Source organism: Hetaerina americana, unplaced genomic scaffold, assembly GCF_022747635.1.
Source record: "Hetaerina americana unplaced genomic scaffold, ioHetAmer1.1.p SCAF_10, whole genome shotgun sequence".
In the NCBI taxonomy this organism is placed as follows: Eukaryota; Metazoa; Arthropoda; class Insecta; order Odonata; family Calopterygidae; genus Hetaerina; species Hetaerina americana.
In genome coordinates this window covers 12,299,417-12,443,595 of record NW_027286070.1, presented here as the reverse complement: position 1 = coordinate 12,443,595, position 144,179 = coordinate 12,299,417, and positions in this window count along the sequence as shown.

The window sequence follows — 144,179 nt, the reverse complement described above, 5'->3', positions numbered from 1 at the left end:
AACATTGCCTAAGATCTATCGAAAACTCAGTACACACAACTCCATCGTAGCATGTGACGGGGAAAGCGTTAATGCCTACTTTACTTAAAATGTTTCCAATCAATAAATTATGAAATTATGCAAAAGTCAGAACATAAAAAAGCAGCAAAAATCCTTAAGTCTTTCTTTTCTTGCATATATCTCCAATTTTTGAAAGAATTTAAGCTACGATCTTACCCTGAAAGTATTAGAAATGACGGTTGAAAATATCAGATCCTCAGAATTTTTTGATTTACCTATTTTTTTACCACATGGTCAGGTCAAAATATAATCTTCGATTTTATGAGGTTCAATCTTTTTAACTTTCAAGCAACTCCGCTAAATTAACTTTATTTTGTTGATTGTGAACTTTTCACCTCGATAAGCTCAACAGTTTTTGTTTTAGCGTCAAAATTTAACAAAAGAGGCACTTAAATCCATCTGATGACTTTGACTAGTTTTCTCTTTTTAACATTAAAATAAAGTAAAACTCAAAAAAAAGTAATAAATTAGGTGATATAAATTTAGCGCATGTTTCAAGCATTCTCAATCTGAATTGCATTCAATTATGCGGCAAATTTTACAAAGGAAAAATGCACCGGTCAACACAGAAAAAATGACATGCGAAATTCCTACAAAGTAGAGGTCCATGACCAAAAAATCCATGGGTGAAGGCAGACTTCCACTGTCTCTAAGAGAACCCCCGATGCGTAAATTTCGCTCACTGAGGGTAGGAGGGGACAGATTTTTTCCCGGCACTTTGCTTCATAAGGAGGTCCAAAAATGGCCTAAAGTGCAAACAGCTTGAGTTCAACGAGGAAGCCTACAGGACCACATCTATGCTAAATACGAATTTGAACTTCCGGCTAAAACCCAAACCTTTCAACCAATAAGCACCAGACACGCCGTCATAAATGGCACACTTCCAGAATTTGGAGCGATTCCTTGAGGTAATTCCCAAATTTATCCGCATCAATCCCCGCATACTTCGACTCAAATTTCTCTGACCATGGGGGCGCAATCCCCTTAATTTTCCCTGACCGACCGCATCCGCCGAGAGCTCTCTCTCTCAACTTTCCGGGTCGATCCCCAGCGTCGATTCCCGCTCACGGCCCCTGCTCGGCGGACGCGGCCACGGTCAGGCACCGTGAAAGAATTTTTTTAGTTTGTTTGCGGTGTGTGTGTGTGTGAGAGAGAGAGAGATATGTGAGCGCGTTTGCAGGGAACGAACGCGGAAGGTCTTGAAACTGCAGGGGGATGAACACGATGGGGTGACCCCCATCCTCCGACCGGCTGCAGCAGCAGATGCCCACCCACGGGAGAGAGAGGATTTGTGCGGGGAGGGGAGGAGGAACGGTGAAGGGAGTAAAGAGAAGTAAAGGTGAAAGGAGTAGTGCTGGGGGAAGGAGAGGAGGGGGAGGAGGAGTGAGGAGGACAGGGAGGTCGGGTGCAATGGACGGGCTCCCTCGCGCCATAATTCCTGCCGTCGTCGGAGCGAGAGGCCAAAATGGGAGGGAGGGGATGAGAGAGAGAAAGAGAGGGACGAGCGAGAGAAAGAGGGTAGGAAAGGGAGGGATATCCGCTTTAATGAGTCGACCGAAAAGGTCACGAGAAATGAAAAGAGAGACGCGGTATTGGCGAGGGCGAAGGGAAGAGAGGAGAGGAGTAGGAGGGGTGCAAGGAACGTGGGGAGAAGGGAGGACGTGGGGAGAGAGAGAGGGCGAAAAAAGGGAAGTATTCGAGCAAGAAGCTGTCATTAAAAGGGCACGTTTTGAGAGGAAACTGTAAAGGAGAAGGAAGGGTGGGAGAGAGGCATCCCCAGCTAGGGGACTTCAACTATGTTTGCTTAATCCACCATTCACGCATTAGAACTTCTCTTGGTGCCTTCAAATACGTGTATTTTATTCAAGCGGAATAATATAGAATGCGTTGGGATTCCTGTGGACGTCAGGTTACGTAAATGTGTCGTTTGAGGATAGTGATTCGGAAATGGTAACCGCTGTCCTAGTGAACTACAGAGACGCGGGTTTAATGGCTGAGTAAGGCTCGAGTCCGTAGCCCTGGTACATGGAGTTGTAGCTTTAAGCTACAATTTCATGCTCCAGAGCCTGGACGTTACCTTACAAAACCTTATCCTTCGCTCATACGTAGCTTTATGCTGATAATAACTCCGTTACAACGCTCTGTATGCATGAATAATGATTTCCAATGGTAATTTGTAACTTTACCTAGTAAGTATCCCAGCGGATTTTAGAATAGGTGCCCAAAAAGATTTTAATTCTCAAGTACCCAGAGCATCCGAACACAAATCGCCGTAATTATTCTGATCGCAAGAGGTAAATCCCAAAACTGTGAATTTTACGGTGCCAGAACCTAATGGGAATCAAAATGTGTACACTTAGTGGCATATTAGAACTTGATTACGAGAATGGCAGTAGTTCAACCGATCAACTTCGGGGTTGATGTATGCTTTGAACTACATACTATCATGCTTAAACCATTGAACCATCGGTGGTCGAACAGAGAGAGAGAGAGATCTCACTTGCTGTATGAGCCATAAATAGTCATTCAGGGTTTTAATCTTTTTACAATAGATACCACTCTATATTTTGGCTGTTGAGAATAGCAAAATAAAGACATTTTCTTTTGAAAAACATTTTTAATTGATGAGTTCACACTTCCAGCAGTAGTGGAGTAAGAGTTTCGATTATTTTAACATACTTCAATAGAACAAAATGGATATAACAGAATAAAAGTTGCATACTTTTAAGGTTACCTGCCTTGGTTTGTATTTAACTTTTAATAAATCTGGGCAATAAAGACATTGTTGGCTAGAAACTGACATTTACCAGTCAGATGAAGAATGGGAAAAAGGAAACTACATCCGGGCTGGTTATCCCTTATTCGTGGAACAATCAACCTAACCCTGGCTCAGGGCAGAAAATACACATTGCTCTATAACGGCCGCAACACACGCCTCCTTACCCTCCCGCCCTACTCTCCCCGGAAATAATCCCCATGGCAACCAAGATTATTACTCCGAATCCGACCCGCATTGCCGCCTTTGCGATGAGAGAGAGAGAGACGAATGGATTGCCCGGATGCCACCGCTTGGACCGGAGACCGTACCGAATGCGGGGACCATAGGAAAAGTGGGCGGAGACGGGCAGGGGTAAAAGGGGTGGAGGTGCTGGAAGGGAGCCGGAACCACCACCAGGGGACGTGCCACCGGCTTGCGTGGGCGGCGAGGGGGTGGGAGGAGAAATAAAAGGGAGGAGGAGGAATGGAAAGGGTCGGACGTGAGCGCAAGGTCGGGCGGTCGCATGAAAGACGACCGGGGGAACGTGGTCGACCTGCGGTCGGGTACCGCGGTGCGGGAGGGTGTGTTGGACGCGGGACTCAGTATTCTGTGGCCGGCGACAGGGTGGAGGAGAGAAAATGAGATATATGTAAGGACGGAGGGGAAAAGAGAGAGAGAAAGAGAAGGAGGAGGACTTCACTTAACCTCGTTTCTGTCAGAGGCGTCGAAAGGTGTCGAGGGCAACCCCTCCTCCTTCACACCCTTTTCCCATACTCCTGTACTTATTTTTGGCGTTTACTGCCCACCCCCGAGAGCCTCTCCCTTCTCCTCCACCACCGCCTCTCTACTGCGAGGTGATAAAAGCGGACTCAGTGGTGATAGCGCCCCCGCAAAGACGAGCTTGCGCAACCTACCGGCGTTGAGACGCATCGAGAGTCTAGGATAAGGTGAGGGCCCTGCTGAAATCCCCCCAACACGCCTTCTCCCTTGTATTTCGGGAACGGTGACAGGGAGAGAAAAGATGTATGAATGTAGTAAGGAAAGAAGTGAGGGAGAGAGGGACAGAAAGGACTTCACTTAACCTCATTTCCTTCATAGAAGTCGGAAGGCGTCGAGGGCATCCTTGCGCGCACCTTTTCCTCCGTTCTTTTTACTATTTTTTTTGGCGTTTACCGCACGCCTCTGTGAACTACGTGGCGCCAAAGCCACCTTTACCTCCTTCCCTGCCCTCTGCCTCCCCGTTCAGGTTGATAAAAGCGGAAGCGGCGGTGATAGCGCTCCACAAAGGCTAAAATATGGAGGGCCCCGGCGGCGGTGTCGCGAAGCGTCGGAGAGTCTGGGGCGAGGTGAGGGCACTGCCCGTTCCACTCCTCATCCTCTGCTTGCCTCCTCCTCATACAGACAACCCCATTCTACCCGTGTCACTCCTCTCACACGGCCGGCCGACCGACCGACCGACCGAAGTCGTTTCGCCGTGGGCATTCGCGGGAGGACGGAAGCGCGGACGTGCCTCGCGACGTGAAAATGCACAGATGAGAGTCGGCCGGAAAGTCGGAATTGAAAAGATGCAAGCCCTCGAAACGTGTGAATGAGAGGGAAAGAGAGAGAGAAAGAGGGAGAGAGTGAGTGTGTGTGTGAGGGAAGCGGAAGGCGGCAAGATACAAAGCGGCGTTCTATTTTTAGGAATGGCAAAATATATGCGGGGACGGGTTTAAAGAGGTGTGACTCGCGACGTCTGCCCTTCCTCACACATATAATATATACTTCCCGTGTCTACTTAAGTTTACAAGTTTTTATTTTCTTTTACCCTGGAAGGAGGACACAAGTTTAATGGGTTCGAGTGAAGGAGAATTAAAAAAATGACACCTCTCCTATTTCTACAGACGGTTAATATGTAATTTCAGAATTCAATGATGAGTGAAAGGACGATGCTTTGAGAGCCACCAGGTCTGTTTGATGTTCTTGCATAGAGGTCATTCTGGTAGAAGTCAGAAATGGACAAGGGTCGGAGAACTTATAAAGAAAGGCAACAACACTAAAGAGGAAACTGCACTGCATTGTGAATACTTATATCGAGAAAAATCCTTGAATATGCAGATTGTTATTGAAGAAATGAAGTCAAAGTTTAAACTGAAACTACAAAGCCAAGTGAATTTCAACGTGGAAGTTACACTTGAATGTTTAAATTACATACACATGCTATTGAATACACATGTCTACACAAATTAAAGAGCTCCATTACACACCTCATACAAAAAAGTATTGCTTGCCGGACACACCTTGTATAATTCTTGTATATCTACCTGATGTATCTTCGCATATGGCTCAGAGGAAACGGAAAAACTAATCGATTTCAGAGAATTTACATTTCACTAAATCGTTAACATTTTCCAGTAGAGACCCACTGGGGAGCTTATAGCATAAAACAGGGACATACATGTGCATTTAGAATGGTCAAAGATTATCAATATTAGGGAGGTGTTACCTTTTATTCACCCAAGAAAAATGAAACTCATTACAACGACTCCCTTCAGTTGTAACGAGAATTTTATTTCTTGTTCTTTCCATGACTAACTAGTGTCGCTATACGTGTATGTGGTCGGCGTCTTCTCGATAGACTAGAAGACTGCGGTAATTCTGTAGATAGAAACTCGAAATATTCGTTGCAATCACTCCGCGAACACTTTTAAAGCCTGAAAACTGTGCTTTGCAGATAACACTGAATACACAGTTGGGAAACCTCTTTTGCAACAAGTCGACAAAATAAGGTTGTTGCTCCAAACTGAATAATTAGTCTAGCCTTCAACTCATTTCATATCTTATTCTTTTGGGACATTAACTGATCAAAGTTGAAAGTTGAAAATTTTGACTTTAGACTTTTAACAGAAGAAGTGAATTTTTTCTATAATCAAAGTTATTACAAAAACGAAACAACAATTTAAAATCTCTGAAGAAAAACTGGATTGTAAAACTTCTACACTTTCCCAAGAGTAACAGAAAACATCTATAATACTCGTATTATCTATTCCTAGGGTACCATTAAGTCAGCGCCTACGACGTTTACCTATGCGGCCAGAGTTGATATTTCATATGATAGGCTTGACATAGTTTAGAATCATATCAATAAAAACCATTGAAATATTTTTACTTTTTTCACTTAGAAACTCATAGACTCAAACTTACATACATCAAAAGTCATTGAGACGACATTTTTACCAGAAAGCGGTCATTTCGGATGTTGAAAAAAACAATAATTCGAAATAACGCATGATAACAGGCAGAAAGGAAAAAGGGACACAGGGGCACACAGGAAGCAGAAGGTAAGGGGAAGTAAGGCGGAAAAATAAAAGAAAGAGAATGAAATACTGACGCAGAACGAGCCCCGTACAAGCGACCATGTGTCCGGACACCGGGCGACAATGAGAACGGACAAAAGACAATCGCCGGGCGTAACATGAACAAAAGACGGCCATGGAGCTGTTACGTACGTACGTATGTACTGCAAAACGAGGGATTGAATACGCACGAGCATGAGGACTCGTGGGGAATACGGGTGTCGAGGGACTGAAAGGGGTTCTTAACCGACAAAACCCATCAAACAGGCTTAGAGGAGGTAGGGTCATCAGGGGGGATGTAACATTTCCGCTTCCGAATTGAAAGCTTAATTTCATTCGCACAAAAAACATTCGAAAAATTTCACTCCAGTGGAGAGGTATTTTTTTCAGGGACGGGGACTTAATATATTTTTCCGATATTCCGTAGTCACCTCACTCGAAAGAAGTGACTACGAGTGACTTAAAATGGGAATGGAGGGGTTTAGTTTTTTTTTGAAAGTATTATCCGAACCGTCCTCATTCCCATCACCGCCGTGACTTTAATCTCCCGGGTGACTTAATTGATTGCCTCGTATTTGAATTGTGGTGCGAGATGGAAAAAGACAGCTTTTGGGAGGGAAAAAGCGAGCGTGGTGGACATGGACAGACGGACGGGCTGGTCCCCAGGGTATTGAAAGGGTTGAGGAGACGTGGGATGAAGAGGGAGGGGCGGAAACGAAAAGGGTTTTCTAACCCACTTCCCCGATCACCTTCCCCCTTCCGATTCCAGGGTAGGAAGGAAGAAACAATCAACCCTTTCCCTCAACCCTTTCATCTCGACAAGAAGCTTTCTCATCCCTCAACCTTTCAGGCAAAATTCCCAAAAGAACGTGGATTCGTTCAACGCAATATTGCTCAATTTCTTCTGCGTTAAAGTATATTCACATGTTAATTATATTAATATTAAATTTGAGGACAGCTTGGAAACAATTTCAATCCTCAATGAACGCTTGTTTAAAGTCAAAATCTGAGCAGCCAGCGATTAAGTCATTATTTCATCAACATATTTTTAGCAGAAATGTACAAGATTATTCAACTACTGATAGCAACAATGTCAATGTCAATGTCAATGTTACGCCTATTTTAAAAAAGGGAATATATAGCGAATTTACTCCTTTGTGTGTGCGTATCAATAAATAAATAATTACAATGTATTATGTAATAAATAAATAAATAAATAAATATTACAATGTATACACATGTATAAATAGATCAGGTATCTCAATTATTTTTCGATTTCGTATTTCCTTTATTTCTGGATTACTTCTGTGAGTACAATGTCCATTCAGCTACTAGTTCTTCGTGTGTGCGTATTTTACATTTATATTTATTATTATGCTGAATACTAGATTACCTACCGGCTCAAAAACATTCCGTAAGTTCTCATGATTTTTTTACTTCCAACTAACTTCCTCCACCGCCGGTATTTTCAATAGGGTGAAAAAATATTTCATATAAAGAAATAAATATTTATTAGCCTACATTAATACTAATCTTGCTCAGAAAAATAAAAAGAAAAGGGAATGGGCAGGTGATTGTATCCATTAAAAAATGTATGCTTACGCGCACAAGCAGAGAGGCGACTTAAGATCTTTTTAGTGACACTGTTCGGCATAAAGAATCAGATGCCTTGCAGTATGATTGACGAAGGGGGTCAAGTATTTTGCAAAATCCCTCAGCTGACGTGAGATGTTCTCTCCAACTTCATTAGTCTTTCCTACCCTTTAAAAAAATCTTAGTGTATTCAGGGGAGTATACTGTTGTTGAGCACATATTCGCCGCTACATAGCAAACGTGTACGAAGGAGCTTGGCCAAAACTATACGCAAAATCAGGGTAGATCCGAAAATAAACAATTTAAAATAAGAAAACAAAAAGGATACCAGACTCTTTTTTTCAAAAAGAATTCAGCTATCCTTTTCAAGCATATCAACAAAGAATTATTTCCGAAAATAACCATTTTTAACGATCAGTAACTTTCAATACAGTGTTTAAGACGAAGTTAGCCTTTTGTTGGCGCTGAGAAAAAAATATTTCAATTGTCAAAGAGAAATCAAGAGACGAGGGTCTTGTCAATCAAGGTACTAGTCAACCGAAATAACTAATTACCTACTTCATCAAATTACCATGTTCATAATCATCGAAAGCAATAATGCGCCATTGAAACCCACTAACGACGAGGACGATCCCGAGAGATGTGAGACCTTTTACTCTCCCGAAAATCCATCTCGCCAACTTCATTCTATTTCCATTCCGTGTTCCACTCGACCTCACCCCCTCTCACCACCACTGTCCCCACCGCCTTTCCCACGCCCCACCCCCATCCTCTAAGGAGGAAACTTCGGTCCATCTCCCGGCATCCAGAACCCTTAGGGAGGACTCCTCTCCCTCGACGAGACTTACACTCCACCCACACTCCGTCCTCACTATTTATCGGCCCTCTCCTCCCACTTTACCCTTCTGACCCCCTCCAAATTCCCACTCTCTCTCCCTCGAACCTTTCTCGTCCTTCCCACTGACCAGTCCTCGAAAGAGTGTGTGTGTGAGAGAGAGAGGAAGTACACGACAAACTCGACCAAAGAGACAAGGAGAGGCTTGCCACTCTGGGAGGCAGGCCTGGACAGGAAAGGAGAGAGTGAGAACTAGAGAATGGGAGAGGGGTTAAAGGGCGGAGGGGTGACGCACCCTCACACTCCTTTCTTCACATCCGCGTCCTTCCTTCCTCCCGCCACGTGCATCGCTACCGCCACCCCCCTACCCCACGTCGCCACGCCCTTCCCCCTCTCCATTCCACCTCTAAACCCTCTCAGTAATTAACCAATCTATATTCAATGGGCCTGTCCCGTCAGCTTAATCCAAGGAGATGCGCCTCCACACGTCACTTGTTTGCGTGAGCCGACCCGCGCCCGCGCGCACGGCCGAGCGTCCGGCCGCTCGGATCCCCCCGCCCCTCCCCGACTCGTCCGTGACCCCCTCCTCTCTTCTCACCCCCACCCACACTCAGCTCCCTCTGTTTCGTCCGGCCGACTCTCTGGTGAATACCGGCGTGAAGCGATGGGAGGCCGGGGGAGCGGCGTTTTCCATCCCACAAACCGAGAAGCCATTGACGCATGGAGATTTTTATAGACTGGCGGCGCCGAGATGAGGGGTTGAAGAATGTGAGATTTTATTAAAAAAATATATAATAAAACTCGGAACGGCTGAATGATCAGTGCCCACACTCGCCAAGCATGTTTCGATGCATTTGGACAGAGGGCGGAGTGACAATGGTCTAAACATTTATTTTCGTCCCCGCTTGAGCAAATTGGCACGTTCGCTCAGTGAGGGAATCGATCGGCTCGACTCAGATGTGTTGGGAGTGGACGATCGCGGCGTTTTTTTTTTATTTTTTCCTCCTCGGTATCTGCGCCCTGCCGATCGAACTCTTTCCGTGATATGAAAACGCAAATCAAATCCTTTATGAGGTTATAATTAATTAATGACCATCATCCTCCCCATGGACGGTGAGCCTTTACGGCCCAACCAGAAAACGGTATATGATCGACTGATCTTTAAGATAGATATTAAGGCGTTCTATCGTTAATTAGATTTCTCATATATCCTAGGATATTACGTATTGATTCCCATGAGAATGAGATTTTTTTAGACTTTTGACCAACTTTACGCCAAGATTTACTCGGAGCATTAGTGCAATCTACCAAATAACAATTGCAAGCAATATCGTGAACTAAAAGTTAGAATAATAAATACAGACTGATCATATACGGAGTACAGAATATGTATTTCCTGAAATAGGTTATCTAGAGTATTTAGTATGCTTTATCAGTTGTTGCTATGGATACAACGGAGTAAGCTGTAACAACGAATATTTCGTGGAGAAGATACAGCTCTGAAAGCTAAAAGAAAACGTATTTCAGGGAATAACAATGTATTTGGAAACCTGCTTTATTTTTCTAACTGTCTACGTAAGATGCCCTAAAAATCATAAGGAATCGTACAACGTTGATTGTCTTGCTCAATGACATGATCAACTTTTGAAGATCTAAATAAGTTCCTTAAGAACTGATGGGAACAAAAGTAACTCAGAATGTAAAGATAATTTTTGCCTCTATGATTTAGGATTTCTGTACATCCTGTATATTTTCCTTGTAAGGATCTTACATGTCATGCATTGTACTTCACTTTGAATTTACTGTATTTGCAATAATCATGCTCATACAAACACTTCATGTTATGAATATTATTTTATTACGTACTAGTTTGATCTTGATATTGGGAATCTTCGGATAAATCACTTCAATGCGACATAGAATCTATGATTTAGATATTTAATGAAGCCTGAAAGAATGAAAAGTAACTGACTAATTATTTAACTGGTCCAGATCACTTCGTTATATATATATGAGGCGTCTTCAAGTCCTAAGGTGTTTTAGTTTTTCCTGAAAAACTACCAAAAATTGAAATTTCTGTTACTTCTGTCGAGAATGCGTATATACCTTTTGCCTATTTTAAAATTGTTGATGGTACGTGGCCGACGGTTCTTTGATTATTTTCCACACGACGCTCGGGATTCTATGAGCTGTAGCAACCACAAACGCACTTTATAACGTCCATAACAACATCACCGCATGCCTCACGGGGAATTGACGATATATTTAGATGGGTGTTAAAGCCAATAAAGTGAAGAAATCGGATGAATACGCACCACGAAGCTATTGTAAGCAAAAAGAAAACATTTCCCACAATAATGAATGCTCTATGAAACCAGCTCACAGTACGGTGCATTAATCGATGAATTGTATTCATACAGATAGCTCACGTATTTAAAGCTAGATGACATTGTTCCATCTACTTCCAGCGCCTAAAAAAAATTGGGAAACCTTATTATTGAAGATACCACGTAATATAAACATGACAGTCATTTCGTTTGGCAATTTTTAACGCGAAGATAAGCATACACCAGAACCTACCAACTTCCACAATGCACAAGACAGGAAAATTGAAAGAAAGATGATTTAGGCATTGGATTTGCTTACTTCCATATTGGAAATATCCCAACCCAGTCCTATTGGATTACTACAGAAAATATATTTGGCAGCTGTCAACATTGTCGAAGCGAGAGTAAAGGTTTATAGACAGCTTTGTAGCTCTACCATTTGTTTTAAACTATACTCTCTACTAAAATGCTAAATTATTATTTATTAATAATCCTTAAGTTAAAAAAAATCATTCGAACTCGAATAGCTTATGATGAAAATTTTACTCAAATCAAATTTGGCCACAAAAATTCCATTAGGTCAACGTAAAATGATTATACATGCACATCTTATAAGCAACTTTATCCTGAAACCGAACTCGATAAGTATCTACAATATTTAAAATTAGTGTATTCATTTATAAAGCATAATGTTAGTGTGTATTTTGGAATTAAACTGTTTTGATAATATACTTTAAGGCTGCTTCATTGCGAAAATATATTCAACACTTTTGTTGAAAGTGAAACATAAAACTCAATAAGTACCTTACAATAGGCAATCACCGAAAGAGAGTTGCATGATAGCTTTCAACAAGAACTTACGGACATAACCTCATAACAAAAACGGTATCGTATAAAAATGCAACATATTCAGTAGCATGAAACTGGATGAATACAAAATATTTCATGAGAACCTGTTTGTTCCGCCAAATTCAGAAAATCATAAAATAATATTTTCCTCCGTCAATTCAATACACTCCATTGATTCTCCCTGGGAAGGTTTTTCCTTTCATTGCTAAGCCTTTTTTCGTCACTATACGTTACACAATTACAGAAATCGTGAGGCTCTAAGCCTCAATTGTCGCACGAACGCCATTGCATTAAAAACCAGGGAAAGAAACGCCGACATAAAGGCTCGCCGGGTAAGGATAAGACCGTAATGTCATTCTGATGATAATGGTAGGAAAATGAGACCGTTGGTGCGACGGCTACAGTGAAATGCAAGCAACAAAATCCAAATCATGTTTCCATTATGAGATTTCGGGGAATTGAGGATAATCATCCTTGGATAGCGAATAAAACGAGTGAGAGGGAGAAGAGGGGGAACGGCAGCCACTGAAATGCTTTAGCGTTTACCTACCCCGCTGCCGTTTCAAATCAATAGGGTAGGGCGGTGGCTCGGCGAATGCCGAACTGCGACGGTTGATTTCCTCGGATCCGAAATTTAATTCACGCCCTCCCGGGAGGCGCTTCGCCCCCCTCCCCCCCTTCCAAGCCACCGTGAGACCGGAGCGGCGGGATTTTTGACGATGCCTGTCGCCGCTCCCGGACGGCCGAGTTTTAATTTCAACCTTTTTTTCACCTCTTCCCCCCCCCCACTCACATCCCTCCGGCTATTTCCGACCTCCCGTGAGAATTAATGAACCCGATACAAGTGGTAAACTTAACGATCGGCCAAAGCTGACTACTCACCCCTGTGATTTGGTTTGGTGGGCGAGGCGAGGTGGCGAAACCGCACGGGAATCGTGCCTCGCGTTTACTGTGACAGTAAATCCGTTCTCGCTTCTGAGCTTGGAGAAATTAATACTTCATTATACGCACTAGAAACCCTATGCTGCAGCATGGGCCTATTTCATAACGAACGGGAGATTTAATCGCCAATGTTAATTCACGAAATCAACGAACGAGGGCTGTGGCTATTGAGCGTCATAGAAAAGAAACAGCGCCGCGGCTATGTCGCACTACGATGGTCCACACGGAGTCGATGGCGAGAATGGGTAACAGAAAATTGTTAACTCATGAAAAAATTACCATGAAGCTTTAAAATTAGCTTTTCAGACGGTGAAGTTGACATAATGTAACCGTCTGCCGAAAGCTTATCGGAATCCTGCATGAATGTTCTAATGATAAGCCTTTAAATATTTTTCAGTCATAAAAAACATCCATTCAAGAAATGGAGGTGATACTATGGCACTGGGATGCGAAGTCAATATTGATAACTTGGACAAAAACGTGAAAAATCCTCCCTCTTCTCTCCCTCCCTACCTTCCATCTCTTCTTCGTTCAAAGATTCACGATGAACATTGAAAGAACTTTCTACGGCCAAAATTAAAATTTGCATCTCCACCGTTTGTCAAGATATAGGCAACATTGATCGCAATTTGAAATTCATTTAGAGAAACTAGGATAATAAGAAACATGCACGAGATATATATTAATACTCACTGAGGACGACTAGGCAAATTAAAAAAGAAGCAAGTACTCTTTATATAGAATTAAACAATAATTCTTCATAAAATAACCAAAAAAAGGGATTAAATAGATGAAGCACCACTAATTATGTATAAGTGAATAGATGAACTGGCTAGTAATTTACTTATTAACGTAATAACTTAGAAGAACTGATGAAAATACAGAAATAAAATATAATATACGTATTCTGACCATCCGTCATATTCTCCATAGCCTGTGAAGGCCGCCGTTCTCACAGTGGTCTCCCGAGGCCAGAGAGATCAGATCTGTGTCACAGACTTAACATATACCTAACTTTTTTTGTCATGATCCAATTAATGTTATCTACATGACCTTTTGAGTGCCACTGCAATTCAGAATTCACTTACCAACCAGCGAAAAAACCGCAGATCAAGGCAAACAAGAACCAATGAATCGTACCTGAAAGAAAAGAAAGGGTGTTCAAAATGCTGCTAACAGCCACACAATATATTAAAAGCGAATTAAAGTAACACTGCTATGCTCTAATTTACACTTTAGAATAATAAAGAAATGCTAAAAACGGTGGGAAATAGTCTCCCTCCCTCTAGTCGTCAGGGACGAAGAGTGGACTATTTACAATAAAATTATAATGATTTTATTATATAAGTAAAAAAATAATGTGCACCAATACTCTTGAGACATTTCACAAACCCATGGTTCACCGTAAAATTTGAAATCATTTCATTTATTTATATCCCATACACAAAAATATTGCTGCCGAAGTCAAGCTTAATTAGAAAATTGACGTCAGTGCGAACACCATTCACAATACCTCCTACATTTTCCTTTCAAATAGTTCACATACCAACACAATGCATTTGAGAAAAGGCGAAATACCTATAATTTGTAAATGAATAAGTTCATCTTGACAAGTGGACAGGAAAATATGAGAAGAACAAAGATAAAGTACATATTGTAGGATAAATTAAGAAGTACGCAAAAATAAAAGCTATCAAGAGATGATGATATTAGCAATGAATTGTGCAAAAATTGAGGCCTGCAGTAAACCGATAATAATATTGTTATACCGATTATGATGATATTGACTACGAGTATATTTTTAATCATATTTACTCTAATGCTTATTTTTTTGTAACAACTTCAAGATAAAAGAGAAGGAAAACCCAAGAGTCTTGGCAAAACTACATGAAAAATTAAATATCATATGAAAAATATACATTCATTCCATTCCGGAAAGAGTTCTGTAGGCATATTAGTAAGTAGAAACATACTTTTTAACAAAAAATAAGATGAAAGATAGACATATATTCCCCTGTTCCAAAGAAAAAGCAACCCATTGTCAAAGTATCATCTTGCAAAGAGGGATCATCACGGATTCTGTTTTCGCCCAGCACGAAATGTTTTAGTGTAAAATTGTTTTGAAACTCAAAAGTCATACAAACTCACCACAATGATTTATTCTTTTTGCATGAAGCGACTATAGTGAAAAGTACAGTATTAATGGAAGAAATGATTAGAAATTCTTCCTCCGGAAGCCCGGAGGCGTAATTCCGTTTGCTCAAAGAGGACATATAAAAACTATCGAGCTTCTACATTAAGCTTCTAGTAAAAGACTCCTTCAAAAGAATTGTTCCCAGGTTCTTCCACAAAGGAAGTAAAGCTTTAACAACTGTAGTCAGGAGGTCTTATTTTTAGAAAATTCCAACGTTTTAAATTCTTGCTCGCATCAGGTGGAGCGAAGCTATTCCCTGAACTCGAGATACATCTGAAGGAATATTGAAAATGTTTCTCATCAGAAACTGCTTTGTCAAGTAGACTTGAAAAGTAAATTTGTCTAACATTTGGATAAATTTGGGGTATTCCCTGCGAGCCGCGCGATAAGAAATTACAGGTACGTGAATAGACAAGGTTGTAATTTTACAATCCTGGTAAATTAAAAAAAAAATTTGGTAATGGAATGGATGTAGAAATCGTAAATAGTATGCAATAATTGTGATGAATCAAACACGGCTAACGTCAATATCAAATTGGAGATGGCCATCAAATTATATAAATTCAAACTAAAATGAAGTCAACGAACCCTATTCTTTTATATTCCTAAGGATGTACAATCATAATAGAAATTTAAAAAATTACTAATTTACCTCATTGATTTATTTTAGTGAATTGAATGAAAGTACATACTGACCTCTTCTTCATATTTCATGTCGCTTAAGGCAAATCTTGATCTCATGCAAACGGTAACGATAAAAATGACAAAAGACTAAATTCATCCATTTTTTAATAAAAATTAAAAGGTGAGTCAAATGTTAATAAAAAGAACCCATTAACAGAAAGGAAATATCAATTCATACTGCTTTTGGAAAAGATTAATTTTTTTGCAACACATATCTAAGGCAGATTTACCATGGTCCCACAAAAAATGTTGATTAAAGGAAAAGTGAACTCGTTGCCGGATACCTCTCTTTGAAACGGATCTACTTAAACGTTATGCTCTAAATAATTACCAAAAATCAATCCTTTAAAGACATCTTCGAAAGGCAAAATATGAATGAAACAGTGAAGCGACCAATTCAAAATCGCAATTTCAATTACGAGAAATATATTTTGGAAATATGAACTCGTAATAAGAAGACCCCTTGATGAGATTGGTCCGACAGGAGAATGAAAAGGAGAGCACGGGTAAAAATCCGTGGGTAACGCGGTCGGCTACCCCGCACACCGGAGCAAACCGCATAAACTTACTCCAGGTTTTTGGAAATCTCCGACGCTCCCGCTGGAAAGAAGTCTAGACTCCGAGCGAGGTCCGTGGATGAAAAAAAGAGGAAGAACCAGTGGAATTTATTAATCGCTGGGGAGTTATCTGCACTACTTCTCCGGATAGGAGTGGGAAGGAAGAGAGAAATGAAAAACCTCCCCTCTGCTTCTTATTTCGCCTCACTTTCGGCTCACGACGCCCCATCCCCCCACCGCATCTCTTTTTTCGTTTATTTCCATCATTTTTTTCTCGAGTGTTTACACCACACCACCCCACTCCACAATTCTTCCCGCTACAGTTCCTCCTACTTATAGTAGTAGTTTTGAGGGGAGGCGACCGACAGCTAAGGTCATTTGCGCCATAGGGGATGGATAGGAAAGGATGAAGGGTGGAGAGAAACCCGGCGTCGGCATTAGCCTACTCTTTACGAAAGGCGCCAAGGGGTCCGCAGTTTAACGTCCCATCCGACGGACGGCGTACTCACTCAAAGTGCCCTCCACAAAGCACCTCAAGTAGGGATCGAGATACCTCTGAAAAATATTCAACACCGCCGGGATTTGAACCCGCGCCCTCATGGTGGGAAGCCAGTACGTTAGCCCCCGCACCATCTCGATCCCCTTCCTCCTACTTATCTTCGTACCCAGAGTACCCAGTTTCGCCCCCGGACGGCCTACTCGCACACCCTCCTCCTCGTCCAAATTTTCCCCCCCATTTCGGAACGCCTCTCTCTCCCTTTCCCCTCATCCCTTTACACCTTTTCGCTCCTTAATGAATGGAGCGGACACTTGGGAATAGGAGTCCAAGGGTGGCCCGGGGGGTTGCGGGGGGAGATCGGAGGTAAATGGGAAGGGAGGGGCGGAGACGGAGGTGTTGGCGCGGAAGGAGCAAGTGGGGCGGGAGACACTGTACAACTGCAGACGGTTGGGTGATGAAGGGAGCACTGAGGGGCGGGTTGAGGGAACGAAGAGGGCAAGAATTTGAATGAGAGCTCGGATGCGATTTGCAGGGATGTTTATTTTTAGCGCGCAAACGCTCGGCGGAGTCCGGTCTCCTATTGGTTTCCCGATGGATCTTTAAAGATGTGTGGTTTGTTACAAAAACACCATTGACAATTTGAAAGAAATATACCTATCGATTTCTTTCAAACAATTGCGAACAATTAATGTAAGGTATAACGGAAAACAATTTTAGCAAAGACTTTTGATTTCCCATTTTCTATTTCATGAAATGACTGACGCTTTTCATTGAGGAAATAGTAACCATCAATGTCGACGGATCAATACGCCAACTTAAACTCAAGCTAAAACTAATTGTCATGTATCCTTGTGCAACAGTAGTTTTAATTCATCAATACCTGAATGGTTGTTTGAAATTCATTCATTTAAAATCGTATGCCATCGTGAACCTGGAAAACTCATTCCAATTTCTAATCATTCGTGATAAAATAAAAAAGTAATCCACTAACGATCAAGTTAATATTTTTAATACTATTCAAAGAATTTTCAACTCTTCACATTGAACGCAAATCTCGGAACCTTAAAATTATTCACTTCCGGAATATAACTTCACAGGATACAGATTGAATATACGCATATGTACTTCAAGTAGTTCAATGCATGTCTTCGGACTTAGTTATTGAGTTATTTATTTGACAGATACTTTGAGGTCACATGGTTAAGAAAGCAAATAAAAATATCCAAAAATAAATATTTGTACTTGTGCGATAAAACATTACTTCTTCATTGATTAATTACGATTAGAATCAATTTTCTAACATCATTAAACGAGGGAAACTATTCACTCAGATGTTAAAATTAATTCACATACGATCAAAACATTGAAAAATATTTCTAGCATGTAAAAAGTAGGAAAAATCTACTTGGTCATTACTTACATTTTCATTGAAAAATATTTATGAAACCTGGTTTCAGCATCGTAGCGTCATCGCATTTACATTAGGATGTTTCAAATAATTAGCTAAAATGGAATCTGTTAAGGGAAAAGTTGCTCGTCATTTCCACCTAAGTTCCTAATTTTCACAATTACTTATTGAAATAACAAATGAAATCAAATGTGTACCCCGCATCAATATATTTGTGCACGGTTTCCTGCCCATCCAATTTCATTCAAAGTAGCCTACCTCTTCACATTCTCGGCAATCTAATTAATCTCGACTTCTTGCGATTAATTTTCAATCCATACCTTTCGCATTGCTCCTTTAAAACAATCAACAATAACTCATTCCTTGGGTTGCCTGGTAAAATACTACTTGGTCATCTGCGATTCTGAGCGAACCACCTCGCCACTTACTTTCATTCTAAGCTAGGTATGGTATACGAAGTATGTTAAAGTGCTAGCGATGATGGGATGCTCACAGTTTTGTCTATAAGCCAAAAGATCAAATTAAATATCAGTATATTCATCTAGATACATTGATTTTATACTACGTAAACACTTATACTTAGCCGAAGAGTAGAAAAAAATATAGGAGACAACTTTACGAAAATACAAAGTGGATTCAGGAAAAACGGAGAAGTAAAAGAGGATAAACTCAGCTGGAGGGTATCGGACGAAAAAATGACCCTGTAAACGAATTTAATGACTTGGAGGAGGCTTTAAGCTTAAAATACTCGGATTGCTAGAAATAGACAACAAAGAAAGAAAATAATATATTATCTCCACAAGAATTTGGTTACAAACATGCAAATGACAAACGGAAGGAAAATGGAAGCCAAAAAACAAAAGAATTATATAAGGATGCAACCTCTCGCCAGCACTACTCAACGAATATCTAGTAATGATAAAAGCACATTAAATTGAGCATCAAAGAAGTCAAGTTGCATGGCGAATAAATCAACATGCTCTGGTTTGCAAATTTTATCGCAATAGTAGCAGAAACGTGAGAAGGCCTGAAAAAAACTCTGAATGCTTTGGACTAAGTACTTCGGGTATATACTATGAACATCAACAAAAAGTAAACTAAAATCCTTCTGTACGTAAGAGAGAAGATTATGGTAGGGATCACAAATCGTGGAGTAAAGCTAAGGCATGTGGAATCATTCATCTTCCTATACAGCATTACAACTTGGAATGGAAGAAGTTCCACCGACATCAAGCGAAGAACTGCTCAAGCTAAGAAGGTGTTCATAAAAAAGACGTAACTGCTATTTTCAAAGAACCTGAGTAAGTAATCAAGGAAGCAGTACCGTCAAAACGTTCGCAGGGAGCATGATATTCGACTGATCAAAGACATGGAACACTGGGAAAGTGGACCAGCGAAAAGTATAAGCATTGAAAAATGGTGCTGAAGGAGAAAGATGAACATTTAATAGATGGGCGTTATTAGAAACGAGAAAGTATTCACATGAGGAGAATGAGAAAGTTCCACATAGAGAACGGCAAAGATGAACAAGATAAATTGGATACCCTTTGAAGCACAGAAGAGAAAGGAAAATATACGTAATAAAAGGAAAATTTGAAGGTAGGATCACACGAGCACAAGGTATAGTATAACTACATACGACAAAATAAAAAGCAAGTAAAACAGAGAATATATCAGGTGGCGAGGGAATTAAAATTGAAGAGAAAAGAATGGAGGCCTTCAGTTACCCAATTTAGGATTGCAATAATTTGTTTAATGACGCCATAAGAACTGATTGCCCTCGCAAGATCAGAAGGAAGTTAATTTGTAAAATAAAGATTTTTAATGAAAGCAAAATTAACCTAATATACTAAATTTGATCTTTAAAATATTGCATACAATAATGAGAGCTATAATGTATTTCGTTTAATACTTCTATTCGCCGCGTTAAACTAAAATTTATCTTGCACAAAATCTTGTTAATCAAAAAGAAAAAAAACATTAAAAATTCCCGTTCCATTCTGTTGATATTGAAATTAAGGAATAACACGTTCAACGCCATCCGACCTTATTAATCTAAGCAGTTTAGAAAATCGCCGCAAGGCATGAGAAAACCCATCTCCTCCATAAACTAATTTTTCAGATTATTAATTGAACATTTTCATTAATGAACTCCAGTAACCCTCCGGCTCCCTAACAAATCCAAATTATTTCGAAACTTATAAGAAAACTTATCTCGACTATTCCATGATACAAAATAACAAACAAAACGAACTATATAAAAGTGTTACGACAAACAAGAAAACATAAACGAAGTTAAGTCTCCGCACCCTCCTCGAAGCCGTGAGAGGTATGCAAATTGGATCCCTTGAAATACACGCAGCCAATCTCTATGGCAACTACCGCTCGAGACTTTAATTAATAGCCGCCACCACCACTAACCTGAGCCCCTTCTTTCGTCTTGAGAGACGAAAATGAATAGGGAGGGGAGGAGCGGAAGTAGATTATTTTTATTCTCTCAACTTCCAGTTAACCGCATAGGACCTCAACCGATGGGTTGATCAGTTTTAAAAATGGAGTATCGATGTTTTCCAAACGTTGAAATCCCAAGAAGGTACCGAAACAGTTTTTGGTAAGCAATATAAAGCTTGAAATCCTTTCCATCGCTTGCGTTATATTTTAGCTATTTTAACGCTCTTTTAGCTAAATGTATTAATAGCTAAATGTTTAGCAGTAGTACAAAGCATTTAGTACAACATTTTGGCAAGAATATCTTAAATTAGTTAATGTTATCCAAAATGTTTTATTTGCGATCTAACCGGCACGATAACTCGAATACGGTGCCAGGGAACATCGATTGCAGAAGCATCGATATTTGCCTCAACTTCTTCCAGTCCCATTTCCTCCCAACTCCCTCCCCCCTTTTACCTCAATTTCCTCGAATATCACCTCTAATTTTATATGTTAATTCCCCCATCCTCTCTTGGCCACCGACTTCGTACGCACGCCCAGCCCAGCGGTCCCTACTCCCTCACCGTCACCCCACCCGGGGTCGTTTCCTCCCCCGGTCCCTTCCGTCATCTACAAGCTTCAACCCACTCCTACCCTTCTTCTATCCCTCTCCTCTCGTCTCCACGCCCCCCCCCTCACTCCTCTCTTCCAATTCCTCCCCTCGGCCCCTCCCATTCCTCTCTCTCCTTTGCTCCCTATTCCCTTATTCCCACTTCAAATTTCCCTTTTCCTCTCACGAATTTTTCTCCTTCTCCCACTACCTCCTTCTTCTTTCTTCCCCTCACCTCGCGGAGGAAAAGGGACCGCGGAGGGAGAAAGGACGTGAGACAAAAATGTGGGGGCTATCCCGCAGAAAATAAAATTGTGCGGCTGTCGCATCTTTCCCCAGCAGAGCTCGCCGCCGTCGCCGCCATTTTCGTTTAAAGAAATAAAACGCGGGGGAGTTTTTTATGAACACTTGCTAGGGTGGTGTTATGACTTTCTGGGGGCAGGAGCTTCATTGCCCGCGATTGACTATATCTCAGGAGAAAATAAGAGAGTGCGGCAGCTAGGAAGGTGGAGGGAGGGAGAGAAGGCGTTGCAAAAATGTGAGATGAGTTTAAGCGGAGTTGTAGATGAGAGGAGACAAGCTCTCGACATACCTCCGGATCAAATTTTACCCACCTCTAACACGGAAAGTGAATGTTTCCCGATCATAGTACCAACGTGTATCAACCTTTATTGTGCTGCAAATTACAGTATGCAAAAAATAAGAAGGGATACACTACGAGACCTATGATTTCATAGAAAGATCCGGGTCCCTAAAAACCACACAGTTATGAGGAACTGGTGCTGTACAGACTTGAACAACCAAAGTCCTACGGTCCATAGCCTGATGGTTTACTATACGCTACGATGAACATAAAATACCTCTATGAACATTGAATTACTCCATTTTATCGAATGACTATCTACATGTGCAACACATATGACAGAGAGTGCAAATAACTGTGAAACAGGAGTTTAATCCCCAATTTGAATCCTCGAAATCGAGTTTCCACCGAAAATCCAGGAAATTTTGCAAGCCCTTGTCGAGTTCGTCTCATAAACATTGCTAGCCAAATCCTCCACGTGATCCCGCCATTTCCTCTGATTCCGTTACGGCCAATGGCTAATGCGGCTGCCCTTAATACCCTAAAATAAATATAAAAAAACATTTTGCATTAACCCAATTTGGTTTACTCCTAAAAACGGGAGTTCAGTGGAAACCGTAAAAAATGGGATAGAAAAAATACACAAAACGGCGACTTATCTTGAAAAACGAGAATTCGTAAAAAAATTAAGCGAAAAGCGATGAAGCGGTTAAGATAATTGTGAAATGTATTGCATAAGGAAAGAACCTTCTTAGAAAACCTAACATTGGTAGTATTAGCTCTGGAGCGGTCTTAGGCTATGGTACTTTGCACCATTCAACTATGGACATCAATTGAAGTTATTTAGAATTTAATGGGCGAAGAGAAAATTGGATACGGGAAACTTCTATTCTTAATGAAATATCCACCGTAGGATTCGACGAAATGACTGCAGTTTTTGAATAAATCCATTTAAGGGAGACCTGGGGTTGGCAAAGGCTAAAGAATACACCATGGACGGGGATTCGAACCTGGATGTCCAGCATGGATGCTAACAAGTCACTCCACAAATTCACTACCACTAACTACAATTTTAAACCGATATATCATTTGAGAAATGATAAAAACAGATTATCTCCAGATAACACTGATGAGTTCTATCGTAAAATAAAAGTTTGAAATAAAATGTATAACATTAGTAGAAGTGGAGTTGCCTCAACCCAAACGGTTTTCTTCTACCCAAGCTATAATCAGTTGTTGAGCAATGCAAAAACAGCCTCTGTTTTACAGTGTTAGAGAAAATATCATGCAACAAAAATCAAAACTAATCAAAAATTTTAATGGAATTCAATTATTACACAAATTACTTAATAATATGCTAACATTGAAGAAAACTAAAAAAGGAATCATTTCTATTAATTGAAGATATCATGGCAACTAATTTCGCATTTTACCTTTCAAACGTAAAATCAGAATTAAAAGAGACCATTAATCGGCGATCTTCTTAAAATATAAACAAAAGGAATATTTTGCTTTTGTTCAAGTAATTTTTCTGAAAGCGAAACTTTACGAGGCGGTATGCACGTACATATTCTCCAGCACGATATTCCGACCTATCCTCCGCAAATGCAATCTGCTCCCACCAAAAGAACCCTCAAATTTACCGACAAAAAAAATCCACCAGCATGCGTCCTCACCACCTTTGTGGGACTGAGGGACCTTCGCTAAGGGTCCTAGTAAAGGTAGGACTCGCCAGTGGGGAGGAGAAGGGACTAAGACGGAGGGAAAGAAAAGAGATGAATGAGAAGGGTAATGTTTGGACCGCACATACTACGGATATGACAAGAGGGGATGTGGTGGAGAGGGGTTGCGTGAAAGAATAAAAACGGATGACATGTAAATAAGAAGCCCTGACTTCTTCCCAACCTTCGCAGAAAAGTTCCCACGCGTGCCACATACCATTTAGCATCCCTACCACCGAACTCCTCCCCCATCTCTCCATCTTTCTGTTGTCTCCTACGTTTTTCGGTGTGTTAGTAAAGATGAAGCGGGTACATTGAAACGGGAAACGTCATTAATATGAAAAGTACTGCAGCTAAATCAAGGGTGCTGTGGAAAGTGTTTCGACTATTAGAATGCTTTCCTCAATACAAAACAACATTTTCCAACTGTCCTGAAAAGAAAGTGCTGTCATAGTACCGCATTGGACATTGACGGTTGCTAAAAAAATGAAATAATTTAATCATTTAATTCGAATGGATTACTATATATATATATATATATATATATATATATATATATGTATGTATATATATATATATATATATGAATCACTGGTTATTTTGAAAATCAAAATAAGAAAGGTAAGCCTTGGGACTCGGTGCTATTAGTAAAATGTTCACGAAAATCTGGTTGAAAATATCATTCACAGAGAGTGACTCCAGAACCAAAACCGTCGTAAAATGCCACGCAAACGTCATACTAAACCTGCCTATTCTGTCAGCGTCCAAGGGGAAATAAAAATACCTGTTTTCGGCGTTGAATATCTTAAAGGCCATTTTAAACGAAAATACTATTGGTCAAAGCTCATGAATTTTTAATGATGAAATAATCATTTTGACAGGAGTGCATTATACTCTCATCGCTGTCTTATTTATACACTCAACATACGAGGGGGGCCCAAAAATAACAGGAATGTTGGATCCAGGAACAGGAAGGAAGGATCGTTGTTACAAAACAACGATCGTGTACTTATTTGAACGTTCACTCTACTGAGATTTACAAATACCACAATAAACGATATATTAATTATGATGAGAATGCCTTTTCTCTTCTTCATTTATTTCTCCAGTCATAGCATATTACACAAAAGTGTAAGCAATCAGTGCTGACGAAATTACATTACCAGTGATTGGACATAATATAATTCCATAGTTAACGGCAACATAGGTTGGCGATGAAGACAAATGAAGTATATATTCACATCTCACAAGAACGGAAGGGTAAAATATTTAATTTAAGATCTGCAATATATCCTATATGAGGCCAAGCATATCTTCAAGAAATTGTTATAGCTTTGATTTCCATCGGAAAACCAAATCAGCAGTATAAATTAGTAATTCTAAAAATTGGTCTAGAAACTATTGGATGCCTGACGCGGGAATAAAATTTGTAATACGATCGATTTGAAAACAATCAGATCTTCAGGGATTTGATAAGGAAATAACCATGATATTACTTGATCCGGATAATTATGTCTATTTCATGTTTATCGAAATGCTTCTACGGTTGACAGAAATCTCAAGGTAGGCAAAAAATATGCGGGCCGAAAAATAGTTAATAGAATCACATACCAAGGAGCACGCAGTATTTAAATTAACTTTTTACAATTTACAATTGTAATTTAGAAATACAAATGCAATAATACACAGCCTGTCCTCAAATCAGAATGACTTAATTGACGGTTTCCGACGTAACTTCATGGAATCAATTCATATTGGAAAAGAAAAAAATAGAATGACTTATTTTTTTCCGGAAAGACGTACGGACGGGCGGCAGTTTCTCTCGCTGGTTTCGAGGGAGGGGAGTCTCAGCAAAGGCTTGAGGCTGGTGGTAGTAGGCTCTCAGCCTTTGAGGAGAGCGGAACGTTCGTTTGCGACACCTCTATAACGTGACCTCGCTCCGCTCCGTCATGAGCCGGTTATTAGAACAAGGTGAGATAACGCCATGGGTAGACCGGGTGGTTTTGAGTGTCACAAGTTGTTTCGGGATGGTAGAGAAGATGTTGAAGACGCAGAAAGTTCAGGACGCCCTTTCGACCTCAAATAGTGACGAAAACTTGGCAACAGTGAAGGCTTTGTTGGGCAGGGATCACAGATTAAGTGTTCGAATGCTTTCCGATGAACTTGGCATTCCTAAAAATGATGTGCATCGACTTGTGAGTAAAAACATAAGAAAAGTATGGGCGAAGTTGGCGGAGCGAGTGCTCTCGGACAAACAAGTAGAATCTCGGACGCGGATCTGCTAAGAGCCTCTCGACCATGTGACTGAGGATCCAAATTTTTTAGATTATTCCCCACCAGACTTCTTTCTCTTGCCCCGCCTTAAAACTGTGCTGGAAGGAGGTCAACACAACGCGGTGGAACTGCTACAACATGCTGTGACGTGGCATGGAAAATTCGCTGGTAGCGGTGTGTGTACGCACCAAGGATGCTACTTCGATGACTCTTGAGTGAATGCAGATTGTGAAAAATTCTAGCAATTCATTTTTTTAAATCGACTTAGTCCAACTACTTTTGGGACAGAACTTCTAGAATTTTAGTACACAAACATAACTATGTGATATTTGATGCGTAACTTGTGATGCGTAAAAATGTTTCAACCATCAGGCTTATTTGAGAAAATTGAGTAAATAATGGGTACCATTCATTTGAATTCACCGAAGTTCTACGGGATAGCACTGTTTAAATGGAATGGAAGATCAATCTATCGCTCCACGTTCAGAGACGGCTTCCAGTGCAAATTCCTGGACTGCACTCGGCGGCTTTGTGCCCCTCCTTGACGATTACCTACCCGTGACAGCTCCGGGTGTAAAGTGCAAGGGATGAGTCACGAATTACGGCTGGAGACCGAGGATTTCCGGGATCTCGCGCCTTGGGCATTACACGGCAATAGCCTCTCCCCGCTCACTGAGTTTAGGGAGGATGCTTTGTCGGTTTCACTGCCTTCACCGTAACCTCCCTTCCCACCGCTCCCTCAATCGTGTCGGCGATCTACCTCTGCCTTTCCCCGTCCCCAAACATGGCCACTCATTTGGGCTCAAACACGGGGAGGATACCGCACTACATTTCATGGCGGGTTACTCGATATTTAACAGAGGGTGCGGAATGGTAAGAGGGTGGCTTGCATGCAGGTATACATGACGACGGCAAGCATCCTTTCCCGGACCCCTCTATACCCCTGGATTCGGACCACCCCCGTGCTTGTCTATTTGCGCTGGTTCATGTTTGTGGGTGTGTTCCTTGGTTCTCGGCGGTTGAGGCAGCGTACTTTTGTTCTTATTGGAAAATACAGAGCGGATGGCTTAGCCAAATCATCCACGATATCTTGCCTAGGGAAACGCAGAGATCCTGTTTGATGTTTAATGAGTGTGCACTAAGGTCCCTTTTCCGGAAGTTCATAATTTTTCAGGCGGAACCAGAATGAAAAATTAGCTGCATTTTTCACTCGTACGAGACTAACCGGAAGCATAAAAGTTTTAATATGCATAAAATAGAGTGTGATCAACAGTTAATAGAGATGGAGAGGAATGAATCCTCTACTTTCTTCCACAAAAATGTGATTGCGTCACCGAAAAATCGATCCCCATTGTTAGATATACTTCTATGTCAAGCCGTTAACAGTCAATAATATATGTACATGTATATATTAACTCGTTTTTTCATATATACATATATATATATATATGTATATAACCATACAAATATATATGTATATATACATATATATATATATATGTATATATATATATATATATGTATATATATGTATATATATGTATATATGTATATATATATAGATGTATATATATATATATATATATATATATATATATATATATACATCCAAACACGAAATCCCGCCAAACGGCGAATAAATACTCATATATATATATATATATATATATATATATATATATATATATATATATATATATATATATATATATATATATATATATATATATAGTTTTCGACGCATTAGCAATTCCAAATCATTGAAATCAATCAGGAAATTGGACCGACTGAATGAGTTTGGGGACGACCATGAAATCGTAAACAAAATTACTTTTTAGAATAGGCTACAAATCAAGACATTTCCACGATGGTGTTGTAGATTCATTTAAGGGTACCTGGGGCATGGAGTTCACTATGAAAATGTACGATAAGCCTGGCGTTATATTTAAAAGCGAAGTTTGTGGCAGAAACAGTCCATCGTTAAAACAAATGCCACAAAATAATTTTTGTGCGTTGCAAGAATTGAAAAAAATTCGAGTTTCAATTTTTAAGTAACATTTTCTACCTAGGGATGAAAAAAATGGTAATACTCAACGCCTCCGAACGACTAGGTTAAAGTATTCATGTCTCCGAAATCACTGTTAGACATTTCACATAAAAATAAGAAGAACCGACTCCAGGAAATAATGCAAACTCGACTTGGACGCGGACGTATTATATTTATATTTATTTATATATTTATATTATCATGAACCCGAAAATAGCACTCTTTGCCTTAACTTCGGACAGTTAAAAATTATTACAATGAATACGCAATTGCAAACACCCAAGCCCTAGGTGGCGGAAAACCCGCACACGCGCGAATCGAACCCGCGACCTATTGGATTGGCAGACGTGGACGCTACCCCTCAGGCAAATGCTACGTCAAGGATCTTTCGATTTTAAAGTATTTTCTAAAGGAACTCAATTGAACACTCCCCACGTAACCAAGCGACGGAGAGAACTATCTGGAAGGACAAAAATAGCAGTCACGGGGCAAACTGTATGCTCACTCCATAACGCCGGCAACTTCAGTGACAATGGTGGCAAACGCGGAAGCCTAGTGGGTTGAAAATGAATGACGATGGGCACCGGCTGATATCATACGAGTTGGCGGTGGCAGGCAGTCATTTTTATCGGGGAGGGCGGTGGCGAGCGGTCGCGCCGCAAACAATGCGAGGGCATGAGCGACGGTTGGTTGAAGAGGAAATGATGTTATGCCGCCTGATATTGTCGCAGTCAGGGGCTAAAGTGCTTTCGCACATTGCAGCAAAGTGCGCAGCTCTCGTGGAGTTCGGCAGAAGCACATGGCGGAGCCGGTCGTAATTGTTTTATGGGACGGGGACGTCAGACCAATTTCTCGCAAACCGGTAGCGTGTATTCGTGAACGTGCTTGTGGGCGCTCTTGAAGTTTAGCGGAGGCCAGGTGATGGATCAATGCTGAGAGAAAATTGCTGTTAAAATACCACGCACTGAATATTCCTTCACAACATTTAAATAATCATTGGTAATAACCTTTTATAATATGGGTACACGGTAGGGCATAAACATTGATTAAAATCGTATTTTTTTAGTTTTTTGGCTATGAAATACAAATAAGTGTATCTGAACTAATTTAAACTAAAAAACGAAACCCACCCTCATATCCAAAAATATTTTAAATGCATGAAATCAAATATTGGACATGGACTATGGTATATAATTTCGACATTGTAAAAAAAATAATGCTAGGCAGCGAGAGAAAAGGTTTTAATACGTCCTTTTACAAAAAAGCTTTTAATCCTTTATTTTATCCAAACAAATTTTTGCCCATCAGAATTTGAAAGGACATAAGATTTTCCTACGGGCATAATTTTTTTTGATATTTATCAGATACATTCTATGCATTGTATTCGTTGGATAGGCCTCACTTAGAATATGCTACTATTATATGGGATCGTCACGAAGGTGGATTGATTGCCGAACAGAATCACGTGCAGCGCGGACGAGCTAGATTTGTAAAACGTTGTCATAATAAACTTAATAGCGTATCCAAAATATTAGAGCAGCTAGGCTGGGAATCACTCACGGATCGAAGTTACCCTTCAAGATTACAGAAAGAGAAACTACAGATTAAATCTCTTGCATGAATTGGAAGTGCGTCTCTTTGGCATTGATGTTGAAAATGTATTATTACCCACATTGTAGGAGAGATCATGCCAATAAAATAAGAGAGATTAAGTTTTAAACAGATGGATTTAAGATGTCATTTTCTCCACAAACAATAAGGCCTCCGAATAATGTTCGACCGCTGTAGGGTCATTTCCGGGTCAAATAGTCTTTTGTTTATTCAACCATTGCCACACACCCTAGTGGTGGCTTTTAGTGTACTTAAATATCAAAATATCACATACATTGAAGCAGAAGGTTCTAAGCACTTTATTATTGATAAATACTTAAGGGTTTACCTGAATAATTATTCCACTGTTTAAGCCAAAATTTATTGAAAATATTATACCTATTTAAGGTAGATTTTTTACGGGCCCTAACGACTATTTACTTCAAAGTGTCATGAGAACTTTCCATTGTTTGTCCTACTTTATTTTGACCCAAAGCCACCATGCAACTATTGTGCATGTATTTATATCCGAAAGTAGGAAGTATTCAATCATTTGAATCTCAAATTGAAAAGAAATATACACTTTCATACTGATTAATAAAAGGAAAATTTTAATTCATTCGCAAGCAAAAAGACATTACGGATTCTTAACTAGTCTGGCAGGAACAATTGATTTCTTCACTCTTAATAATGTGAAAATTGAAGGTTTAGGATCAAGACATGAAATTAATAAAGAAAACGGAGGGAATTACTCATTCATTGTTACAAATTTATAAGGTTAGCTCTAAAGTACTGAAATGTGAAATTAATTATTTATGGATTGGCAATGATGACATTTAACAATAGAGCTACTAAAATTCTGTGAATTGATACAGGAAAGTGACAAGTTATTTCTGTTTTCATGCAGAGAGAGACCAGACACCTTTGTTCTACATGTTACAAATTATGAAAATTTGTTCTGGTTACGTTCAACGTAATTAAAACGTTCTGGTTAGGATTAACGTGAGGACGAACAACTACATGACGGACGTTCAAAACCGATAAGGATTGATACTCTCTAAAACTTTTATAAATTGAAAATAAAATGTGTTTTATTAGAGCTTCCCTCTCTCTCTACCGATATTTTTCTCCATCATACTGAACCTTTCAAATCAAATTGCTCGGACATTATTAAAATAACTCATTTCTTTAAAAGCTCGCCAAGCGAATCTGATATGTATCATTAATGACCACTAAGAGCAAAGTACAAATAATTAAAACCATCAAATGACACCGATATTGATTTAAAATTTGTTTCCTTTGGATGAATGAATAGATCAATGGCCCTATTTGATTAAGAGCTAAATGTGAGGAAGCTGATTACGTGACCGTATTGCCATGGCCAGCTGCCAAGCAGCTAAAATATGAAGTGGAAGGAATACCGGGAACCAGTTGAGATATCCTAAATGGCGACTATGGGACAGGTACAGTGGAAGAACCGCGGGGATTTCTTAAAAATGGGGCATGTACTCGTTAAACTGCGTACAAATATTTGGAAAAAGTGAGATAAATAATAAAGGGAAGCAATCCACTAACAGAGCGATAGTATTACGATAGATAAGGTAATTCGAAGTTAGAGAGTTTAAAGTGACAAGGTTAATTGGATTCGTACTATAAGAAAGTGAGAGGAAAGAAAGGCAGAAAGAGAAAAAGTAAGAAAGGAATGCCAGTGCACGCTTCAGAAGTTGTGACACGAAAAGTGTTAATCGAAGAACCAGAAATTCGGGCTTGAGGGAAGAGTAGATATGAGAATTATGGCAAAGATGATAATGGGGCAAAATAAGACACAGGAATAGAATATGACATCGATGAGCAGAGCTCACGTCAAGGGCCTCTTGATTTCCCTTACCCGTAGAGCAGCGTCAGGAAGGATATTGGCCAGAATAATTCGCAAAATACGAAGTATTTTGCAAAGTCACCACGTCAATTTGAAAAAAATGGTAACGCAGCTGTATGGGAGGGTCATTAGTTTATTTTTCACATGTAAAAGCTAATACCCATGCTTTTAAGCAAATTGGTATGAAATAAAGCTAATTAAATTAAGGGGTAGATCGAAGTAAAATAAAAGGGGGAGGGGTACGCGCGATTCATTACAGTAATCGGGTTTAATAATAGTAAGGTATATAGAAATAAATACGATGTATTTTTCCCTTCATTGATTTAAATATGGGTTAAGATAGAGTAAGTTGGGAACATTAAACGGACAGTTTGCAGAAAATGAGTGGGGTAGACGACTCATTCGGAACCGTGTTCACTGCAAAAGGATGGATAGCGACCGGGGAGAGTAAGACAGGGAAATCACAATCATCAGTGCTATCCAATATGCTACGTGTATGTGCGGAGGAAATGACAGCCGAGGTATGGGAAGGACAGGGGGCAGTAGGTGGGTAGGAAATCGAATTGGTTAGATTTGCCAATGATCAAGCATTAATTAGCCAGTCAACATTAGAATTCCAATCACTGCTTAGTGCATTCCAGAATCATTTTGCTAGCTATGAGATTGGAATTATTCATTAAAAAGCTATGAGATCCTTAAGAAACAGGAAGGCTAACTTCAGCATTGCATTCGGAGGGCATATAGAAAGTCAGAAAAAAGAATAGTCATAGGAGTTGACCTATTTATCAAATGTTATAGTGACCGATGGTCTAAGTAGGAAGGGCGTTTTTTATAAGCACAAGGTTCGGTGAAAAAGCTTTAACAGAAGGGAAGGAGTTGGTAACAAGGGCCTTTGTAAAAGATGTAAGGAAATAAATACCTAGTCAGAACTTAGAAGTGGATTAATAATGCCAAATGATAACACTATTCCCCTAATTATTAATTTATTGCACGATCGGTTCCGATGGACTACAACATCTACATATTCAAATCGGTCGTGTAATTAATCAATATCTAGTGGAAATGCATTATAATTTAGTTATTACCATGATCGAATTATACCATATCACATTTGAAATACAGTTCGTTAGAAATGGAGCGTCGTGTTGGATAACTTGAAATCTCAAAGGCAATACATTTATGTTTTCAAAAATGTTATCTTAGATTCAATTGTTCCCGGCTTAACTTTGTGGACGTTCAAGTTCATTAAATGAAGAACACAATGCATCTTTCCACTGTTCTAACAGTGGAACAACGGAAAGATAGATTGTGTTCTTCGTTTAATGATACATTATTTTTTATTTCTGTGCAGACTGTAATGTTTCAAGCCCACCAATGGCTACAATCACGTTGCTCAAGCAAGCTAAGACACCTATGCGCGCGAACGAGCCGTTCTCTGTGAACGAATTTCTCACGGACGACAAATCTGTATTTTATAACTCCTAGCGTGGAAAACATGCTTCTTCACCCAATAACAAATAGGGGTTTTGCCCACGATCTCCTCGTAAAAGATTTCCGAGAAAAATACTTCCTAAAATCCTCTCCCGCTTCTGAGGCTGCCTGAACACATCTTGGGGGGGTGGGAAAATATCGGAGGGTAACGGCCTTCCCATCCCTGCGAAACCACCTCAGAGTCCCTCCTCACCCTACCCCTCTCACGCACTACCTCCCCGTGGGACCCTTGATCCATTGGGGTTTGACGAGGGGTGGTGCGGAGGGAGGCAGGGTCGGATGGAGGGAGAACGATGAGGGGACGGCAAGGGGGAGAGAGAGGGGCGAGGACGGAATGAAGGGCCTCCTTGAAAGCCGCAAACACTCACAAACAAGCCCCTCTCGCACCCTCGCACGCGTGAGGAGGCAACACGTTTGGGAAGGTGTGAATAGTGTATTTATAGTGGCTTGCTTGCTGTTTAAGAGCCTCGAGGCGGGTCCACAGTGGTCCGGGCCTTTTTTCAACGCTGTCACGTTAGTGGGTGATGACGCTCCTGAATCCTTCCTCGTGATTGAAGGCGCCTAGCAAGCGTGTATTTTTACTCTTGGCGCTGAGTGGATCACGCGAGGGAAGAGACACCGAGGCATGATGCATGGTTTTCATTCTCGATCGAGTCTCATTGGTGGGCGAAGCATTCCTCAAGAAATATGCAGCGGGAGTACGAATTAATTACGTGGCTAACACAAAAGGAAACGTAATATTCTTAATTCTAAATGTACCGTGAAAGGAAACGGCCATAGACAGGCGTCGAGGGCTTAAGTTATAAAATTTGCTAAAAAGTATTATAATAAACAATATCTAGTAAATCGAACATATTTGATACATGACAATCATATTTTCTGATAAAGGGACTACGGCCCAACTTGCATGAAACATTATTAAGTATTAAACCAGAGCTACACCGTCCGTTGATTGTGTTCGGAATACAGAAAATTTAATCCCTTCGGATAAGTAGCCTTATGGCGGAGCCAGATTTTTATCTTTCCTAACTCCATTTCTATACCCTCCCGACAATAAATTGTTGGTGTGTAAATATATAAATATGTCGCCCTCTACGGTAATTGTCAAATTTTAAGCCATTATTATTCTGTTGGACGCTAATGACCCTACTTACCTAAGCCTTATCATCAAGCTACGCGCTAGGAATATGTTAACACAAAGCAAGCATATTTGTTATTATACTATCAAATCAAAGCCATGCAATCCATAAAGGTATCAATGAATCATCAAGACCTTTTATAAAAATGCCGTCGGATTATTATATGAACTGGTAACAAATAAATGGAAGTACCCTAACACTACACACTTGAATTCAAAGAATCAGAAAAATAAAATAGTAGAGACCATTGAAACATAAAAAAATAGTTACTTAGACTACTAGATAAGAACTAAAATTCTCGGAGAAATACAGGTGAGATTGGATTAAAAGCCTAAATTTTAATTTTACCGACGGAAAGAATAAATATAAAAATTAATTGCCTATTTCCGGCTGAATATCAAATTTCATGGGTTATTTCGAAATAAGAACCTATTTATCAGATATATCGTTAGCAGTTTTACACTCCAAGCAACTATTCCTAGGGGTTCAATTGCTGTTACAAACTCTCAAATTCCAATAGGAATTCCTGGCACAGATCTTTACTCGTTTTATATTTTCACTTGACGAAAACAACCGTTAAGATCAAAGGTTTTACTCTGCTCCTTTTTTCTGACCATTGCAGAGCAATGAAAAAATTTTAATAAAAAAAATCCAAGTTGAAAACGTACAAATGTAATTAGTTAATTTTTAAGGTTTTTGGTTTACCATTTTGACCGTATCGTTACATTCAAAGTGAATAATTATTGAATTATTTTGAACATGTATTTATACTTGTGCTATTTATTTAATGATTACGTTTATGTATATTCTTATCAATAATAAAATTAATAACTATAATAAATAATAATAACAAACTTGGCTCTTCAAAATAATACTAATGTAATACTCTAACGTTCACACAACAATAACAAAAAAATATAAAATAAAATCAAATTTCACACACACACACACACACACATACATATATACATATATATATATATATATATATATATATATATATATATATATATATATATATATATATATGTGTGTGTGTGTGTGTGTGTGTGTGTGTGTATAATGACATACTCAACGCAAAGTTTTTAGTTTAGTTTAGATAAACATGTTAATTGTCCTTTAACTAAATAAGTTCACATAAATGGGCTCAGATTTTAATTTCAAAAAACCTAAAAAAGGTTTTATTGTGTGCGATTCCTTGGTAGTAACATCACCATTATCATCTGATCCCGACGATAGAATCTATTTCACTTAGTTTCTTTTGAGTATCGAAAATATAAAAGTAAAGTAGACCTAATGCTCTTCTACAGCGTAGAAGCAAAAAAGTGTCATTCCCCTATTTAGAACTCCCGTATGCGCGGACTTCATGCACTCCACCTTGTCCCGCGATACTTCCCTGTTCCGCTGCGTCTTTTTCTGTGCCTCAATCTGACGAGGCGGAACTCGGCCGAAACAAGTTGAGAGGGAGGAGAGGAAAAATAAAATATCATTGGTTCAACGGTAAGGCAAACAAAAACAAAAGAGCAGGCAAGAGAGGCCAAAGGGGAAACCCGAACTCTCGCCTGGGATGCGACTTGCGTTGAAGGATTGGGCACCAAAACCCGTTCACCTCTCCCCCTTCTCCGCACGCCACCTCCCTGCTCCCGAGTGGGGGGAGAACGGGCGGGATGGTATGGAGTGAGAGAGAGAAAACGTCACCGAAATCAATCGCTTCGGATCACGTATTTGCGAAGCGTTTGAGACCAGACGGGAACTCTCCGTTTCCAGAGGAAGACGGAGGAGGAGGTCGAATGCAGGTGGGGCAGTATATATTGAACGAGGGTCATTTCGGGGAATGGAGCGCGGGAGAGACGATGAAAATAAACAAAAGCGAGTTAAGGGGAAGAGAGCGGGGAATGAGGGAGGGGGAGGAATCACAACTGCAAAGCCGAAGACGACTGGGCGGTCAGGAGGCGGACCGAAACGTGGAAGGGGATAGGAGAGAAAGGAGAATGAAAGATTCTCGCCCCCAACCATCTTATATTGCGGATCCGGTGTAGGGCTGGAGATGGGCGCGGGGGTTATGTCTCAGACGTGACTCCTTATGGTGCGGGTGTGGGGGAGGGGTTTGGCGGGCAAGGCGACACGGCGTGTTCTTAACCGATGGCGGGATTTCCTTGCCGGCTTAAGAGCGAAGAAAGGGGCTTGTTTCCCTCACCTCTCCACCTCCCTCTCCCTCACTCCTCGGCTCCGCTGTGTTTTCTGGACACGTAGCGGGCGGGAAATACATCGCTTTCGGATATTCTATCGCGCACCGTTTCGGAGGAATAACATTTGCGCCGTCGCGCAACGAGTATCAGGAGGGAGATGGAGGTTGAACGGAGGAGGATGAGGGGGAAGAAGGAGGGTTGAGTGCGGAGGGAGGAGAACAAGAACGCAGATGCGCTAATGCGCAGTCCTGTTTGTTTTCTTTTTTCATTTCTTCCCTCGCTCGTTCCAAAGCCGTGCTCCTCGCTCTCGAGTTAATGGAACACGTATCCCTGGCAAACATTTCTTCAGGAGCTCAAAAATTCTATCAAATCTCGCGCGATAAGGCAAATGAAATTAGGTACACCGGTGAATTATTTACATCATGCTGCGACGGAAGAGGAAGGCACCATGATACTTTCATAACCGTAGCAAGAAGGCATCCAGGAAAAAACTTGAATTTTGGGTTCATTCGCCACCTGCCCAACGGAACATGGGAACGTGCTCCTTTTCAATTGGCACTTCCTTAATGAAACGTTCAACCGTATTACCCGCTGAATTCACCCACTCGGAATTCAAATGCACTTTCTGTAAACCAAACTCAGGAGATATTGCAATTAGGGGAAACATAAGAGATTGCTGGTAATATGAAAGGGACCGAGTAGTCTCAAAAAAGTCTCAGACCGGAGCTCATTATGAATTTGGCCGCTGTTGAGTCACCGAGGCAAAAAAACTTAATTTCGAAGCATGTTTCTTTACCGCACTACAAAATTAATTTTCCACAATATTTTATCACCAGGTGAAAGAAATGCTCTTCCGAACCAATTTGGCGCATCTAAATTGACTCGCTGCTTTAGACTCGTTGAAAACGAAACAGAAAAGCCACTGAGTATTGGCAAAGATAACAAATATTTCTGTAAATTCTCAAAACGATCCGTCGATATAGTGCTTCCCGACTTCCCCTTTGCTGGAGAAATCAAATAAAAGGGGGAGCCGGAAACAGAAAAACTGGGACCGATTGCTGTTTTTTAAAAAAAGGTCGAGATAAGACCAATTTAGTGGAAATGCTTCACAGCCACTACATCAGTCTAGACCTAGAAGACCCAAAAAAGTAGATAAAACAACTTGCTTATTTTTTCTAAGATTCTTGCTCATCCTCTGACTACCCTGTGGGAGCACAATAGATTTTATTATTCCGTTGCCCTATTCTCGATGGATGACAAAAGGCAATAAAGAGAGAGGGGGTGTAAAGGAGACAAAAAAGAACGAGACCAAAATAACTCAGGACACCAGCGCTCTCAATTTCATTCACTTGTTCGAGTCCCATCACTTTTCCTTCCGCGGAAGAAATAGCCTTTGGAAACACCTGGCATGCTTACGGCAACAAAAAGAGGAAAAATACTTACCATTATATCAATCGAACTTTAAATAAAGAGAGATAAAGGATAGGACGGAATATTCAATGAGGGTCGATGAACTATGACTCATTTACCAAACTTGAAATTTCGTAATGAATGCTCTAAAGTAGGCAGTAAATTAATTTTGATAGCTCTAACAAACTGGATGCATGGGGTCTTGAGAGATGCATGGAGATAAATACATAACTCCAAAGTATGACATTGAAATCAGTTACTATTAATACTCGATTTTAAAGTCAATGCAACATATTTTCAATGAGAGCTCACACACCATTAGTATTAATTACTTTATCTGTTTTTTAAATATAGTACATGACTGAAATCAAAACTACTTTAATGACAACCTCCTTGTGAGTACAGATAAAAACATATACTGTAAAATTCTAGCTCTTTCTATAATGTATACATTGATTTATATCGTTTTCCTTCCAAATTATTCAGTAATATGATTACGTAATGAGAAAATATCTCCGCGTGAAAGAATCAGCAATTACTTACAAATTTATTCTGTTCTGAACCAATTAACAACCATATTTGAGGGTGCAAACAGAAATTTTCAAGCCCGTCACTTCGACTGGTATCGAGTGACGAATCCAGCCCAGCTTTCATCCCCTTTTTTCTAATAACAAATACACCTGGGTTTGATAAACTATATGATTACAGTGGCGTTGCTTCGCGAACGAGGACGGAAAACGGTGCGACCAAAAGATCAGAGGAGAAAAACAACCAAAATGCATCCTCAGCGTGGTCCTGTTAATGGGCGCCGTCGGAAGGGCGGGGTCCACCCAGCGGTGAAATGATGGAGCATCGAGAAGGCCCCCGTACAAATGGAAAAGAGAGAGGGGACCGTGATCGCTCTCGGGTTTTCAATTTAACGACGGGACGTTTGTGGGGTGGAGGATGGGAGAAAGCTGGGGTCAGGGGGAATAGGAGGTTAAAGGGGGGACAGTTCACCGTGTTTGTGGAGGGGATGTGTGTTAGAGAGGGCTTCGTGTTGTCCTACCGATTGGAGAGAGAGAGGAGCGCGCGCGTGTAGGGTAGGCATATACGTTTATAAGCGGGACTTAAAACTAGGCCCGGAGGGTTTTGTTTGTGACGGCGGTTGTAGGAGGTGGGTCTTAGAAGGTGGAGGAGTGGAGGAGGAGAAATAAAATAAAGAACCGGGGGAGATGTCCCCAAAGGACGGAGATTTATAGCCTGCCGTTCCTTGAAGAGTAGTGCGATCACAGCAACACCGGCGGTAGCGGACCACTCGGACGTCGCTAAGGCAGTGGAGCAGCGGAGGCTGGAGTGAAAAAAAGGAGGAGATAAAAACATTGGGCGAGAAAAGTGTGAGGATGAAGGGCCTATAGGAAATACCCCTCCCAGAGGTTTGCGAGCGATGTTGTGGAAGAGGGAGGAGACACGGCAACGTAAAAAAAAGAGGGAGAGAGAGGGAAAGCGGTTCGGCGCTCGTGTGTATTTGCGAGCAAATCGAAATAAAACTAAAAACTCGAGCGGTGAATGTCATTTTGTTGTGAGGGACAGTTGTTTTATGGGCTTTTTATGTTGCTCTTTCACTTATTTATTTATCCTGACCATGGTAGGATTGTAAATTTCCCCGTAAGAGCCTGATGGTTTAAGGATGAAGGTAATTTATGAGAATGCGGCCACAGGCTACTAGTGTGTGTGTGTGTGTGTGTGTGTATATATATATATATATATATATATATATATATATATTTAAATGTGTATGTGTATATATATACATATATATATACATATATATACATATATATATATATATATATATATATATATATATATATATATACACATACATACATACATACATACATACATACGTACACATGTATTTATATTTCGGGAGAGAACATGAGTTTGAATGGACTGTGCTTTGATGAAAGATGTATTGGATTTTTTGTGCTTTTCGAGAATGATGCCCCGGTACAATATGCCCACTGCAGGGACTAGGTACCGACAGGATATATGACACACGACTTCAACCGACGTTCAGCAACTTTAGAAGGCAGATGAAATATTTTCAATTCAGCTTACGTGACAAGTGACCTTAAAACTTCACAGCTAGATCGAATAATATAGTAGGGGTAACAGATTAAATATTATTCAAACGAGCAAGAAGTGATCAAATTTCGATATTATCCAAAAAAAAAGCATAAGTTTAATGGAAAATAGCATAAGAAAAACAATGATTGCCAAAAATAGAGGAGGATGAAGATTCCCTCATTCAATGTCATTGAATAAATATGGTTTTTTACTAGTGAGGCCATTCTTCAGTGGGTATTTGTAACTATCACTTCATGGGTGAGGTTAGTAAACTTACCATTTATTAATCCAATTAAGTAATTTAAACATGTGGGTATAATGACTAGCACATGTAAAACACTGCATTCAGCAACTCAGCACAGTAATAGACACAGAGTACATTGAGGTAAGGTATTCAGACAGAAACAAATTAAACATTCAACCTATAAATGAAACATTATTCCATGACGTTTATTTACGTTTTCTTCGGAATATTATTTTTTATCATAATATTTATGGCCATTATTTATTAATTATGGCACCCTAGGATAACAATGATTCCAAATTATCGAAAAAACAAATATTTAACCCTAATATTCAAAATTATCCAATAAGTATATGCTGAGCTATACATTTGCAAGATAGAATTTACTTAAATTAGAGATCAGGTATTACCATTATTAAATTTTGTTTCTTTGTTTAGCCAAATATTTCGAGAAGTTCTCCCATTACATAATAGAAACGACCCGATTAAGGCACTCAAAGTCATCGAAACCTCTTTCATTTAAAGGTAATGCAGTCCGAAGCCCATTCTAACACGAGTAGTAATGGGACAGTAAATGAGTTGACAAAATATATCTAACGGCATTAACTGTAAGCTAGCAACTGCTTCACGTCCTATGAAATGACGATATGGACTGGACTCAGTCCTCTCTTAAAAGGAGGCATTAAAAAACACTAGGGCTCGTTAAAACCGACCTTGTATCGAGCACGAGGCAACATTCAGTCATGAGCAGTAGAGGGAGAAAAGGAAATAACAATGAGGCTGGGTACCCAGCCCAAGGGGAGGTAGAGAGGGATGCGTTCGGGGGAGGGGGAGGAGAGGGTGAATGTGGAGCACAAGGCTCTCCGGTCCATTGTCAGTGACACCAAAACTTGTTATCCAAGGGGGAGAGATGCGAACGAGGCGGTGATGGAAAGGAGACTTCATCCACGGCGAAACGAATTTGCGACGGCGAAGAGAGAGAGAGTTGCAGCCACTCCCGCCAATTTCGTCTCCCCTTCCCCCGAGGGCACCCAAATCTCAATCTCGCCGTACTCGCTTCAGCCATTTTTTTTCTAGAATACGGGGACACCGAAATGTGGAGCATTGGGGACGAACGATGCAACGCAGGGAGCCCCCTCTTCCGCCCCGAGAATAGCCGACGCTCGGTGCCACCGACTGGCGCCCAGCGAGCGGCTCCGCGGAGCGACTGGCGAACAATGGGTGGCAAGAGGGAGAGGGGTCGAGGCGGCACACTATGGGACGGGAAAAAGGGAATAATCCCGCTGATTTCCTCCCCCGGCGTACGCCCTCCGAGGGAAGTGGATCGGGATGGATGTTCCCCATTCGCCTAATGGCCCCCGCGGACGTAAAATAGTAACAAAATACTGCCTACAAAGACGCGCGCTCACCGAATAATAATTTTCCAAATTATTTTTCCTAGGGAGTACGTCCCCAGCGGGATTCATTATATCCCGTCACCAAAATGTGAAAATTTTCCTCGCGATAAAAAGTATCGTCCACGTAACGGAACGCTCTCGAAAGGATAAGAAAATCTGATCCATCAAAAAATGGCTCCCTCCCTTTGTAAACATCCGTCCATGTTTTATTTTCGGCGAAATATTTTCAATAGAGGAATACAGATTCAAAAATGCTGAAAGTTTTGTGTTTGAGTCCCGAAATTGGAGTGGAAGACTTTCATGTCGCGACTTCCCTAAGGGAAATACTATAAAAAACTTTACCCTGGTCTAAACGCATTAGCATTACATTAGACTTAAATTTTCATTGATACATGAATGGTACTCGATGAACCTAGAGCCATTTTATTATACCTGAATATAAATATTTCATACGATAATGAGAAATTATTTCTGGTGCTGAATACTTATCTACAATATTTAACTCGATAGAGGATTCGAAGGGATAGAAAACCAGCATTTAGGTCACTTACGTGTGAAATCCACGTTTTCAGAAAGAGCGATCATTCATTTCCCAGTTCTATGTTTGATCTCATGGACAGATGGGGAAATTAATTGTATTGGAAGCTTAGGTTTGTCAAGTTTACCTAAGGTGTCTCGCGGCATAACTCAGACTAGAATACGGCAGCCAATTGCAAATCACTGAACACTTTACGAGTACATGGTACTCGTATATGCAGTGATTGGCCCATTCATTTTATCAGTATCCTTTGTTTTTCTATTCCGCCTTGGTTACCATCACAAGCTTTTAGTTACCTTTTTTCATATTAAATATTTCAAATTAAAAAATATAAACGACATTTATCATAAATATTTACCTCATTACATTTTCCCCTCATTTATTTTGCATTCGCGGAGTCTTAACCAATAAAAATATATTATTATACGAAACACGGGAGAGACCTTTGCCAGGAAACGAAAATATTCAAGAACACTAACGTGAGTAATTCAATTAATATTTTGATTTTTTATGCATTATTAACCCATTTAAGAAATTTGTAAAGATATACAAGCTTTCCATCTCAATAGGAATTATAGGCATATCCAGTAACTAATGCAGTAGCTCTGATCTCTAATTGAATTTGAAAAGTGGTCTGTGAGCTCGTGATAAAAAAAGACTATACGCATCATCACTATACTATACCTCAAAATGTAGCGTATCGAACAACGACCCTTAAGTTTATTGAGCCCCTCTTTTGACACATATTTTTGCTTTCTATCGAGAAAATATACCGGTAAAATATAATTACCAAGCCGTACATTCCTTTCCTGGCTGCCTTTCTTTTTAATCACTTCAAATTATTCTGGGAAAATAATGAAATTTCGACGGTTATAAGATAATGTGGGAACACAATCTTGTGGTCTGAAATATCCCATCCTGTTTTAATATCATCTTGAAGGATTGATACAATCCCAAACACCGTAATCTTGGATTAATAATTTAATCAAATTTCATATTACATTTTTCACAATTCTATTGGGATACGTGTTCTAGAACATTGGATATCTATAGCAATCCAGATGACAATGACTAAGAATAATACTGATTCGCCTTAGAGTTATCAACAGAAGTGGTTTGAGATTTAAAAAAATACAATTATACGCGAAACATTTCTACAATTATGCTGTCTCACCTCGAGATTATACATCACACTTCAGACATTGTTACTACTATTATTAAGGAAGTTAACACGAGAGATGGAACCATTTCCATGTTAGCGCCATTGGTGGCGCAATGCACACGACTACGATTGTTTTGATACGTTCTGGGAAATTCATAGTTTGGTAGGGTGACTAGCTTCAGTGATAAAAGCAATGGGTCGCATATCGAGGGATCTGGTTTCGAATCCCGATCCAGGCAAATAGGCACCACGGTTAAGTCTTCTTGCGTTTGTAACGTCGTACTGACCTGAAAGCAGTCACAAAAATTGAAAATGATGTCATAAAGACTCTAGCCATCGAGTCAACAGCGAGATGACTTGAGCTATGAAAACATTCATCATTTTAGCAATAAATCAAAACAATTATTTACAATTATGATGCAACTGTGGAAACTTGGGGGGGGGGGGGAAACGATCCAAAGTACCGATTCATTTTGTTTGGCAGTACCGATTCATTTTGTTTTCATTGGCAGTTTATTTACCATAATGTAACCGAACTCCAGCGAAACAATTTAGTGAGTTACGATTTCCCTTAGTACCTATCAGGTTTTTAAACTTGAGGTACTTGAATCTTTTCGAGTAAATTAAGTGCAATGTGCAAAGACTGTTCATTGAGAAACTGCTATTAAATGTTCCCCGTGAGTCCATGGGCATTCATAGCGAATTACTACACTACTCCTGCTAAAATACTACAATACTCCTGAAGACGAAGTGGTGTTTTTCTGGAGATAGCTATTTGAAAATTCAACGCGCACGCCTACGCGCATTTCCATTTGGGGTGAATTCACAAAAATAACCTTAACCTGCTCCTTAAAACTACGCCATCAATAATTTCACCCACCACCATCGGTGTCAATATACACAAACGTCGCTTTTACGCATACGTAAGAAGAGAAAATACGCACAACATGATCATCAGTTTAGTCGGATGAGGGAGGAATTGAAGTGGGGGAAGAGGATGGAACAAGCACAATTCACTCTTGATTTCGGAAGGAAGGGCATAAGGCCGTGCGCTCGCTGGCCGGCAATCGATACCCGAGAACCCACCCATCTCTTGCCCACCCCTCTCATATTCTCCCCCCGCCCGCTCAAGCTCCTGGCGTGTTTACCTCTTGGGATCGGGGCGGTCTGTCGGATGGGATGCCGCCCACCGCCACCGTTCTAACGTCTCCCGCTCTCAGCCCATCCCACGTACACACGTACCGTGCGCTTCCGCACAGGCTCAACTCTCCCTCCCGCGCCCATCTTCCCCGACCCCCGTCTCCTCTCCCTTGACCACAGGCCCCACAAAGATCCCCGCTGGCCATACACCCATCCCTTTTATTTCCCCTCCTCCCTCGCTCGCCCTCCGGCAACTCCCTTCTCCCACCCGAACTCCCCACGTCCTTCCCATCCTCTTCTTTTTCAACCCTACCCCTCCCTCCTCTCCTTCATGCACCACACCTCACTTTCCGCAGCTTTCTCGCTTTATTTTGCCACTCCCCTCCCATATTCCACCCCTGCCCAGTCTTTCCTCACGCACGCACCCTCATTCCTTCTCTTCCCCCCAATCCACTTTTCATTTCCACTCATTCTGAAGCTGCGAACGAGTGCCACCACGGGTACCTCGCCGCGTCTGAGAAAGCGCAGTTAACATGGAAGGAATAAGCAAGTACGTACAATTGTGACTGGAGAAATAAAAAACTAACTCATGAGTTGCAAAAGATGGTTAATTGAGGAATTTTCTTGACTCTCCGTTAGTTTCTCAAGTCAAAATTTGAAAATTTTTGTTGCAGGTAAGAGCAACTTATCTGGAAAAACATTCTGCGGCCCATTCCTCTATTTGGCAGGAAATTACTATTGATACTAATTCTGAATGGTCACTTAGCTAAATTACAGAAGCACCGTAAGTAGAGACATACTCATCTTCCTTTTTTTAAATGAAATATACAGAAACTCGGGCGAATCGCAAGCGTCCTCATTTGATTATGATCGCCACCAGGCGTTGCTTGAAATTGAAACAATTTTTAACTGAAAACGAAATCACGCATACCAAAAGTTTCTTTTCGTTGAATGACTACGCAAATATTATTTTATCCTGCCCTAAAATGCATTTAAATCAGTTTTCAGTCAGCTGTAACTGAAAGAAATGTCATCTTGCTTATTTATATGAACTTCTCTCTTTAATTTTGTAATTGGCATTATAATGCTTTACCATCTGGGGTAATTGCTGCACAGAAACGTAACCTTGGTCGCCTGACAAGTAATGCTAATATGGAATCACTGAGTGCAAGAGCAATAATATTTCCTTTGTCATGTAACTGTTACATCAACCCATGCCGGGGATTTATTCTCACATTTCCAAAGCGAGTAACGGAATTAATTCCTATATTCATTTAGCGAGTAACTTTTCCGATTATCGTTACTGAGAAAAGCGGCTAGATGGCGGCATGGTGACATTAATTTTTGTGAATCAGCCATTTGATTTCATGGAAAATATACCCGTACTTTAAAGATAAAATAAAATGCAATGCTCCTTTAAGGATAAAGAAGTTTGCATTAATTTTAAGAAATGTCCCAATTGCTTGCGTCTTAATATCACTTTGAAGATACATCCGATGGAGACCGGTGGTGGAGACCCTGAAGTGGTGGTGGGTTATTTTGTGGCCGGTTTGTAAATGTGAGACTGTGGATTTTCCAAATGTTGAGTGCAATGCGGCTTCTGGCAACCCTTCTTCGGTTCACCAACCATTGCCATTTAGTATACAACGATTCTGGTATATTATGTATTTTCCCCTATTTTCCTAAGAACATTGTTCACCATGCACGTTTTCGAGTTATATCAATCCCTCCTTCCATACAGTTCTACGCTATCGTTACTTTCGTTCCACGAGTCCCATCGCTCCACATCGAATACCCGAATCGCCGACGACGTAGTCCGCTTGTTCTTCCCATTCCCTAAAGGGTGTACTCGTCGCCCTTCGCGTGCCATACACCGACGGCCCTCGCTTAAGCCGTCGTCTTCCTCTCCCCTTTTCAACCTCATCCTTCTAATGCTTCTGTCACTTGCCCCCGCCTAAACTTTTCCAGTATGAGCGAAAGAGTAGTTCGAATCGATCCGTCAATGTAGCACGGAATATTATGCTTGGCCAACAGTTTTCAAGCCTGGAAAAGGAATTTTTCGATACAAGTAGAAGCTACCTGCTACATTGGGGTTTATTTTCACATGAACGGAGGTGCCATATCGATTTCACACAACGAAAGTGTGCCATTCCGGTCTCTATTGCGCACTGTCTAAACTATATATCTTTATACACCACACGTAACAAATGTGTACATATTGTGAGCATTATTTAACTAATTTAATGATTTTTTCGGTTATTATTCAAGAACTAATTTTGCGTCTAATTAAACCGGTCTAATTTACAATTATTAAACCAATGCGAGCATACGCATCAGGATCTACCACATTTGACTAAAAACGTATTTTGATTTTGTAACTCTTGGCATAAAAAAAGATTTGAAAATCTAACTACCCCGTTTGAGAGTTACTCAATCGAGTTATTATTAACTCTTAAAGCAGTTTATGTATTAAAAAAAACGTTGAATGTCTTAAACGATTTGGGTATTATGTTGGTTTCCCAATCCGTATATGAGTTGAACATTTTTTTTGAATGATGATAATTTAAGTTACTAATGGAAAAGGAAGAATATTTTACAGCCTACAATGGAATTTTCTCGAGAAAAATTTTAAATAAAGATTAAAGATTTCTGAAGAATACGCTATCATGAATCATTCTCATTCGGCTAAAAATGCATGAAATACTACGCGATGTTAAAAGTTCATTTTCACATTGTTAAAAAGCAATATTTTTAACGAATTCGCAGTCGTTATCACATTTTATAAGAAAATACCTCCTCCATTAAGGTGACAATAAATATTAATAATTGTTACTTACCGGGGAATATGATGAGATTATATGGAGCATGATAAATAACACCTACATTACACTTTTGGCACAATGGAATAATAGAAAAAAATATTACAATTTGTAACAACAAAATAGTGAGCTACAATGACAATATAGGCTTAATGTCACATCCAACAAAAGATTCATATTTACAAAAATATTTAAATAAGGCCTTCAACACGCCAAATGAACAAAGAAATAGTAATTTTATAATTATTTAGAGTTATTTTGAAATAGAATTAATCCACATGCTCACCTTATATTTGTAATTGACTTATTATTATGCACAATGTTACGGCATGGAGAGAGGTGCAATTACTCAGTTTTAAGGATTATTCTATATTCACTTTAAGTATTAATATTATATTTCCATGACAATTAAACAGCAGTCTCTAAGCTAAAACTGCAACAACATCACATATTAATTGTGACGTAGCTTATCTTTTAAAAAAATCCAAAGATAATTAAATTTTTTCTAAGTTTTCATTCTGAAAATAGTGAACTGAAGCTTTTCTCGTTTTTTAACCATATATTCATCGTGCTAATTCTCTCGCCCTTGGAAAATCCACAGTTTCAGTCTCCGTAGGTAACAAGTCAGTTTAAAAATCTTAATAATTTGCTCAAGAAAAAGTTTATAATAGCTAGAACTATTTTCAGATATATACTTTCAATCAATATGCACATTAGAATTTTTCCACTTATGCCTATTTTAAAGTGGATATTTATTTAGTAAAGTAAAATATAAAATGTAAAGTAAAAAAAACGAAGGTCCCGTGGATGAAGTGAGAATGTTTTTAAAGGAAATCGTAGAAGGCAGAGAAAGTGGAGGCAGAAGATAGTGAGAAAAAATGGGATATTAAGACGGAGATGCAGCGAGAATGTTCGGAGGGCGAGGTAAAGTGAGAAAATGAAAAGGAATTTTGAATGTAACCAAGAGTGATAGAAAGCATTTAAAATAAATGAGTTATTGTTATATGTAGAGCGGGGCCAAACGATATTTAAGGGATTTCCGTCATGATATTCAGGGATTAAAAGTACAGCTTTTTGCTGTAAAGTTTAGGTCCAATGCAATCATACCCAAACCCTGTAGACCAATGATAATAATCATTATAAACTTGGGCATTTTCTTTTAGAATTATCAAGGCGTCTTAGATGTGTCAACAACTGTATTTCCTACGAATCCTCTTCATCTGCAAAAGAAAAGAATATTAACGGTTCAATGCTAGCAAAATTAAAATCTATCCTAAAAAAATACTTGTCATGCGTGGGAAAATATGTATGTTCAATTATTGAAGCACCCAAGCAACTAGTACAATCACGTCTCCATCAAAGCAATCAGGGAAGGTATATATCACCCTTGTGTGTTCGAAATAGCACCAGCACCAGAAGCGGGGAAGGCGTTACCCCTTGAAAATAAGGGGGAGAGAGGGTTGAAAGGGCGGTTCGAACTCTTGGTGGGTGTGGATACCGAGACTAGAGGAGAGGTTGTTTGGGAGGGTCCTGGGTAGGAGTTTCGCGGGGGGTCGACTTAGGGTGGGCAAGAGGGGGTCGAAAGAGGGGTCGGCATGGAGATGAAGCAAGGGCGGCGGCAACAACCCGGAGGTGGGAGGGCGAGGATTTCCAGAACGAAATGGAAAATGGGACGCCGCTCCTTTCCTTACCACCTCCCCCACTTCCTCCCTGCCGGCATCCCTCAGAATCTCTCCCTCTCCGAACCCTCAGCCCCATCCAACTTCTTTCTCGGCCGATGGAATATGGGATGAAGGGAGAGCGGAGGAATATGGGGGCCAGGGAGGTTGAAGGGTGGGAACTAGTGGAACACGGGAGGCAAGGATGAGAGCGAAAGAGAGAGAGAGGTCGTGCTGAGCGTAATTCCTGAGGAAGGCGAGAAGGAGGCCAACCAAACTGGAAGGCAGACAGGTGGGATTTTGCGAGGGAAGATGGGTAAGCTGGATCGAATCTACCATGGGAACGAGCGGACGGATGAGAAGCAGTGAGGATAGCTCCTACGCCTACCCTTCACACATTCTACCCGGTCTCCTTCCTCTCACAAGCCCTTTTAGTATCTTTCACCTTTCCCGCTTCCTTCGAAATGTGCTCCGGATTCGCCATGAATTGGAATATAAACGCACACACACCTCCTGTCGCCAGAACTTCTACGACTGCACGCCCTTCGACCCGCTCAGTCACTCTCCCGCCTACTTTCCCCGCCGTAAATCGTCCGGCATACACAGAGCTTCGTCACATTTTGCGGAAAAACAGTCGTAAAAAAACCTAGGAAACGCGACCGGTATTCATATGGTCAAACGCCACATTGAAATAAATCTATGGCTATTTATGTTCAAAATGAAAGTTGGCACAGATTTTTTCGTTCAGTCGCACAAATCGCGGTTATAATACGATGGCATTGATTCATGATCACGCAAGAAATACATTTAAAAATGTAGAGATAATATCCGTCACTAATGAAAAATAATATCACCTGTCATCTTTATTCTACCTTTCATAATGATTGAATCATTCGCAATTTAATATATGTATATATATATATATATATATATATATATATATATATATATATATGCTTTCGTAGACGTAACACGGAAGTGCCGAATAGTACAATACACAGTAACACACAATAGAGAAACACAAAAAAAGAACACTCACACGTATTTTCTTGATATTTCGACGGAAACAATCCGTCTTCCTCTGAGGATATAGAAGTAATGTAGAAGTAATGACTCATTGATGAGTCATTACTGCTATATCTTCAGAGGAAGACGGATTGTTTCCGTCGAAATATCAAGAAAATACGTGCGAGTGTTCTTTTTTTGTGTTTCTATATTGTGTGTTACTGTGTATTATATATATATATATATATATATATATATATATATATATATATATATATATTTATATAGTGTGTATATATAGTGTGTATATATATACATACATATACGAGGGTCATCCGGAAAGTAGTACCCGTTCGTAAAATAAAGACACAAAAGTAAATATTAACAAACATAAAAAATTTTATTTGAAAGAGGATACTTTAAACTACTTCTCAACATAATCTCCAAGCAAATTAAGGCATTTGTCATAACGTGTGACAAGTTTCTGTATTCCTGCTGCATAGTCCTTCGCCGCCAGCTCATTGAGATACGCGAGGGACCCATCTTGCACAAATTTTTGCATAATGCAGATGGTGTTTAACAATTTCATGAACAATTGTTCGAGAAACATTGGGAAAATGCTCACAGATGTCATCAATTGTGACGCGCCGATCGTTCCTCACGAATTCGTCAACTGAGCTCACCAGTTGGTCTGTAATGACAGACGGTCTCCCCGAACGCTCATCGTCGTGTGTGTTCCCCCTCCCCATGTTGAAGTTGCGACACCACCGCCGAACAGACGACTCGTCCATTACATTGTCTCCATACACCTCCTTTAATTGGCGATGAATATCACATGGGCGAACGTTTCTTGCATTGAGGAATTTAATCACTGCCTCACTTCACAACTGGCGGCGTTCTCAATTTTTTTAAACATTGTAAACAATCACAGAAACAACACAGGCAATGCTAGCGTCACGCAACTTGGCTCAGAGAAGGCAGACAAGCCACTGAAGCTATCTGACCTCGTCCAGCGGCTACTCGCGTCGTCAGCACTTCATGCGGCACGAACGGGTACTACTTTCCGGATGACCCTCGTATATATGTATATATATATACTCATATATACAGAAACATATATAAGGAAAAGGGATAGGAACACGTATAAAGGACGAACACAATAGAGGTGGGGAAGGCGGAATCGAACGGATCACAAGAGTAAAAATATTTCCTCAACCGGGACTCGAACACCGGATCTTTCCACTTGCCGGGCGGATGCTCTTAACCACTTGAGCTATCGAGGATATGTAATTTACCCTGAGATCCGTAGGTCTTATATGTCGCCAAGCGCCCCGATTCTTTAGCCAAGAGATGGCGTCAGGGGGCTGTTTCACCCACCAAAGGAGAAATAGACAATACACAAGAGGAAAGGTCAGTGGTTAGAATTCATACAACATCATACAGGAAAAGAACAGTGCGTTTCGTGGCACGCATAGCCAGAAGAAAGAGATGAGCCACATTGGCCAAATACACATTCAAACACGAAATCCCGCCAAACGGCGAATAAATACTCATATATACAGAAACATATATAAGGAAAAGGGATAGGAACACGTATAAAGGACGAACACAATAGAGGTGGGGAAGGCGGAATCGAACGGATCGAGTATTTATTCGCCGTTTGGCGGGATTTCGTGTTTGAATGTGTGTATATATATATATATATATATATATATATATATATATATATATATATATATATATAATATAATTGTTTTATATACTGCTCTTTTTTTCTCCTACTTTGCTTGGACTGTTAATTTAAACTTTAGGCTTTGGCTCAAAATACTATACTAAAAATTTATTTTGTTTTTTAAAATCTATTGCAAATAGTAGACTGATGGGAGAGGGATGTCATGGATACGATTTCCGATTTAAATCTACGGATAAAATTCCAGAAAACTGCGAATGCCACATTTTCCTTAACCCTATTCAAAGGAAAATGAGTTATAATAACATAACATTTCAATTGTTCCACCAATTCACATGCTGTCTGACTTATCGATTCATATCGCCGAGTACATAAATTTAAGAGAGTTATTTTGAAGGCTATGAACGTGGCTAGGTACAGTAATTAATGTTACTACAGAGTGAGCAGCAAATTCGATGGCAAATTTTATTAGAATATTTCAAAGCAAAGAGATAAAAAAATAAAAATTGAATCCACAAATTCAATTTTAGGCTAAATATTAATTTCAATACACAAAGAATACTTTAATACACGTCATTAATATACCAAGTAATTACACAATGAAACAATTATCTGTGACTTTGCTGATAATTTATGATGGCATGAATCATAAAATTTGATGAATTAACCAAGCAAGCAAAATGATTTTATTTAAATGAGCTTACAAAAACTTCAGGTCAGTAATGAATAGCAAAGGATTCAAATTATAAGACAAAATGCATTCTACGTTTTCCCGATCGAAGTAGCAGTGAAAAGGGTTCATTAGACATGGAACGATGAACAAGAATAAATGCGAAACAGTCCCAGGCTATCGGTTATCTATGAAGTGAAGAAACGAATGTATTTTTGAAGAAGAGTAATTATGAGATTTTCAGCCTTCGGTCGGGCCGTTACCATTCCTGAAATATTGAATAAAGTTGCTTTTGAAAACATTTACAGCCAAAGGCAAATTTAAAAATTTAATACCAATGATTCGAGCACAATGGAAAAAAATGCGTTGACGGGTAGAATTTACATTTATGATCAAAACACTTTCTCATTTACATCACAAATGGAAAAAGTTAAAGGACTAATAGTTAAATTCCGAGAAACTGTGGGAGATGCCACGGTTATCATGCGTGAAAATCAGCGAAAATACTGGTGTTCGTTTTGAAAAATTCAATTTATTCATTGCACGATGCTTTCTATTATTATGCTACGCTAATCAGAAAAGACTTAAGTTAAACTAAGATATTAATTGAAAATATGCATCATGAGAATTTATTGGTGCATCCATTAGGATGTTTAAGCGGAAGACCTTTCAAAAATATGAATACTAAAGAATTAAATAATATAAGAAGTCAAAAATACTTCAGATTTTAGCTGTGGATAAATAATTAATACATTATTAAACACGGTAATTTAGCGATGACTAGTATTTAAAAGTAGTTCAGTATTAGTCATTTATATAGAATAATTATAGTAATGAAAAAATTTCGAAAACCTTTTGTGACCCATGAACAGATATAAACCATTCCATTTTTGGTGTACATATTCGCATCATTAACGGGATAAAAAATGAAAGTACGCCACGGGAGGTGGCATAGCGAAATCCGTTTTTCAATGCATTAGCTTTTTGAAACATTGAAGTAGAAGTTAGTAAGGTAGGATGAAATGTTGAGAGGAGTGAAGTTCTCTGCTTGGCAATGAGCATGGAACTCCCACGATCTAGCTGGCAAGGCACGCCTACTGAGTTGAAATTTAAAATAACCTTATCCCCTCCATACATAAATAGCGGCAACCTTGCTCTACCAGTATTTCATGCGTGTTGCATGCTGTCAGGATACCAAGCACTGGAAATGAGATTCATGGAAATGCTTGGATAAGAAAGTGCGGTTATTCTTAAATATACCTGCTTATTTATAACGCATTTTTCATGCATACCAACTAATACAATTCAATATCGTCCTACGAAAAGTTAATAAACTATCAGGCGAACTCAAATTTCCCTACATCGTTCGGCGGGAATAAGTAAACCAAAGGTTTTCTGCGTACAGAATTCCTATTTAATTCCCTGGAACATTTCCTTTAATTAAGATTTTTAATATCCGTGAAATTCATTTAAATATACGCTAACAGGCGCCAAAAGCAACCTAATTACTGAGCAGAAAATTGCACTTCCCCAAAGCCGGTAGACTGTAATGCCCTAGTGTATGCCTTAAATTTAATTGTAAACTCGTCGATAATAATATTTGGCAGCCCCACCATTCTAGGCCGATGGTAAGAAGCGGTGACTAGGTCATTTTCTGATGCAAGCTCGCATTACTTAAATCTCTTTCTATCACATTTTTTGAGAATTTACCGGGACGAGAAAATAACCACGGCCGAAAGAGAATAGTCCGAGCATCAATTTGGATTCATCGATTCCAGCGTGACGGAAAAACGCAGAAAAACCAGGCAAAGGAGGAAAAACACCGTCGATCAAACATCGGAACTCCATTAAAAACTCACCCTCTCCACGATTTCCCTTTTCTCCTCTCTTTTCCTACCCTGAAGGGATTTGAAGTAAAAAAATATTTAGACTGAATATTCACCCACTCTCGAGACATGCATAATTTATGCCAACCTGCCTTCAATCTCTCAGCCCCCTCCCCCCTACATTACTCCTACCTCTCTCACTCTCGACGTGCTCTATGATTCAATTTTCTTTCTCTATTAATCGGTCAAACGTTCCTCTTTCCACAACGTAGCTTTTCTCATTGAAACGAATGCAAAGGGCGAACGACGGCATGCTTCTCATGAAAAACGGACACCCCATCAGGACGTACCATTAGGATGAGGAAGGTGGGCTGGTAGTGTTCCCGTCTTTTTTGAAAAAATGAGCTAAGATTAGATTTTTTCGGATTCGGATGTCCCAGATAATACCGAAAATTTTTGGCAATGGATTGGGGTGAAAAGAGGTGTGGGAAGGTTTGAAACGGGGTCCGAGAGTCGTGGTGCAGATCATCACTGCGACGGTAAAACCTCTATGCACAAAGCATCTAAGAGTGGAAAGGTATGTTCGATCGGCAGCAATTTGATTTAATACAACGAGATGGACTTGATTAACCGAGGACTGCGGCGCTATTTTTGGTAATTTGAAGCACGACACAATCCAAACCAAAATACCCTAAAGGAGATATATATGTCAAAGCATAAACACCATAAGTGTTTGTCAAAGTATAAACACCATAAGTGTTTCAAGTTGGCTATAACCTCGTGGACTGTGGCGCGTCGCGCACGACTACGAATACCTGTGACATTGTATGTACGGTATTTCGTCACAACATCATGTTCCTTTAAAAGCCCCAAAATTTCAGATTTCAAGTGGACGCCTCGGTAGCTTCAGTGGCTAAAGCACTCGACCGGATATCGAGATATCTGGGCTCGAATCCCAGTCAAAGCGAATGATTTCTACACTCTGAAATTATTGCATTGAAATATATATTGTTACAAAAGCCAAATCAGCTCTCGCAGGACCAACACACGGCAGAACTGAGGACAAAAACATTCATCAATTGTTTTTTGGAGGATTATATCTTATAAAACCAGTGAACGTTCTGCGTAGAGCGGTGATTCATAATATAATGGTATGCACAGTTATATCATCATAAAATATATGAAAATACCGTAACCTGTATTTTCTGAAATATTATTTGATATATGATTTTATGAAAGTTCGAGTAGCAATCGACATAAAAATGATGAAAAATCTGAACGGCAATTACTACCCAAAACTTTATTCGCATTGATCATTAAAAATCTCTATTTTTAAAATGCCAACATATACTAGGAGACAATTTTTCTTTATATTCACTAAAAACACCAGATTTTGCTAGGGAGATACCTTGTCAAGCTACGTATTACTTTGAAAATCAACCGGCGCGGTTGGAAAATACTCAGTAAACATATTTTTGATACGGGTGGAATTTACTCAAATATGCTCTTGTACTTCAATAATTGAGTATGGTAATGTGCGGCATTTGGCAGAGGAAAATTCATTTAAAAATAACAAAATTTCAACACGTACCTTCCGCATATCGGCATCCTGTATTAACAATTTACGCTACCCACCCTACCAACAAACTTGGGTGGCGAAGGGAAAATAGTTTGTATCTTGGAAAACGATAGCGTGTTTTCCATCACTGATTTTTATAAATTAGTTTATATATATAACGTATCTCTCTCTCTCTCTCTCTCTATATATATATATATATATATATATATATATATATATACATATATATATATATATATATATATATATATATATATATATATATATATATATATATATATGTAACTATTTACTTAGCCCCGACTTACGTACAAAAATTTCACGTCCCAATGCGATCCTCCTTGTCCTGAATTTTCTAAACATTCTATTTCCCGTTCATACAAGTACCTCTATCAAGCCCTATTTCATCGGTGAGTTGGCGCTATTTGTTCGCTGTCGGAACTTCATTGTAGCAACATCCCATTTTATATACCTATTCTCTATTCTGCAATGCTATTCATTTCATCATAACTTATTTGATGCATATATAAATAACTTTATTTATATTACTTAATCCCTATCTTACGCTATGTTCTTAAATAGTTTTCTCGATGAAAATATTCATCAAACTACTGCGCACTGGAATGCATTAAGCTAGTTTCCATATTTTGTGGTAGTTTCCACAGGATACTCTCACCCCCATCTTTCCGATGGACTATTTTCCTATCTAGCTATTGTTTATACAATATCACCATTTTTCTACAGGCTCCATAATCTTGTAACATGATTCCGAGGTTTCCAAAAATTATACTTCATATACAGAGTTGTTTATAAACTATTTCTTGATTCTCAGTTAGGTATTTTTTGCCACAAAAAGTTGTCTCTTTTTTTCTCTCCTGGACCATATTTTCGTGCCTCATATCGCGCTCTGAATTCTTTTCCAAGACCATTTAATGAATAGATAATAGTCACATACTTGATAATATGAGAAATAATATATTATGTATACGTTGCTTAACATCAAAATAATCTAGCTAGTGAGCGCTCGATAATTTTTATTACCTTGCAAATATATTTTTCACTCATTTGCATACGTCTGGTCACCATTGGCTGACGCATATTTGTTATTTTATCGTAATGAACATCATAAGATGAAAGAAATATTTCAAAAATGAACGGAACTCTCATTAAATGTCGAATATTAATGATTATCCTTTCACTAATGAAGTGAAGAGGGAATTCTATGGTTTTCAGCTCAACTTGCAGGACCCGATGATGTCGACGAGACCGGTCCTTTTTAAAATAAAAACCAGTGAAACTTACAAAGTTATTATTTTTCACTTTTCATAGTGAATAAGGCTTTTTGTGGCATTGCAGCCCAAGATTTTTTGAATCCAATTGAAAACAAATTGCTGTTTGAATATAATTACGGATAAAGCGCAAGCAAAAATGGGTGAAAAACTACTACAGAATCTCTAACTTTCTGGCAGATAAAGCATGTCTATAGAGTTAACTTATGAAAAATTCCGAAACCAGCTCATATGTTGTTGTTTCCAAATATTAAATATGAAACACCTTCATCAAATTATTTATACTTTATGTAAGAATAAAGTTCAATAATTTAGTTCAAGTCGAGCTTTTGCTTCGCATAAAAAATACAGAATTAAATCAATTAATTAAAAGTAAGACACATAGACAAGAGTAGACATGTTGGAGGGAGGTAGGATATACGTGGAATTGAAGAATGGGTAATTGTAATTTCACTTTTAGAGTAAGTATTTACATTTATGTTACGTGGGGATTAGTAATATAGAGTTTATTAAGTAGATAACCCATTAACAGCCTACAATGAACGGTAAAATGAGCTTTAACAATAATGATATTAAGCGCGTTAGGTCTGCGAGGAAGTAAGGATAGTAAAGGGGATGAAGAAGGAATCCAAAGACGCAAGAACGTGTGGCAGAAAGGGAGCAATGGATGAAGATGAGGGAAACAGAAGGAGAGCAAGGGCGCGGAGGAAAGGGAGATGAGAGACAAGGGGATAATACGAATGGAGAAGGAGGGGGAAAGGATAAAAAAGGGGGGGACTATTCGCGACAGGGTTGTGAATGAGGTTTCGAATTTAGGATGGATGGGACCGGGTGACAGATGAAGGAAAGAGGGGAAGGAGAGACACGGAGAGAGGTGAGCAGGGAACGGGGACGAAGGAAGGAAGGATTGGGGTGTGGATGGATGGGGGATGGGGCATGGGAAGGGAGGTAGGAGAAAATAAAGCGAGGGACGTGATGCACCCCTGAATGAGATGAAAAGGGATAGAAAGAGGAAGGAGAGAGAGTAAGAAGGAAGAGCCGAGGACGGAATACGAAAGAGACGGAGAGAAATGTAGAATAAGAAGATTATGGGAGGGTGCAACAAAGGGCAGGAAAATAAGGGAGAGGGAAATGTGGGGGAATGAAGAAAAAAGGACGGAGGCAAGAATGGTGGAGGGAGTGGTAAACGGGAGAACGCTTGGAGTGACATGGGCGTGGAAGGGGTGGCGATATTATTTTGGCTCAGTGGAAGTCACCCAAATGACGTTGGGGATAGGAGAAAATGCAACTACAGAGGGAGGAGAATAAATAGAGAAGAAAGGAATAGGAAAGGTGAATTTGAGGAAAACAAGGAGGTTGGAAGGTCACCACGGTGGTAAGAAAACGAATGACAGACACCGGTGAGAATGGAAGGAAAACCAGAACCAAATCGCGACAGGGAGAGAAAAGAATCGGAGAAAGAACCCCAAAACGGATGAATACAGTAAAAATTGGGTTCAACAAAGGATAAGATACGATTGATGGAAAATTGTTCGAAAAGAATTTTCAGGAATTTTCCACGTCACGCCACTCACGGTCACGTAGGGTCGCATTCAGGACGAGCAGAAGAAAAAATATATCTCAACTTTTCCCAGGAGGAATCGAGTAGGACGGTCCCAGAATCAACCAAGACCGGAAGATGCCGTCATTACGCCCACCGGATCCCTCGCATGAATGCAAAAATGAGACGGGTTTGTTAGGCGCTGCGATTGGGGAACCTCATCCACAAGGCACTGGCAAATGAAAATTCGTTTCAATGCCAATATGCCTGGAAGCAAAATACATTCACCCATACAGTTGACAAAATTGAAGGAAGTGGAAAGGGAGGTGACATAAAATGTTTTTGAATCGTGATGGCCAGTAATTTAATCTCGCGGGATCCACATTGACTGAAACTGACCAGGTTTGCAGAGAAATGAGCCACAGGAAGCATAATTGGGTTTCGGAGGATTAGCTGATCAGAATATTTTATAGTGACCCGAAAGTAAGCTCATTTTGCTCCGTAATCAAAGTTCATAAAATAACAGCAAATCACAGCCGTAGCAGGTAAATTGTAATTTAATTACAAACCTCTCCAATATTTTAAATTTAAAATACACAACAAGTTCTTTGGTTATCATTCCAAAAGTGGTACTAAAAATGGGTACTCCTATCGGAATACCCATTTTGAGTACCCAGTACCTCTGATGGATCGAGTAAATCGCTTTACTGTTTAAAAAAAAATAATATCAAGCTTCCAGGTTGTTTTCATAGGAAGTAAAACATGCATGCATGTATTTCCTCGAAATATGAGAAGGAAATATCAATTTACTTTGATATAGGCCAGAAAGTCGGTATATTTGTTTACGAGTAGTTGAGCGGAAGTCTTCAGAGATTCTAAAATAAAATGACATGGCGTGGCATACGTCGGTTACTTAATTAGCAATCTCATTGTGAGTTGACGGATCACTATGTGGCAGTTACTTAATTAGCGATTTCCGGAATATTAAGGAAGTATGATTGCTTATATTAAATAGCTTATTTTTTAAGGTTTCTAATTTGAAATTTAGCTATGCTTTGTAAGTTGAAAATTTTTAATAAATTCCAAAAATGCTAGAAATATATGCATGGAGACTGAAAAGATGGGTGTTATATATACCTACACCGCGAGCAATGCCTCATATTTTAACCAACTTCTATAGCAAGTCCCGCAGTGACAGCCTGACAAAAGTGTTGACGACGAAAAACGTGATACTGATTGATTACTCTGTCCGTACACAACGCCCGAGTCACAGTTTAGGACGCTTACAAGACAAATGCTGAAAAAATTGCTCACACGCTCCCTGGTGTCATGTAGAAACTCGGAAGAAATGACGTTAAACAGTCCATCGATTGCAATATAATATAAGCTAGTTACAACACCGATTCAACCGGTGTTTATGTTCTATAAATAATCAAATCATCATATAGAGGGTGCTGGCTCTCATGAATTAAACTGCTTTTTACAGTAGATTAATGGGATAGTGTGATTGGCTGCCTTGTACTAAAATTATATTAATAATTTATTATCCCAACAAAAGGAAAACAGCCGACTAATCTTTGGTAAAATTAGCGCAAATTTACAAGGGTTAGCCATGTCCTAAAGTTATTAACATATATTATTAATTATTACTCAAAATGTTACATTTTAAATTTAGGTGGTACACATTTGAGCACTTATTTGGACTGCATGACTAATTACATCGTTCATAGATATTCAGTGTAGAGTTTGAAATGGATGATATTGATGTACATTTCCGGTTAGCTCACAAACGAGAGAAACACATTTATCATTCAATCCAAACTTTACGAAGAATTAAGCAATTATCGGACCTTAAACACCACGAGTACTCTTAGTTTGATAGGAAGAGAAAGGGATATCAACGTACGCTTCACAAGTAATAAGCAGAAACGGCTGAAACCATTCGGCTGCAGTCAGAACCTTCGTATCAAGAGAGGGAAAAGAATAACGAATTCAATCCACACAGCTTACTCCAAGAAGAGAGTAGGTACCTACTTCAAGATGCGGGTTAGGGAGGGAGGAGGCGGAGGAGGAAAGGCTGAAGGAAGACGGGTAAAGGAGGCAAGGAAGGAAGGAAATTGAGGAGGCGAAAGGAAGAGCAGAGGAGGAGGAGCAAGTGGTAGTCAGGAAAAATGAGAGCAGGGGGGGGGGGAAGAGGATGGAAGAAGGATTGGAACGTAAAGGAGTGTGTGGGGGTGGGTTGGCGGCACAGGCAGGAGGCGGCAGCATTCCGTATTCTGAGTGTGTTCGCGGCTTCCAAAAAGGTGGATCTTGGAGAGTGAAAGGAGGAGGAAAGGGTGTGTTGTGGGGGCCAGAGGGCGGAGAAGGGAGAACGGAATCGAAGGGAAAGACGGTTCCCTGCCGAGCGGAGGGGGGGGGTGGAGGGTGACGAGGAGACGTGCGGGAAAAAGCGCGGCGTTGGCGCTGGAGTGAGAGGCGTGGAGAGTGAGAGAGGGATGGAAAGAGGAAGGAAGGGAGAGAGGGGGTTAGATTGTTATAGGACGGAGAGGGAATTTGTTGGGGACTGGAAAAAATACAGCAAGAGGCGCGGGGGAGGAGGCATGATGGGGCTTGAGAGAAAAGCTCGAAGAAAGATATACACGTGTGTGTGTGATCAAAGCTAGTTTAGGATCAAAGGAAACACCAAGGGGAGTCAAGAGAGCAAGGGAGAACTAAATCCAATATGATAACCAATTTTTAAGAAAGACTAAATGGTATGACTGGATGAGACAAATGGTGTGAGAATTTCTTAGGCTAAGCATATATATATCGAGATGATATAGGAGTAGGCATAAAAATGCATAAAATATTTACAAATCAAGAAAAAATATAAATGAGATAGGATATATTAAAAGGGAAGAGAACATAGACGTGCCACCTACTTTAAGAGAAAGCTACCAATCTACAGAAAGACAATATACACCTAATGAAGAATTTATACGTCCTTTCATTAAGTTTAAAACACGAACAGTACATTGTATGGGTGATAAGAAACTTCACTTACACCCATGTTAAAATCTTAATGAAATAAATTCGAGTAGAGGCAGCTAAGTTATGAATAGCCTAGAATTACACAGTAAAACGACCACAAGCACGGGTAGGTTAAGTGAATGATGTGAGAATTACTGTTATTTTGGAGAACCTTTTTGATCAACCTGGCTGCTTCAGTATACATATTGCAAACAATAGAGGACATATAGTACATGCTTGCATACAAACCCACTACCATAAATCACACTTCCTTTATCCGATAAATCTAACCTGATTCTTTTGGAAATAATAATAAAAATAATGATAAATAAATATAGATTAAGGATTTACTCCCGTAACAATCAATAAAAATATAAATTATGACCATTGGTGGTTAATAATTTAGCCATAGGTGCATAAACCCTACCGCATTCTCTTTTTAAGATTTGAATATTTACAATAAAAAACTAAAGGCATATGGTACAACAAAATATGTTCAACGACTCAATTCGGAAACATGTATGTATATAGCATACATATTGGTATGTACAAAACCAAGGAATTGGAGAGAGGGAACTGGATTGTTAAATCGACGTTGCTAGGTAACCATTCGCACGAGCAAATAAAAAGAAGTTAAACGAAACGAACTAATTAGGGAGTACGGGAAAGAAATTTAGATTAAACCTCCGCCGTGCACTTTGGGGGGTTGGGAGGGAGGTTGGGAGAGGGGGCGTAATTAAGAACGAGCGCGCGCAGGAGGCCACTACAGCCAGTGCTGAGGGGGGGTCGGAAGAATGAAGAGATAAAAACTGCTTCGCGGGTGGGGGGACCGAAAGTCTTTCCAGGGCGGGCTGGGAGCGGGTGAGACCGTGGGGAATTGAGGGAATACAAGGCGGAGGACCGGGAGCATGTTTTCGAGGAGTACGAAGTGCCAAGGGCGGAGATGCAGAGAGGGAAGGCCAGGCCGGGGGGGAAGGGTTTGCGTGGAGGAACCAGGGTGAGGGAGCCCATGGCGGAGATGACGGAGGGATGAGGAGATCCTGAGGTTTCCGCGAGGGAAAGGAGTAAAATGGGGAAATATTTCTGGCCGCGGGGGTGGGGGGCGAGAGAGGAGATAAGACCTGCGGGAATTTAAGAAATAGCAATGAGGAGATGCGACGCCTCTAGGGAGAACATGAAGGAGCCGGCTCTTTCCATAAAGAAGGAGGGCCCCTCTTTTGCAGGAGGAGGGCTTAAAGGAGGGTTGGGTGGGGGAATAACGGAGGCCGCGAGGAAGAAAGTGGTGAAATGCTATCTTCTTCGCGACTGCTTTGGATACAAGTTCCTGTAGAAGTGGACGGATGGGTTGTCCAAACTCGAAGAATGGGTCGTCCTTGTACTTGCACACCGTGTTTACGCAAAATTCTGAACTCCATTCTGGCGATGTCACTTTAAATTGAAAGACAGCAGTGTCAATGTCCGGGGAATACCTACTCAAACGTATTCCAATGGAATAGTAACCCACACCTTGAATGAGTAAACCGCGGTCTCTACCCTACTTTTAAAGCGCACAAGAGCTTACAAGTCGGTTAAGCGGTTGAATTTAAAATATCGGATGAGTTCAGCACGCTGGTTCTCTCTCTTTATCGCCATTTTTCAGCTATTAAAACTAAAAAAGAATAATTGAGAAAAAAGGAATAATTTCGCATGAAAAGTGTATGAATGTGCCAAGAAAAAAATACCAATTAAATTTAAAAATACTAATTTTTAAGCATGAGTTCAATAATAATATTTAACTGTGTTACCAATAGGATCAAGTCTACCCGTTCAAAAACGTAATAAACGTTTATTTTATGGGCCAACTATAGCGTGCCTAATTTCATGAAAAAGTATTCCTTGATTCAAAACATTTCGCCTCACATCCATGAAAACGTCGGCGATATACGACGCGATTTTCTAAATTTTTTAAGCAATGACATAATCCATGTAAAACAATGGGGTATTTTTAAAGCTCATTAGAGCTTTGACGAACTGGAAATTTTTACGGTTGAATTCATTTTCTGTATTATTAAACCACTGAAACGCTTCATAGTGACGTAAAAACAAAAAAGGCAAAGATGAAGGCCGATGTCTTTGCAAGCAAAGTGATATCCCTGATGCTCGGATTAGGATATAACTTTCAGAGAAAATATTTATTCGCTGTGAACACCCGACAACAAATAAAATCATAGAAGATAAGAACTATAAAAATCGAGAACACGTGAACGCACAACTCTTGCCCTTTCCATAGATAAACAGACCAAGGATTCGTGACTTGAATCACAATACCGAAACAGCTCACTAAAACTATCTACGAGTGTAAGGAGCGGTAACTTGACACTCAAAAAAGTAAATAGGATGGAAGAGGGAGACATGATAATGGAGAATGGGTAAAATAAGCAAGGGGTAGAAGCAGGAGGTAAGTGGATTAGGAGGACAGGCGAATAAAGGGAGAGGGGGCGAAGAGGCAAAGAGGAGAAGGGGTGCAGCCGAAAGAAAGTAGCAAGGAGGAGAAGGTCGATGGAAAATAACAGAAGAAACTTTAGGGAACGTAATTGACGCGACGGACACGAAGGGAATGGGGGAAACTTCGTCCGGGGGACTTAGAGGAAGTGAGTGGACTGACAAGGAAAGAAGGCTGATGGAAGAAAAAGAGCAGACGAAGAAGGGGGGAGATTAAAAGATTGAATCTGCTGGAAAAGAAACCAGATGGAAGGCAGGTTAAAAAGAGGACAGAGAATCAATGATGAAATGATTTTTTCGAACACATCTTCCTACTGGATAATAATCGATAATAACGAATTGAATAAAACAAAGATTTTTGTGAACTAAGACCACATTTAAGGAGTATGACCTTAATACTAAATAACCAATTCAACATCTAATACTAGGTTGTAGGGAACACACTTCGAATACGGTCATATTAACACGTACTACTGAGGAATATTTCCTTACTTCATGGTAGTAATCCATGATGTTGCGTGTCTGAGCGTGAGAAGCACGCGTTTAATCGATAATAACTCCATTTGAATCTTGATTCTCACTAAGTGATTCCTTTTCAACATTTTATACCTAATCATCACGTTATCTCCTGGATTAAATTATGACGGCACAAGCCCTACAATTATGCAGACCAGTATTTCGGAAGCTGGATGAATAAAAACTCGGTAAAATCAAGCAAAACTTTAGCTTTTGCCATTTATCGTGCAAATGGAAAACCAATGGGCATCCAATGGAGAAAATAATTAAACAAGAAAATAATGGTAAACCTAAAAGTAACGTACCTACAGCCGTGAAACAATGGATAAACAAAAGAGCCAAGGCGATAAATATGAAAAGTTCAAAAGCTCAAGTTTAAGACCTCTTTCGTTTTTCCAAGGAAATGAACATTTCAAAGGAAATTTGAAAACCTTTATTTTAATCAAAATCAGTATTAAGCGCGTAAACTTTACTCAAATACATTACAGGACATTTAGAAAAGAGTCTATCTTCACTTTTCATCCCTTCAAACGCCAATTTCTGTCACAGCGCTACAAACACGTTTTAGGGAAAGATACGCGGTCGAACGTTCTGAAAATTCTTGACGTGGGCGATGTGCTGTAAATATGTATTCTTGCGTTAAGGTAAACACACTTTGAGGAGCGGTTGGTCGGATGGAGGAAGCGAGATCAAAAATGCCACAATCGAAGAAAAGAGAGGAGGCCGCTGAGGAAAATAAAAGGTTTACGGATGCTTGGAAGAAGATTGACTGCGACGGGAGAGAGAGGTAAATAGAAGTTTTAGTGGCTCTGAAATATAAAAACGAAAAGTGATGGAAGGTGGGAGGGACAAAGGGAGGGAATAGGGGGGGAGAGAAGAAAGAAGGAAGCGTGGAAATTAAAATGGATACGAGACATTCGCACATGACAAGAAAGGAAAAGGAGGTAGGAGAAAATTCGGGAATTAATCAAATTCCGCGTGGCTCAGATCCTTGGGCGAATGTTCCAGGAAGAAAAACGGCAATGAAATTTGGAATGGACAGGAAAATATGCAAGCAAGTATAAAAATTATAAATTCATAGTATCATATTTATTAATATTTCCACGAAATTTCGATAATTCAAAACATTTTTACGTATTTCATTAAGTAAACGAATTAGTGAAAAACGTCTCCATGGAAATTCAGCTCAAAATCTTTTTAATACGAAATGTTTGTCATTTAAATTCAAGCGCAAACTAGTGGTGAATATTTCCCAAATAGCAAGACCATATCTGATTAATACAACGGATAATGCGCCTGGTATTGCGACGATTATTAATTCATGGCGTCGAAATTCATAAAAATTATTTCATTCCTATTTACCAAAAGAACAATATTCTCAGTCTACTTTCCGGAGAGAATTGCGAATAGCATTTCATATCCAAGGCAAATTTAACAAAAACAAAGATTGAACCACGCGACACACGTAGGCGAAAAAATTGGAAGAAAAGCGGATATATTATTTTGAATATTACATTTTGAAAATTAGAATTTATTATAATAAACTATTTAATTAAATTTAATTTTACAGAAATTAATATCCCCACATATCACATGAATTTTGTAATAAGAATTTTTGGCTAGAGCTTGAGAAGTCAAATTTCATCCTTATTATTACGATCTGAAATTTTTGAAGGGGGATTCAATTTTGCTAAATAGAAATTCGGCTGTCGCTCTAATGCGGAGCAAAGAAAAATACATGATTCAACGTTAATAATTATGTATTAAAGATTATGGATAAATATGCTTTAATAATTTCCCTTCAGCGGGTATTCAACATACAATACTGATTAGAGGAGTGCAAAAATATGGAAATTATACTCAATTTAGAGTTAAACCTAAGGAGAATATGATACCTCTTAGGTTTAAATGATTTATATATTAGTTAAAACTTAATTTATAATCAAACCGGCATTTTATCGCCATTTACCATGGTAACCGTGGTTTTATTGCCCTTTAAGGCCATTGCCATTAATTTCACAAGCTCTAAGATGCGCATTCATTTACCAGATACACGATAACTCCACCAATCACGATATATTTTATTTCTCCAAACATTCCGAGCTCGAACGAAAGAAAGGTCACTGAGTTTAAGCATTTGCTCTCTAAATAGCCGAGAATTAACTACCACAAGGTGCAATGGGATATTAACTCTAATGCACAAAAGACTGAGCGGCAACAACGGAAGTTGTTGGCTCCGATAGCAGCATGGAAACCACAGACGACGAAGAAACAAAGGAAAGAGTTCGACCGAATTTAATTACCGGGCGTACAACTCGTAAGAAACGGAATTGGGGAAGGATGAGAAATACATCACAAAGAATGGAGGGAAAGAAACAAGGAAGCTGAGCGAACACACACACACAATAAACGGGAGAGGAAAGGGAAGCAAGGGGAGGATGGGAACGACGGAAAATCGAAAAGACGTCTGTTTTGGTGGAGGAGCCTTTTAGGGAGACGCCGGGAGCACCAGAAGGGCAGGACATAAATCGAGTGAGGGGACAGGGAGAGAGAGGATCGCAAAGGAGAAGGCGAGAGTAAGGAGGTGGCTGGAAGAAAGCGAGCAGGAAAAGGACGAAAAACGGAGAGTGGGCACCGGGCGATGAATTCGCCGAAGAATAAAATGCGAAGCAGAGGGAGAGGAACACGTGGACGAATGTGGGACGCTGTCGTTGCGGCCGGGCCGGAGAGAATGGGACTCGGAGGAGGAGATGCCTGCGATGGAGCTTCCAGTAGGCCGCTATCCGAGATTGAATAACGCTAGGAGTCTACGCAGTGGTGGCGTGAATCGGAATGGAGGGGAGTGGAGGAGAAGATTGTCGGAATGTGGAATGAGACGGGAAGAGTGACGAGGGGGTGGGGATGGGAAATGAGCGCGAATTCCCACAAGGAGGCTGACAAATGCTGTTTCGGTTATAAATGATTATGTCACACTCTATCTCCCTCCTCTTCCCCTCAGCTATACTCACACACTTCCACAGAAATTGGGCGTTTGATTAAGTTGGCGGCTGCAAAATTGGAATTTTTTCTCAAAAATGGAATTTTTTGGGCCGTAAAGGCCCCATGAATTTGAAATGTGACCGTCAGATAGACTCTTTTTGTCCTTATTCCTCCAAACAATTTATCCTGACAAGGTATCAAAATATGCAATAATTTTGTTTAGTTTTGGTAATGACTTGGATTTTCCAGCAGAAAATTGAATGATTATGTCGTATATCCGTTTGTACGATCTTGAAGAGGGACAGATACAACAGACGCAGGAATAATTTAGATCTGATAGGCCATGAAGAGCGGAATACCTATTTGTTATGCTTCAATCGAATCGTATACGTCATATTCATGTAAGCAGCCCGGTAAAAAAATGTATTATGAAATTCTTGAATGAATATTAACCATTATATTTGTTTTACTTTGCTGGATCATCGAGAGAAAGCATATTTCTGCTATACATCTCTAACCACAATCATATAACAGGATTGACAACGAAAGAAGAAATACATTAGGAATTAAGGCAAGGCTGGAAGTTTCACAGGCACTATTCAATGAACACGTGGAAGAAGTAAATTAACGAGTACAAATTTCACATAGGGATGCTCAAGGATATAGAGTAATTGAGAAAGACATTATCCGTCCCAAATATGACATGAAAGGAACGTGGAAAAACTGCAATCATCTTTAAACGGAATGAGTCGATAACTACCATGATATAACATTAATATTATTTAGAATAAAATTAAAATCCTGGCAAGCAAAAGACGGATAATACAGCCGGACATTGGACATTGTACTGTGAGGTGAGACGTCACAGCAAGAGACCTCAACTACCAGGAAAATAACATAACACCGAGAATAGGATTCTCCACTAAGATCAACCTCTTAAGGGGTGCGCCATAAGTTTAATGGCAAGCAAAAATGAGAAAAATATTTGTTTGGAGAAAATACAACTCATTCACGGACGCAGGTCATTAAAAAAAAGGAAACCAGAAAATTAGCGGATCTTTCGAGACATGCTGCGGGTAACAGATGGTGAAGGTCAATTGGATGGATAAAATGAGTAACAAGGAGGCTTACAGAAGAGTAGAGGCGGAATAGGCCACGTGGAGCACTGTCTGAAAAAGATTAACCCGATGGCTTTGGCGCATATTAAGATTGAACTGATTTGTTAGGAGCAAAATAATACTTAAATATGTTATCACATAGGCTACCAGGATCATATAAGAACAAATAATAAAGAGGGGCGTAAGGCTACAGCACCTAGGGAAGACTGCAGTGGGGGAGTCAACCAATTTTTCGCACAAGGGTGATCATTTATCACATTAAATACGTATCGATCCCGATTCATCTAAAAAATATAGGTATCATTTTGAGAGTAAATAGTTGACGAATTTTCTTCAATTAATAACGCATTAATTTAAGGCAATTAAATCTCGTTTACAAAATAAATACTCGATACTGCGACTAACTCACCTGGTTGAATCTGCACTGAAATATTTTAATTCCTGGCTCAGTTTCTCTTATTGGGCATATGAGTTATTGTCTTGAATTATATCCGACCAATTTACCGCCGATTTAACCAGAAGAGTTATCAGAAAAGACAAAATGATACGGTAATATTGTGGACAAATACACATAGTTTATATTGAAAATTTCCGCATTATTTTTAATTCTAATTTATTTATTGATTGGTAATATTTTCATAAAAACCTAATTAATATTCATTTTTTTAAATGATCGTTTTTCCAAGTCGTTTTCCGGGAACACTGACTGGTGAAAGAGTCAAATGATGTGCGCAATTACTGAAATGGGTCACCTTTATGCACCACAACGACGATAAGCCGGGGTATACACGCAGCAAGTTCATCACATTTCATCGGGAAAACAGCTTTCTAGATCGATCAAGCATAAAAAACGCACCACTTGCGTCTCAAAACTCTTTGCGGAATTAAGGAACAAGCAGCCAACGTTGTGGGGGATAGGAAATGTTTACACTTGCCGTAGGACACTGTAATAGGACTTAAAAATAGATTTGGAAAGACATGGCGGGGCAGTACAGAGGGAAGGGTTGGAATGGGAAGTACGCAGTTGCCTGGGGGTCGAATAAAAAAATGAATTGAAAGATAAATGGGAAAGAGAGACGACGAAAATGAACAGTCGCCTAGGAAAAGCATGCGGAAATTCCCATCCTCCCCGACTAGGGCTCCCTCTCTCTTTTTTTGCGGTAAAAGACGGAAAGAGGTGGAGGAGGAGGGAAGGAAAAAAGAAAAAAAAAAGCTTCCCTCGGCTGTGGCGTGACACGAGACGTGCGCGAGAAATGACCCGTTGCGGGTGGGCGGGGGCGGGAGAACGAAGGAAGGTATGAGTAGGGATGTAAGCGATGTGTGTGGGGAAGGGAGAGGAACGGACGTTGGGAGCTACGACAAAGAGCTCCAACTAGAGTATATGTGTGCACCACCGCCAACGATATGAAACGAAATAATTATAAAACCGCCACAAGGAACTAGCAGCTGGCACTCGGGACGAGGATCACCCGGTGAAGAGGAATAAACATCCACCCACGTGTCTCGTAAAATGTTCGTAATAGTTTGAGTTCAGCAAAATAATAATATTCTAAGTATGAAAATTATAAGGATTTTCTGAGATCAATCATAACGGCGATTTGGTAATCAATCTCAAATGCATTTACCTAGCAGTTAAAGAGAAAAACTACGTAAGATCTGTTTAATTAAACTTGATTTTTAATTTAAAACTAATGTGAAATGGTAAAGCTCAAACAAGGGAAAGAATACGTATTTCCTGGGAAAATCTATAGCCAGAATATTTAAAAATACCGAAATAGGCAGAAAGTATCAAAGCTAAATTGCATAATTTTAACATTGAATAACAAAATTGTATTAAATAATATCCAATGTTGCCTTTTCGATGGCAAAGCACCATTTTTTTATGGTCTTATTAATGATTGAGGCTCGTTTACTTAATAGGGCTCCCAGTATTTTTTTAGCGTAGATTTCAATGTTAATTTTTACCTCACCGCAACATGTAGATTATTATAATTTAAAACATTTTTTTAAAACTAATCAATACAGACAAAGTTGAAGTATTTGGACTTGGAGAGTGGAGGAAGATCTCAACTTTTGAAGAAAACTAGTTTTCTTATGGGGAAAACTAGTTCTAGTTTAAGAAGGCGAAGTAGGACATAGGTGTAAAACTCAAAGGAATCATTCGCTTGCCTCGGTAAAACGGAGAAAAAACTTGGGAGGATCACGAAGAAGCATTTGTTTCCTTCAGAGAGAAAGTAAAAGATTAGAAAACTACAAACATGAGGTTACCTTACAAACTTGACGGAAGTAAACAGGAATTTACAGAAACAACTTCTGGTATCGTCATTTATCAAGAAATCTCAGAAAATGAGTACAGTTGTCGCTTTGCTTTACGCTGCCGAAAAGAGACCTGGAGAAAGCAATAATGACACTTTTCCAGCTGGCAATTATACCTGACAGAAGGTTAAAATTCATAATAATTACTTTTCACGTAATAAAACCATTTTGAATTTTGATTAAAGATTAATGTTAATCAAATATTTAAACGATAACTAATTAATCTATTCATTAAAATGTCACCTGTACATGATATCTAATAAAGTTGTCGATTATCTAGAGTTGCAAGGACGCCAGGAGAAGGTCGAAGACGGAAAAGGAAGAATGGAATCCGTGGGTTGATGGGGAGAGGAGGAGGAGGCTGTAAGCCCAGACCCAATGGAGCGTGACATTTTGTGTTTCTCGCTGGGTGGATGTGTAAGCCCCTAAAAAGAGACCGGGGAAACGGAGGTGGTGACAGGGCTTTGGAAAGTACAGGATGAAGATTAAAAAAAAGAGGCCGTATGTGCACGATGGAAGGGGATGGAACGAGAGGCGAAAGAAGAAGGGAGACGGGAAAGAAAGAGAGCAGATTGTGACAGAGTCGAAGGACATGTCGGAAAAGGGAAGAGGGGGGCAGGGATATATTATCCCATAAGACGAATGGCTGGAGACCCAAGTTTGGGCGATATGAATAATTCGGTGGAAAGGGATAAACAAGATGTTTATAAGGCCACAGAGTTGGAAGTAACACTAGGGAGATGGGCGTATACATATTTCCATTTTATCCATAGTTTTCACCGAGCAAATATGTCGTTAGTCTTCAGTATTAGGTTGCGTGCGTCCAAGGATATTCATAAAAGAGAAAAAAATGCGTGCGAGCACATAATAGAGTCTCGTTGATTATTACACCTTTATTATTTAGATTTAGGGATAACAATGACCACCAACGTGATTCAAATACTCTTTAGGACAGCTTCCACAGCCTTTAGGCATGGAGATGTAATAAATTCGAGGTTATTATCGTTTATACCAAAGTGTGACAATATGATTTGATCTTCGCATGCTCGTAGCCACAATTCATTCCGAAGTCTAAAGTATACTTTCCATTTTACAGGTATTTTTTGCTCTCTGCAAAATTTCAAACTAAAAGATAGTTCCACTGACTTCGTTTATCGGATTCTCGTGATTTAAACAGAAAAGTAATTTACTATGTTGGTTATAAACACACTAGAACCGCAATGACTATTGCGATTTGTCCGCTCGAATAGGGTAAATCGCTGCGTGAGAATCAAAACAATATGGCCAAAATAGAAACGAAGAAAATCACAGGAATTACTCTAAAAAAGAAAGCTTCTTAAAAATAATAAATTTTCACAGCATTTATGATTAGGAATATAAAGTAATGTTTAATTTTAGTTTAACGATGGCGAGAGATTTACTCAAAACTGGTAAATGCCTACTTATCGAAGAATTCCGTATCATAAGAGGAATCTCGAGTATGCTTATGGGCGTTCACTTTTTATGTTGTATGAAAAGGGCGTTCATTTTTTAAATTGTCAAAATTGGAACAAAGAAGTCTTAAATTTTGTAAAATACACATGGTAAAAAATATACCCCTCTCATCCCTGAACAATCTTTACTCGTTTATTGTCAATCACTTAAATACTTTACTATGACAATGTAAGGGCGGCCGACCCATTGCTATAATTCGGGTGCCGAAGAGTGCCCTAGGACCAGAGTACGTTTCTTTGAGACTGAACGGTGGGGGGTGGGAGGAATTACACAAAAATGATCGTCAGCGATGGCGAGGGTTTCGTGGGGAGGATTCCGAAAAGAGGATCGGGGAGGTGGATCTAAAGAGAGAAGTGGGGTGGGGTTAAAGGGATGGGAGAGAGTCGGGCGGAAAGACTTGTAAAGTAGAAAGAGGGGGATGAGAGACAGGTGGGTGGGAGGTGGAGGATTGAGCAAAAGAGGGGAAGGGAGGGAGAGGTAGAGAGGAAGAGGCGAGTGAAGATGAGAATGGCAAAGAAAAAATACGTAGGAGGAGGGGAAAGTGGTTTCGGAGGCGTCGTGAATGAATGAATCTTTCAAATGGTATGGAAGCAAGGGACGGAACATCTGCAAGTCAAATTGCTGGCTGTGCCGCTTGTCTCACGCCTCAACCGAACCCCCTCCGCAATACCCAACAGCTACGGACGGGCACGAACCCTCCCCCTACTCCTTTCCCTGCCTCCCCATTACAGGGCTCTTCCCTTCGATACCGGTCCCCGGCGCTTCTCACTTCATTCCCACCTAACTCCCGCGCCCGCAGACATCTCGCTCCCCCACCCAACCAATCCGCAGCTACTGCCTTCTCACATCCGAAAACGAACCGGAAAAAGAGGAGTTGCTGTCGCGCGGCCGTAACGGGAAAGCGCGGGCAATCGAGGAGGGTTATGTATATACTCTCAATATGCTTTCAGCTAATCAATTATTACTGAAAGAAGAAAAGATCGCTGATTAATTCATCAGATACGCGTGTGACCAAGGATATTCACACACGCACAAACAAAAAAAAAATAAGCACCATTTGAGCATTAGGAATGAAATTTTGAATCCCATAAATTCATTACAGTTATTCCACCTATTACAGGATGTTTTGAACGGTCCAACTAGTTACAAGTATCACGAGAACATTCTCTTTCTTGCCCTTCAATATTTACTTCTTCATTTTCTCGTTTCCCTTGCCTGCCTTCTTGCTGTCTACAATGCTATTTCTCTTTCTTTCGTCTAACCCTCTAACTCATAGTTCTCCTTTCTATCACATCCTACAACACGCAACTAACTCATAATACATATTTCCTCCACCCAAGTTTTCTACCTTTTTCAAATTTACCCCAGCAAATTTCACTCTTCGTTCACCCTATTTGAAGCCACTGTCATTGTGTTATTCTCTGCTCAATGCGTTCTCTTCGAACAGTTGAGGTCGTAAAGTGTCGCTACAGGGACGGTTCTGTACGCCAGCGAGTGGTTTCAATGAATTATGGAACAATTGCTCGTCTATTTAAGAAAAAGTTATCGTTCCGGGAAGAGATCCACCAGCGTGCTAATTTTGTTTGCCTGATATTTTAAATAAACGCCATACAAGGTCACATGCGGAATTTTCACAAATCATAAATGCGATAAATCCTAAACATACCAATGTGGTGACGCAAGGAATCTATTCAAATGAATTATAACTACTTTGGTAGGCATCTGAATCATTCAGGTGAGTCCTTCCTTGGGTGCGAGCGAAAGGAAGGGTAAAAAGATAAGGGACCCTGCGGAGAAAGTGAAAGTGGGGGAGGGAGAGTGATAATGTTTTTCTCATGGAGACGATTAGAGAAGGGAGAGGGAAATATGATCATGATTATGACGAGCGAGGGAGACGACGGAGAAAGGATGATGGGGAGTCTGGCACAAGGGTGCGCACAGGAAGGTGTTGCCGGGTGGGGCGGAGGCCGAAAAGTCGAGGCAGATATACGTTTATGTACATATACATATATATCTATAAATATATACGAGTATATAGATACATGAAAGCGAAGCAACTCCTCCTGGAGGACGTCGCGGAACAATGCGGTCGAAGGACGGGAGGCTTTAGATTCGATCTCCGGGCGCGCCTTCGGTTTAATTAAATTCTATTTATGTCGACTTATCACAGTCGCGTATTAATTTCCAGTGGACGGCGCCCTGCTCTGGGTTAACTCGCACTGAAAAACAGTCGGTACTTAACCGCCTCGAAAATTGCGCATGCCGATAAAGCGTGCATGCTCAATTTTATGCAAATCAGCTCATTCCAACGTGTGGCAGCAGTGCTCAGCACAGATTAAAAAGTTAAAGGGAGATGCGATTCGTCTGTTGTACGAAATGCACATATCTGCTGCCACTAAAACGCATCGAGCCTGACTGAAATTCATGCAGTTCATGTTTACACTTTTTTTTCAATTTCATACAGTTCATTGTACATACACTGCGCATGTACTGAGTGTAAATGCCAAGCAAATGAAGTGAAGTAAAAACGGACTAATAATTTTGGTAAACTCTATAGAAGATTTGTATAAGGGTTGGGTCATTTTTGGAAGAACATAGCAATTAAAGCATACAATGGATTGAATACCAACGGCCTGAAGAAGTGTTTTCCAACCGAAGCCTTAAAAATTCATGGAATCCGACGGTGCTTTTTGATATACATTTTGTGATAATATAAATAATATAATTGTACTTTAATATCTATTCAGCATGATCTTCTGTCATAGTAAAATTTAAGGCTAGTCTCTAATGACCTACGACATGGTGACAACATCAAATTAAGAGTAAAACTTCCTTAGATTTGGTTGATTTTCAAGCGTTTTTTCGTTTAAAATCAATAAAATTATTTTTATATAATTTTTATATTTTGAGCCTCAGAGACGCAATATAGCACTATATTGGTACAAGTTTTATTGACCAATATTCAGTTTTTGGGCTTAAGTTATAGATTTTCACAATTTCCAAGATCTTTTATTGCGTAAATTTTCCGAAAAAGAAAAGCATTTCATGAATTGGTTTCCTATAATATTTGATAAAATATCCTTATACATTGAAGTAAGTGTAGGATCTCAGTAGAAAATCGATTCCGACGACATCATGCTCAGTAGCCTTCTTAGAATTACATTAATGTGAAGAAAATTTTCAGCTTAAATATAACATACCTTATACTTCAAACAAAAAACAATTAATACATTACGGTAGTAAAACATTGTGCTGTCAAGTGACAAATATATTATTTTATTGGAATTTTTAGGTGGTGGTCTTCTTACAAAATTCACGGAATTTTGGTGAATTTTAACAAATTTCCCTTGGAGACTCCCCGACTTCTCCAATTTCAAAATTCCCCAAAATACTCCTAAACTTTCTATTTTTTCAGTTGTCAAACTGCACAATCTTTCTTTAGCCTTTTTTATCATCTGAAGGAAAATGTCAGATATTTGAGGTATGAATATCGATTTCCTGATTATCAATGTACTTAAGTACAAAAACTATCTACCTATACGTATTAAAATTGATTATAACGCATCAATAAACAATGGCCATTCCGTCGGAATGGAATATTATGAAGCAGTAGAAGAATATAATCTATACCCATTTTTAAGGAAGCAAATGGAATATTTGCTCTAGTAATGAAATACTACCTTGATCAAAAATTTCCCGGAATAACCACCGTGTGGCGCTCCCATCGTTCCGATTTGAGTTCTGTTTTTTTTGTTAAATTGGTACATCTGTTGTTGATATTCCCTTTAAATCTTAGTGTCATTACTTGACATTTGCAAAAGTTACGTAGCCAAGAGTACATCTATCTCTGTGTGTGTTGGCGATTTTTTACAATTGCAGAAATGGATTTAAATTTGCAACAAGGAACTTGTATTAAATTTTGCGTAAAAAACGGATTTAGTGGCGCACGGACGTTGGAAATGTTGGAAAAGTGTTTCGGCAACGATTCTCTAAAAAAAACGGTCGTTTACCAGTGGCACGAGCGGTTCAGAAGTGGTCGTGAGTCAATCGAAGATGATGAACAGACATGATGGCATGGCCAATGATGGCAGACCATCGACATCGAAAGTCGGTGAAAAAATTGATAAAGTAAAAGAAATGTTGGTCAATAACCGTGGTTAATTATTTGGTTAATAATTGTGGTTAATGATTTGGGTTTCCGTCGTGTAGCAGCAAAGTTGGTGCCAAAAGACCTCAATTTCATGCAAAAAAGAGACCGTGTTGACGTCGCAAAAGACATGATTTGCGAGGCTGAATCCGATCCCACATTCATCAAAAGGATCATTACTGGAGACGAGACGTGGGTTTATGAGTACGACACGCAATCCAGACATCAGGCAAGTGAATGGCATTCACCAAATGAGCCGAGACCAAAAAAACCACGTCGTTTTCAGTCAAAAAAGAAGGCAATGCTGACGGTTTTCATGGATTACAACGGTGTAGTGCATCATGAATTTTTGCCAGAAGGCCAGACAGTAAACAAAGAGTATTATTTGGGCGTTATGAGACGTTTGCGTGAAGCAATTCGCCGAAAGAGACCAGAAATGTGGGCAGAAAACTCGTGGATTTTGCACCATAATAACGCACCGTCGCACAGTGCTATCATTATTCGTAATTTTTTGACGAAAAATGCAACAAATACCATCCTACAGCCACCGAATTCACCTGATTTGGCTCCCTGTGACTTCTTTCTGTTCAATCGAGTTAAAAAACCATTACGGGGAACGCGTTTTAGCAGCCGAGAGGAAGTAATGGAAAAATCGCAGGAAGCACTGATGGACATACCGAAAACCGACCGTAACTTTTGCAAATGTCAAGTTATGACACTAAGATTTAAAGGGAATATCAACAACAGATGTACCAATTTAACAAAAAAAACAGAACTCAAATCGGAACGATGGGAGCGCCACACTGTGGTTATTCCGGGAACTTTTTGATCAAGGTAGAATAAGTAAAAATGAAAAACAAATCAGTATAAATGATTTCATTTTTTACTCAATAAATTGGTAAAACATTCGTAAATAAATGTTTTATACATGCATAACTATTGGGGAAATGCCTTTGAAAGTTCAAGATTAAAATGCGCAAGACATTTTTACTGCACATATTACCAACCGTTGCAATAAAATGAAACACGAATATAATAATTAAAACACAATTCCCCTTAATTATTCATTAAAATAAACACGGAGCACAATCAATGTAAATTAATTAGTGCAACCCAATTATTCATTAAATTTATATTATATAATCATTAATTTTTTACATTTACGTCAACTGTTCGTTAAATTCATCCGAGCTCATCCATAATTACGGGATTTCTGGATTGAAAGCAAAAAAACTGTACAAGAAATATGAAATGTACAGTTTTATCCCCCGATAAAATAACACTTCTGATTCTCGAGTTATTCAAGCACATCAATAAATAAAAAGCTTTAATGGATATATTTGCTCCTACCATCCTGATATAAATTTGTGGGTCCTTAATTTACTCCATCATTATTTTGAGCACAGTAATGGCAATACGAACTCAATATTTAACATTTTAGCTCTCGAGTTGGAAGGTTTGGAGGCAGGGGCCATTGGGACAAGTACGAAGGGACGAGGTAGCGCTGAATTAACAGTCGAAAAAGCATGAAAAATTGTAGCTGATTCAGCATCCATACATAATCACTCAGTGAGGTCTCAGTGCTTAAGTGTTTGATTTCGTAGTTTATTAATTTGAAAAGCTTCCCAACCGGGAACTGAGGAGACTTATGGAAGCGACAGCGGCAGAGGCGGGTAATGAGGGAGTGGAAAACGAGTCTAACGCTCACCTTTTTGTTGGACTTATGGATTTTCTGCATTAAGCGCGAAGGCGAGAAATTTGAGTTCACCGCAATTGAAAAAAGCGAACTGAATTGCGATTAAAATCTAGATTGTGCCTTCACTCAACCGAGAGTTTTAGAGCCGGCAGGTAATAAATAATCACCACTATTAAAGGTCTTTATAAGAGCAATCCTCCAATGCTCCAAAAAATACTCGTTAAAAAATTCATGCCTGGAGACTAAAGTTCATTTGATAAAAAAATTCTGAAAAAATCTTTACATTTAATGCATTCTGCTAATGGTTACGCGATACATCTTGCACGTGCCAAAACGACTGCTCGGTGAATTCTGCGTATTTTTCATGCTGCAGCCACGAAAGAGAGAGAGAGGAAGACTGAAAACAATTAAATTTAAATTTGCACATAAACTTTACGAACGCGTCAGAATTCAACTGATCATATTAGGCAAAAGCAAGAAACTACTGTGAGTTCACCTTGACTGAGCCTGGTAGACTAAACATTTTTAAGAAAAACTGCTCCAATTTTTTCATTTACCGCTACGCCTTTTTATAGGCTATAGATGAATTAGTATTTCTATCCACATTAACCACTACAAAAAATATTCAACCAAAGCTTTGGTTCCACCAGATGAAGTATTTTGAAAGACTACGAAAGAGGAAACATAATGATAGCCAGGAAACTAATGAAAATATTTTTGGTAAACATATTTTACATAGTATTTGGAACAATGGAAAAAAATCTTATTTTTTTGCTCTCACAAATGAAAGCGATGGAATCAAAACAGAGAACATCAAATAAGGTTGGAGTTCCCCCGTTCAATTGACGCATTCCTCCATATTTCATAAAATTAGCAATCAACACAAATTACCATATTATAACAGTATAGGACCAGCTGCAAAAGGTATGTTTAGATATAGATTCTTTTTAAAGATTCGGTTATCGAAAATTCCACCGACGACATACATAATTTTACAAACATTTGCCACAATTGAGCAATATGAATTTGAGAGCACTATGATAAAATCAACCTTGACGTTAGTCTAATAACGTACGACAACACTCACCACAAGTTCCTTGAAAACTTGGATGCACCGCAGAATAATGCCTTACCTGGAACATAATGAAAAAAAATATTAATTGCATGTAAAACAGCACACATGGCGTCTAAAATATTTAATTTCACTCTAAATTACGATATATACTTATTGTTCACCTCAAATTTTGACACTTTGATATAAATAATGACGTAATAGGCAGTAATATACTCCTAGGAAAGGCAATTTCAATTACAATGAAAAACGTCCATGGACGTGATAAATTAGTGTACTGAAGTTCATTTCTAATCAGCCAGGCTTTACTGCAGCCTCGCTGGGATAGGGATAAGCCAGTTATGGCAAAACAAGATTCTCTGGTGGCCGAGCTACCATAGATCACTCAACATCCACGCAAGAGTCGGGATTCCAAGCTACGAATTCAGGGTGGCAGGCGGACTCGCTCAAAACGATGTGCCCAAACGGGTTAATTATACTCACTCATTTAAACCATAACTGAGTTCAATTAATGGTATAACCGCTAAACGGAAGTGTCAGTGTGTGGCATAAATGTACATCACCATCTGACGAATAGCCGTTACACCCTATTACATATTACACAAACCCATTTCTACCTCAATGAAAGCGAAGACTATATAGCAAGAACATTAGCTTATTAAAGGCAACGTTTATAGGTTAAAATAAATTCCCCGCCTCTGTTTTGCCGAGCTAGCGAATTATTTCGACCTAATTTCCGGGACATTTTGATAATGCCCGCAATTTGGTACCCGATGTTTCGTCGATAAATATTTACTTTGATATGTGCCACCACCGCGGCCGAAAATGCGCACTTTGGCGCCGGTTTATAAATGGACGTTCTGCAAATTACGATTCCCCACAACCCTATCCTTCCGTCAATTACGGAGTTCATTTAGATAATGGAGCCAGAATTCCGCTGGCATCAACCGCTTAGAGAATTATAATAATTCGTTTGACCCAATCATGCGACTCCCCTGATGAAAATTGGATTTTGACGTAGCCGAATGACATTGTCAGACCTATGGGGGAGAGGAGGGGGAGATAGTAGATGGTGAACGGGACTGCATTACGGGTAGGCAGCGATGGAGGATTGAGGGAAGACGTTAGATGCTGGTGGGAAGATTTGATATTAAAGGAGAAACGGCAGGAAATCCCTTTTTTACAAACCTTAAAGAGACAGATCTTGAGGTTTGGCGAAGAAAATAATAAAAGCTAATAAAGTAGTACAATGTTAAAATTTACAAAACATTACTCACATAAGAAACCGTTCAAAATTGTTTGAAAAAATATTCAAATTCAATTGGGTAGAAATATTTTTCAGAGCCAGAAGAATTAGAGATTATTAATAAGAATAGTGCAATTTCACATTTATTTTCAAAATGAAATTGACTTAACAAAAATAATAATGATATGTTGATTTCGAGTTACAATCAATACGGAGGTGATTATGCAAATACAACGATTCCATTTTTTATGGATTCCAAAGCCCAAATTAAACAAATTAAGCATTACCACGGAGAAAATTTTGTTAGGCAGCTATAGTGGCACCACTCCCTCAAATACTACCAACCTCAGTAACTCCTGGCATATTTATATTAAAGTATTATTTACTTCTTTGAGATAGCGAAGCATTTCTCTCGTCTTAAGATTGCATTCGTGAAAAACTGATTTTTCGTATCTCCCGCATTGACATTCGTGAAAGTAGATGAATGACAGCGTCACGGGCGGCTTGTTTCTGAAACCATAAATTTGGCGATTGGAGTGGCATTTTGAAAACTTTTTCCTATGTATTATCGGCAGATAATCACCAACTACAGGAGTTACAATGACCGCAATTTTGGCAGAAGCTTAAAATACATATAAAGATAAAAGCCCGTTTATATTACAGAGGTTATGTTTTACAATTATCCATTACCTGAAAACTTTGCTGCTTGCACTCCGATAACGCTGTATCTAGGGTTAGAAGGGGATAATATTTATATGAAATTTTTACGAAATAAAGGACAAAGTACCTAAAATTTTTCTTCCCCTTTTAAATACCGCACAGCATTTGTTTCTTTCCCTCTGCACACTCGTTATCTTACTAATCGTCAGCATATAACAAAAAGGTCACGGAGGCAATTAGCAAGTAACTGTCAAGGGTATCCAGATTTGTTCAGGGTTCCTTAAATTCGAAGTCCTGAATGCTTAAGGGTAGCTATTGATTTATTTAATCGTGGGCAAACTCTCCAGGCAGCGAGTAAATGAGGCCATGTTATCTTAAAAACCCGTCATTCCACTCAGCCTACGGGCAGGATTTGGTGCAGTGCCGCGCGGGTTTTTTTCGTTATTATGGGTTTCACTCATATCGCGCGGGATAAACGCCGTCATTCGCCGCTAGCCGTTATTGATAGAACGTACTGGGGGCAAATAATAACGCTGACGCTACATTCAACGGTTTGAAAATTGATGACAATTCATGCAAATTTCATGGTTGATTGCATTTCCAAGAAAAAGTGAAATAACGCTCTTTTGGGCAATGGAATAAATCCGTGTTATCGTAATGGCCTATTACTGCACTCTGCAATCATTTCCGACGGTTAATTACGCATTACCCACCAAACTGGATCGCTTGAAACAAAGTTGAAAGCTACGCATAACTGAGATGAGACTTCCTCTGTCCCTCGGCGTTGTATAGCATTCGAGTCTCGTTTACGTAATCAACGTGCGTTAAAGGAGTTCCAATTCGCTCAACAAAAGTTGTTGCTTCCACGTTATTGCTACTAATGAAAATTTCAATTACGGAAACACATGCAAATGCTCCAGATTTAATCTCTCCCACCCTCCACTTTGAAGAGTCGTTCAAAAGACGCTTTAGCCGATACACATCCAGTCAGCCAAGACCACAACATTCGCGGGATGACAGGGCCAAACTCCCAAGTCAAACCGCACCGAGAAAGGGAGGTTGTCGGAGAGGGAAGGTTTTGATTAACCACCATAAATCAATCGTGGCAATTCCCTTTCATTTCATTCTCCACAAATCCCTCTTTCATTTCATCCACCGGCTCTCCCTCTTCTCCACTGTGCTCCCGCCCCCGCACCCCCTCCCTGCTATTGCTTCACTAGGGATCATCTCTGGCGGCGGAGGGGGAGAAATTTTAGTAAGGAAGTCGAGGGAGTGAGTGAAGAAGGGGGAGGGGAATCCTTGGGTGGTGTGCGAATGCAGCATTTGGCATCTTGAAAGGAGCCGTTTGGAAATTCAAAACTAATGAAACGATGACTCACGTCCACAAAAACATCTAATCTCCTTTAAAACTCCACCACCACAATCCCTCTTCAACTACCCTCCTTCAAAAGCCCATCGCATTACTCCCCTGAATATAAAAATAACCACAGAGACTTTCAATCTATCAGGAAGGGACGTCCCGAAAACAAGATACCACCTTCTTTCCTTGATCCCCGCAACTAGAAGAACACATTCAAAACATATCTTGAAAACATATATAAGCTTAACACGTGGACACAATACATATATAGTATACGATTTTCGACTTTTCTCGATTCCCTCGTATTCATATACCGATGGCATCTTCGGTACAATACAACAACCAACTATTCCGTGGTCATCCTTTTACGTGGACCATCTCTTTAAGTCGCCACCAGCCCCGCCCTCTTTTTAGCCTGGAACTGACTTTACACCCTCATACTACCCTTTTGGAAAACTTCAAATACTCTCCTCATTCTCCCCCGCGCTCCACCACACCCACGGCGGCAATCCTGTCGTTCCCCTCGTTAGAAGTCATTCCGAGCAGCTGTCGCCCTATCAGCCACGTGGCGCCTTCCCCCCGTGAAGCCCCGAGCACACCCCTCCCGGCTCTGTCGACATCTCTTCCTCGCTCCTGGAAGTACACGCGTTTTCATCTCCGAAAGGATACGTCTGGGTCGTGAGAAAGAAGGACCAACTCTCGCCCGCTCTTTTTAAAGTTCCCTTCTCTCTCATTCCACCGGCGATGATTTCCTTCAATTTCATCTTTCTTTTTTGTTACCTCGAAATCCTGACTATGCTCTTCTAAACGTAAGTGAAGAGTTGGATTTAATCTCAACCGCCACCGACGAGTACAGTCAACGACGAATCAATAAGGTTCATCATACCCCATTCCATCATAAAATATGTGACTTATTTCGCACCATAATAACGTTAATTAATGGCAACAGTAGCATTTAATCAAAATTCCTCATGATAATTGGCATGTTGCAAAATAACCGAAAATACTTTTGAAAATGTTAAAGAGATAGAAGTAAAATTGAAATTATCGAAGAAGTTTGTTACAAAATATTGAACATGGCATTCCAGTTTTTGCTCTACAGACAACCACGGAAATGCTACGCTTCCGTTGCCAAGAATTAACACATTCAAATTGTTTATACAGTCAAGGAATTTTACTATATATCTAACTACACAAGTATATTCTGTTATTCAAAAGGCATAACAATGAATCCGTTGAGGTGAGACTAATTCATTTTCACAAGCTCGTGGTTCTCTGAAGAACTCATCTAAGACAGATTTGAATTTCGAAGACTTCCTCTCAACAACTGAATTCCAAAGGTTATTCCTTCTTTACATTTCGTTTATGCTAATAGTAGTATGAACGCTCTGTAGCAACTTCGAAAGTTTTCCCAGTTTTCTTTATGTTTTCTCCGAGGGCCAAGGAATCAACGTTTACTAAGAAAATTTACTATTGAAATGAATTAGCGTTTGCTTATGAAACTCGAACGAAGTGGATTCTGTTGCAAACTTTCGACATCCTATTATGGAGCGAACGCTACATTTTAATCTAAGTACGAAAAACACGGCCAAGTTTCTTCTCATATAGCTATCTATTTGTGTATTTTAAATATCTGATAACACATCTGGACAAACTAATTTGTCCGATGAGATAGAAGGCCACCAAGCGTTATTTTACGTAAAAATCGTAAAAATGCAAAGGGTTCAATTCAATAAGAATTTTTTCCAAACGACGATTACATCTGGCTGACCGTTTACCATTAATGCTATGAGTATATTGGACGGTAAAATAAATAGGAATAATTGAAGTTGAAAAACATGGACAACATTTACATTTAACATTTTTTAGTGTAAGCTACTAGATACGAAATTACTATCCTTCAAAAAGAAAAAAAGTTGTCACGTGAAAACATCTGAAAGAATGGCTTCTCAGAGAAGACAACAAACCACCCTTCTCTGCTGTTAACAGAAAACAAGGGGCTTATGAAAACATTTTGCGATGGTTGACGTAGAAACCCACCTTATGCCATTCACTTTCCTGCAAAGAAACCAGGAAAAATGGCCCACTTGCCACTTCCTCGTCTGGCGACACATATATGACTTCAATTAGCGGACCGCTAATGGTGTCCCTGAGACGGATCTTCTTCTGCACTCCCACTCTCCGCACTCTCTATAATTATTGCAATCCTCTTTCCCTTCTGTTTTTACTTTTTGTGGAGCTCCAGCAACCGCCGTTTCTATCTCCGCTCGAATGACTTTGCGATGACTCCCCCGGGAATTCATAGAGAACACCCAGGAGCGGAGAATTCCGACAGCATCTCCTCTTCCCCATTTCGCAGTTCCTCTTTCTTCCCATTCGTTCTTCCTTCCTTTTCCCGGACTCCCTTCCCGTCGGCTTTCCGTTCATTAGGGACGGGACATTGGAAGGAGCGTTTTAGAGGGACCGGAGAGGGAGGTAGCCTGCGGGTGGGGCGGGGTGTTTCGCCTGGGAGTGAGATAGGCCGTTTAACAGTTCCGTTTACGGGCGATCGGACTTAAGGGACGTCTGGAGGTTATGGGGTGAGGGAGATGGGGAGGACCACAATTGGCTCCAACAACTTGGGTTCGAGCCGTTTAAAAGGAAGGAGAGGGAAGGATAGAACCGACTGAGAGTGGAGGGAGATTCAATCGGGAGGGAGGTGGAGGGTCAAAGGGTTGTGGTGGCCTGGTGGAGGGGGAAGCACCGATTGGTTTTGAGGAGGAGAAGAGGCGTAGATCAAATGGGAGGTTGGAAATGGGCTTGATGCGATCGGAGAAGTCTTCAGGAGATGAGAGAGGAGCACACAAGCTGGACGCCACGGCAATGACGATCGAGCGAATCCACATAAGGATTTACGTCGAGCGCGGGCTGATGTCTTTATAAGTCGGCATAGTCATCAATCGTCTGTCCTAATGATGAAAGTCGAATAGGAATGAAGGACAATGCAGATATAATCTATGTTCACAATCTTATTTGAAATAAAATGAAAATTCACGCAATTGAAATCAAAGAAGTGAAATTATTTAGCACGAATCCAATTTCCTTTGCCAACATTCGAGCAATAAAATACTCCAAAAGAAAATTACTCCTTCGGTTTTCATATTGCAGAATATGTGGGCGTATTTCCCAGTACTAAACAAGGATTTTCAGCTGTTATCACTCACAAATTATTTCGGTTCACCTTATAAAGTAAATACAACACAGCTAAAGGCAATACTAAAAAAATTCAAAAGGGACCCCTGGGTTTGATAAATACTCCGGATATTGAATTATTAGTAAAATAATAATAGACCTAAGTTGAATTACAGCACCCTTTGGAACAAATAAACCTTTAAAGTTATCAATGTATTATTCGAAGAAAACTGAAGACGTTAGCATCATCACTACTCACTAATATAACATAATAGACTATATCAAATGCTGGGATGAAAACTAAATGACATCAAAAAAAATTATATTTTTGTAACTAATTTATTCTCATCGATTGGTAATATAAATAACCGAGGAACTTACTGATGAAATACGTGTATATTATTCACAAAAAGAAGGCGGCAATTCAATCTTTTCGTTCGAGACAAATGATTCTTAAACTATAAAATAGTTGTATTTTAGATGAATTCTCTGTTTTGCAAAAGTTATATAATTTATTCAAGGGAATTTTCTTTAAATGATTAGGGGCACTAGGGTGAAACCTTTCTTTTACAGATAACAGAATTACAACAAACAAATAAAGAAAAGCTTCATAACTTCTACATGGATGATAGGGTCTACATAAAATTGGGAGGTACTCGTAACAAAAAAACTCGGACGTAATATCCCAGGAGTGTCACAAAATTCAAAGCAGCGCAACGAGACAAGCAAAAATAAAACAAATATGCCTTGACAAAGGAAGTGGGAGAGGCGTCTCAGGAAAAACCCAACACGAGCAGCCACGCCGAGAGCGGTGATGTCGGTAAGGAGAGAAAAGGATCCAATATTTGAAACAATGCCGTGGGTGGAATTCCGGGGAGCGGCTTCCTAGAAGAAGGATAAGGAGTAGTGAGACCCCCCTCTCCTGAGTGGGAGTGATGAAGGGGGAGGAGTGGAGAGGTTACGGGGGATGAAAGTGGCAACGGTGGATGGATGGAGGGGGACGAGTGGGGATTTTTGAGGCACCAGGGTGGGGGAAGGGGGGAAGCGATGGGCGCGGCAGTTTTTAGAGTTGTTTAAAGGGAGGATTGGAAGGAGGAAAGCAAAGCTTCCTTCAGCTCCCGCAGCGCGGAGCCACTTTACGCCCCATTCCACACCCCTAAAGGGTCGTGGGAGGAGGTTCCCCTTACTAAATCTCTCGGCCCTTATTTTAGCGGACCGCTCGGATGCTGGGATGCTTACCCCTCCACACAACCGCCTCCTGCTCCAACCCCCCCCCTCAAAGAGCTGCACAGTCCTTCTCCAAATCCCCCTAGTTGCAAACCGCTCTGTTCTCACTCCAACCCCTCTCTCAATCCGACCTCTACCCTCGAATTCTGGCATCACGTTCATATGTACGTGTGTGAATATTGTTATATATGTATGTATATATATATATATACATATATGTATATATATATATATATATGTATATATATACACATTTATATATATGTATATATATACTTTTATATATATATATATATACATATATGTATATATATACACATATATATATGTATATATATACTTTATATATATATATATATATATATATATATATATATATATATATATATATATATATATATATATATATATATATATATATTATAAACGGGGTTATTCTGAATCCCTCCTCAACAAAAGAATCCGAAGACACGCTTACACTCTCAAACCTTCCTCCACCGCAGAAACCCACCCTCTTTCAATTTGCACCACATACTTCCCTGGCCTAAGGTCTCTGAAATTAATCCAAAAACACCTGTACCCCATTCTCAAAAACCATAATTCCACCACCAACCTTTTAACCTAACGCCCCTCCATTACTTTCAACGGCTCCGTCAATTATTCAGATCTCCTCAAATCAACCAATCCACTCCTCAAATTCCCACCCCATCCCAAAGCCACTTCCAGGCCCAGTAGTAAACCTAGATGCAAAACATGTCCTTTTTTAAAAACCCGAGTCCCATCCCTCTCCCACCCGCTATTTAACTCTCTTCCACCTATTCCCTACTCCTCAAGTACTACCATGAATGTAGTTTACCTTCTGAAGTGCCAACTATGCCCTACCTTTTACATTGGACAGTATACCACACCCCTCAATATTAGAATCAATAACCACCGGGCCTCATGCAAGAATTCTTCCCAGATCGGGATGCTCCCAATCCCAAAACACGCCTCCGAACAAAACACTCCCTTCAATAAATTATATAGGGCATCCATTTTAGCATCCCTCCCCACCCTATGACCCTCCACTTCAATTCAAAATAATAGAGCAGGCATTTATCTGGCTCCTGGATTCCTGGAATTGCACAGGTATCAATACAAGACATTTATTCCCAAACTTCCAAAAATCCCCATCCCAACTCTTCCCTTCCCTTCAAAAACCTTTCCCCACCTTTCCCTTTCATCCAGTATTTCCTGCCCTTTTCGTACGAGACGCTTCGTTTCATAATAACAAAATTTTGGTCAGATACCGCATCGGCTCCCAGAGAGCTGTTCGAATTTATCACACTGATCCTAAACCTGTGCCTAACCAGAATATAATCTCTAACTGATACCATTCTAAGTCACCTGGCATTTTCCATGTATACCTGCGTCTTTTGTGGTGTCTGCACTAAGTGGGGCTGATGACTAGCCCGTCTCCTGCAGAACTCAATAGCGATCTCCCCGCAGTCATTCCTCGTGCCTAAACCGTAGTCACCCACCTCACCATCATCTCTTTCTTCGCCTACCGACGCATTCCAATCCACCATCACTATCAAATGTTTCCCTGCAGGTACACACGCAATTATGTCCTCTAACTGTTCGTATATCCTATCGACCTCTTCCTCCGTATGGTTGCTCGGTGGCAGGTATAGCTGAACAACGGCTAATCTCGTCGGCTCTGCTTTTATCTGTACTAGTAATATTCTATCCGTTGATTGTTCTATGTTGACTCCGCTTCTCCATATCTTTTTATTTAATGTTATGGACTCTTCTAGTTGGCTCTCGTCCGGAATTCAAAAATGGTCGTCTTCTTCTGTTCAATCTATCCCGCTGCTGCCGGGCAAGACACATGGCCGATTGGGCCGAGCCCCGCAGTTGCCAGGACGCATATTCTCTCTAGTGTCCATCATTTTAAACTTGAGAATGATAACTGAGGTGGTTTCTCGTTCTCTTCCTCAATAGTGTTTTTAACGTGACAATATGACTCAATGGCCGCCCCACTTGGGTCAGACGCCTTTGCAGTCACCTCACTGAGTAACTGGCGCGGCATTGACTACATTCCGTCTGGCTCCTAACCTTCGACCTATCCAGCATGGGTGTCTCTACTAGGAGCAATTATTATTACTCCCGCCAGCACAGCTCTAGGGGTCATCGGAACGCACAAGCCCTTCCACCATATCGAGGTTGTAGTCCATGGGAGGGGAATATATATATATATATATATATATATATATATATATATATATACACTCACATATGAAAGTCGGCGGGGAATTCGTAAAATCAGTCAGGTTTGCTGATGACCAAGCTTTAGTTTGTCAGTCAGCCAAGGGGTTGCAAGCATTGCTGAGTGAATTGGAAATTCAGTGCGACAGATATGGGATGAGAATCAATATTAATAAAACAAAGGTTATGCGATTTTCTAGACAAAAAAAGGCTAAGCTAAACATTAAAATAGGAGGGCAAAAACTAGAGCAGGTAGAACTGTTTACGTATCTCGGAAGTGTTTTTGACCAACACGGTTAAAGCAGTAGGGAAGCAAGAAGAAGAATTGCGATAGGCAAAGAGGCTTTCACAATGAGGAGGGAGTTGATGAGAGGGACGTTGAGTAAGGATGTTAAGAAAATGCTCGAAAAAACTTTGATAGGGAGGATAGCTATTTACAGCACGGAATTTTGATCATTGAAGCAGGAGGATATACGTAGATTGGAGGCTTTTGAAATGTGGGAGTGGAGAGGAATGAAGAAGGTGAAATGGACCTGGGAAATCGTAACCGGCAGAGGGAAAGGAACTGCCCCCCTTCCCTGATGGGTGAATTTCGCACGCTGTCGGGCTAAATATATATATATATATATATACACACACACACACACACACACATATACATATATATATATATATATATACACACACACACATATAAACATGTATATATATAAAATCTTCCATCGCTTCTCTAGCCTCCATCAGCCGGTTCGCTGTCCCACGTGTCCCCGCTCAACTCCAAGGAGGGAGGTCACAAACCATTCCGACCGCCCTCACACCCCATCCCCGTTGCGAATCGATGGCCATCCCATCCCAGACTTATACCAAACCCTATTCCCACATCCGCCCCTTCCGATCCGAACGAAATCCTTTATCCCTCACTCCAACCATGCACCCCCCTCTACACTCACCCCGTCTTCTCTCACCACGGAACCCACGCCCATTTACAGAATCTCCCCAACCTCCCCAGAACGAATCCACTTCCTGGAATTCCCGAGGAGGGGATAATTCACTGCGCTGTGCTCTGATTTCCCCCGCTTCCCTAACCAACTGTCCCGACCCACCCGCGAGGGCATGGGCTTGCAACCAGTCGCACCGGCAGACAAACCGAACCCCCTCCTTCACCCGCCCCGCGGCTTCTGGAGGTCTCTCAGCTCCGTGTGTGCCATATTAGCCCTAGTAGGCAGTGTTGCGATCGGTCGCCGTCCTCTCCCCAGCCGGCGGGACCGGAATCGGTCGGTGTCCCGTCCATACATCACCACGCACGGTCTTTGGCACTTCCCGACCGGCTCTGCTCCCCTTCGCATACATTATTCAATACTCCCTCCCCAGATATTACATAACACCTGCAGCCAAAGTACCGTGATTTAAAATTTGAATCAACACTGCCAACTGCACCGTTTTTCATTTTCGTGGATCGGAGTACGAAAGTGACTAAATTTATTGGCGTCTACTTCAATTCACTTTGCGCTTCCTTGGATCCCCCATCTCTCACCGACTACCAATGCTTCAACGACCCATGGCTTAAAATTCTAAAAAAATATAATCAAATTTACGTCATTTAACTTAGAAGGACATTCGGCTGGACAGAATGAGATAATTCAGACGGAATTGGGAATAATTGTTGTCTTGCAAGTACCGCATGAATACTTCGCTGCCAAATTATAGAAAACGAAAAAAAATGTCTTCTTAAAAATTCATGTTGGGCTCTAGTTCTTAATAAGACTAAGTACTTACGGTTGGGAATGAACGGCCGGGGGAAACCATATTAAGTGTTTCATTAATCTTTAACAGAAAACAATATATATTTTTACGGATAACTCCAAAAACACTTACGATATTTTTAGGCTTGTCATTCAAAACGAATCTTCACATTTCTTCATTCATTTCATTTTCGGAGTCTTCAGTTTCTAACCTAGGCCACATGTTTAGGAACAACCGCGATTATCATGAACATATGACCAAGTACTTCGCAAAAAGAGAGAATAGGATTCCATTAGAAGACACCTAAAAGATGGAAGGAAACTAATTGGAAACATCCCGAGGCATGATAGTTCCCTGAAGATCAATATCAAAGGAAAAACAGGGGGGGGGGGGGCAATTAAAGAGGAAGGGCAATGAAAATTGTTGGTAAAAGTAGCAATGAGGGAATATAACTAGGGAAAAAAGCAGAATGGTTAGAAGAACTGCTACAAACCAATATATTAATTTCATGCCTATTTTATTCTATCAATTAATTTATTTATGCTTATAGTAGAATGATTGAGTGCATTAGATTTCCAATGGTATGAAAAAGGTCTTTTCCTAGCTAATAATTGATTTCCACAATTTTGGCAATTATGATTTAACCTAATTTCAATCATAAAATTATTTGTTATTACCATGTTAGTGTAGCTCAGGTTTAAGTTCTCTAAAAGCCTTCCAGGAGTCCCACGAACGCTCATATACGATATACCTATGACCATACAGAGCAACATATTGATATACATACATGTAATATAACAACCTAATTTCAAATTTGGCCTCAAGAAAATTTTGCACTGAATTTTAAGACTTGGGCAATAACATGCCTTTTGGGGTCAATATTCATTGAATTGGGAACGCCAAATCAGTCACTGCAAACTAAACTTTCATTCTAGCCATTCTAAAAACTTTTGACCCTCCTTATGCAAGCTTATCAATAGACGGGCAATTCCAAAGGGTTGAAACTAGTTTTATGAATTCAATGACGTAAAAAATAGTCAATTTGCATTCGGGTAGCTTTGAAATCGGAATGATTAATCCCATTTGGGGAGATTCCGCCGTGAAACTTAAACGAAACACGTTTCGGCGGGGTGAGCGGTATATAGGAAGGGAGGAAGATAGTGCAGTCATTTAATATTTCGCAGTCGCATCATGTCCTCATCCCATTGCGATTCCATCCGTTCGAGTTTTACGATCGCCAAAAAACCAAAATCCGTTCCATAGCTCTTCGCATTCGATTAGCTAAGAGCCAAGAGTGTGTGTTAGTGTGATAGTATTTGTTTATATCTTGCACGGGAATTCACAGATAAATACATGCACGCATACAAATATACGTCAATTATGTGCATAAAAAATATTATTGGTGCAATTTTGGCAGAGGAGGATAGTTTACGACCGTCTCCATTGTGATGCAGGCTCCTCTTTACCAACGCCATCCTCGCTAGGGAAGAGGTACTTCTCCAGGACCCCTTGGCCTCCCTCTACACTTGAAATCCCGACCGGAATGCACTCCATCCCATTCCTCACCCACCCCTGAACAAAGCGAGCTAAGCCCGGCGCGATCGGCTAAGCTTTATGTCTCCCCTGCCGCGGAGCAGAACAACACTCGCCCACTTCCTTCCCATCACTGCCTATGACTCCAGCCTAGGACGGGAGGGAAGGAGGCAGGGGTCGGACGATCGAGCAAGAGAAGAGGCATGTTTTTAACGTCCCAAAGTCTCCTCCCATTTATTGCTATCACTCCCCTACACCTTCCGTCCCAAAATGCCCAACCCCACCCCATTACCTCATTTTAGTCCACTGCTACGTTTCCCCAACCTTTTCCTACCCTCCTCTTTCCCGCTGGCTCTCAAAACAACCCACCATAGCCCCCACTCCCCACAATGAAGACCACTCTTCATCCCCCTCTGGTACGCGTCCACTGCTATGTGGACTCCACCCAGAAAAATGGAGTCGTATTTACGATGCGGTCGCGAGTGAAAATGGGGGGGGGGCTTCCAGAGAGAGGGAAGCAAGCGATCGAGAGAGTAGGGAAACAGGTGAGCGAGGGTAATCTACCTCGCATCCCGAAGCTCATTGCCAATACTCGCTCTCGACTGCAGGGATCGATAAACGGCTGAATTAAAACACCTCCCTTACACATTTGTGAAAATCGAGGTATTAATTGTAGAATAAAATTTACCGAGTAATTTTTAAAAATAAGAATCACCTGCAGGAAAGACCAATGAATAAAAGTGATCGTAAATTGATCGTAATGTATCGGTAACAGAGACGTTACCTTGGGTGGTAACCCGCCGATCAAACAATTCGGAATTCGCAGGCTCCTATCCTATAACGGACAAAAGGTGTATAGTGTTATTAGTTATAGTGACATTACTGCCAAACATTAAATGGCACGCATTATCTAAGCCTCTGGAGCACCTAATCTCATGATCAACCACTTGATTTGATTACTTAATTTTCCTTTCAGTGACACTAGTTCAGATCTCTAATCTATTATACCTTAAATGTTAGCCCCTCATTCTAGAATCTCAATGACGAAGGCGGCTGTATGAGGTGTAAAAATCTGTTCCAATGTTAAAACCTAAGCATTAACAATAACTTTCTTTGGAAACTAAGTGTCCCATGGTAATTATGTCTCAAACTACTCCACTCAGTTTCGCAATCGAATATCCCTTGCTTAATTCGTTTGCGTAGTAAGTGCGAAGTGATATCCGTGCACATAATTCCAAACTTCAATGAGCATTTTATGACTGCGATTACTGAACGGAGAATGAATATTCCGGAGAATGATACACGAACATTCAGTTCAACCATAATGCTTAACAGGATGCTCTGGAATAATGATCCTCTATGCAGGGTCAGCCATAGATATTTATACTTGGCGGAAGATCAACACAAATATTAAGACATTGAAACTGATTTACAGTCAAATAGTCTTACCTAAACATCCTTGAAGTTTCTGATCATGAGAAAATAGATTCTAGTGTTCCTTATCATGAAGAACTGCGGAAATACAAAGGGACATCTAACCCTGTCAAGGCGATCGAAATGATACCACTGAACTTCATTTTGCACGTTTCTCACATTTCTCATGCACTGAAAAATTTGCATTCAGCTTCTCATAATTTTATCAGTGAAATGCATGTGTATACCTTTAGGATAATAATTGTTCACGTTTTAATATCTCAAGTTCATTTACATACTTTCAATTGAAATTATACCCCAAAAAACAACAAATTGAGATACTGAAAATTCAGTTCAATGGAGAATGCAAAAAATTGGCTGTTGAGGGATATAAAAATACTGTTGCTAGAAGAAAATGCTAGATTATTGCTCCCTAAATACTGATCAGAGAGAAAAAATAAAATTTTCCCCGAATAAGAAGACTAAGGCACAAACACGTTACCTAATTAATCAAGTATGGGTTAATTACGATATCAGGAAGAGAAAGCCGGCATTTAATAGGTAAAATTAGGGGCACCAATAAACCAACCTATGAATTGGTCGACCAATGGGTATTAAATCAAAGGCCAAAGTTTTTCGGATTTTAGTCGATCGAGGAGCTCTTTTGTGAAAGAGAATCAGAATATCTATTAACAGATAACTTACACCTATTTTCACCTTCAATTTACATAAATATTACCTTGAAAAAAGAGTGCAAGATTTACAGTCATTAATGGTGAAGAAATATATTCTTAAATAACCGGAGCACTTGACTCGATTTGTCTTTTAACGGAGCATCGTTTGAGAAACAAATACCCACGCCATGTTCCCTAAGGGTCCATTATTTGCAGATGTCTACCGGCTTATGGTAGGTTTCTGGTGGAATCATGAGCTACGCACTACTTTAATCCTAAAATTCGACTAACAAGAAACAAATTATACTGATCTCCATAATAATAACAATAGCTCTTTATTCATCTCTGCTTACTTACTTCCTAACTCCATGACTTCTATCAAAAATGTCTCTTCTTTTCCTTCTTCAAATTACTCTCTCAACATTCTTCCGTACATCGTTCTATTCAACATTCCTTTACCTCTACTGCATCCACTTGTTCCGTCTCTTTTGAATTTCTCTCAACAGTCTTCTCTTTCCCTATAGCACTAAGGAGCCTCCCACCTCTTTCTTCAATTTTTTTCCTTTTTTCATTATGTCCATTCCTCTCCAAACACACAATCTCTCAAAAGCCAATACACGACCTCACAAAAATATACGCTTCTTCTCTAGATGATAAAAAATAAATAAGTTTCCACGCTATATAAAAAATTGACCGACCATGTTTTAGACATTTAGAGTCATCCTGTCACTGTCATTCTATTATATTTATATTAATTATTGTTTTTCATTAATTCTTTAATTTCTTATTCTATTATCTTGGATATAAAAAATTTCAAAAGTTACGTCAGATGTAATAAAAGAATTTTACATAAAATAAAAACTGATAATCTTCAGGTTCACCTCGAAGACATAAACATTCATAACGTATTTCCCATAAAAGATCCTGTATTCATCTAAATTTTTCAACACTTACAGAATGTTATATAACACCGTAAAGATGCTTTGAGAGTTATGTGAATATATGACAGCTTAGACTTCATAGTGCAGCATATGGTGTCGCTCTGGAGTGGTTGGACAGTACGGGATCCCACGCGTTTCCTATTCCTTATCCAATGCGGAGTCTCCCACGCAATATTCCTCCGATCCGGCTCTCTCCTTCCCTCCCCCGACGCTCTTACGTATGCCCTCTCCGGACACCGTATTGACCCTACCCCCTCTCACGTCGATGGACCAAGGGAACGACCTCCCTCCCGAGACCCATAGTCCGGAACGAGAATGCCGTTCGAGAGGACCCGAGGGGTGCCCCCCCCCTCTACAGTGAGCGGTCCCTCATTTCATCGCATGCCTTCCCCCCCGCTCTTCGGGGAGCTTCCCTCCCCGCGCACCAAATAAGAGCCTCCCATGCTCCAAAGAGGGGAATTCTTCCTCACTGACTGAGAGTTCTTCCACCACGAGGCCGACGGCTTACGACCGAGACGCTGCGATTTAAGAGGAGGCCATTTCCGAGACCCCGCGTTGATGGGTTCGCCCAGGATTCATTGGCCGCATTCATTGTCCATCCAGGTATGCGGTTTGGTTATGAGGAACCGGTAACGCAGTAAATATAAACTCGACCCGATCAATGGGTCAAAACCCATCGTCGTGGAAGCCAAATTTTTCGGCGGACAAATTTTCCTCACGTTGCTTTTAGACTATGCAGCGTTCGGAGTCAAAGTCACTTTTTTGCGGCGAAATGATCTGTCTAGAAAACTGTTTTTCGGCTGCATTCTGCCACAAACTGTCATGAAATACAAATATCAATATTGAAGAGAGATACTGAGGGAATTCATGTTTAGCACATGCGCCTGGAGAAAATCGTCTACGGTTCGAAATTTTCTTCAATAGAATTCTTTACAGCAAATTAATTGTTTAGGAAATTCTTGCTTAATCCTATAAGGAAATCTCTAAAGGAATTGATTGCATGCAATTTCAATTGTATTCAAAGATTTATGACGACATTTGGACGTACCAGGTCAATTTGTAGTTAGCGTATGCATTACATGAATATACATGTAATTACGGAAAACCGAAATGATCACGATGTATGCATGAAATATATAAGACTTATTTAAAAACTATTCCGCTTAGCCAAAGAAAACAACTTTTCTGTAAGCTTTTAAATTTGTACAATGAATTTCATTTATTTCACAGGCAATAGAAAATAAGTTATGGATGACAACTGAGGCGTACTTTTGTACTTTTAATGTACTTTTGATAAAAATTAAATAGAAAACGGTTAATACAAACTAAGGTTTGACGTGTGGATTGATTTAATTGTACCTGGGATATTAATGGGTGAAAAAGAAAATTCACATTTATAATATGAAAGCTCTGACACGATTCAATGCGTTTCATCCATGGTTACTGCCGTGCATGGAACATTATAATTTTCTCATCTACCAGATGAGAAGTCTTGCAAATAATTTTACTATCGTATATGGCGTCTGGTTTATGATAAAAAATTGATTACCTAGCAATTTAGGTATTACAGAAGCAAAAAATAAAACTGCTCCGTGCAAAAACCGAGCTTCCGACATAGACACACCCTTTATTTTCTCGATGGTAAAAAAAATTCAGCTTGAGTAAAAGAGGAAGTGCGGGGAGGAAAAAAATAGTAACGCCGTAAATCACATGAGAATCGATAAACATATGGTGAGTCTCACTGGGTGAAAGAAATAAACGTGGACCGTAAAGTGACAAGGGAACGGAATAAAAAGAGCATAACGAAACGAATTAATAATAAAAAATACGATAGTGATAACGCCTCTGAGAGAGAAAAAATTCAATTTTTTTGTATGGCAGCGGAAATGGATGGGGCGGGGGAGTGAGGGAGGAAAAGACCAAATCCCCAATCGGAAAAAAGGAACGTCCCCGTGATAGCAGAGTTGAGAGAGAGAGAAAGGGGAGGCGCAGAGGGAAGGCGATTTTTATGAAGTAGTACATCGGAAGCGATAAAATAAAAGGAAAATTGAAGAGGAAGGAAATCGCATAAATAACACGATGGAAGTGGAAGGTAAAAACGGAAAAGGAAGTGGAAAAAAGAGTAGAAGCTGGGGAAATAGAAGGGAAGCATGAGAAATCGAAAGCAGAGTGGTGTGAATGAATTGCAGCCGTGGATTCAACGACGAGCTGAGAGTTCTTTAAGGACACCGAAGGATGAAGGAATGTGAAAGGCGGATATGATGAAGATGAAAGATAAGCAGGCACGAACGAAATATATAAATATGTATTCATGAATATTTGTGTACACACAGGTAGAACTTACACATAGAACACACTCTCATAGACCATAAGGGCCCATAGGAAAGGAATAGAAAAATAAACAGACAAAACCTATGAGTTTAATTTGAAAATTTCAGCTTGTCACGCGGGAGTGTCATGAGGGCGATATTAATATTAACGTTTCAAATTATATTTTAAACCAATGAAGTACTTAGTTTAATATTATTAACAGCAGAATATAAAATTTAGTAATGTCACCATTCATTATTCACATATACGATGGTGGTCTGAAAAGTTTCCGACCTCAGAAAATTTCAGAAAAAATGTCTTGTATCTTTGTTAGGTCGGAAACGTTTCAGACCACCCTCGTATTGAGGTAAAGGTGAAATCAGACTCGCTCGAAATTGCACCTTCTCATTGCCAGACTTATAGATGAATACTGGATACAAAATTGAAGGGAAAAAGGAATGCTTACTCATAATTATGTCGGAATATAACGAGTATATCTAAAGACGTTTAATATACAAAAGTGGCTAGATTTTATTTGGATCGTTTATAATCCACTAAGGACTTATTTATGTCATGAACATACACAACTCCGCGAAAAATTTGTTTTCGGAAAGAAATCCAATGACATATGACATAACGAATTTATGCTGATGCATACGTAAGTTCAAAAAACTTAGGACGAAAATTTACACAACGTGGGAATATGATGGAAGTGTTAAGGTTGGCGATTAGAATTAAGAAGAAAAGAGAGGACATGCGAACACATGCGGCTACATCAACAGTCCGAAGAGTTGACCCGGGATTCACCGGCGGTTCAATTACAGCCAACGATAGTTGGAAATAAAAGAAATAAGGGAAAATTAATTAACATGACGAGTAAGGAGGACAGACGGCAAGCGGAAGCGGAAAAAAGAATGGGGAATCAACATGAATAGAGGGGAGTGTAAGAGGAGAGATCGGGAGTGAAGAATCGAGGGGAAAGAGAGAGGACCTTGTAAGGAATTACAGCAAGATGGTAAGGGGGTAGGGAGGTCCGAGGGAAGAGGAAAGGGTCCGGTGGATAGAGAGGGACAAGGGGAGGAAGGGAGGGCGTGGGGAAACAGACGGGGCAGAAAACTCGGATGCGAGGTGGGGGATGTTGTTGGAATGGCAACTGAGGATACGAACACTGCGAGTCGGAAGAGCGGTTATTGAAAGAGGAGGAGTACGGAAGGGAACTCGGCGATGAAAAGACACACGGAGAAAATGGTAGGGGCGTGGACGCGGGCGCACGGCTATGTGTGTGTGCGTAACGAATAGAGGGAACAGATGGATTATGATTTACGATTATGTCACGCCGGACTCCAGGGGTGGCCCGGAAAAGGGGTTTTTCGAAGAGAGAGGTATAGTTGAGGAGGTGGAGACGGGTAGGGAGGAAGGGAAAGAGCTGCGAAAGAGAACATTTGGGACGGATCTGGTAGGGGGTTTAGGGGTTCAGGAGGGTGAGAGAGGGAGTGGCTTGAAGGGCGCCATCTCCCACGCACACGTCCGCACCAACACAATCTCCGACGTATATACGAGGACCAGTCTGCCCGATCCCGCTTTGGCGCCTCCGAGTGCCTACGCTGCCCACTTCTGCCACCCCTGGAGTCCTCATCATTCCTACTCTCCACGTCCGATGACCCCCGTCGCAACCAACCCCCCGCCAACTCTCGCCCTTCGCAAGGAGACCGGCAAAAAATATAAACATATAATCATTTGTGTATTTAATTATATATATATCTATATATATATATATATATATATATATATATATATATATATATATATATGTGTGCGTATGTATATATATACATATACATTCATTCACATGGAAATTGATGATAAGGAAAAGGGATAGGAACACATATAAAGGACGAAAACAGTAGAGGTGGGGAAGGCGGAATTATGCAGATCACAAGGGCAAAAATATTTCCTAGACCGGGACTTGAACTCCGGATCTTTCTACTTGCCAGGCGGATGCTCTAACCACTTGACCTATCCAGGAAACGTAATTTACAATGATATCTACGATGTTTTTTTAAGCAACCGAGTGCCCCGATTGTTTGGCCAAGACATGGAGTTATCCTCTTGTGTGTTGTCTATTTCTCCTTTGAAAGGAGAAACAGTTCCCTAACGCCATCACTTGGCAAAAGAATCTGGGCACACGGTTGCTTAAAAAACATCGCAGTTCTCAGTGTGTGTGCATATACAAACGCACATAATTAACCTCCCGAAAATTTTGTTTATTGCATAAACCCCCGCATATTTGGATGTAATTTACGTATCATTGATAGCTCAAGTAATGAGCGCATTGGCTGGGCAAATCGAAAGATCCGTGGTTCAAGTCCCGGTCAAGGAAGTATTTCTGCGCTTGTGATCTACTCGATTCTGCATTCCCTCCTTTACTGTGTTCGTCTTTTACATTAGTTCCTATCCCATCCTCATATCTTTATCCATGTGAATATATAACGTTAAAAAAGGCGGCGACTTAGAGCACAAAAAGAAATATAGGGAATCCAAGAGTTAGTAATCTAGTCCTTAGAGGTTTTAGAAGGGAAAAGATAAATGGAAATGCATTTTCTTCAATAACAATGACTGGTAAATAATGTGATGTAGCGTCGACATAAGATAAAATCTACCGCTATAAAACCATAACTCATATATTTCAGATGATTCTGTATTATGTGATATTAAAATAAATTACATCGCTAATACATGAAAGGGGTGAAAATTGAAAGAAAAATCCCTTAGACCAAGAGACAAATACATTTGACATATGAAGAAAGCCGCTAAATAAAATACATATAGGGGCGGAGGAAATTGACACTCGATGTAAGTAGAGGAATGGAGGGATGCAGCAAATCAATCTTAAGATTGAACGACTGATGATGAAAATACTCAGATGAAGCATTACATTTGCAGGATAGCGAAAATAAATGCGTTGACGCACACCATTGTCGTACATTTCTCAACAAATAACATCCTTTGATAAATATAGAGCTCAAATTAAAATCGAACTTCTACAGTTGAAACGGTCGTGCGTAAATGGTACAGGCATTAAGAATCGCTAGGATGAAAAAATTTCATTATTCACTAAGAACTTTGTTGGAAGCATTTATTTACTGGAGACTATAGTCTATTTCGTCCCAGAGTTTGGTCAGAATTTCTAAATTGAGATCATGAATTCCACCATAATTGCATCTCTTAAATAGGCTACCTAAAAAATTAGAAAAAAATTATACTACGGCTAATCAACAATAGTGGAAACCTTATCGAAGACTCAAATGTCCAATTTTAATGTTAATGCTTTGCGGTGAAAAGAGTGATTCAAGTGATGGAAAAATATGCACATTTATTTTCCAAAACCTTTAATTTAGAAAATAATCGTAACGTAGGAAAACTATAAACAAAAATCAATTTCGATGAGTCAAAAATTTTTGTATCATTTCATTTCAAGTGATATAATGCCATAAAACTTATTCGATACACCGTAAACCCACGATCCTTTGAATGAACAACAATTTACTTTTTATAGAAAACTGATTCGAGAATTTTCGCTAAATACGCGTGCTTACCGTTAGCATTCGGATTAGGTTCTTTCGCTCAACTTCAAAAAATGCGTTGTCCTTACATGATTATTTCATTAATTAAAGGGGCGTGGCTTAATAGCACAAATATTGACAATCCGATGAAAAAAATAAAAAAAGGGTTTCGAAAAACACTGTACTCGTTGCCATGAACATTTGCCTGCGAAGCATCAGCTCAAGGAAAAATTGGATCCAAATGTTTCGGCGTACCTAGAAATGCATGACAGACACACGATAGGCGTGTCAAAGATGTTTGTAAAATATGAATATCAGGGAGATAGGCTTTTATTATAATTTCTATGCTTATTATTGGACAAATTGGGCAACAAACTGGACTAAATTGCATTTATCTAATGATAAAATAGCTAATTCATTAGAGAGAAAGGGTGACAGAACAAATGTGCGGATAAAAGGATGGGGTAAATGGAAAAGGGAGGAAAGGGGTAAAAATGAAATGGCTTGGAGACATAAGAAGAGCGTGCGAAAAGGTCGTAGGGTGGAGTGGAACAGAATGAATAAGAGACTGCGTGATCAATACACGCCATCTCTTCGATTCTTAGTTTTTTTGTCCTCACATTTTTTGCCTTTTATCACGGCTATAGACAAACCCTCTTTCCATACGACCTCATAAAACACAGCTCTTTCCCTCCTCCCTGGATGCCCATTCGTTCAAACATAGATATATAGTATTTCTACAGATATTGCCCTTTACTCACTCATTTTCAGCAGTTTCCTTCCCCCTCCACAGATATGCTTGTTCTCGGGACATTAGTTACGGCAACAAAAGCAGCGTCTCGACCCATTGATCGGTGGCAAGTCGATAGCTAAGGGCAGTAATGTTTCTTTCCAATTACTCTAAAAAGCTTTTCCCAATAGGAAATGGTGATGTGAATAGGTGTATTTTCTTGGAATATATACCCTTGAAGTATAAATGGAATTGGGTAATACACCCCTTCAGTATATGACCATTGAATAAGTACTTGAAAGATTTTACGAGTAGTATTGATAAATTATGTTCAATAAAATAATCAAAAGTATTAGCTAGATTTTAGCCCATATAGCCTACATTGTTACTTCGTTTTCACAGAGTTGACGCTACGCAAGAGAACATTTTATGCAATAATAACCTAACCGTTATTATTACTATTAACCAAAGGTGTGGACGATGTAATTGGCTTGAAAACAAAATTTTCTGACCTGTTAATTCAAAAATATTTCCCATGACTTCGCTGCTAATGGCCTACTACACTCGTAGACCCAAAACACCTGGTTTATAATAAAAAAACCTTTTGTTCGGATTTCGTAATTAAAAAGGTTTCTACTTAGAAATTCTTTTCCTAGCATTTTCATTAACATTAATTCACCGATAGTTCATTACAGAGTTAATTGAAAAAGAATACACAAAACTAGGCATGACTTTATAAGGTAGCCCCATATAAGTTTCAAATTAGGTAACGTGCATTTTTTATGTATGTGTGTGTGTATATATATGTATGTATATATATATATATATATATATATATATATATATATATATACATATATATATATATACATACACATATATATATATATATATATATATGTATATATATATGTATATATATATATATATATATATACATACATATATATATCGTATGTGCGTGTGTATAATTATAATGAACTTTAATTTTACAAATATATGTATCGTAACAAACAACATAAGAGCATATAAAAAGAACACTCATACGATATTTCTTAATAATTTCGAAGGAATAATTAAGTAATATTGTGTGAATGTTATTAATATGTGTTATTATGTTGTTTGTTGCAGTCCAAGGTTTTCTTTTCAACACTTCCGTGTTACTTAGACGAAATCATATGTATATATATATATCGATGATATTGAAGAACTCACCGTTGCCACCTGGACAATTGCCTAATTGCAACGTAATTCTTAAATAAAAAAAACTCACAAGAACAATATAACATTTGGACGGCACAATAGAACACTAATGATACAGGTAACACCTAAAAGGACACACATTTAGATTGTTTGAACTTTCGGCCTTCTTAATTTTACATCCATTCGAATGCACAATGACCGGTACTCCTGCAATTCTGCCACACTCTCTTCTGTTCCCACGTAAACATATCCCTTCACACGTCAATTCCCACAACATTTCATTCGATCAGGTTTTTGCTCTTACCACAATAGAATCCCTACCCGATTTAGCAACCAATATAGAGGTGAGAACTCGAGAATCCGCATATATACTAGCTTTCCGATCTTTTAAAATTCCTGCCCTTAACCGCCATTTTAATTTCCCTCCAAGCATTCCCGGCACCTTCCCTTCACCCACCCCCCAGACCCCTACCCGCTCTCGGAAAATTTTTACTCTTACTTAAGAAGGCCGCAAGCTCATACAATCTGCAATGTGAGTATCCCCTTAAGTGTTATCTATTTCATTATTGTTCCATTGTGCCGTCCAAATGTTATATATATATTTATTTAAATATATTTATAAATAATATACATATATATAATATATATATATATACATACATATATACACACACACAACAACAAACACAAACACACATATATATATATATATAGGTATTCGTGTATGTATATATATATATATATATATATATATATATATATATATATATATATATATAATTATATATATAAAGAAACCTCGCCATCCACGCAGCTTGTAAAATGTTCACTAATTATTTTGTTCATTTTTATCACTAAATTGGGCATTCAATTCCTCCAGTCTCATTCCCATTTATTTTTTCTACTATAATTCCTTATTTAGACAATAGGTGTTTAGCACAGGAGCGTTATTATACCACAGTTTAAATAATCAAACAAATCCGCAGGTAGAAATAGCGCAAGAATGAACGGGATCAAAATCTCAATTCCAAGCTGTTCCCTCAATCATCTGCTTACTCGTAGGCTGCAGAAAGAAAACTCGAACATATCTATAGCTATAACATCTTAGCTAGCTATAACATCTTTTTTTGCAGAATACATACATAGGTGTAGGAGGTGTTTGTTTCTTTGTGGAAATAGTTTTAAAAAAAGAGAAGACGAAGATCTATTATTTAACTACATTTTTCAATAAAGCCAGAATCATCTCCTGTTCCTTCAATTTGTTAAAACTAAGCTGAAAGATATATTATTTATCTATAAATGTTAATTATCGTCTATGATTATTGTAAGCTTCAGAAGGAAAAAGAGAGTATCTTTTAGAATAAGGCAAAATCATGATATAAAAATCTTTCTAATTAAGTTGAGAACCGACTTGTTTCTCCACATCATATAGATTTAAATAGAACGCATGCATCTAGCACTTTGTATTGGTTCATTTAATGAAGTAATGTAATAGTTAAAAATGTAGTATTTTAAATTTGAATTGATAAAAACATTGTGGCTAGAACTTAAATTAAAATAAAAAAAAATAACGACTTGGTCATTCAAGAAATCATAAAGTCGTCTACTTCAAGCATAGGAAATACAGAATTTACGCATACATACATCATTGTAAATAGCCACGCCAAATATTTCAATTCAAACTAATCTGGCGCCACCGACAGATCCATACAAAACTTCAATGAATAATTAGACCAAAAACGTGCTACAGTTGTCGAAGCAAATACGCCTCAGATACCTCGCTTTAGCCCTCGGTCGTATTTTAACGTCAACCACTTTCTCCCCTATTCCTCCCCTAATTACCTCAATTTGCAATGGAGTAGCTGCGGCTGCTGCCGGGAATGAAAATGAGCCAATCAAAAGACTATTCAATCTCTACGGTAGAGGCCCCAATGCAAGGGATCGGACAAACCCCATATAAATAAATATATATATATATATATATATATATATATATAATACACAAAAACACATATACATACCGTAACTAACGCTGGCATTAGACTTATGATTTCGTCTCCGCATAGGCGGCCGTTTTCGGGAGTGTCCGGTTGATGGCAGGAGTTTTGAGGGGCCCCGCCCTCCTTTTTTGTGGTTCTATATTTCTCTTCTAACGAACTGTGACACACCCCTTTTGCGGGAGAGGTCTTACTATCTCCAACCCACCACACCCCCTCTCCCCGGCCACTGTATCAAAACCACCCCTTCGTCCCCCTTCGTTCTCCTCTTGAGAGGAAATTGAGGGGCTAGACGAGGTAAGAGGGAGAGAAGGATTGTGAAGAGGTGAGGAAAAGCAAGGTATGTGCATGGGGAGTTGGAAGAACTGGGGGAATTCCACCCCTGAATTGACCGAACCCTTCCATCCACCCAACTCGCTCTATACGTAGAGGCGCCCTCTACAAACTCTCGCCACCGCTATGCCCTCCTTCCCCCTCGAATCCGAATCTCACAGGGATACCATGGTAGGGATGGGGACGGGAGGAGTGGGGGTCAGGGGAGAATTCCCCCCCTTGCTTCCCGAAAAAAAAACTCTCCACGCCACTGCCACCCGGATCTGGGTACGCCCTTTCTCAACCGTCCTCTCCCCACCCACCCCCATCCACCGCCTCTCACCTCCTTCCTTCCCGCCCAAAAACTCGGCGACACCGGAAGCCGGAGGAATTGTAACAAGCAAGAGGAATCTCGTCCCATGATGAGAGCCGGTCAGGTTTGGCGAGTGGAGGGGGCGCAATCTCCATTTGATGACTCCGCCAACCAACTTCTCCACCTCCTTCTCCGCTTTCCACCTCAAACCTACCTTTTCCACCGCTTCCCGGCACGTTCCCAGAAATTTCGTTTGCTCCCACAAAACGTAATGTTCACTGCTAACCCAGTCACCTCAACCCCTCGAATAGTCTGGGTATCCTATTCCTGTAAGTCTTCTGTGGTACATATCCCGGAAGAATGATACGAACTAAAATCACGCCAAAAAAAGATTTTCCGCGAAGAAAGAAATTTATGTCTTTGTAACTGATAGGCTACTAATTGCATATATTAGCATAAATTCACTGTCATTAAAATAAGATAATAAAATAATAATCCTCTGAAATATTTGATGAACACACACTTATATTTTTAAGAATGACGAAGTCGCTATTCTTTTAGTCGACACCTCAACGCTCTTATTCCTTTGTGAGACATTCGACCCCTCATATGGTGTTTTCAATCGCCAGGTAGGTTTCACTCTAATCTCTGGATCTCTTTGGTATCATTTATGCTGGCTGGTAACATGGACAGTATAGTTCACACAAAATACCCCACGAATGGTCAAATTAAATGCAAATATCGATGCGATTAAGGATGGATTTTAGATTATACTTGGAACACCAAACTTACAGTGCGTTATATAAAAATAATGCCGATAGAACGTAAACTAATGACACACAGGAAACACTCACGAACTGTCAAAAAAAGATAAATGAACCGTGACACCGGGAACTATGCATTTTCTGTAGCTATCTCATGCTTGAGTTGAGGCAAAGTCGTCTCAGTAATTTTAAATGTAGCCTATCTTCGTGAGTGAACTATAAATGTCTTCGGTGATTCGAATATTATATTGGATTTTTAAAACAATTCATTGTAATAAAAAATAATCATTATATGAGGGTGTACCTCAGCGGGTGGGTGGTCTAGGGATGAAGTGACACCCAGGTACAACATAAAAATAAATGTTCCCAACAGAGCAAGAATTTCAGAGCGTAAAAATCATTTGCCAAGACCGGAATTGAAATGAAATTGTTGCATTGTTAAACACATTTACCTGATGACTCCGTTAAAAAATACTCCCGCAGTCACCTCCCGCAGAACCTTGGAATTGTTCCCGAGTTATTCAACAACATTAAATTGAGAATATCTTCTCTATTCCTTCTTAGGAAAATTCCAATTTCGTCCTACTTTACCGTGAGAGCTAAAAGCTGTGAAATTATTATATATCTTTAAACATGTATCTAGAAAAAAATTTGAAAATAGAATAATGATCCTAATTATCTAAAAACTTATTGAAATAAGTCAAAGGCTCTGAGTAAGAGACTTTCATTTGGAATTTTTCCATGTTATTCTTTCTTATAGGGAAATAACCTTTAATCTTGAGATTTTATAAACATGAAATATCACCAGAGTTTTAACAACAATACTTAATAAAGAGAAGTTAGAAACAATATTCCGCCAGATAAATTATCTAGAAGAAAACTTTGATTATCTTTTCTTTATTATATTCGAATTCTATCACATCACGCCTGAAACTACTCAATTTAACAATACTTAGCAGCATTTACTGTAAATTGTCTGAAATAAGACTAATATCACATAGAAAAAATTTTAACATTTAAGAGACAAAATATATTTTGGGAGTAGTACAGATTCAATGGAGAGCAATTATAAAACCTTCCCTATATTCTAAAGAACTTATGATTAACAAGTTCGGTCTCTCTAACATCTCATCTGAATTTCATGTATCTCTGTATATCAAATTACGGACTAATATCATAGTCAAAAGAAACAACTAAATATGTCCAATTGAAATTTAAAAAACTTTTTATTATACTTTAGCAGATTTTTGGGGTAATCGATTCGAATTTTGTCAAATTTAGGTGAATTTGTAATTCTTCTTTAATTTTCAAATTTCAAAAGCTTATAAAACCATCTCGGAAGTTTTTCAGAATTCATTTCCGGGATTTTATCGTTTTTGGAATGGGTAACTCCATATCCTGGCTATCTTAAATTTTAAAATAATGATAACTCCGAAATATTTTGACTCGCAAAATAAAAGAAGTGGGCACCTATTCCATGTATTGTAGTAAAAAGTCAGTGTATTAGACAGAAAATTATAGACCTATATGCCCCAGTATATACCCTCGTATACCTATTCAATTCACCTGTACATGTGTACATAGAGATACATTTAATATAAATACATATATAATATAAATGAACATACATATAAAACTACTAACACAGTACATAACAGTACGCAGCTCTTCATGCCATTAAATGCATTGAACCTTTGATTTCGACTCAAGCATGCTTTCAGAAAAAAATGATTAATCACCATCGCAAACGAAAGGGTGGGATCCGGGAGTAGGGAAAAGGGAGGGCAAAAAAATGAAGTCACTTCAATTTGCATTGGACGAAGAGATATACTGAAAAGAGCAATGGTTTCCCTTTTCGAATGGGCTCTTACCCTTCGAATGGTGACGTCGCCGCTACATTGCCTTCAAGTCTGCCTATCTCTATGACGCTTTGCCAATTCGTTACTTTCAGAACTATCGCCTTTGTGATCCCAGCGGTGGACAAGCAAAACAATAGTCACAAGCAAATGCTACTCACGTCATCAAGCCACGCATGACCTAGGACCTCCCTCGAAATTCATGGGAAACGACGCACTCCTAGCCGAAGTACACTTCACCTCAAAATTTAGCTACTTTTCCCGTAGATGAAACGGAGAGGTAGACAGGGTGTGCGAGTGATGTTGGCAAAGAAAGGTTGACACTCTAGGGATGGATCACTCAAACAATATCCGGTTCATCGTAATACAAGGGCTGTCCAGAAAATAACTTCCGTTACTCTTCAAAAAACACACTGGCATAGATAGCGAAAATTTATTACTTGGATCTCATAACCACATATCTATTCTATTTTATACATATTCGCTAAACAGTTTTTAAAATTTGCCATACAGGTATCTGTAATTCTGAATTAGTTTCCAAATTCCTTCGGCATTACATTCTGCCGCCTGAGATTGCAGCCAACTAATGACGGCATTCAAGTTCCTCGTCGGGCCGAGCCACAAACATGTACTCGAAATAGCCTAACTTTTCAGTCGTGTTTCCATGCAACACAGTCGTAGACATCTATGGAAAACTTTCGAAAGATTTCAGATATCGTAAAACGCCGGTTTTCACGAACTTCTCGTAATTTTTCAGATGCAGATCATTGTTCACAGAAGGGCAGACACTTCTGTCATAATAACGGACATTTATGTTCAGTCATAAACGAACGACAAAACAACTCTGTCACTCATCACATTTGATCCGTACAGAGAACAAAATTCCCGATGAATGCCAGCAACTTTGAAGATTTTTATAAGTACCTTCAGTAAATCACTGAATGAACTTCATAATTGGAGGAAATTTCAATTGTACCGTACATTTTGACTCGCTATTGTAAACAAACAACAAGCGGCGGGACCTACCAATCACTGTAGCTCAAGGCGTAGTGACCTACTGTGTGCGCCAATGCAGCGAGCATTCGGTTTCCTCCACTAATTCTCACGCTACACGAAAACGGAAGTAAATTCATGGACAGCCCTCGTAGAATCAAATGTATGGTTTAGCCATAAATATCCAAGACATCTAATATTAATGAAATACAAGGGCAACCTCTTTCTTTAGTATTTTGATTATTCCTGTGTGCTATTTTAAAGCTTTTCATCACGTATTGACACATAAACTAAAGACAGGAAATGCATGTATTAAAAACGCAAATATTTCTACAGGCTACGAATTAGCGAGCACCTAATTTTGTCTTCATTAATTTATCATGCTGAGCCTTTCTTTCGTGAACTGTTGATAGGAAATATAATCAACCTGTAAAACATTCATTTAAAATTATAGAACTAAAGAAATAAAAACATTACATTGATCAAGAAGATATACGCTTATATATGAAGGTAGATACAAAAGCTTGGAAAAATAGACCATGTTATGAATTAGTTACGACATTCAGATCTAGTGGATGCGGAATAAAATCAAAATGTCATAAACATATTAGAAAAAAAATTAATAAGGTGTACATAAAAACGAAACACGGCAGAAACCATTTAAGAATCGAGTTTACGACCAAATCACCCAAGAAAAGGAATTCGCACTTGCAGGTACATTTTTCGAGGACACATCTACCAATATGATGCGTTATTAAAACGAAACATTACAGCATCCTCAAGACAGAGAATGAGCAAAATTAAAATACAAATACGATGTGTTATACGGACTTATTTCTGAAATTACCAACGGTCCAGTCTAGCTTTCATTTACGCGGTGAAAAATCCTACTTAAACCACCAAACGACAATGGGATAGGCGGGAGGAATTGGGAGGGAATTGGACGATGGAGAGGAATGAGATGAGGGCTCCAGAATCATAGGACCCTTAACGAGCATCCGACCCTCTCCAAAACCCTGACCCACGCGAATTCTTCACAGTCCACCCCCTTCCACTTTCGATATACTTGTCGTGGGGTCTTTTCAGCATTCGATTCGCTCTAGAGCGAACCCTTATTCCAACCCGAGCACCCCCTCCGCCAACCCACAAACTCGTCCTCTTCGGGAAATGTTTTCGTGTCCCGCCCTTCAACACGCGCGCGGCGCCGTCCATATAATGAGGGCGGGGGGACTACTTATGGCTGGACCTCCCAAAATATTTCCTACTCGCGCACGATTTTACGCCACCCCCACCTCCGCCCCCCCGCCCAGATCCACGCTGCCTCCTCTTCCCCGACCAACCATCTCTAGTGTTCCTGGAACCGCTACACAAGCGGGATTTAGTCAATTACCGCAAGCCCGCGGTCGTTTTGACGGTAAAATCATCGGCGCCCACCTGAACTCAATTCGTGGGGTATTTTCAAAACCCTTAGCCTGTCGACAGAGTTTAGATTTATGCGCTCACTTCAAATCAGCAGTTAACAGCCAAGTTTTTAGTCGTTTGAAACTAAATATGTAGCCAAGTACGCAAAGATGACAGATATCGTTTTATAACATTTTTTTGCATTCCAGGACGATCAGCTGTCAAATGTCACCTCATCCAAATACAGTTTTGCCCATGAAGAAAATATAACATGAAACCAAAGACGATTTTCAGCTGGGGGACATTAAAATATCAATAGATTCATTCCCATCCTTTTCTTTATGGCTTGCATTCATTCACCCAAGCACCTTCCCATGAAACAACTTATGGATTATTGTTTCTATATTTAAATTTAGCCATCGTAATTGCGAAATTCAACACACATGAACTATGCATCCACAGCTAAGGTAGGGAACTAAACCTTCGGGGTATCCAAAAAGAACTTAGTTCTGAAAATATTTTAATAATTTACTACATAAAGCATTGATCTAAAATTTTACGGAATACGAAAATCATTCTCTGCGTCACACTTTAACAAACATTGATCGCTAAAGATGCAACTCACTAACGATCAAAATGCCATTATGGACAAATGGGCGGATTTATTTCTCCTTTAAACTACACGAATTTAAAACAGGAAGAGGGAGGGGAGTTTGAACTCAGTTTGTCGTTGAAAAGGAACAAAGAATAAGTAAATCCAACACTATGGCACGATGAGAATAGTCCGCCCGGAGAAGAATCTAGATCATGACTCCGTCAGGACAGGGTCACATAACCCCTTCACGGCTGCAATAAACTTCTTTTTCATTCACCAGATTCTAAGACGCCCATTCTACAGGCGAGCGGGAGTTATATTTTGGAAGGAAGAAATTCCACAAAATAGCGGTTTGCGATGGATACACGGCATACCAAATTAGAGCCCAGTGCATTTATTTCCGAAGATTTATCCACTCCCATTGTGCATTTATCCACAACAAACATGAGAATCCCAGAGGCTTGCATTGATTTCGATTCCGTCGAACCTTTTTCCAGCCGCCGATAAATCACTCCAAACTGAATTTTTCCTCCGTCTTCCAACCTCCACCCTATCTCCCCACCCCCTTACCCCTCGATACGATCCCCCCCAACGGTTCTCACCCTATCCCACCCTCATGCCGAAACATCCCCGGAAGACCTCCCCCGCCTACGGTCGCAATCAAATCCCCCCGAACCTCCCGTTCCGCCCGAATCTTCCAGCACGCTCCCAGTCCAACCACCTGGATTTCCCTACGCTACTCTCAAACCAACCGACCCGCCATCCTCACGACAAAAACACCCTCCCATTCCACACACATATTCACCGAAGGACTATTTTATTCCAATCTTTCTCTTTTCACGCGCCTCCTGGCCAAGATTCACGCCCTCTTGGCCTTACCTCGAATACGAAATAGGAAGCCCTCACGCACAGACTTGAGTCCTCCTTCTACCACTCCTCTTTCATCTTTATATCTATCTCTCACAGTTACTCTCTCTTCCCATCCTTAGCCCCCTATCCCACCTCTCTCTCTATTTTCTCCTGTCGACCCCGTGGACTCTCGGGATATTGATCAAGGGGCAGGGGAGCAAGATTTCGGCGGCATCTTATGCAACGCCCAAAAATTGCGCCGCTTGATTCGACACTACATCCACCTCTAACGATCGCCCACCACCCGCCATTATTACACCTGGCGTCACTAATATCAAGCAGGAGGATGGAGTGAATGTACGTGATTACTCTCAACTCCCGGCCTATTTCATTAACTCCCCCGGCGACTTTCATCCACTATCTCCCTACTCTTTCCTTCAATATCCCTTTCCACTTTCATTAATCACCGATCGGAATCTCAGTTCCCACCCGTGCGGATTGGATCCGATGACTTCGATGGGGTCAATTCCAGACGAAACGTGATAAGACTGACAAGCAGAATGTAGTTGAGGAAGCTTTGATTCCCGACATGCTCAGTCGGATGAAACTGAATTCGTTGACTTTCGACCGGATTCACTAAGAGCAGAGAGAAATATTTTTAAGGCAACTGTGAGAGAGGATGTAAAATTTAACTCGGCTACGTGATGATACCTCTAATGCATTAAAACTGAAAGCCTTCTCAAAGTCGATCGAGAAGTCGATGAATGAAACATTTTATTCAAATGAGTACGTTTAACCTGCTTCCGTAGCCCAAAATAACCTCTTGTTACTTTAATGCCGAGTGACGATGTGACTGCGCACCAAGAATTTAGGAGAAGTGAAACTTTTACTAAGGACACTAACCTTATTAGCCTTAATGCTAGGAAATAATAAAGTAAAAATATAGCATTTTTCCACATGATGCTATATCTATGCTTTGTTAAGGTTTCATCCCGCTACATGAACCCTGAACCTGTTTTTTCTTTACGCTTGGAGTTAACAAGTTATGTGTTTGGAATACAAAAATATTCAACGAAGGGATTATTCTCATAGCGAATGCATTGATCATCCATCTGTTTTTATTTCATGTATTATTATAAATGTTTTGCTAGTAATTAATCACTTTTAGTTTCGGTAATAACATGCAAGCGCTTCATTCAAACAATGACAAAATACTGCAACCGGTCGATTGTACGTATTACGCCAGTCTACTACAGTCGACTACGAAACTTGAACAAATGAAAAAATGAGCCGCTCATCTTTATTAATTCTTCCTATCACATATTTCTCGTAGTTATAATAAACCTTGATGATGGTTCCCCAGAGCAAATCTGATAATTTTAACACAGAAACTAGACACTTTCTCAATACCATATTTTTCATGACTCCGCATAAAGGGTCCGTGCAAAATCTTTGTCTCGATTGTGGCTCGATTCCGGCTAACATAATAGAAGGGAATCTCTACGTATTTACTTATGTCTTCATAGCTCTCAAACTAGGGCAAGCATGGAACCATAAGTTATAGAGAGAAATTGGGTGCATCAGATACGGTGCTTTTTGTGAGCAACAATATCCGAGCTTGGAGAAAAGAGGAATCGGGAGGAAGGGGAGCATCATTGCTGACGCGATTTACTCCCCCATAAACTCCCTCATCCCGGGCCGGGCCCTCCGTTGCTTCCGCGGAGGCGCAAGCGAGCGTACACACGGGAGGAGGGGGGTCCCGCGGCCAAACACGACGAAGATTCCCTCATTAAGGGGGAATCCGACGTGGCGTAAGGGGGTGGACGGACAGCTCCCCGGGATCTTATTGCACGGGCAACACGAGGAGGCGAGTGGACGGCGGGGAGTGGTCGCAGAGGGAGGGGAGCCAGAGGCAAGGAAAAAGAAGAAAAAAGTTTGAAGCACACGCGGACTGCGAAAACGGGAGGGAAGGCGAAGAAATGAGAGGAGACGAGATGGAGGGAGGGAGGGAGGGAGGGAGGAAAGGAGAAAAAAGGGGGCGAGGGCCGAAAAGATGGCAGAAGAGAGAGAGCGGGAAATAGAGAGAGAGGAAAGGTGGTTGTTGGCGGTGGAATGGTTGAGAATTTTCGGTCGTTTGGAAGTTGGGTGCGGCAAGAGGGTGTGGAGAGGGCGGGAAAGGGGGAGATAGGGTAGAGAGCGGTCGGTGAGGACCCGAGGGCGGGGAGGATTCTGAGGGGCTCGGGGGAGGAGGGAGGACGTTGAGAGGGCGGAAAACGAAGCGGCAAGGGGGTGCACGGGCGTGATGAAGGAGCGCCGGAATGAGATTGTGGAGTGTCGAGGGGCAGAAATATGGAGAGGGGAGGTGGGAGGGCTGGATGGGACGCAGCGAGGACGAGGGTGGGGAGGACCGAGAGAGGGTACAAGGGTGGTTCGTGAGGCAGCCAAAGGGGAGAGGACGACGATCGGAGAAGAATGTCAGCGATAAAGGACAGAAGAACAGCACGACGGAGGGAATACTAATGGAGAAGGACTGGGAATCATTATATTATTAACTTTAATGAACGCAAAATTTCATAGTATCAATGACAACTTAGAGTCACCTGAGCAGCGAATTCGAGAGGTTGGGATATGAGCGATTGTGAAAGTGCCGCTCATCGACTGTGAATAAATACGTCGGGAGTCAATAAGAGGGATGTCCACGAAGGAAAAAGTCGAAAGTGTTGGCGAAATGTAGCTCGGTGATGGGATTTATTTTGCTAGCCCATTCTTACTAAGTCCAGATTTAACGAACTACGACATGAGGACTCGCAACTAATGGCTTAATATGTAACTAAATGCCAGCAATCAAGGGTCCTGAACTCAATAACTAAGAGTTGAACGTAATATAACTAAAAATATTGTCTTCATCGGCAATAAAACGCGACGCATGAATGCAGTTCACTAAATACTAAACCAATCCGACCGTCGTGATTATTAAGCTTGTAGATATTCCGCTGCCTGAGGTTCCATGGCACCATTACCTGCTACCCAGCATTTACACAATATCCAATAATATTACATTGCTTGAATCCCCGTATCATCGACAGATTTTAATTTTGTAGCATAATAGGAGACAAATAATAGTATATTTACCACTGAACTGCGCTAAATTAACAATTATATCTTCTCCCTCTGCAGTTGGAAAAGTGAACTACATCAGAGATAGATTTAAAAACTATGGGAAATGAAATGCATACACTTTTGAGAACTTATTCGCCATTTAAAATAACTGCACACAATGCGTTTTAAATATGCAACATGCATGATAAAAAAATTACAATTATAACATTCATCATCCAGAACTTTCATATGCAGATATTTCCGTTCATTATTCCTCCACCTTGGCCTCCAGCAAATTTTGTCCTAAAATGTGCCCGGTAGGTTTCTTCACAAGGTTTTCAACAGACTAATTACTTCTCTCCCGTTCCACTCAAAACTTTTATAACAGCGTCAAATTTTTACTCATTTTAAATTTTCTTTTCTAATTCCACTAGTCATATTATGTTAGATATATACACAGCGAAAGACGACGATGATCAAATTTCCGCCAGCATTAATAAAATGTTAGGGATTCCAGAATAGAGAAAATAATACAACTAAAATATCTTAGCTACTAATTTAAAATAATATTCACCAAAGGCAAAATAATAAAAATAAGCCATATTTTTTTGGAATATAATCTCATTTTTTTACACCTCGAATGGAATTTTTTCTTAAGATTACAGTATACTATAGGTTAAATTACACAGTAGAAAATACGTTGGTTAAAATAAAGATACACGATTAACGCGTATATTGGTTAGAAGTTACCTTTAACTAGGTTATTATTATGCCTAAGACAGCACTCTGAGTCTGACACAAGCGAAATTAGATAGAACGCCTCTCTGTTTTCCAATGAATCAAGTGCACACCACTCACAGAGGACTTTCCCATCAAAAATGACGTTCGCCATACTACATCACAAGCTATGTAACGAGTCAGATGCCACACGCAATATACAGCTTCCCCTTATTTTCTCAGCGCTAATCTCTACTCTGTTCCTCCAAACTCTCGCCCTTTCACTCACCATTCCCTGGAAAAATAAAGTTGCCTCACTAGAACGGCCGCGGGCCAAAATATTCTCGAAGGAAAGTTTCGAGAGAGACTCAGGAGTTAAAGAGTTTGCAAAGGTAGCCTCAAGCCTTCAGTAAGGCGTCGTGCCGAAAGTACCGCGGAGCAAGGCCCTCGAAGCGCTCAAACGCGCTACACCCTATTCGCCATTGTGTGTGGCAGAAACCGAATCTAGGAGCTCATTTTTGCCAATATCACCTTGGCGACCAGCTTCCAACTTTTAAAATGTAAAAAGTAAATCTAAACAAGTGCATTGTGAACCATACAAATCAGATTTTTGAGACAAAATATTGATTCTGAAAAACCAATACACAATTTAGCAATGGATCATTGGATATTAGGATTTTTGTACATTCTCTCAATCGCATTGAATCGTGTAAGTGATAAATATGAGAAACCCGTCGTAGAGACAGACCTAGAAAAAACCGGAGCTATTAAAGCTTAAGTGAAAATAGATTATAAATTTATCACTTTATTCTCTGTTTGGAATTCTTTCAAAGTCAAATCTTATGAGAAGCTCGTTGCTCCTGGTAAATCATAATTTTTATCTAGGAGGCAGCACGAATGGTAAGGACTCAATTTGATTTTTCTGTTCGATTCATTCACCATTTTTACGTAGTACGTTCTTAAAGCTGAAAAAATTATTTTACATAAAACATGTTTCTCTACTGTAGCAGAGCACGTCGTACATCTCAGACTATTCAACAGTCTCCTCACGAGGAGAGTCTAAAAGACGGAACCGCTTGGATAGAGAGTTAGAAACGTATCCGGTAAAGTTTCTCAGCATTAAAGCCGTCATTATTACTGCTTTGAAAGAAATTTTATGGCCAACCACTCATAAAAACGAGGCAAGACAAACCTTTCCACAAACCTCCTGCGACTAACGTGAGAGTCTTTAAGTCAAGGTAAAACTCTAGGAATCAATTTTCTTCGTTATAATTTCCCTCGATGTGATACGAAAATATGAAAGACTAAGGCAATACGTCCCAAACACAAGACTTTGCAAATGTATCGCTTCCAAGAGAGTAGACTAAAACAATGATTCACTAACGGGATATAGATTAAGCACAAAAAAGTTCCATTTCCTGTCCAGATCTTGAGTGCATTTTCGTGAATAACCAACTAATATCTTCTCCATAATTCAAAACCCGGCTGTGTTGATGTGATGAATCCGCAATAAAATAGCCTCGTACGGTTAGCACCCTATCGTGCAAGACGACGAGAAGGAGAATAACCAGAAAAAAGGGAGAAGGTTTTTGTAGAAGACCAAGTTGGGAAAATTCTTAAGAACACTCAACCCCTTTTTTCAATACCCCTCGCTTTTCTCCTAAACACAACTTTTAACGCCCATTAGAAAAAAACCTGTGATTGAAACTTTCATTATAGGGCTCAAATTAATAAGCAACTCGCCTCCGACGTCCCATAACCCTGCTCTTCCTCCCGGTTTCCTGGAAAGAAGAGGCGCCCGCTCAACTCTCTGCTTATTCTCTCTCCCTCGCTCGCAGTCCTCTAACCACACACGACCCTATCTTGATCCCCGAATTTTCTACCTCCCAGAGATCTCTTTTCCCGACATTTCCTTTCATCTCCCATTTCTCGATTATTTCCAATGAAATTATGGTAAAAAATTATTAATGTTTATGAAATATTGCATGCAAAATATAATTTATTAAAAATTACATCACTCTTTGCCACGGAAGATTCTTCTCTACCTACTGGGTTAAGTTAATTAACTTCCTCCCATCTTATGCGGTTTCAACTCACTTCCTCATTTCCTTATCACCTCACAAGTTGCCTAATAAGTTTGCTGGTTCAGCGATTCACATCAGCCTGGAGATCTCATGCCTAGCAAGATGGCACAGCGACGTATTAGAGGATACCATATTATTAGTCTCAGAAAAGGGGTCTAATAACTCGGGTTCACAATTATTAGAATAAGGTGTACAAACAAAGGCCAAGGAAAAAACAATCACGGGTTTCAAGATATCATTCTTACTTTAATACAGGATACAGATACCTGTAGCATGTAATATTCAGTTCAATTTTTGTATAGTTTCGAAACATTGCCCCAAGAAGTAACTGTTTGAATTCTGTTCATAACTTGCATCCGTTTACTTAAGACGCTGAGGCCATCTAATCCACACGAGAAAACTCATATTAAGTCGTAGGTTTGGCATTTAATTGTGGTACTTTTCTTATCGATGACCAGGTGTGGAGGAGGATTTCAAAAGGATCTTGAAAATTTGTACTCATTCAAAAAGAAATTTTAAATAAGGAATTTTTTCATATACTCTAAATTTCTCTTGAATTATTATTGTTACTGTCAGTAATATACCAGTTAAATTAAGTTTTGGATGACTCAATACCAAATAATCATCTTGTCTCTCCTAACAAACACAAGCTAACATCCTACTCTCCATCACGTTTTTTCTGCCTCCTAATGATTTCTTCCATCAATCCCCTCCAATTCTCAGCCATACCTAGCACTTCCTCGTTTGTTATCTTTCTTCCCAATACACCTTTTCCATTCTTTTCCACACCCACATTTAAAAACCTCCAATCTACGCTTATCTTTCTGCAACGATAATCCTGATAATTTATAATACATTTTATGGGCTAGAGGCAAAGTAGAATGAGTTTAAGAGTAAAAGGTCCATCAAGATCTCATCAGATCTCGAGATCTCTCCCGGGGGTGTTTACTACATAAATATCGAGATCCATAACTATCACTTCCATAGCTATCCATTCCTATCGCTAGCTTGAAGTTAAGCACTTCAATCACTTCCTTTTTTCCATTCAGCAATTGATAAATATCCTGGTAAATAATTCATATTATTATTTTTTGCAAATGCTGCATATTACAAAAAATTCATTATGGCATTTTCCAAAGAGAGCATTTACATTTATTAGAAAAAATGAAGAAGTTCGAGGAATAGCAGGGAAAGAGGGTAGGTTGCTTTTAGAAATTGAGAAGAAAGGCGAAAGTAGGGCCTGAAGCGCAGCAATGGAATGTTCAAGACAGTTATGAAAGAAAGAATTCTGGCTAGGCAAGTTATAAGGAGGAAAATATTAAACGTGCTGGAGTTAATGAAGGGAGACAGAGGGCATGCAGTTCTAAAGATTCGTTCCTTGCAGCGGTAAGTTGAGTGTCGAGTTAGACGAGCCCTAGAGATGTAGCAGTCCAAAGCCTGCCAATTCATCAAAAACCTAAACCGATCGGTGGGCCACTGTTAGTAACACTTTAAAACAAAATCTCAGTTTCATGAATCACAGGAAACAGGCCAAGTAGGGGAACGCCATGGCTACTAAGTTTCTTTGAATTGCACTGGTAATTACTTTCTAAAGTGTAGTGATTTTTTAAAAGAAAGTTTGACAAAAGAAAAGTTGGCCACTTGGCTACACCGCACGTAGAGCCAACCCATGTACTCACAACTTTTGGCCACCTTTTTCCCTTCATTTCCCGCTTCCCTCCTTATCTCCCGCCCGCCGAACCCTACCCAGCACATCTCGCCTCCCTTGCCTCCTCCTCCATCCCTACAACAACCTCACCTCCCTTTTGCCCTTCGCAAAGCATAATCCTGCCTTGCCAGATATAAGGATTAGCGGATTTGGCCCGAGAGACTAAGGCCCTCGCCGGAGGTGATACAAGGGCGAAGTATAGCGAAGGGGAGAGTGATGTCGGGGGTTGAGAGGAGGCGAGGTCGAGGTGGATGGGAGAAGTATGCTTTGAGAGAATGGCGGAGGGTAGGTGAAAATACAGTGGCTAAAAAAGGGGGGAAATATTATCAATGGTACCCCACAATGTTCACAGGTAAAACTCGCAGAAGGAGAAATCAGCACACGCTTTGCACTAATGATTACATTGTGGGGAGACATGAGGTCCATGATCAGCCGTAATGAATGTTTCGAAGTAGAACGCGGGACTTCTGTAAGTTGTTAAGTCGACGATTATTTGTGAATAGCTTTTGATGCACCTAATCGCTGGAAAAGACCACGGATTCTGGTCCTAAACCCAGCCATTACAGTCGATTTGAATTTTTTTGTTAGAATTACATACTAAATTTAGAAGAATTGACGGACTATTTCACATAATATATCATCCAGTCACCCGTTGCCAGGAATTCTCTGACCTTTTCCTGGATCAGGTCGCAACTCAATATGTTTACATGTATTGGTCGACCAGACTATTGCAAGAATTAACAAAAGTATTGAGAGAAAAGTCAAAGTAAGCTGGAAAAAATGCACCTCTTGAGGAAATATCTATGTTTGGATTAGCGTATATATGATAACCAATATTTACCTCGTACGAGAGCACGACTCAGCACAACTGTCATACACAATGGAGTAATTCCTAAAATATTTAAACGGCATTGACTAAATAACTTGAAAATGACAATATTTCTACATACATAAATGCTTAATAAACCACTTGTCTTGTCCTGCACACAAATCTTGCCAAGCCGAGAATTCTTCCTGCGGTAAGGCGTATTAAAGGGATGTAAATGATTCATTTAAAAAGATCTAATGCTACAATCCCATCGTTGGCGGAAAAATGACCCCTACATCCCTAATGAAATAAACATTTTCTCCATTATTCTACCATGGGGAAACACAAGGAAGGAAGAAAGATTAGCACTTGTAACAAAAAACCGGAAGAATGAAAAAACTTCCAAACGAAGCCACGGCAACAAAATGGAAATAAGAAAAGAGGAGAACTAAGAAAGTCGAACTTGGATGGGGGAAAAAGCGGTTGAAAAAATGCAGGAAAAAGTGTGGAGGGAGATGAGGAGAAGGATTAGGGGGCGCAAGGGGAACGGATGAAGAGAGAGGGAGGGAAGAGCTTGAGCGGATGGTGGACTGCTTAGCAAAGAAGGAAGTGAAGGAGAGTCAGAAAAAACGGCGAGAAGGTAAGATAAATGAGGATAGGGATGGAAATTTAGCCGGCATGAGTTGACCGTCGAGGATGGAAAAGGAAGGGAGAAAGGAAGAGGCAGAATAGGGTGCGGACAAGGAGGACCAAGAGAGGTTAATGAAACGTTTTCATAATAAAGCCGAGATGAGCGAGGAGATTTGAAACGGCTGCCGGGGATTCTAGCGAGATGGAGCGAAGTGTAATATGGAGACAAAAACGTGTGCTCAACGGAATATATAATTTCAGCAATTACCTTTCAAAACACCTTTATTCCATCTCAAGTAATCACATCTTGACCCGCCGTAAACGGAGCGAATGATTATGATTCGTCGGTCCTCCAAATAGTTTTCTTCTCGGGCGTTTCGACTAAATTTAGCCCCAACATCTAGCACAGGCATACTTAATTAATAATTTCAATACGTAGAACATAAGTTTATCGCAATAAACCATTAATCATTCATTCATATCGGTGCATGGTGCTACTTAATGAGTTTTCTGTGAAGAATTGCTTAACAACAAAAAACAAAAAGATGCCAGGTAAGTAATCGGTCAAAGCATGAAAATACTTTTGGTTTTCGACGTATAAGATGTCTGTGTGACAGGCTCTTGGCTCAGAGACCCATTGGGTTGGAGCTTTCAAGTACGAGGGTCATCCGGAAAGTAGTACCCGTTCGTGAAATAAAGACACAAAAGTAAATATTAACAAACATAAAAAATTTTATTTGAAAGAGGATACTTTAAACTACTTCTCAACATAATCTCCAAGCAAATTAAGGCATTTGTCATAACGTGTGACAAGTTTCTGTATTCCTGCTGCATAGTCCTTCGCCGCCAGCTCATTGAGATACGCGAGGGACCCATCTTGCACAAATTTTTGCATAATGCAGATGGTGTTTAACAATTTCATGAACAATTGTTCGAGAAACATTGGGAAAATGCTCACAGATGTCATCAATTGTGACGCGCCGATCGTTCCTCACGAATTCGTCAACTGAGCTCACCAGTTGGTCTGTAATGACAGACGGTCTCTCCGAACGCTCATCGTCGTGTGTGTTCCCCCTCCCCATGTTGAAGTTGCGACACCACCGCCGAACAGACGACTCGTCCATTACATTGTCTCCATACACCTCCTTTAATTGGCGATGAATATCACATGGGCGAACGTTTCTTGCATTGAGGAATTTAATCACTGCCCTCACTTCACAACTGGCGGCGTTCTCAATTTTTTTAAACATTGTAAACAATCACAGAAACAACACAGGCAATGCTAGCGTCACGCAACTTGGCTCAGAGAAGGCAGACAAGCCACTGAAGCTATCTGACCTCGTCCAGCGGCTACTCGCGTCGTCAGCACTTCATGCGGCACGAACGGGTACTACTTTCCGGATGACCCTCGTACATTGACAACTAATCAGGTAAACCTATTATAATAAAAAAACTAATTCGATTTGTATTATCATCGCATGGTAATTTTGAATGAATGGATGGCAAATTTCAACTCAAGATCTAAAGTAAAATGGAGTATAAAAAATTACAATACGATAAGAGGTAAAATTCATATCTAGATTTCAGTTTGCTCCACAAACCTTGCACGTGTACCTCCCCTCCGCAAGCTTAACGACGCCCAAATAGAAGCGTGGAAAGGAAACATGATTCTGGGAAGGAGACGAAGCCTAACATCAGTTAGTTTGATGCGACGACCTCAATGTCGGTGAAAGGGATAGGCGCGTGGGGGGACAGAGGAGGAAGAGCGTGAGGGAGATCCGTGGCTGTGGGTGGGTGGGATCGAGGACGATAATTATGAGATTAGGCTCCTGCGCCTGTAGAACCTCACTGGGTGCGTATTTTAAACTGGGTGTGTGTGTGCCCGTGTAACCGCGTCCCGTATGTGCTTACGGATGAAACATCGGGAGAGAGGGAAGGAGACTTGGGAGAAGGGAAGGGGGAGAGCTAGGGATGGGGACGGGGCGGGAAAGAGGGGGGGAAGACTGCGATGTGATTCCCCTGGATTCTCCTTCGAGGGAGCGAGAAAGGGAAGGAAATCCAGATTAAGTTAGGGAGGGAAGAGGGCGGGTGAAGGGATGCGAGGGTTTGGACGGCATGGAAGGGGGCGGAAGGAGCCCTCAGGGTGAGGAAGGGGAGAGAAGAGACGGGGGAGAGGGTGAGTATCCACCGTCTCTTGAGCTGAGAGAAAAGGAAACACCAGGGGGAGAGTGAGGGAGGCAGGGAGAGCACGGAAGAGAGGGAGGAAAGAAGGTAGACTAGAGGAGATAACGAAGGGAGAGGTAACAACGGAAGTAACTTTTTGATTAGCTAATTTTAATAGTGCAGGGACCCGTTTAAGTTTGGTACCTTCCATTACTTTAAGTTAACGCAAAAGCTACCTCGTGCAAGCGTCCTTGGATTTAGGAGGCTATGCGGGAGGGCAGCGCTAAAGAAAAACCCACTTGAATCAAGAAAAACGCTTCTGTATTGAGGTAATATGACACCTGGGCCAACATCAGAACAACGATTAATTTTTTTTGGATTTTTTTAGGGGTTTAAAGCTTTTTCGCCACATTTTTCTATTGTATCATCGATGGAATGTTGATCAATCGTTGTGCAACTAATTGAAATTTCGTTATTTATTTAGCATAAACAGAGATTAGGCTTTGAAATATTTTAGTAAAAAAGAAGATTCTTACTTTGCATAGTTGTCGCAAATAAGTTTTTAATTAGAGTAATAATACAATTTATTCATGGATAAAAAGGAATATTTTATAATTTGCAACACATTAAAACTATAATTATACTAAAATATAGAGCGCCGAAAATAATGGCTAATATTTTTCATCTAAGTATACATAGTTAAGTTTATTCAAAAGTAAAATAAAAGATCCTAACATATGAGCAGCTGAGAATTTTAGTATGCTACTGATTTTATTGGTATAGCATGTTCCTGAATACATCTCTTCATGTACCTATATTGATAACTAGCCTACGTATTACTATAAGTTAGAATAAATCTATTAAAATCGAAATGGTCAAGTTTTATAGGCAAAATATTATTTGTGAAATTCATAGACGGGAGAAGTTGGTCTGACCTTACGAACCTAGGAGCTTATTACAAAATGAATATCATAGATGCGCAAGCATAAGATAAAAGATTCCTGCAAAGAAACCTATTAATGCGGTGGACGCTGTTGCTGTTATTGGAAGCAGTATGCCCAAGAGTTACTTAATCAATACAGAAAACGGTGGAACGATTGAAATTTTTTTAAGAAGCATTCCTTTAGAAATAAAATGCAAAGATTTCTTCTTTCATAAGTATTGATGATTTACTAACCCAGAAAATCAATTACCGCAAATCTTTTACTTATACATACGTTGTTGTTTACGTTTTGACTAAAACCGTCAATGCTATTTTGTTTGCCCAATTAAAATCAGTAGAAATTTTATGACAAAGAAAGAGCAAGACAATTAATGGAACACCTGAAGCACATCAAGCACTTTTACTCATACAAGAATCGCTAGTAATTGAACTCGTAATTCTCACACATAGCATTAATTAATGAGAAAAAAGCAATTGCGCACATAAATATAAAGTCATTAGATAATTAAATGATACCAGGGTATCTATGGGCATTTTTTAAAATCAATGCGCTTTAAATCAGAGAGAAAATTTTCAGGATATTACTCACTATAACATAACATTTATTGAAGACAGTTTTCAAACGTACGGTACTTATTTAATTTTACAGCTGTGAGAAGACGTTTTCTATGAATTAATATGCCAATTGGCAGATATGGACCTAAAGATTAAGAAATATGTAACTAAGTAATATCTTCATTGGCCTTCAATTCTAAGATTGCTTTGATGATAGACTTCAATCAATTTAGATATGATGTTCATTTCCAATCCTTTTTCTCTAAGATATGTGTTGTAATTTCCAAATTTAATTAACCAATAATCATTGAATGCGCTAAGAATTCATGGATTTGGTTGGATTAGCTATCAATGCGAAAGCTCGCACGCATGAGTGAAGGTACAATAATGCGAGAGGGTGAGTCAATCTCGAAACAGGATGATGAAGACCAGAAAAACAAAATCCAATTTTTATCTTTCCAATATACAAACGAAGAAGCATCTTAAGCTCCCAATCTGTGATACTCTGCGTAAGTATCCATGGAGTAAGCCGTGGACTCACGAATTGGCCCGGGAAACGTAGCATGTCACGATTTCCGAGGAAATATAATTGCTTCTTCACAGCTTGGTTGCAGTTTTATTACATCCTACGCCAAGTTTGTAGCTGCTGATGCAGCGCTCGAAAGACAAGCACCACAAATCCAAATAAGACGCCATCGAAAGAGGGACAAGATTCTCCAAAAATTTCACCTCCGGGATATAAACAAGGCAGCCCTCACAAGGAGGGCTGAATTCTGAAGGATGATGGGACGAAAGAAAAGAGAGGACGGTAAAGTATAGAGGTGGTTGCGTGGGGAGTCAGTATGTGTGCGTGTGAGAGGGGGGGGGATGAGACCGGGGTTAGGAAAACAAGATCAAAAGAACAACGAGAAAAGAGTGTGAGGGGGCGGAGACCGATGGTTTCGATGGGGATGGAAGGAAGGGTAAAAACGGGATGGGCAGGAAGCGGCGGTGGCCGCGGGAGACTGCAAGGAGGAGGAAGAAGGAAGAGCGCGAGTGGAGAGAAAGGGGGATGGTAAAGGAACTAAAGAGAGAGCGGAGGAGATAGAGAAAATTTTTGAAGGGGGTTCGAAAAAGGCCCAGGCTTTTCGCTTTCGGGGTAAAGTTGAGAGAGAGGTCTTGAGGAGAGTGGGTCTAAGGAGGCAGTGCGAGGGTGTTCTCGGGAAGCGGGAGAGGAGGCGGTGGGTAGGGAGGAAAGACTGATGCGGCGGCGAGAGGGAAGAAGGGAAGGGGGAGAGGAGAGTGATTCTGCCCGGTGGGAGTGGGTGGGTGTATGTAATCTGATGGAGTGGGGTTGGAGAGGACTTTGGGAAGAGGAAGTGCGAAGGAGAGAGGCGGGAGGAACAGGAGGAAGTGTGCGATGGATTAGATGAGGGAAAGAGAGGGGGGAAGAAGTAGATAGAAGCGGAGGAAGGGGAAAGATGAAAAAGTGAGGAAGGGGGTGTGTGGTGGAGGAAGGGAGGAGGGAGAGAGATAGAGAAGCGGAGCACGTGGGATTCGGAGAAGTGGGAGAGGAGGTGGAGATGGAAGCCCCTCCTCCCCCCGTCTTCCTCGAGGAAGAATGGCGGGGTTAAAGATTTGTTGGGGAAATAATGGAGGAGGAAGTGTTTATCTTCTAAAGGCGCCATCACGAGGATTACTCCTGAAGATGTTCCTTCCGCGAATTTTATTTTTTACAAAGAGCGAGGGAAAACGGTGAGCAGAGTTTAATATCGTTTGTGAAAAATGATGGGCAATTACCCTCTTAAGGACAATGCGTTGGAGGCTTACATAAGGCCTCTTCAGACACGAGTGGGGTAAGATGGCTGGTTCTCCAGTATTTTTTCTCAAACAAAAGAAAGATTGCAAGTCTTAATATATATATATATATGTATATATATATATATATATGTGTATATATATGTATATATATATATGTATATATATATATATGTATATATATATATGTGTGTGTATATATATATATATATATATATATATATATATATATATATATATATATATATATCGCAAAATACAGTATTCTTTGCTGCGGTCATGGAAGTAAACAGGCATAGATACATGACTACATAGATAATAGATATTAAAATTATTTTTGAAAGTATAGCATTAAAAATGTATTTTGGCCATTTAAATCTTGTGCTGTAAGTTAAAATACGAAAATGTATAACTAAATTAGACATGGACTCAGAATTTATATTAATATGATAAATAGAGACTATATTTTTAAATAAAAGAAAAGAAATATTTAATTGCCAGTTGGTTTTATTTCTTTACATTTCGCTCACAACATGGACACAAAAATTCATCATGGTTCTAGTAATCTTTTAAAATAAAATTGTAGCGTATTTACGGGGTTCATCAATAAATTCATAACCCTTGGTTTTGAGGGTATCACTGCAAAATTTGACGCAAGATTCAAACAAAATTTATCACAAATGTACCAAAACAGGTTCTTAAAATGCTGTAAATTTCCCAATATTCTTCTACCAATGGAGAAAAGGCACTGATTTAAAACCATCTAATTTAACTTAAAATCATCCGGTCGGATAAATCTGGATATTGGTAGTAGTTATAAGGATGGCGACCGACAGCTGAGGGTCATTTGCACTATTGGGGATGGACAGGAAAAGATGAAGGGTGGAGAGAAACCCGGCGTCAGTATTAGCCTACTCTTGTCGAAAGGCGCCAAGGGGTCCGCAGCGTAAGGTCCCATCCGACGGACAGCGTACTCGCTCAAAGTGATCTTCTCAAAGTAAAACTTGCATATTCGTCATTGTTGTCACGTATTTAACATTATGCAACAAAAATGATTTTCTGTTTTCCGCAAGAGGTCTTTTTGTTTTTTTAAACACCAACAAACTGAAGGACTTCATACTTCTTCAAAAACAGGGACCAAGGGAACAGTAAAGTTAGTTTTATATTCGTTACATAATGTGATGCAAATCTAAGACAAATTATTAAACAATATAAACATTAACATTGCCTAAATATTTTAATTTTTTCAAACCTACACTGTCCCAAATACACCTATCCCAGGAAAGGGTGGGAAAACCTAACGAAATTTTCCTCATCCATGTGGATGTAAATAGTGTAGACAGGAGCGTAAGGCATTATAATGAAATTGATTTTAAAAAGAGGAAAGATGAAGAAACACATTTCTCAAAGAAAATTAATTAATCAAGAGGCTACGCATGATTATGAACAAATAATCTCTCCATGTAAGTGAAACCACGCCCACCAAATTAACATGCATTCCTCAACAACCAGAATTCAAATGTGTTCCAAAGCAGGGTTTTCTTAGCATGCAGCGGATCCCATGGCAGCAGCAGGGATATTCTGAAATCAGCATGGTTTGCTTCCTACTGCGGGACATGACCAGGCCCATGCGGAAAAAAAATCACGGGAACACGATAGTGGGATAAAATGCACCAACGAGATGAGGGCGCGGGGGAAGCGGGAGAGATAATAAAGGGACCCGTATCGTGTTCAAAGGGATTGGTACTAAGACGGACGGGAAACGGGATAACGGGTTGGTGGACGAATGATGAGATAAGGAGCGAGGAAAAGGGCGGACAGCGATGTTTCCGTCGGCGCCGAGACGAGTGTGCGGGGGTCGCTAGGATTGTCCCGCTCTACGAAATGGGAGAAGGTGACTTGAAAGATGAGGGGGAGACGGGGGCGTGGAAGCACAGCACCGGGGGAAGGAGCAGAAGGAGATGCGTGGCTGGGGAGAGGGGAAGGAGGCGGTAGCTCGGAATCGGGTGCGTGTAAGTATGCGTGCGCGTGGCGAGTTGATCCGGCGTCTGAGCCAGAACGCGAAATAATTCAAACGGCGAGGGCGGCCGCGCCGGCGGGAGGGCCTGGAGGAGGGCGGAGAGGTAACGGTGGTGAGGGCGTGTTCAGCGAGGGAGCGTTGGAGGAGAGGATTCTCGCCAGGGCGAGAGATTTTTATTATTTTTATCATTAGCGGTTTTTTCCTATTCACAGATACTCAAAGTAATGCATTATAAATGTTAACCCCTTATTGAAAAAAGTGCATAAATATTCCAATAAATGATATAATAGATTAATGTTTAATAGACCAGTGAAATAAAGTTTATAACAAATGATTTTAAATATTAATTATTAATTTAATGGCAAACATATTACATTTTATGGAAAAGGGCAGTTTTTAATAGGAAAAATGAAGTATGTACTTATGTTCATGAACGAGCATACCTATCATAGAAAGAAATATACTAACCAATAGTGTAAAAAAGAATTTATAATATTTTTAAAAAATTTTACAATCACGTAAGAGTGGGCAAACGAGATTTAACCTCATCGGCGTGCTTCGCAAAGAGGTGTTTTTAAATTAACTACATACTTTTAAAGTGCAAAGAGAATACTCATTCTGTACACACGCACAAGAAGGGTCTATGTACTTTTGAGTTGGACAACGAGTACACAAATGACGATTCATGAGAACAATCTTCTTGCAAATGCCTAATCTATATAAATTGTATTATTATACATATATCAACTCTATAACCATCCACTCCGTAACTTATTCCGTATGGGAGATAAAGGCCTATAATATGGCTATGGGAAATGCATGCACATAGGTGTTAAGCAGCGCACATAAGCGGGCGGAAACGGAAGTCTTTTCGCATATTACCCCCAAAACTCCTGAATGAGGTGGTCCAGGCAAAAAGCACTAAGCACGGATGTCTCCATCTCCTCTTGAGTCGGTTCGACTCTTTTCCTCTCCTCCTCTCTCCTTCCCTCAAACAAACGCGCACACTCACACACACACAAACGACGTGCACCTACGTTAATCTCACGGGGAAAGAGAGGAACCCAGACATCGGTACGGGGCCGGTGATCAACCGTCTACCCCACTCCTTTTTTCCCCCTCCGGTGCGTCCCTTGATCTATTCCGCACGGCGAAAGGGTTGGGAAAAAGTCTCACGACCCCTTATCGATGCTCTTCCCTCCTACTGTCGCAGTACTTTGCCTTACAAAGCCGTCCGAGCGCACACAATCCTAACAGTTGTCCGATATGTTTCTCCTGTTTTTTTCATTTAGCCCTTGGAAAACTTTTGAAGCGGTGGAAATAGAGAGAAAAGTCGGCGGGTCGACGAGTAGGAAATAAGGGGTAGGTATAAAAAGAGAAGGCCGTCAAGTGTCCAATGCGACGGGGACCCTGGTATCAACTGTCGTTTTTTTAAGTTTAAGCCTGCCCCTAAGAGAGTGATTGAGACGCGTCAGTTTGTCGTCTATGCCATCAAAAAATAGGATGATAATACATGGGTACAGGAGAGTTGTGGACCATCCCCTCTCTTTACAGCTTAGTTCTTACCATGTAATATTTTAGGATGCTATAAAATAGACTCCTACTTATTTGTGTCTCATGTGGATGAGAACTACATGGCACACCGAGCAAAAGTTCTTATAAAACAGAATAATGAACGCGTGCGGTCCCTGAGTACGCGTTCCGGTGACTGCTGACCACTAGCATATTTTTTCATCATTAAATGAAAAATATATTAGAGGTTATCGGTGCCTTTAATCGCTTTTCAATTTCACCTACCATCCTCCCCCACATCAAACATTCACAGCCAACCATTTCGCCTTCCAGCTCGCTTACGTCACTCTATCGGAGCTAAGGGATGTCACAGACTGTAGAGATTCCTTCAAAAGTAACTAATTGAAACGCTACCATGTTCCTCCTATGAAAACTAAAATTTCTATAATTCCTCTATTTTATTGCCAAGACATAGATATCTATGTCTAAGCGTAATTTTCAAGGGTTAAAAATAAATAAAAGTAATTTTACTCTCTCGGCAATAATGCTTATACCTGGAAACTGTGGTCAAGACAATAAAATACGCAGGGGGTAATTAAATGATTTTGGTTTTATTTATACATTGTAACAGATTCTCCATTCAGTCTAATCAATTTTCCAAATTAATTCAAAACAACGCCAACTTCCTGAAAAATATTTCTTATTTGGATGTTGCCACCTACTATAAAATATGAACAATCGAAATCGTTTTGTGTAAACGCAATTGGCAGGACTGCTGTTAAGGTGCTGAGCGTAAAGATCAAAATTCCAGCGATGAAAAGAACAATAAATGAAAAGCGAACAATAGAATCTGAGGAAGAATAAAATATGCAGAAATAGAAATTAGCTACCTAATCTCGATTTTTGCCTGGATGGCTTGATGGCTTGGCGAAGGATGACTTGGTAAGTTATATATTCTCAACGAATCCGAACTTTGGAATTTCTTAATTTGAGGCATTTATCTCTATTACATTAACATAATTGATGAATATTATTTAGCTAATATAGTTTTAGTAGATATCAAATTATAATAGGGAGAACTGCCTAGGAAGACTAGAAATGAGACAGGATTGCAGAGCAAAATCACTTTAACCAATATAAAGAAGATATTAAATTAGAAAGTAAGAAGGGATACTTCAATAGTATGCAATTAGGAGATCTTAACTAATGACCATGATAAAAAAGGCTCAGAAAAAGCATTATATCACTTTCTTATCAAAGGGATATTTAGTTCATATCTTTCTTGAAACAGGCGTGGATACCTAGCTTATTTGACACCGAAATTAATATCTTACACCAAATGGTTTCCAGATCCAGGAGATTTCTTTTCCAAAGAAGGCAGTGCATGCTTATAGGCCTAGCGTTACCTGTTTGTAAGGGAACTATTCAAAAGGTCGATCGGTTACACACTACTCAAACCATTGCCTCAAACATAGGCAACCCGAAAACAGACGTGCACTGTAGGTTGCATTTCAAAATCATAGCTTCTTCGGAATAGTCTTTGAGAATGAAGCCGTGAACTCCAGCTAGCTCATTAGATAGAAATGCATCCTTGAATCCATATCACTCTTCACTTTGTCTCTGAAGAAACAAATCCTATTCCTAGAGTAAATATAAACATATATTTAGTCACGAGATTGAGGGAATTATTGGAGAATTTTAATATATTTAGCCCACAAACTGAATGGCTGAAAGTCGTATGAAACTACTTGCACAGAAGACGCGGGTCTATCAGGCAATGAGCACGCCCTACCTAAGTGCAAGGACACATCCACGGGTAAGGGAGAAAATGGGAATAATGGGATAAAGAGACGCAAAGAATGGAGAGGGGCGATGATGGGGTTAAAAAAATGAGGAGGTATCGGGACCGGAGTGAAGGAGGAGTTGGTAGCATTCGAATCGGAGTGCGCGGGGCTGAAACTACCACCACGTTTTCATCCCCTCTCCGCGTCACCTTCAACCCATACCAACCGTCTCTCCATCTCTCCGCACGCTTTTGCTCGCTGCCGAAACCCCTTTCTTCCCATCATCAAAACCCTTTACCGTACCGTCCCCATCCCGTCTCACCCTAAACCCACACCCATACCCCTCCACCTATCCCATATTCTTTCGCCCATCCCCCGCGCCACTGAGACCTGCTCTGATGTTCCAACTCTCCTTCCCTCACTCCCTCTTCGCAGCGGAACACACGCCGTTGGAGGGAAGAGAAGCATGGAGAGACGTGCCTCGCGAGGATAGAGACGGGCTTAACATGCCCACCCGAAAAGGGCTTATGTGCTAACGAACTGCCTTTCCTCGCCCTTCCCTCCCTTTCCCTTTCATCCTCCTCCGTCCCTTCCCTATCCACAATTCCGCCCTTCTTTCCCACCACCCTCCCCCTCACAGCCATCCATCTCGTCTCCCGGCTCTCTTCCCCCTCTCTTCCTCCTACGCCCCCGCGGCCCCTGAGACGGCAAAAATGCATGGCACGCGCTCGTGCCGGAGGCGGGTGGGGGGAAAGAGAGGTGGGGAATGAGGGAGAATGCGGAAATTGTCCTGGGCAAATGGAATATATACATGCATTTAAGCGGGCGAATGAGTCGGTGGCGGTGAAAGGGGCGGTGACCCACCCCTGGTGCCAAGGTGTCGCCGCCGCTGACCGAAACCACTCGCGGGCGACCACGGATTCCGGTTTTTCTGGCTCTGGTCCTAGGTCACTGCGGGGTGACATTCGAAACCGCGGCTCTTGGGAGGATATTGCTCGTGGTTCTCCCTCTGGATCCAACGTTTTTGGCGGCTCTTCACGGGAGTTTACTCAATCGAATTTGGAATATGACTATTTATGCAGATGTGTACAGAGTTATTTGAACGTTTCATATGAAGATAAGGCGACGATTTCCATATTAAAATTAAATTAATGCATCTCAGTACAGTAAAAAATTGTTCATCATTGTTAATCTCTCAAGCTCAACCTAAAAACTTGGAAAATTAGGACAAAAGAAATCTTTCACAATAATCTTGAACACCTTCTACTAACTTCGAAGAGTAAGTGAGCCAATACAATACAGGAATTACGTATCCCGATTACATAAAAGCGATAATTTCAAATGCAATTAAAATAGAAAATGATTTCAGCATTACGAATACAACTCGATAATTCTGATGCACTTCAGGTTAAAAATGTTTTTTAAGTGACAAGGAATATAATGATATCGAATTCTATACTTTAGCGTTTCACAGAAAATTGAAATGATCTATTCGCAAATATACTGTAATCGTTTTTGTTCTTATATTTTTCCATGTTTTTCATTTGAAACAAAACACCTACGAAAAAAATTGAGTAATATAAAAATAAAATTCATCGGGAAAATTTCGACGCTCGGGGGTCTCACATTTTTAGGTTATACGTTTATTTTATTCATAATATCCCAACTTTGGAAATGTAAATTCCGCAATGATGAAAAAGACATCCCTTAAATTATATATTGGAGTGATAAAAGCGTTGGCGTACCTCAAACTTGGTATTTCAAAATGCTCGCTTCGAGTAAGAATACGTAGATATTCTGAATAATTGAAACATTTTTTTATGATTATACTCATGAGGATTTTAAATTAATTCCTTGTTTCCATTTTAAAATCTTAGACGTTTAATCATCATCAGCACTAAGTTTTATGATCACTATAACCATCTTCGGTTCCTGTGGACGTATTATACGTAAAAGCTTTGACTAAGTAGTAGTAGTATTTAGATTAGGCGACCGCCAGCTGAGGTCATTTGCGCCATACACAAAAGTTCATGAACTGCCCAAGCGGGAGTGTATAAACCGTCCCGGTGAGTGAAGTCCCACCTTAGGGATGGACAGGAAAGGATGAAGGGTGGAGAGAAACCCGGCGTCAGTATTAGTCTTAACGAAAGGCGCAAAAGGGTCCGCAGCTTAAGGTCCCATCCGACGAACGGCGTACTGACTCAAAGTTACCTCCACAAAGCACCTCAAGTAGGGATCGAGATGCCACTGAAAAATATTCAACATCACCGGGATTTGAAACCGGTCCCCTCTGGGTGGGAAGCCAGTACGAAAGCCACTGCACCATCTCGATCCCCGCTTTGCCTAAATAAAGAGAAATTACATATAAAACTAGATAGCTTCCTCAGAGATATTTATTTCTCCACAGAAACATTAAACCAGAAAATTCGTAAGCATATAATATATTTACGAATTATAACGCGCTACCGATCAAGACCAAGACCTAAAGAATCCTTCACACCATTCCACTTTCACACGCACTCATTTAACCGTGAATTCATTCCCTCTAAAAACAGAGGAAGAAGATATTCAATCTTTGGCGAAAGTACCCCCTCGCCCTCACACCAAATAAAACAAGCCGAAACGGACAAAGGAACGCCTCTAAAATAAACATTTTCTCCTGCACCCTCCGCTCCTAAACCACACACTCCCGGGCGGGTCTGGAAACCTTTTCTGCAGCAGGCGGCGGAAGTAATAGGAAATGATTTATTACCTACAAGCAACTCTTCCACGGCGCCTCTACTCTTAGCGCCTTGAATTTTGCACGGGAGGGCATCTCCCTCGCACCACTCGACGAGCACGTGTTCCGGGGCTCCCGCCGCCTCTCTTTCTTCTGAAAAACCTCTCCTTTTCCGAAAGCAGCATCCGCGTGTATCATCCACCCTTCCGTGCCGACGGATTCGACCCGCTCGGATCTCGCAGTTCCCCCATCTATTCCATTTATTCGGTAATGGGACCTATTCCCAGAAAAAGGTCGAAGGGTCTAGGAAATGGAGAGAGACTATAGATCTCTGCACACATATTAGACGAATGTGTATCTTAAGTTCAAACAAGAGACAATACCATCACGAGCGAAAATCACGAACGAAAATACACAGTCTATTTGATGTGGCAACATAAAGATCATTCCAGAGCTTAGAACACGCTTCCAGAAAAGAACTATGGCCGATACTATATTCGAAGTTCATTATTGAAGGCGTCTCTGAGGAAATCTCGGACACGTACAGAGCAAAAAAATTGAAACTATATGAGTGATATATTGTTTGTTCATACATGTCGATTCCGCCATTCAAAATAGACCAAGCATGACACGGAATTCTCTGGTATGACATATTTATGGTGGTCAGCCGCTTCATTAAATAGTCACCATGAATAGATTACCTTCAGTCGCTGATGAGAATGTATGAAGGAGAAATGCCATGCCTTTAATTATTAAGTGAATAATTTTGGCGCGGAAGTAGAACGACCATTGAAAAATAATAATACTCATTTTATAGAATGCGTGGGAGCAATGATAATAAAAAAGTTGTGTATATGAATGATAACGTGAGAATGAGGAAATAAACAAAGATAGAGAGACACATATATTTCTTTCGGTTCAATGCTATTGAGTATAAATAGATGCTTGACAAATTGACCATAATGCACGTCAGCCGAAGGATGCTGCAAAGAATATATTTACGTGGTAGCGTCATAAATGAAATGTTTAGTTCGACAGAATACCAGCATTTTACGTATGTATGCTTCCAAATTCATCTTAGTTTATTTTCTCACAGAATTTTGCAAAATATTTATTTTTTGCTAACAAGAATTATTTAGCTATGCTCGGTCTATTAACATACTTCATATTTTTACCAGCTTAAGTATTTCCTAAGAGAAATAGCAATAGGAAAACAGTATAGGCTTTTATTAAAAATAATAGGACTTATTTAAAGAGTATTAACTATGATCCGGAAAGAATGCGCTGCTGCTTGACTTTACAACACAAGTCATATTACACTCGTTAAGAAAATCTTCGGTGAATCACATCAAATGCACAAAAAACTTGAGGAGATGTTAACTCTGTCTAAATCATGGAAACTTTATTTTGCATGAATTTTCTCAAACTTTTCGAAAGATTTCATTAATTAAACAGATTTAAAAAAATCTCTGCTACTTCCCTGGATTCCCGGTCCGGTCACTATCCCGAAAAGAGTGATTGAAGAACAAAATGCATTGAATAATCGGTCCAACCAGAGTAATTTAAATGAACGTGTAATATTAGTACCCACAGCAAAATGAAAAAAATTCTTGTATCTACATTATTCACAAGGCATGAACTCCAAACTTATCCAATTATAATAACTTACATATGTGAGTGCTATGATTCACGTGATTAAATAGATTTCTAAATACATTACGAAAGGTCCTATTAATTATACTGATGACGATATTTCTGAGTGAATTTCGCCAATCAACCCGAGTTCTTTTTGAAATGAAACGCTTAAACTGAATCGAACTGATATTTTAAAAGAGATTGAAACACTGATTTGAAATGCCATCCCTCCATTGGAGTGAATAAAGCTCAGCTATGAGAGCCATAAGGTTGCGGTGCGGATGAATATAAATAGCAGGCCCTGGCGCATAACCACAACAACATTCTGAATAATACGGCAGAATTCTCAAACAGTTCTACAGAGAAAAAAAATGTTTGGTTTAGCAAAATTTATATTTCATTTACCACCGGCTTTGGAGTCTTCCTCTGCAAGAAAAAATAATATTTTTATTTATCCTCTTTAGCACAATATCTAGGAATATTGCAGTGAACGTTTGTGTTTACCAGAAAATGATACGCTACATTGAAACCGATTGCAAATGACATGCACATTTATGGGAAGAGCGGAGTTTTGTATTCTTCATTAGTATTACGAAGGAGTTCCACAAAACTATGCCTCACACCACAGCATATTTGTAAATACTCGTACATTAAAACAATTAAGATAGGAAGCTGAAAAACGAAAATAAAACTTTGGGAGTAAACGCCCTGAAGGTCACGCTACCGGTAAGACATCTTTCATCAGATTGCATTCATCCTTATATTATGAGTTCGGTCCACGAAATGGAAATTCATTGAATCGATTGTTTTACGTTTCAGTGTGTATCATGAAGCACACTTCCATTTCTCTCAGCGAGAATGAATCTCAAGGATGGCTCCTACTACCATTCCACGCGCCTCCTTCAACCATCCCCGCACACACACACACACACACACAAGCCGACTACCCCTTCCACTATATACATCCCATCCCTTTTGTGTTTTTCCTGCTAAATTTTTAAAGCGGGCCCCACTGCCTATTCCCCCGTGGGTTCCCTCCTGGCCACCCGGGCTCTTCATCCTCCCACTCCTTCGAATGCCTCCGCCCTCCCTCCCGCACACCGCACCTCGTGCGACGTACCACATCGCCCGCCCCCCCTTTCCCTCCCGGCCTCGCCTACTCTGTATCCGATGAGCGAGCTCCCTCTCCACCCCCAGCCAGCCCACTCGACTCCTAACACGTCCTAACTCTTCCCGCCCTCTCCCCCCCCCCTCCGTTTCCAGCTACTGATGCGACGCCGCCAACTGCCAGTGCTTTGACATTTGTATCTTTTATTTATTCTCTCTCCTTTCCCTCTTTTCTCTTTCGTGTCATCTTTTTTTTTTTGGAAACGCGAACGAATAAATGATGCATAAGCCCGCCTCCTGCCGCTCTCCCCACCCACCCTCCATACCCTCGCCCCCAAAAACGCCGATAAAATATTCTCCGGCCGAAATTTTTGCGCCGAGAGCTTATCTCGGAAACGAATTCTGCAGCGCTTGCCACGCGGGCGCGGGAACCTTTTTCACGAGCAAGGAACGAGGTCATGACATCCCGACGGTGATTAAAGAACTCGCACGTACGCTTAGCGCCGTCGAACTGGAATTTAGGCTACTTCATTTTTTTATACGGCCGAGTGATGTGTTTTTGATATTCAAATAATGCAAAATCTTCCTAAGAACTTTTCAGCGCAAATATTCAGCGAGCTACGATGCATGGAAATGAATGCAGTTGTGGCTCCACTATAAAATTAATCACGGAGACCTAATCCCACTTGATGGAGAAAAACAATACGAAAGAGAACACTTACCACCGCCACCACTTCACCATCTGGAGGTATTTCTGTGCTTAATACCCTTACCTGCAAGAAAGGAAAATATGATTAATACATTTTCAAGTAAGAAATATATCTATGTGTATGTTTTACATGGCATACGTGGCGTAGCAAAAATGTTAAGAAATTCGATTTTACGTAAAGGAATGAAAAATATTTAGCGCTACCAGAATTAAAATACGACACATATTAATAGGAAGCATAACATCAAGCTATAGTAATCCATTCTTTAAATATATTTTTTCGGCTGGAACCTTTAAACAGATTTCTCAAATTATGATCTTAAAATATTTGAAGTGGAAACTTTATCATTAAGATCAGGATACATAATCATTTTTCAGTTGCTAACATATGTACATGAAAATAGTCCGTAATATGATTTTTCAATGATATACCTGTACGTATACCGCCTAAATACCTTTTTGAAAGTCGTATACCATTCCGAAATCAGTAAAAGAATGCGAAAAAAATTAATAATTTAGATAAATAAAATATCCAAATTAGATACAGATAACCAAAGGAATACTCATGCAAGAAACTAAATTCCACATCCATAGGAAGGCATGATCAAAATATTAATTCACATAGATGGGCTTCTGTTTACCAATATTTAAGAGTTCTACACTCTAAGAGCTCTTGAAATTATATTCTTCTTGTTAGCGTGCGCTGCAGCATATCACTGTGAAAGCTTTCACTATCTCTGGAATTTAATTTCTGTCTGAGATTCGCTTCAAAAGTCAAAGGGAAATTTATTATAGTCTCTTTATAAAGGAAGTATATTTTTCACTCCATTTCGATCATAGCAGCTAAGATTTAACTTTGAAATTACAACCCCTAAATATATCCGCGAAGCTCCATCACATAAAGCAGCTTATTTCTTCTGGGTGGCAGTCATGCTGTGCGAGAGCATTAGAATAATCAACCCTTCTTTCATTAACGTCAGTGGTCTGCGATCCACTAAAGAATGAAATCAACCTTGCCAATTATATTAATAAGGCAACTCTCAATTAGTCACTCCGGAGGGCTTAAACAAGAGAGCTGTTCGTACCGGCGATGCAGAGAAGAAATCAGCGAAACACAAGAAATCGAGAGAACAGGGGGAAAAATGTCTGCGAAAAACGTTTGATCGCAGCTTAAGTGACTTTCCGGGTCGTAAATTGAGAGAAAAAACCGAAGTGGTAGAGACTGGGAGACTACTGAAGGGATTAGAGCGGTGGCTTGTCAAGTAAGGGTGGCGTAAAAGGGAGGCGCTCGGAAAGTTAAGGGTGGTGCGATAGAGACCGAAGTGAGTTAGCAAAAGATGAGGAGGGGGAAGAACCGGAGTGGGGAATGTGTAGGAATAGGGAGTGAGGGTACTTTGGGAATAAGGGAATTAGGAAAATGGTCGAAAAACATAGGGATGCCCTTCACAGGGCTCCACAGGACATCGTAGATGGAAAAGGCACTGATAGTAAGTGAATTAAAAGAGGATTATCGGGTTTATTTCAGAACACAAAAAGGAATTCCAATGATATGATGGGTTGACAGGCACTTTAACTACATTGGTATCATTGGAAAAGTTGGCGAAAATATACATATGCATACCTATATGGTCGGACTAAAGTCATCATGCATGTCCTTTTTTCTCAGAGGTTACCACACCCAAAGTACTTATCGGGAGTGTCCTAAAGGACGACTTTCTGCAGAAAATACCAATGGTTTTATATCAAATATTGAAGCAACAAATTCAACGAGGATGGTCGCATTCATCATAAAATAACAAAACAGATGTAAATCATACGAAAAAAAATATATATACATATATATATATATACATATATATACATATATATATATGCATATATATACATATATATATATAATATATATATGTATATATAGGTGTATGTATGTATATATATATATATATATACTCATATATACAGAAACATATATAAGGAAAAGGGACAGGAACACGTATAAAGGACGAACACAATAGAGGTGGGGAAGGCGGAATCGAACGGATCACAAGAGTAAAAATATTTCCTCAACCGGGACTCGAACACCGGATCTTTCCACTTGCCGGGCGGATGCTCTTAACCACTTGAGCTATGATATAAATTATTTTATTCGGTTCAGAATACTATATTACAGAGTTTGTTAGCATTATGCATAATATCAGGTCACAGATTATGGGTACATCATGTTTTTCTTTAGTATAAGTGTATACATGGATACATATATGATACATATACCACATACATATCCACTTGTACATACATACGCACACATGCATATCCACACGCACATACATAAGCATATGCATACAGACGCATACTCGTGAATTTGACCATTAACATTTAGAAAGAAAAAAAAGAAAGGAAGACAAGGTCCACAGATATTAGGAGGGAGATTTTAGCTAGCAATGGAAAATTATGTATTGTAAGAAATTATCAACGGCAGGGTTGAAATTATCGATTCAATCAGTCATTCAGCAAAAAAAAAACTCTTCAACGATGGACGAAGTGTGTCCGGCACCGGGTGGCTACCGGACATCACTTCCCAGAGTTCTGATCGTGGCTAGCGTCGCTCCGGTCGCGACTCGACCCCGGGCGACGAGTGCTTCGCCGTTTCCCGGGACGCCTCGTCCAACGGGTCGACGAGCGAGGACGCGGCATTTCGCCGCATCCCTCCCCCCCGGCCTCATCCGAAGAGGAAGAGCCAGCCGTGGTCTCCACGTAGAGCGGGTAACTCGGCAGCGTTCCACAGGAGGCCCTCTTCGAAGGAGCACCGCTGGGGGCCGCCAAGGGGCAGGACGCACCCTCGGGGAGGGTCGGAATGGCGGACTGGGGCTCATCTGCGGAAGGGTTGTGGTCGGGAAAAATCAGGGGAGATAGTTGCTTGTGGTCCGTATCTTGAGAAGCGCTGGGAAGATCGTCGACACATTGACTGTCCTTAATGGGGAAAGAAGATGGGGTATGTGGGATTTTTGACTTTGAGAAACTTGTATGCGGGTCGACTTCCGGGGTCGGTGACGCTTCCTTTACAGTCAATGATAAAGGGGTCGAGGGATGAGCTGTTGGGGACTGGAAAACATCGCAATCAGATGCATCCTCCTCACCTGTCACCAGAGGTTCTTGGGGTGTTTGAAACCCGTGATGCAAGGATTGCGTAGCGAGGGCGTCGATGGCGAGAGCGGGGGGAAGGGGGGCGAAAGACCATCCCTCCTCATTTGACGAGCTCACGGAGACGGGGGCTGGAGGTCGTGTGATATTAGGCGAGGTGGTAGGTATGTGAACCATTTGTAGAACGGTATTCGAGACCAGGAGTTTGGGTTTGTCTGTCCTCTTCTTTTTCGGTTCCCTTTCCTCCGTTGACGATTTTCGCTCCCGCTGACATTTCCCTCCAATTGAAGGGAGATGCGGGGGACCAACGGGAGCAGCCGGGACCGCACCCTCGATGAGTAGAAGCGACCGCGCTCTCTCCTCCACAGCCACTTCGGGCTGATCCATCTCCACGGCGGCGTTAGGGTTGGAGGGCATCATCATTGCCTCCACATAGCTCTTACCTCCCTGGTTCCGAGGGCAGGTCTTGCGCTCGTGGCCTTCTTGATTACAGCGGGCGCAAGTGCGGCGCTGACCCTCATAGATGATGATGGCCCGGTTGCCGCCGATGTGGAGGTACGAGGGGATATTTCTCTCGACCGTCATCCGCACAACCCTGGTGCCAGTAAGCACCCGCGCCATATTTTCTCCCTCCCACCTGTTCTCCCACGAGCGATGTATTTTACCAAAGCGTTGGAGCTCGCCTGTTATGTCTTCCAATGGGGTCTCCACGGGGAGACAAAGAACCCTGACATTACACGGGCTGCCGGAAGTCTCGTCAATTGTTATTGTCGTCCTCTGGTCACTTAAAGACGGAAACGGTAGTTTCCGCGGAGTATTGTCTAAAATCCTAGTCATTGTAGCTTCGGTTGCCAACTTCAGGAATATCAAATGGCGATTGTATCCAAATTGGATCGCCACTATCTCTTCGGATGTGAGGCCCAGCGACTCTAACGTGAAGAGGTGGACCTCCAACGGGGTAGGGGGCTTCGCCTTCTCGTCAACTTGCAAGGCGAGCGTGTTTAAACGGCGCACAGCCATTTGAAGAAATCAAATTCAGCACACTAGCATGAAGAAGGAAAGCGCAACAAAAAAAAAAACGAGCACTTTAAAGGGAAATAAAACACTCACGAACGCTCCCTCCCCGCCACACGCACCCGGCGGTAGCAAACAAAAGGAGCCTAAGCTCTACACCAGGCGTCAAGGTCAGTCTTGATCCACTAAACAAAACAAAAGTACGGCCTTCCCGGCGGAAGAAGTCGAGAGTCAAACTGCGCGCTTCTTGATGAACTAGGCGGTCAACCGCCGCTCGAAACAAAACACGATCGGAACCTCGATTTCCGAGAGAGTCCGGCAGTGCCGCTCTCCAAACCCCGGCGACCGAAGCCTCGGACGCCGGCGATTTTAGACACTCGGTGAACACAGGCACGTCCTGCTATCAAGGCAGCTATCGAGGATATGTAATTTACCCTGAGATCCGTGGGTCTTATATGTCGCCAAGCGCCCCGATTCTTTAGCCAAGAGATGGCGTCAGGGGGCTGTTTCACCCACCAAAGGAGAAATAGACAATACACAAGAGGAAAGGTCAGTGGTTAGAATTCATACAACATCATACAGGAAAAGAACAGTGCGTTTCGTGGCACGCATAGCCAGAAGAAAGAGATGAGCCACATTGGCCAAATACACATTCAAACACGAAATCCCGCCAAACGGCGAATAAATACTCATATATACAGAAACATATATAAGGAAAAGGGACAGGAACACGTATAAAGGACGAACACAATAGAGGTGGGGAAGGCGGAATCGAACGGATCACAAGAGTAAAAATAGCCCCCTGACGCCATCTCTTGGCTAAAGAATCGGGGCGCTTGGCGACATATAAGACCCACGGATCTCAGGGTAAATTACATATCCTCGATAGCTCAAGTGGTTAAGAGCATCCGCCCGGCAAGTGGAAAGATCCGGTGTTCGAGTCCCGGTTGAGGAAATATTTTTACTCTTGTGATCCGTTCGATTCCGCCTTCCCCACCTCTATTGTGTTCGTCCTTTATACGTGTTCCTGTCCCTTTTCCTTATATATGTTTCTGTATATATGAGTATTTATTCGCCGTTTGGCGGGATTTCGTGTTTGAATATATATATATATATATATATATATATATATATATATATATATATATATATATATATATAGTATATCCTACCCATTATGAAAACATTGTATAAGAGATACAATGCAAATCAAATACGTGAACGCAATAAAATGTTCACGGGAATGTAAATATATATATATATATATATTAGAACAAGGGATTGTAAATATATAGTATAAGGTAAACGAAGCGAGTGAGCAATTCAATTTCGGATTCTAGGAACCCGAATTATATAACAAAATAAGGTATACATTAAGAAATAAACATGGTATATCGTATATTTAATTGATATTCAACATTTTCCAAAGGTTTCCGAAATGTCCTGATGCTCCAAATATGGACATATTTAGGAAGTAAACTGGGAGGGAACGGTTAAGGATCTGTACAAAATCATTAATGGAAAGAAAATATAACGGAAAGCTAAATCATCAACATGGGGAACGAAATTCTTTCGAATCAAAAAGTCTTTCGTTCCAGTAATGTCCATACCATTCATGAGCTTATTAAACAATGCCTTTGTCTCCGATTCCATCTTGCATACTTGTGTCTTGGTAAAAGTAATATATAGAAATCAAATAAACTTGCTGTTAGCCCGGGCCACACTTAACTTCGATCACAAAAATTGCTAACATGGAATCCAAAACTATATTTCTTAGGTGGCAAGAAATCCGTTATTGAGATTATTTTCCATCAGCGTGCTTCATACGGCAATAATGCGATCAAGTCAATATAATACCTTTGGTATGAAGATTACAAAATTAGGGAGAAAGGAATACTTCATCACGTAAAATAGTAATTGATGCCCGCCAGGCTTGGAAAGTAATGGTAAAGGAAGAAACAAAAAGACGAAGGGATTCCGCAGAGAGGGATGAGAGATATAGAGGGATCCAAATCCCCGGAATCGATAATCAATA